This window comes from Astyanax mexicanus, chromosome 17 (assembly GCF_023375975.1).
Source record: "Astyanax mexicanus isolate ESR-SI-001 chromosome 17, AstMex3_surface, whole genome shotgun sequence".
Classification (NCBI taxonomy): Eukaryota; Metazoa; Chordata; class Actinopteri; order Characiformes; family Acestrorhamphidae; genus Astyanax; species Astyanax mexicanus.
The window spans coordinates 41,750,796-41,894,974 of NC_064424.1; the positions used below are offsets into that span (position 1 = coordinate 41,750,796).

Sequence of the window (144,179 nt, forward strand, 5' to 3'; positions counted from 1 at the left end):
TCACCAAATAATGGAGATGTAAATACTTAACAATAATGAGTTTTGTGCCACTATCACAGTGAAGCATAAATTAGCTTTTTTTGTTGTTTGGCCAGCAACAGCTTATTTGCATAAAAGTGACAGAGCCCTTAAACAGCTCATTCTGAAACGGACTTAAACTGGCAAGAATAGAGATGGTGAGATCTCTACTTATGCGAGAGTTTTGTAAAGCCCATAGACCTATTCTAAAATATTATAGGCTGTTTCTCTTTTTTTTTAAAATATTGGTTCCTCTCAGTGTTTCTGCTAAAGTTGTGAGGAGATTCTTCTTTCGGATATTTATTCTTCTCAATGATTCTCCTTTTTTATTTGCCTCTCCTTTCAAATGTTCTTCCTTATGATCTTGGATAGTTGCTTCTTTTGAGTCCTGGTTACCCCTGTGCCCAATGATGGATAACCTTGGGTTACCATGGTAACAGTCTCCAGTGACAGTCATTTACCAGTGACAGTCATTTACCCCTGGTTTAAAAACCTGCCATTCATTTATTGATTCATTTCACACTCACCAGTGCAATACATCTTTCAGACACTCGAACATAACGGAACTGGGATACATGCTGAGTGAACTGATATCCTATATTAATACCACATTTTACTGAAATACATTCAATTTGCAAATTGCAATTGCAATATTGTCTTTGTCACTGAACAGGACCTTTATTGTATTCTTTTATTATCTAACAAAAATAGCTGTGTTTACTTAGTTTTGACTGACTTCATCTCATTATTTGAGCAGTTCAGGCCTTGTACTGCTAGTGGTACAGTCCTAGAATGTTTTTTGTGTGTGTTATAGAACTCCTTTGTTGGAATTTTATTTTTAGGATTTTGATTTAAGACCATTTATTCAATAAAACAGGTGCATGGAATCACTAATTACACAAAGGTTTAGAGAATCAGAACTCAAGTGACACTGAGCATGGGATATGTGAGACTGAGAGGGATTCTGGGTAATGCAGTCCAGAGTGTCAGTAGCAGAAATAGTGCCACACCTGGGGCTGAAAGTGTTCCTATCTCTCCTACATTCAGCTCTACTTGCGATCTTCAGTCTCCAGACTACACGACCCAGAACGCACCACACATTAACATCACACCCATTTATGATTGCATGTCACTGCACACGGCACTTCCAGGAAGTCAATCACCGGAATATTGATTACACCTGCTCACACCCTTATAAATACACTCTCACACCTGCCCTCCAATACTGCCTTGTTGTGTATGACCTCTGGACTGTATTTCGTTTCTGGTATGTTTATTCTCTGTTGCTGCTGTTTCCCGGTGTTAACCTTGCTCTTTATCTAATATCTTGATATTTAATAAAGTATATTTTGATTTGTATCTGCACATGTCTAAATACTGCCTGTTCATGAAAAATAGGGACAGGAAGCATGACAGATACAGACACCAGTATTAAATCTAATTAAATGTTGCCAATTTGCCACTGATTTTTGTATTTACATGAAAAAAACAATTATTAAAAACTTTGTCTTAATGAGAGGAACATCTAAATTGTTGATTAAATCAATACACTTTTTTGATCGAATAATACCCCTAGTAAAAATCCATCTCCTCACTCTCCCAGGTAAAACGAATCCTGCTTGAATACAGCTAAAGTTCTACAAAGCCCATAAATATTTGGACAGTGAAAAATCTTCATGATTTGGGCTCTGCATGCCAATACACTGGATTTAAAATGAAAGAAAGGAGATGACAAAATGGACCTTACAATAAACCACGTGCATTAAAATGGCTGATGTTTTACAGAAGTATATGAGGAAGGGAATGTTGTATATGGAAGTGGAAAGTGGAAACCACATGCTTAATTAACATATTAATTACTGGTATATTCATATACAGTAGTGCACAAAGCCTTTATTAGTACACACATTAGCTAATCATAAGTAATTTAACCTTGCATATATTAATATCTGATTTATTCATTTGTTCCTGCTTGATGCATCCTTACTTATTGATGAGTTCATCCTTAATGATTGCTTTAATTAAGGTCGTGTCATGTACCATTACTATAAAGTGTTGCCATTATATTTACTGTACCATATAGGACTTCAGTTTGTTAGTAGCAAGGCATAGAAACAGCCACGCTGCTACTGCAATGCTTGAAGATACTAATGATTATGTAGCTGAGCTCCGATCAGAAATGAACAGTTTTATAATCTGGATCAGCTCGTGACTGACGGTAACTTTCCTTTTTTTCCTTCCAGGAAAATTGATGTTGTCATGGCAGTGGTTTTACTCTACACAAATATAGAAGGCTGTGGTGTAATTATCAGACCGCAGAAATGTATGTTTTGGAGAGGAGCGTATGCATGCAGAAGATGAAGCGAGCCTCTAATTAGACTCTCATTGGAGCAAATTATGGCATCAAAGCTGGAAGCAATGACTGCATTATGGGACTGCAGCGGAGGTTGCCTTCACCATCTTTCCGGGAAAAAAGTAGATCAAGTTGTGGAGAAGAAACACGCACACACAGGTCCACAGAGAGAAAGAGAGAGAGAGAGAGAGAAGGAGGGAGGGTATGAGAGATGGACGAGTAGGAGAGAATAGAAGAGCGAAAGAAATATAGAAAATTCCTTCACAACAAAAAAAAACTCATCCAACAACTAGAAATCTTATTGTTCTTTCATTCATTTCTCTTTCTTTAACTCCTCTCTCTCTCTCTCTCTCTCTCTCTCTCTTTCTCTCTCTCCCCTCTCCCTCTCTTTTATTTAAATATAGGCATGCCAAGTAAACCATTCAGTTTAACCCTTGTGTGGTGTTCGGGTCTGTGCGACCCGTTTTCATTTTGCATCAAATGATACTAAAAAAATAGTTTTTTCTAAATTAAACTCATTGGCATTGGCTCATTTTTTTGTGAAAAACATATATCAAAACACATTTTCAATAAACACACACTGTACACCCCATCCCCCCCCCCCCCCACACACACATTTATATTACATACAGTATGTTTGGCCAAGGGCTAATAAACATTGCTTCATTTGTAAATTTGAAACTAAACAAATTTTCTACTCATATCTTGAGTTTAATTCATTTTCTTTTACATTTTATTAAAAAACGAATAAAAAAAGAGTAGCACTTTTTGAAAGAAATGTAACATAAGAAAGGTAAAGGGAAAATATTAACCATGTAAGCTGTTTATATTGCTTGCAATTTAGGTGAAGCAAGCATGTGTAAAGCACTTTAATGTAGAATTGCTTAATTTTGTTGAATTAAAAACAAGTAACAAAGTAAACGAGGAACAAAAATATGAACACCACACAAGGGTTAAACGATTGGTATCCCATAAATAAATGATAAGTGAAAAATGATATTATTGTCATGTTAAAACCATTGTATGCCACTGATATAAGTATGCTATACTGCCATAATTATGCAGTTACACCATTATCAAAAGCAATACATACTATGGCAAGAACTACTCAACTAATAATACAAAAAATGCTTTAAGAAATAAAGGTCAGTCTATCCGAAAAATTTCAAGAATTTTAAAAAAGTATCCCCAAATTCAGTCGCAAAGACCATCAAAATCTTTATGATGAAACTGGCACTCATCAGGACCATCCCAGGAAAGGAAGAGCAAGAGTTTCCTCTATTACAGCTTCAGAAACTGCAATTTAACTGCTCCCCAGAAAACAGCCACTTAAATGCCTCACAGAAACTGGGACTCTAAATATAAATATATATATTTTAATATCATATATATATATATATATATATATATATATATATATATATATATATATATATATATATATATATATTATATATATATATATATGATAAAACGAGGTCAGGCCTATATATTGTATTATAAGTAAATAATGTAATTACTGTGAAATGAGATTTTCATTTATAAAGCAGTGTAGGATCAGAAGATAAAACAGAAGATGCAGGGAAAAATAATTGTCAAAAAGATCATAATGGCTGATGCCAGTGCTTAAACTTAGCGTCTATCAGTCTGGAAAAGTTTACAAAGTCATTTCTAAAACTTAGATACTCCAGCGAACCACAGATGGAGAAAACATGGAACACTTGTGAACATTCCGACCGAAATTATTCCGAAAGGGCATGGACAACTCATCCAGAAAATGGTCTCCATGGGAGAGTTCCAAGGCTAAAAACACTGCGGAACATAAAGAACACAACGGCCCATCTCATATTTAGGACTTTGGGATAATATTATTTGGACTGACTTGACAAACGTGGCACTTTTTGGAAAGTGTGTCCCTTTATATCTGAGGTAAACTCATAATTTCAGGAAAAGAAAATCTTTCTGAGCGTAAAACATGGTGGTGGTAGTGTGATGGTCTGGGGCTGCTGGACAACATGTGATATTATTGTCATGTTAAAACCATTGTTTGCCACTTATATAATTATACTATCCTGCCATAATTATGCAGTTACACCATTATCAAAAGCAATACATATTATGGCAAGAACTACTCAACTAATAATAAAAAAAAAAGTTTTAAGATATAAAGATCAGTCTATCCGAAAAATTTCAAGAATTTTGAAAGTATCCCCAAATTCAGTCGCAAAGACCATCAAAATCTTTCTGATGAAACTGGCACTCATCAGGACCATCCCAGGAAAGGAAGAGCAAGAGTTTCACCATGTGGACAACATGCTGTAATTGTTGGAACCAGGAATTTTACTGTTTACCAGACGATCCTGAAGGAGAATATCCGGCCATCTGTTCATAACCTCAAGCTCATGTGTACTTGGGTTCTGCAGCAGGACAATGACCCAAAGCACCGAAATAAGCCCACTTCTCAATGATTTACAACAACAACAAAAAACATGATGGTTTTAAAAGTGGCCTAGTCAAAGTCTGATTGAGGTGTTGTGGGATGATCTTTAATAGGTGGTTTAAGCTGGAAAACCTTCCAATGAGGCTGAATTAAAACAATTCTGACCAAAATTTCTCCACTCCAGATATGTGAAAGAATCGTTGCCAGTAATCGGTAAAGCCTGATTATAACCAAGTTATAAGTTTAACGGGGGCAAACACTTTTTCACACAGGGCTACATTGGTTTGAATTGGTTTTTTTTTCCTTATAAATAAAATAAATATAATCTTAATTTAAAAAAATTAAAAGAGCTTATATTTACTCAGGTTATCTTTTTTTTCTGATATCACAGTTTGTTTGATAATCAGAAAAATATAATTATGACAAAAAAGCAAAAACAAAAGAAATCTGTAGGGGGCAAGTACTTGTTCACGCCACTGTACACAGCTCTACTACAAATGTGCACCAGCTTTGTTCAGTTGCACTTTAATGACCAATTGGGGTAAAATTACCACATTCTAATTAGCTTGATGTCCCTATCAGTCTCAATAAAGGGACAGGCTGGCAGTGAGCCTAGTACACAGAGAGCGCTTTCAATGCTGCAGTATGTGCATCACAATATTTCATATTTAGCCTCTCCCCGAAGACCTACTCTTAGACAAATACTGCGGTCAAATAAATTGAGACCGCCGTGCCGTTACTCGAGTTTTATCTCTATAATGAGCAGCTTGGGGCAGAGGGACGACACACGCCTTCATTTACTCACTCCATACATCGCAGTTCAGTTCAACAACATAATGCACATCACGTAATGAACGCTTTCAACCTCCGCTAAGATCAGGAGCTCATTTTAATGCTCTGAAAACAGAGGAAGAACAGTAATTGGAGAATATGAAGAGCAATATATGCATATGCTACTGTAGGCTAGGCAGGACTTTTTTTTTTTTTACTACATTTTATTACATTCAATAACAAAAATGGTTGTGCACATAGGAGCATGTTTGCTATAATGAATCAAAGCCCATCCTATAGTGACTTTTGCGGAAAGACAACATTTGCGGAATTACAGTTTATCACAAAAAACTGTTTATTAGTAGTAAAATCCAACTAAAGGTCACTTTACAACCTAAACATGTTACTCCACATTACATTTAATGTTGTTAAAAAAAGATTATGCGTAAAAATGTCTGAATTACATACATATATGACAAAAACTGATCCGTTATTAGCTAATATTTAAAATAAAATAACCACTGATTTGCGTATTATCATTATTAATACTATTTTTATAAATATGATTATATATTGGCATGTAAATTCTGTTCTATATTTACATTTAAACTAGCGTTGGGTCCTGTGTTTAAATTTTTTTCTACTGAAAGCACTTTTTACGATGGTGTCCTTTTGTTAAAAGAATGTAACTTTAGGATTCATAGAGCTTTTCTTTAATATAAGATTAAGTTAATATAAACATTAGATAACTCAAACCCTCCCAGTCTGTTAGCAGAACAAGATATTACCCAAAAGTCGTTTTTTTATTGCAGTATATTGTTATTGTTATTGTTGCGATTCATTGCTCTCATCACTGACAGCATGTGTAAAGCCGGTGTTGTGCCGAATTCAGCACCCCCGCCAGGAAAAGCACCCCCTCCAGGGAGCGTGCACCCACGTCTTCTTGGCTTAACTTTACAAAGAAAATGGAAATACTCAAGATACCTTTCAAAGCTATGCTAACTCGTCAGAAATAAAGAAAAAGAAGTGTCACCCGTAGCCTCTTCTGAGAGGGGGTGCTTTTCCTAGCGGGGTTTCTGAATTCGGCACCATAGTAGTGCCTAAACCTCCACCCTTGCCGATTTCAAAATAAAAGTATATTTTAAAACAATTTCTATCATTTTTTGGGGGACAAATCCACTTATTTCTGATTATTCCCCGACCCAGCCCCCCTCCCCCCAGTTCCTACACCAATGTTTGTGCATGATATAGGAGTTAACTTTTTCCATAGATAACTTATTGGTCCGACCAATATCTTCTGCTGGAGCAAGAATGTAAATACAGGAAGAAGGTCTTATGTTTTGTACTTGTGTATATTTCAGTGCAGTTTAATAAGGTGTACATTACAGGCCAAAAGTTTGGATACACCTTCTCATTCAATGTGTTTTCTTTATTTTCATGACTGATATTTACATTGTAGATTCTCACTGAAGCATCAAAAAACTATGAATGAACACATGTGGAGTTTTATGTACTTAATAAAAAATGACCTGACCTCCACAGTCACCGGACCTGAACCCAATCCAGATGGTTTGGGGTGAGCTGGAGCTTCACAGAGTGAAGAAGGCAAAGGGGCAACAAGTGCTCATAAACACCTCTGGGAACTCCTTCCTTCAAGACTGTTGGAAAACTTTTCATTTCAGGTGGCCACCTCTTGAAGCTCATTGAGAGAATGATGCCAAGAGTGTGATAGAATATATATATATATATATATATAGTTATTTCAAATACATAAAACTCCACATGTGTTCATTCATAGTTTTGATGCCTTCAGTGAGAATCTACAATGTGAATAGTCATGGAAATAAAGAAAACACATTTTTTTAGGGGATTCCTATGTGTCTTCTCTAATGGTTGACTTTGTGGTCTCAGTGTTGAAGGCTATAAGAGCAAGTTACAATGTTCTGTGTTGCTTGGGTTTTCAGTAGAACTTACAATAGACAACTTAAATTGGGCAAACTAAAATGTTTATGTTGGTGAGACTGATTTTATTTATTTATTTATTTTTTCAGTGATACATATATAAAACATATATAAAATCAGAAAAAAACACAATAAGATTTTATATGGAATTCTTTTTTTTGGAATTCTTGGAAAACTTAATATTTCAAGTTTTGATATATATATATATATATATATATATATATATATATATATATATATATATATATATATATATACGTAAACTAAATATTATAAGTTGGCACAACTTTTGGAGCTTTTGTTCAGAATATAGAAGTTTGAGTTGGCCTCAAAACTCAAAAATCTAGCCTTTAAATTTTGAGTTTTCTCAACTTTTTATTTTTACAGTGCAACTGCTTTTCAAGTCCCAGTCAGGGCTCAGTACTCCATTATAAAGAGAAAGACTGGAGACATCATGAGGACAAAGAATAGCTACTTTTTTATGTTTTTAAGCCTCAAAACTGATATGTAGATTGAAAATTGTGATTTACGAGATTCTTTACCTAAACTAAGTTGAACATTTTCAAAAAACTCCTTTGCTTTTCTTTTACAGTGCAAAAGAGAACCAATTTCCAAGCTGAAAATATGTTTTTTAAGTATTCAGAGGGTTATGTGAGGTGATGTGGTTCTGTATACAGTAAAGCCACAGCTTTTACTCACTTACTTGTTGTACAGAAAGTAAATAGGTGGGAAATAAGCAGGAGCTATGATAGCCCATATATCTTTTCCAGGCTGGCATATTTTGGAGCTGATTTAATGTGTTTCTGTTTCTGGCCTTGAGGATGCCGGCAGTCCTGTGAGACACAATGCTTTATAACTGCGCTAAATCATACATGGCAAGGCGAATAATTCACATCCAGCACAAACAGGAGAAATGATCCTACACCCGGCACATAAATCCACACCGCCAAGGGCCGCGGTAGAACATATCGGAGTGATCTGCCGATAGAGTGACAGGTGTGGTTAAAGCCTTCTCAACCCTCAGAGTGCTTGTATCACAATGCAGAAAACTGAGGTGATTAAAGTAATCTCAGACTGCAGAAAGCAGGAGCCTCCTCTGGGTCCCACATGAAGAATGGCTACAGAATCCAGGCTTTTCTACTCCGCGCTGGATGAGAGGAGGCTGGAAGTTGATGCAGGCTTTCCATCTAGTGCTACGTGTGTGCAACATCACACTGCACACTGCAACGTTTAGAGACTGTGGTGAAATGTGACTTAGAGTTTAATAAGAATTTGTAATGATTCATGGTGTTAAACAATTTGAAAAAAAAAAAATAAAATAGATAAATAAATACTTCTTAGGAGATCTTAGGATGATTCCCAGCAATTAGGGTAAACATTCTTTGGACTGACGTGACAAAAGTGGAACTTTTTGAAAGATGTGCGTCCCGTTACATCTGGTGTAAATCTAACACATAATTGTAGAAAATAAATATATCATACTGAACGTACAGTAAAACATGGTGGTGGTAGAAGAGTGATGGTCTGGGGCTGCTTTGCTGCTTCAGGGCCTGAACAGCTTGCAGTAATAGATGGAACCATGAATTCTACTGTTTAACAGATAATCTTGAAAGAGAATACCCGGCCATCTGTTCGTGACCTCAAGCTCAGCTGTACTTGGGTTCTGCAGCAGGACAATGACCCAAAGCTCACAAGCTAGTGCACCTCTGAATGGCTTAAAAAAAAAAAAACTAAATTAAGGTTTAGCGGTGGCCTACTTATAATCTGATTGAGACGCTCTTAAACAGGTCGTTTATGCTTGAAAACCCTCCAATGTGTCTGAGTTAAAACAATTCTGTAAAGAAGAGTGAAACAAAATCCTCCACAAAGATTTGCCACTCATTGCCAGTTATCTAAACCCATACATCACCCAGTGCCCCTTCCACACTACTCCTACCATTTTTTTACCTTTAATTTTTCAAATTTGAGCTGAGGGTGGAATCAGCTAAAATCAGGGGGTTTAGTGCCCATTTGAGCTATTAATACTGGTTATTTCAGTGTAAAATAAAACAACGAATTTAAGATTGGCAAAATGGAATTATGGAAGTGCAAATAGCATAGATCACTAGCTTAGCTTAACATTTTTATATAGCAGATTTAAGTATTCTGCTGATGGTTAATTAGACAGATGCACCTGATGTTTTAAAGACAGTGAACAGCTGGAGTGAATGTATACAACTAATATGAATGTTTCAGCTCAGTTATATGATGCACAGAATTATCGTAGGCAGCATGCCTGCTGTTGAATTACCACATTTGTTCAAGTAGGCCTGAATTATCCAGTGTACAATTATAACTTACTGCTGTCTTGTTTTTTTATTTTCTTCCTCTTCCTCTCTCTCCTTTATTTTCTGGCTTCCTGATGGACAATTCTGCTTCATGATTGAAGCTGAAGTTTCATATTTTACCATCAGCAGGAATCCCTAACTATTGAGAGGAGCCTCTTGAGGGGGATTCTGATAACAGTTCTGAGAGCAGTGTTCTGATAAATGCACCAGAGTGGAATTGGAACTGGTTTAAAAAGAAGAAGATTTTTTTTTGGTGTAGTAGCGCTATCTGACACACACACACAGACTAGAGCTTAGATTGTCTGCCCGAACTTGACCTTTACCACCGCATTCTTCGGGCTGGGTCGGATCGGGCTCCAGAAAATAGTCTGAGATGTAGGCATCTGTTTTTTTATTCTATTTTTATTTTTAAATTGTTTTAAGTTGTGCCGATTCTGTCCGTGAAGCGGGAGTGGGATTCAGCAGGGACTCGGATTCGGCACAACAGCGGCAGTGCGGCGGCACCTCGCGGTCCGCGGTGTTAGTTGTAAGCGCTCGCGCTAGCTGCAAAATATGACAGAAAACACTGAGGGAGCTGCAGAATTATGTATGGGAGTAGAATATGAGCACGAGGAGATAAAAGAGAAACAGGAGATACAGTGTGTGAGAACCTTTACCTGTGAGTAGCTCATACACCAGAACACGCAAATCTCTCTCTCTTTCTCTCTCTCTCTCTGTGTCTCTCTCGCACGTGAACTCCTCCGCGTTTTACTTGCAGCATTGTGTGTAGCTGTTCTTAAAAATCATTTTAATTAAATAATAGTTCTATGCTTCTATGTTTCATGTTAATTAACATAATTCTGATCTTATTTCGCTCATTCAAACAGCTCGAAAACGGGTCGGGCTCGGGCTCATAATGACAGTTTATGGTTCGGGTTGGGTCGGGCTCATAATGACAGTTTATGGTTCGGGTTGGGTCGGGCTCATAATGACAGTTTATGGTTCGGGTCGGGCTCGGGCTCATAATGACAGTTTATGGTTCGGGTCGGGTTGGGTCGGGCTCATAATGACAGTTTATGGGTCGGGTCGGGCTCATAATGACAGTTTATGGGTCGGGTCGGGTTGGGTCGGGCTCATAATGACAGTTTATGGTTCGGGTTGGGTCGGGCTCATAATGACAGTTTATGGGTCGGGTCGGGTCGGGCTCATAATGACAGTTTATGGGTCGGGTTGGGTCGGGCTCATAATGACAGTTTATGGGTCGGGTCGGGTCGGGCTCATAATGACAGTTTATGGGTCGGGTCGGGTTGGGTCAGGCTCATAATGACAGTTTATGGTTCGGGTTGGGTCGGGCTCATAATGACAGTTTATGGTTCGGGTTGGGTCGGGCTCATAATGACAGTTTATGGTTCGGGTTGGGTCGGGCTCATAATGACAGTTTATGGTTCGGGTTGGGTCGAGCTCATAATGACAGTTTATGGTTCGGGTCGGGCTCGGGCTCATAATGACAGTTTATGGTTCGGGTTGGGTCGGGCTCATAATGACAGTTTATGGGGCGGTCGGGCTCGGGCTCATAATGACAGTTTATGGTTCGGGTTGGGTCGGGCTCATAATGACAGTTTATGGTTCGGGTTGGGTCGGGCTCATAATGACAGTTTATGGTTCGGGTTGGGTCGGGCTCATAATGACAGTTTATGGTTCGGGTCGGGCTCATAATGACAGTTTATGGTTCGGGTTGGGTCGGGCTCATAATGACAGTTTATGGTTCGGGTTGGGTCGGGCTCATAATGACAGTTTATGGTTCGGGTTGGGTCGGGCTCATAATGACAGTTTATGGTTCGGGTTGGGTCGGGCTCATAATGACAGTTTATGGTTCGGGTTGGGTCGGGCTCATAATGACAGTTTATGGTTCGGGTTGGGTCGGGCTCATAATGACAGTTTATGGTTCGGGTCGGGTCGGGCTCATAATGACAGTTTATGGGTCGGGTTGGGTCGGGCTCATAATGACAGTTTATGGTTCGGGTTGGGTCGAGCTCATAATGACAGTTTATGGTTCGGGTTGGGTCGGGCTCATAATGACAGTTTATGGTTCGGGTTGGGTCGAGCTCATAATGACAGTTTATGGTTCGGGTTGGGTCGGGCTCATAATGACAGTTTATGGTTCGGGTCGGGCTCATAATGACAGTTTATGGTTCGGGTTGGGTCGGGCTCATAATGACAGTTTATGGTTCGGGTCGGGCTCGGGCTCATAATGACAGTTTATGGTTCGGGTCAGGTCGGGCTCGGGCTCATAATGACAGTTTATGGTTCGGGTCAGGTCGGGCTCGGGCTCATAATGACAGTTTATGGTTCGGATTTTTTGGGCCCGATCTAACCTCTAACATAGACACACGGACAAAATACCAGCATTACAACTTACAACATAACATTTATATTTTATATTTTATTCATGATACAATTATTTTTTAAAGCAATCAACACCAATCACCTAAATATAAAAAATAAAAAAATATATAAAGTTTTAAGAAGAAGAACAATTAAAATCAAATAAAAAAAATCGATTTACACTACTAAATAATTGTATATTTTGTGTTTAAATGCTGGTACATTATCAATGCTGTGTTTATATGGCTAAATAACATTGCTAACACATAAGCAGGCTGTGTAAAAGAGTGAATTATGGAAGAAAAGTTGTCAAACATTATATATTATATTAAATATATTAAAGTTTACAGATTATTACTTTATTCTTTAACCTGTTAACATTAATAGCGCTAATAATGTTGTTTAGATTAGATTTTTATAGGTATTATAGGTCACTTAAAAATATAAAGCATTCCGATTGTTTTCGTATACGTCTGTGACTTTTAACAAGTTTAACAAGTATAGCTTTATCAAGCGCTTTTTTTTTTTAAAGAGCAGAAATGTAATCAGATTTGGAGCTAATCCAATTTGGTCGAGGGTGTCATTGAAACAAAATAAGAACTATAGTGTAACTAATGCTTTAGATCTGAGGAATTATTCTGTCTTCCATTCGGATTACACTCAACTACACACAAACTGCCCCGAACACTAAAGCGAGTCTAAGCAAAGAAATGAGCTTAATGAGATTTAAGCTTGCTGTTCCACTGAGGTTTAGGCTGGTCCTCTCTATTATCCACATAACACGCTCCAATCTCCAGCTTAACACTGCACTGAAAGAACTTTCATGTTAAAACATCATTTACATTAATAACTTGCTCGGAAGATGTCCTCCAATGAGGAGAGATCAGGAACATGAGGAGGATATTTGAGGAGAAAGGAAAGGAAAAAGGTCGTAGATAGAAGACCTTGTCCTGCTGAAGTTTTAGACAAGGACCAAGGATCTGATTTTTTTTTTACCTAAACTGAGTTTTATATCTAAGCAATGCCAAGTGCTCGGCTGTGCGCTCCACCTTGCATCTGCCACCAGCAGCCAGTGGCATTTTAAAACGCTAGACGAGACTTTGATTAATGAATTAATACATTTTAGATTTTAAAAAATGTGACCTGGTGATAAAAAACAACGCTAACATATATCTTTATAGATCTGCGTATTTCACATTTTTTAAAGTTTTGAATAATTGACAGGCAGCGTAAGTCTGTGTACTGAATATAAATATAAGAACTTAGAAATGTCAGGAAAAAGTATTAATAATACTAATAATAACTTAAAATTACTGTGCATTTTTAAGTATATTTTATTTTTTAAGTTTGATTCCTCAAGGCTCTGGGCGAGTTGTTTATTTTCTGTGGTAAAAAGGGTGATGGTATGTGGTATTTTTACCACACTGTACTGTGGTCAGGGTTTTAATCAGTCAGTGGCGCAACTGTGTTTCCCACTGCCAAGATAGAAACACTCAAGAAATTTATTTGAATACACCTCACTTCCAGACCACCACGCCCATCAGTGTTAATATACAGTGTTAATAAGTGTTAGACAACGAAACTGAAACACAATAATTTACTGTCCCGACGGACAGTTCGGGTGGAAACAGGAGAGTTGAGGTGCACATTAAATTCTGCCGTGATTTGGGCAGCCGTGGTTTTATGTTTTTTGGATACAATCCGGGTTAGCACCCGAACATCCCTTTCAGACAACTTCCTCTTACAGCGTCCACAGTTAATCCTGTTGGATGTGGTCGGTCCTTCTTGGTGGTGTGCTGACATTACCCTGGATACCGTGGCTCTTGATACATCACAAAGACTTGCTGTCTTGGTCACAGATGCTCCAGCAAGATGAGCACCAACAATTTGTCCTCTTTTGAACTCTGGTATGTCACCCATAATGTTGTGTGCATTACAATATTTTGAGCAAAACTGTGCTCTTACCCTGCTAATTGAACCTTCACACTCTGCTCTTACTGGTGCAATGTGCAATTAATGAAGATTGACCACCAGGCTGCTCCAATTTAGCCATGAAACTTCCCACACTACACTGACAGGTGTTTCAGTTTCATTGTCCAACCTCTGTATTCCTAAACACTATTTTAACAACGCATGTGCAAGGCCTGAAAATAGTTCGCTGACGGGTTGTAAGATAGCAACGAACATCACCACATGCATTTCGCAGGGTGTACTATAGGCTCCTCAGATTCTTTTAGAAGTGCAGCAACAAGTCATCCATTTACACCCAAAAACACTATCTGAACTTAACGATGTTGAAAAAGAGCAGAAAAGCACTTCAGAGTTGAGATAAATGTACTCTGCTAAAGAAAATTCATGAACTGTGACAGGCTGCCAGTGAGCTTGTCGAGGCGAAAAGAGGCAAAGCAAGGCATAGCTGCTTCATATGCACTGTGCTCTGCATAAGTTCAGAAGAAAATGGCCTGGATGTTCTCTTCCCAATTTTTAAAGGCAGACAACTTTCTGTACAAGCTGATCAAACGTGCCTCTGATCCACCAGCAAAGCAGTTCAACATTCTCTACATGCAAGTAGATGCAGTAAAAATGTTACAGTCCCAGTCATGTGAGAATTAGGACACTTCTTTAAAACATTCGGGCCCTATCTTCACAATGCTCATTGCTATCTTTACTTGAGCACGAATTGAAGAAGCAGTGCTGGGACTTTTATGAACGGTTTATGAACACGAACTGTTTATATTTCATATAATATATCACCTTATTAGTATGTCATATACTGTTTTTCGATGTGGGGTAAAAAGGATGGATCTACAGTAAATAAATGGAAAAACAAAACAGATTCCTTACTGCACCAGTTTAGTTAAGATAAGATTTAGTATAAGGTGTAAGAATAAGGTTAAGGTTAAATTTAGGGGTTGGATTAGTTTAGATTTAGGTGTAGATTAAGGTGTAGGTTAAAGTTAGCTTTAGTGGTAGGTGAAGGTGTAGATTAAGGAATAGGTTAAATTTATGTTCAGATGTAGACGAAGTTGTAGATTAAGGTGTAGGTTAAGGTGTAGATTAAGGTGTAGATTAAGTTTATGTTTAGATGTAGATTAAGGTGTAGATTAGGTGTAGGTTAAGTTTATGTTTAGATGTAGATTAAGGTGTAGACTATGGTGTAGGTTAAATTTATGTTTAGATGTAGATTAAGGTGTAGATTAGGTGTATGTTAAGTTTATGTTTAGATGTAGATTAAGGTGTAGATTAGGTGTAGGTTAAGTTTATGTTTAGATGTAGATTAAGGTGTAGATTACGGTGTAGGTTAAGTTTATGTTTAGATGTAGATTAAGGTGTAGATTACGGTGTAGGTTAAGTTTATGTTCAGATGTAGATTAAGGTGCAGATTACGGTGTAGGTTAAGTTGATGTTTAGATGTAGATTAAGGTGTAGATTAGGTGTAGGTTAAGGTGTAGGATAATTTTAAATTTAGACGTAGAATAAGGTGTAGGTTGAGGTGTAGATGTGTTCATGTTCAGATGTAGATTAAGGTGTAGATTAAAGTGTAGAATCATTTTAAATTTAGACATAGATTAAGGTGTAGGTGTGTTTATGTTTAGATGTAGATTAAGGTGTAGATTAAATTTATGTTCAGGTGTAGATTTAGGTGTATGTTAAGGTAAGGTTAATTTCAGGTGTAGATTATGGTATATATTAAAGTAAGATTAAGATCAAATGTAAATGTAGATTACAGTGTAGATTAAAGAGTAAATTATGTTTAGATGTTAGGATTAAGTTTAAGATTAAGATTAGTTTTAGATTAAGTTTTAGATGTATTAAGTTTAGATGTAGATTAAGGTGTAGGTTAATATTGAATTTAGGATGTAGATTAACCTGTAGATTAAGGTGTAGGTTATGGTTATGTTTAGGTGTAGATTACGGTGTAGGCTAAGGTTATATTTAGGTGTAGATCAAGGTGTAGGTTAAAGGTGTCGGTTATGGTTATGTTTAGGTGTAGATTAAGGTGTAGGTTAAGGTTATATTTAGATGTAGATTAAGGTGTATGTTAAAGGTGTAGGTTAAATTTCTGTTCAGGTGTAGATTAAGGTGTAGGTTAAGGTTTTGTTCAGATGTAGGTGAAGGTGTAGATTAAGGTGTAGGTTATGTTTATGGGTAGATGTAGAATAAGGCGTAGGTTAAGGTTATATTTAGATGTAGGTTAAGGTGTATGTTAAAGGTGTAGGTTATGGTTATGTTTAGATGTAGACTAGGTGTATGTTAAAATATAGTTAAATTTAGACGTAGATTTTAGTATATGTAAGGTTAAGATTAATTTTATGTGTATATTTAGGTGTATATTTAGGTGTAGGTTTATATTAAATTTAGTCATACATTTAGGTGAAGATTATAGTATATGTAAGGGCTAGGTTAAGATTCATTTTAGATGTAGAGTAAGGTGTTGGTTACAGTTACATTTAGCTGTAGATTTAGGTGTAGATTATGGTGTATGTTCAGGTAAGGTTAAGATTAAGTTAAAGTGTAATCTAAGGTAAAGGTTGTAATTAGGTTAGGTTTGGATTAAGGTTTATTTTAAGGTTAGGATAAATGTAGAATATAGTGTGTGGTGGGTTAACTGAGATAATTCACGTTGTGTTTAGCCGAACTCACAAGATAACACCTTATAACTTACACAGTTGTGAGAGTTTACAAGCCATACACTGAGGTAACACTTCAAGACCAATTTAAATACTGCTATTCCATGACCTTTCATGTATATTGTCTTAATGTTGCTCAAATGAACAATGGATTTTCATGTTTTCATGTCTTATTTTTTCCTCACATCTCTGACAGTGCTTCTGTGATGTACTGAAATTGGCTTGATTGTCATTTTAGTGATGATCACTGTTTAACGAACCATGCATAAGGATAATGTGAGATTTTTCTCAGATGATCACGTGTAATAAGGTTTAATGTGAGGTTTGGGTAAATGTAGCATGTTAAGACCATGCCTGCTGCGTAATGATCGGATCTGATAGCTTGTAAAGCACGTTAGGCCTCCATTAGGTAGAGGCCGGTTTTATTCTGGGAATTACTGTAAATATTACGCTACAGATGAACATCTCCATCTGTTGCTGAATATGGAAAACGGCCTTCCTCTGGGAAAAAACTGCCTTTCTCTAATGCATTGTAAATGAATGGCCTTTGTTATTTCCTAAATGTCATGCTTGCTTTAGAATCACTTACGGCCAGCCTGTGGGATTTGCTCGTTCACTGGAACACTACATGCTAAATATTTAGCAAACCTACTGCTGAAGTCTGGAGGAAACGAAGGCCTCCTCAAACCACGAGAGCCAAATTCAGACTAAAAGTAATTGCTCTAGCAGGGACCAGAACCATCAGAGCATGGAATAGGATGATTTCTTATTCAAGAGATTTGTAGCAATTCCCAGTTTGACTTTTATTTCTAGAAATGATTTAACTGAATATGAAATAGAAAGGGCATTGCCCATGCACTGCTACAAAATCAGACTTAGCTAATATATGTATATATACGTATATATATATATATATATATATATATATATATATATATATATATATATATATATATATATATATATATATATATATATATATATCAGACAAACCAAGTCTCCCTGAAGCTGCGGGAGTCTGTGAGACAGCCAATCAGTTTTTAGTGTGGGCGGGCAGTGTTTTTCCCCCCTCCCGGATGGGATTTGTTCAGTGAGTGAGAGAAAGCAGATCATGGCGGAGGCAATAATTATTGTAATATGATATGAAATGTTTTTGATGTTGTGCAATTTTTTGTGATATCGTAACTGTCAATTTTTGTCAAATAAAGGCTTTTTTCCAAAAAAAAAAAAAAAGGAAAGCAGAGGCAGGGCCTTCCAAAAAGAAAAAAAGATAAAACTCATTTCACCTCTGAATACTCTAAATTAAATTAAAAAAAAGTAAAATTAATAAATATAAAAGGAAAGTTTCGTTGTCCTTTGGTGTGTGTGCAAGAAAAAGTGAGTACACCCCTCACAATTTAGTAAATATTTTATTATTTCTTTTCAAGGGACAACACTAAAGAGATATAACTCATTGATTCTGTATAAAGTAGTCAGTGTACAGCTACTGTATAGTATAAATAGTATAACAGTGTAAATTTGCTGCGCCATCAAAATAACTCAACATACAGCCATTAATGGCTAAACCACTAACATCAAAATTGAGTAGACCTCCCTAAGTAGTGTAGACATTAATTCTTTTAATTAGTCATGTTTTTTGGGGGGCGTAACATGAAATAAACCAATCAGTGTCTCACTTGCTCATCATTCCCTTTAAGAGTCAGGTGAGCTCTGACTTTGGCGCATTGCTATTTTAACAGCGCAGAGCTTCTGCGCTTCTCAGCAGGGGAAACTGACCTGCTCGTTCATGCTGTGGAGGTGCGCAAGTTGGGTTTGTGCACTGCTGTGTGTTTGTGTGCGTGTAACAAATGGCAGTGTATGTGCATTGCCTGCATCGCCAATATAGCAATGAATGTCTACCTAGTTTAATTTCTACAAGCATAAAGCCTCTTATTGGTACAATATGAAGTGTTTGAGGGATGAATATCTTCAATGCTTGTGACAATACATACACACATAACATCTCTGTTAGAAAAAAAAACCTGCACTAAATATGGCAACTTTATAGAAGAATAAAAAAAAACTTCTTAATTTTTAATGGAAGTCAATTTGGAATGGAGCATCTCAATTGTTACAGTTATCAGTTACTGAATTTCTTTAAATTCTAAAATATATACATAAAAAAAAAAAAAAAAATATATATATATATATATATATATATATATATATATATATATATATATATATATATATATATATATATATATATATATACGCCCACTCTGACGCTATTTTAATGGCACAGGTGCAAGGCGTAAATATAGACTGTTAAAGGAGTGTTAGATAGCGACAAGCATTGCAACTCTTGACTCAAGTTTAGCACAGCTGTTACTGAAAGCCATTCCAGCCTCTACCTCATAAAGCTGACTGAGAAAATGCTAAAACCGTCATCTAGAGGCAAGAGGTGCTACTTTGAAAAAATCTAAAATATGAAACATATTCTGTTTTTTTTTTTTTCTGTAATAAATACTTCCATGTTTTCTTCATAGTTTGGATTACTTTAGTTACTGTGTGTATATATATATATATATATATATATATATATATATATATATATATATATATATATATATATATATATATATATATATATATGGATGGATGGATGGATGGTTGGATGATAGATAGATAGATAGATAGATAGATAGATAGATAGATAGATAGATAGATAGATAGATAGATAGATAGATAGATAAATAGATAGATAGATAGATAGATAGATAGATAGATAGATAGATAGATAGATAGATAGATAGATAGATAGATAGATAGATAGACCAAACTGAACTGCTTGAATATTTTCACCAGGAGTAAAGAGGCATAAAGTTATCAAAAGCAGTGTGTAAGACTGGTGGAGGAGAACATGATGCCAAGATGAATGAAAACTGTGATTAAAAACAGGGTTATTCCACCAAATATTGATTTCTGAACTCTTAAAACTTTATAAATATAAACTTGTTTTCTTTGCATTATTTGAGGTCTGGAAGCTCTGCATCTTTTTTGTTATAACCATTTCTCATGTTCTGAAAATAAATGCTCTAAATGACAATATTTTATTTAGAATTTGTAAGAAATGTTGTCTGTAGTTTATAGAATAAAACAACAAAATTCATTTTACTCAAATATATACCTATAAATAGCAAAATCAGAGAAACTGATTCAGAAACTGAAGTGGTCTCTAAATTTTGTCCAGAGCTGTATATATAATTTATATGGTCATTTTTATTTATTATCTTATACTGTAGCACCATCTGCTGGACTCAAACTGTAAAAGACTGTAATATTAAGCCAAAATCCAGAATATACTGTATATGCATGTATTTTTAGCAAGTATCTTTGGTACAAAGTAAAATCTACATGGCAGAGGAAATACCACTTTGAGCAAATTTTATGTTTTATTTACTTTTTTATTAACTGACAGTTATATTAACTGATTTCTAATGATCCTAGCCACAGGCATGATGTGTTTCCACAACAAACCCAGCTGGTTGTCTGGTTTACAGGATAATCGCTGGTGAAAATAAGGCAGAGAATTGATTAAAAGTTGATTAGAAAACATATTCTAACAAAGTTAACATTCATGAAACAGTGTTCTGCACTAATGAATATTTATGAGCTTGGTATTTGAGAATAATCAGCTCCCTGAAGCACAGAGTGTGTTATGGGGGCTAGACTACAGATCAGAAACTGCAGTTAATTTGTGGATCATTTACAAACTAAATTCAGGTGCTGCATGATCAAACTGAACATGTGTGATACATCAATTAAATATCAGCCTTAATATTGATTTACTATTAAAGCCAAGACTGTTTTAGATTAGGGATGTGATGCAATATACAGTCATATGAAAAAGTTTGGGCACCCCTATTGATCTTAATCATTTTTAGTTCAAAATATTTGGGTGTTTGCAACAGCCATTTCAGATGGACACAGTAATATTTCAGGATTGAAATGAGGTTTATTGTACAGAAAATGTGCAATATGCATTAAAACAAAATTTGATCGTTGCAAAAGTATGGGCACCCTTATCATTTTATTAATTTAAATACTCCTAACTACTTTTGACTGACTTACTGAAGCACAACATTGAACTTCATAGCCAGGTGTATCCAATCATGAGAAAAGGTATTTAAGGTGGCCAATTGCAAGTTGTTCTCCTAATTGAATCTCCTCTGAAGAGTGGCATCATGGGCTCATCAAAACAACTCTAAAATGATCTAAAAACAAAGATTGTTCAAAATAGTTCTTCAGGAGAAGGATTCAAAAAGTTGTCTCAGAGATTTAACCTGTCAGTTTCCACTGTGAGGAACATAGTAAGGAAATGGAAGACCACAGGGACAGTTCTTGTTAATCCCAGAAGTGGCAGGCCAAGAAAAATATCAGAAAGGCAGAGAAGAAGAATGGTGAGAACAGTCAAAGACAATCCACAGACCACCTCCAAAGAGCTGCAGCATCATCTTGCTGCAGATGGTGTCACTGTGCATCGGTCAACAATACAGCGCACTTTGCACAAGGAGAAGCTGTATGGGAGAGTGATGCGAAAGAAGCCATTTCTGCAAGCACGCCACAAACAGCAAGATGGAAAGGTTTACAATACAATACAGTTGCAAGAAAAAGTATGTGAACCTTTCTTATTACTTGGATTTCTGCATAAATTGGTCATTAAATGTGTTCTGATCTTCACAACAAGTCACAACAATAGACAAACACAGTCTGCTTAAACTTATACCACAAAAAAAAAAAAAAAAAATATATATATATATATATATATATATATATATATAAATATATATATATAAATATATATTAACATTCACACTGAGGAGGAAAAGTATGTGAACCTTTGGATTTAATAACTGGTTTGCTCCTCCTTTGGCGGCAAAAACCTCAACCAAACGTTTCCTGTAGTTGCAGATCAGATCTATAATACAGTCAGGAGGAATTATGGACCATTTCCTTCACAAAACCTTTACAGTTCAGCTATAATATTCTTCTGGTGTGAATTGCTCTCTTGAGGTCATGAGGCCACGGTTGAGGTCAGGACTCTCCACAAGGAGTATTATCTTCTGTTAAAACCGTTTGGTTGTTGATTTACTTCTGTGTTTTGGGTCGTTGTCCTGTTGCATCATCCATCCTCTGTTGAGCTTCAGTTGGTGGACAGATGGTCTTAAGTTTTCCTGCAAAATGTTAAGGTAAACTCAGGATTTTTTTTTTAATTGATGAAAAAAAAAAAAGTAAATCTGTCTACAGTATATTTAGCCAGTAGTGCTGTGGAACATCCATGTTAGCATGTGCCAGAGATTTCTGTAAGTCTTTAGCTGACACTCTAGGATTCTTCCTCACCTCATTGATCATTCTGCGCTGTGCTCTTGCAGGCATCTTTACAGAACTTTACCATGCCTAGGGAGAGCAGCAACAGTGCTGAACTCTCTCCATTTGTAAAGCGTCTGTCTTACCGTGGACACGTGAACATCAAGGCTTTTAGAGATACTTTTGTAACCCTTTCCAGCTTCATGCAAGTCAAAAATTCTTGAACGTAGGTCTTTTGAGAGCTGTTTTGTGCAAGGTATGATTTATATCAAGCAATGCTTCTTAAGAACAGCAAACTCAAAACTGGTATGTGTTTTTTTTAATAGGGCAGGACAGCTTTACCAACACATATAATCTCATCACATCTTGGCTGCAATTAGCTCTTAGTTAAAAAGTCATTAGCCAAGGGGTTCACATACTTTTTCTTGCAACTGTATATTGCAATATTCTAAATAAGGTGATAGTTTGAAATTCTTTAAATCAAATTTAAGAAAAACTGTCCCCTGGCCTAAACCTGATGAACTGAGTTGGTGATTTGAGGTGATTTAATTGGGATGAGCTGAAGCTTCACAGCGTGAAAGAAAAGCAGCAACTATTGTTCAGCACCTCCAGGAACTCCTCTCTTTAATACGCTGAGAAAACTGCAAATTTCAGGTGACACTCCCTCATAAAGATACTGAGATTAAAATACCATGTGGTAAATGTAAATGTGGTATTTAGAAGAATCTATAGTATAAAACATTTTCTGGTTTGTTTAATACTTTTTATTTATTAAAATAATTCTGCATTTTTATTTTTACAGGTACTGTATTTGTGGCAAAGTTGAACTCTAAATGAAATGTAAGTGAGATCATACATACGTCTCCCGAGATACTTAATTGAGCAATAAATTTCCCTCTATGGAGGAACTGTACTTTTCTTTCTGGAATATGGATTTATTTTGTGCATGCATTCTTTAGAATAATTCAAATATTTTAGGATAAAATAATTACATTTAATTGGAGACTAACAAAAATATATTTTTGAAAACTGATACAAACTACATGTAAAAAGACACACTTTTTAAAAACAGATAAGTTACTTCTAAACAAAAAAAAAGGTTTTAATATTTTTGAAAACTAATTCAAACTTTTTTATGATTTGAACTACATTTAAAGAAGATTAGAAACTTTTTGAAATATTAAATTCTTTTAAAAACTGAGTTTAATCTTTTTAAAAAGATTAAAAATAAAGAAAAGAAATACAGAATATTATAAACCTTATAGAGGTAAGAACCATTTTTATAATTTAAAACTGATATTTAAAGAACACTCGTGTATAATTATTATTTATAATTACTATAATTATAAATCACTAATTATTATTTGTTTTTTTGTGAATACTTTTCAAAAGACTCTTTTTGAAAGAAAAAAACATTAAACAGATATGAACTACTTTTTAAAAAATGATTCTAATGTTTTTGAAAAGATTAATAAGAAAAAAAGATTAATAAAGAAATATTATGTTCCTTAAAAAGAAGTAAGTGGCGGTTTGTTCTAAACCAAACGCGACCTTTTATTTTTTTATCGCAATAATGGCAAACTTATTTAAACTTCTTTATTATTTTAACTGGATAAATAAGGATAAGCAATAAACCCACAGTAATAAAATAATAAAATAATATCATAATAATAAATAAACGCGGCTGAGTTGGCGTTGGTCTGGTGGGCGTGTCCTCGTGAATTATTCATCGGCGTGTCGCGGTGGGCGGAGCCGGAATCCCGGAAGTTGATGTTGCTGTTGAGTCACCCCGTAACCGCTGCTGGTAACAGGGTGAGATGGGCGCCTGCGGCTCCGAATAGCGAACAGCAGCGAGCGGAGAGAATAAGCGCGAGTCGGGCCGCTGCAGCTCCTAAACCCGGTCGGTCAGCGCGGTGTGAGAAAGAGACGGGCTGCGGGCAGGATGATGGAGGAAATCGACAGGTTTCAGGTGCCGGCGGGGAACTCGGAGACGCAGCCGCTGGTGAGTAACTGGAGCTTTACTGGGATAAACAGCAGCAGTGGAGGAAGAGGAGGAGGAGGAGGGCCAGGCCAGCAACTTACACTGATTTACTACAATAATACACCAAGAATACACAAGAAAAACAAGCTGAAACACCATAAACCGCCCCTGTTCTCTCTCTGAAAACACTCAGTAGCCTTAGCTTCACCTCAGTTCTCAGCGTAGGTTAGCTGAACATAAATAAATACTGGGGTTTTGTTGTTGTAATCTCTCAGACTTTACTTTATATTGTTTATATTGTGTAAACAGTAGATTAAGATAAACTTCAGGGCTTCATTAGACTGTAGTAATTAAATAACTACCTAACGTAGCTTTTTCACTCAGTATAAAGCTTTGAAGGGAGTTGTTATCTCACTTATATGGAGGCTTTAAAGAGTAGAAAAATATCTAATATTGACCAAATAGAGGCTAGGGAATATCGTTTCAGCATCAATATCGAAATGTACGCATGCGCAATAGTCAAGCGTACCCTACAAGTTAAAAGTTTGGACACATATCTTCTCATTCATTGTGTTTTTTCTTTCTTTTATTGATTGTTCACATTGTACATTTAATATAGAATACAATAAAGCTATACAGGAACACATGAAGACAAAGATGCCAAAAGTATTTACATTCATTACTCAGGTAGAAGTATAAATACTAGAGTATATAATATTTGAAGAAATAATCTTAAGCTTTCAACTCAAGTAAAAGTGTAAATGTGCTGGTTTAAAAACTACTTAAAGTATAAAAGTAAAAGTAATGTAAAGTGGGTAAAATTACCATTCAAAACAAAAGCTAGTCCTATAGTGCATATACTACCACCATCCCCAAAACACATATTTCTAAAAGCCATAATGACTATAATGTTATATTAAGATGATAATGTTGATAATATAATTTGGGATGCACTAGGCTCCTCCCTGTTTCAGCTGCATATATGCCCTTTGTAAATGAATGTATTTTAGTAGAATGTAAATATATTAAAGTTAAAGCTTAGTTGGACTGGAGTTTGTCTGGAGTCTCTGCACGGCTCATCTTCACACTAGGCTACATATGTCTGCTGTGTTCTTGCTGGAGTGTGGGGGGCGTGACATGTGCAGGTTTGATGGATCAGATATAAACTAATAGGATATCAGAATGAAATATGTTTACCATCCTCAGAAACTGCAAGTTACCAGCATCTCAGATAAGATCCACCTAAATGCTTGACATATTTTTCTTGGTTTGTTTATGTGTTCCTTCATAGTCTGAATGACTATTCAGTGTTTATTTACAATGTAGGGAAAAAGAAAACATTGAATGAGAAGAAAATAGATATTGTAACATAAAAATAAGTAATGTAACAAAAGAATTTACCACAGAAAATGTTATGCATGCACATAAACAACAAACTACAAAAAATACAAGAAACACCCTTAAAGCTTCTCAGTAAATAGCAGAACAAGTACAAAACAGACTGCTTTCAAGAGAGAATACCGGTTTTGTCTCAGTATTGTCATATACAGAAAATATGGAGATATTGTGTATGATATATTATGGCACACCCTACTCTATATTGATAAGCTTGCTGGTTATTCAGGTCTTGACTAGAATAATGCAGCTGTGTTGCATTTGTGTGTTTCTCTTTTTTTATGCTGATCGATCAGCTGATCGCTAGTGCCAGTATTACCAGTATCACCTCAGATCTCTGTGAAAAGCATGCTTTATCCACAATTCAGGATTAGCATGCCGGATTTAGGCTGAACTGAGACTGGGATGTGCTAGACTGATCATAAATATGTATTTACTGTAGCTCTCTTTTACAAAGTTATCTCTATGTAATTATGTTCGCTACCCTCTCTAAGCTTCCGGTCTGTCATGTTCTATGGGATTATATATCTGTTGAATTGGCAAATGGTCAGATCCTGCCTTCCTGTCTGTGAGCACTTCTGTCTGACCTGCCCAGCAAGCATGTATTGATTGACAGTACAGATTGACTATTAATGTGGGATGTGTTTCTGTTTAGTTACTAATGAAGGGGTTTCTTGAGGTTTACACCTTTGGGCTGTGAGCCAGTGTAACTTACAGGGGTGGGAATCAGAGGGCATCTTACTACACTGCACATCTACACTAGTGTTTCTTCATTAAAACATTAGGCAAATATACAATATACTAGTTTAAAATGCATCAAAACTACCCTGAGATATTATAAACTACTTTAAAATATCTTTGCAATATTATAATAGTAAAAAGGATCTAGTCTGTCAGGTGTAAATCACACTACACCATTATTACTGTCCAAGTACCAGCATTTTAAAAAAATGTAATCGTGATTGCCTCCATGATTTAGTGACATAATATTGTTGTTTTTTAAGAGATTGGCATCAATAATACAAATATAAATGTTTCTAAAACAGATTATTTTATTCACAAAATTCTATTGTAATTTATTTGAGTGTATTGTAATTGAATGACATCACTAATACAAATATATCAATTTATTGAAGTCTCACCCCTATATACCCATGGCATTAAACCCGTGACACAGCCTTAATAGATGACTGTACTTTTACAGTAGGTCAAATCATTCAGGCTGTATAAGCATATTTACAGAATTTGAGGTCCACATGGTCCATTTTTAAACCTCAGGCAGCCAAGTGAGCATTTGGCATATAAAGGAGGACTGTTTTTTTTTCCTCTGAACACTCCTGCTTAACTTTGCTTAACTGCTTATGAGTACTGCCCAATGAAATATGTATACTTTTCTTTAAGGATGCAGTGATGTGGGAGTTCTGGGCTACTGGCAATATACACTTATACATTTATTTATCTGAGGATGCCGATATGCACATTTCTAACTTTATTTCTAACAAATGTAATATTTATTTGCCTTACATTTTAGCTTTTAACCAACTAGAGCTGGGCAGTATATTGATATTTTATTGTATGGTGAAAACAATTCTTATTGTTGTAAAAATATACTTAATAAGCATATAGCAACTACCATCAATGCTAAAATAACACTGACTCAGCCTACATTTTATTATAGAGTGTAAAACAAATAAATAAATAGAAAAAAATAAAAGTAATCCTGTTAGAGAATTTTTGAACAGCAGTTTTTAAGGATCTGCCACTGCTGATGCATTTTATCTGTGCCAAAATATTGCAATACATTTTGTATTGTGAAACAAATATAAGATATAAAAAAAATATAGGATATACATTTTGGCCATACCGTCCAGCCCTACAACGTACTGTATTCAAACAATAAAAATAATGGGGAATTGTTTTTTTTTTTTTTTTTTTTTTTTTTTTTTTTATCAATTTTTTGGTCAGTGTCGACCAATTGTAGTAGCATGACCAGCAGCGCTTTATCTTTTCCAGCGTACAAAAAGAAATACGTCAGTATTGGTTTGAAATATCGGCCAAATCAAGGCATCAGGCTGATATAAAAAAAAATATATATATATAGTAATAAGTGCAGCACTTTGGTCAGAGCTTGGTTTTAAATATGCTTTACACACATTAAGGGACAGCAATATGTAAATTGATCATGAAGTTACCTCTGGGAACTCCCATACCTGAATGAGTTTTGAGGTCTTATCTTGTGAATGATGCTTGCCAGCAAACTCACGGTAAGTTAAAGCAAGGTTTGATAGTGGTTACCAAGTGTGACATTCCCTTGCTGAAGTTACTGGGGATAACAGTACCAAGCAAAAGTTTTTTTTTCATTATTTTAAATATTTCTGCATTGTATATTAATACTAAAGTCATCCAAACTAGGAGGAAAAAATATGGAATTATGTAGTTAACAAAAAAGGGTTAAACAAATCAGAATATGTTTTATGGCAGTTTCTCAGTCAGCTTTAAGAGGTAGAGTCACCTGGAACGTCTTTCAGCAACTGTCTGAACTTGTCAAGAGTTAATTACTTGAATTTCTTGTCTCTTAATGTGTTTGAGAGCATCAGTTATAAAGTTGTATAGAGGTAGAGTTAAGAGAATACAGTGAATATCTCTATTTGAGTAATGTTCTAATCCATATTACTTTAAGAAATGAAGGTCATTCAATCCGATAAACGCAAAAGATCATCAAAAATGTTATGATGAAACTGGCTCTCATCAGGACCACCCCAGGAAAGGAAGACCAAGAGTTACTTCTGTTGCACAGGAGCTTTCGAATTACAAGTAAATGCTTCACATTTTGGTATTTTGGTTTGTTTAACACTTTTTTTTAAGTTACTACATAATTCCTTATGTGTTCTTTTATAGTCTGGATGACTTCAGTATTTATTTATAATATAGGAAAAAAAATAATAAGACATTGAATTAGAAGGTGTGTTAAATAGATACCTAAATAGATGCAGTCCTCTAAACACAGTGTGACATTTGCTGGTTAAAATGGAGCTGGAATGAAGTGAGGCAGCCTGGAGTGAGGCTGTGTCCCTCTCGCTTTCACTGATTCCCACTATTCAGAGGACCAGCTGTTACCCCACAAAGCAAAGACACTGCACTTTGTCATGTTAATGCCTTTATTGTGTCCATGCAGCTCTACAAATCTGCCACCTTCCTCTTAAACTCTTAGAAAGGCATCTAGTAGACGTTTATATTATGTATATATATTATGTTGTGGCATTATGATTTGTAAGGACTTCTAGTGTGTTGTGTTTTAATGATTGGTTCACTTCATTACTCATATATACTGTAAAGCTGGACACAGCATTATGCTCAGAATAACCTATTTAAACATGTCCAATGAGTGACCCATCAGACCGAAGTTTTCAGCGTTTTCTGACCCGGTTTCATGTGGGTTAGTGGCTCATACCCATCTCTCTACTGTGTCTCTGACCACAGCTGTTAAGTCACATGACCACAGAGGCTTTACCACCATTGGTTCCCAAGCAGGGCTCGACATTATCCCACCAATCCCTTTTGCTGTACAGCTGTGTCAGCAGCCTCATCAGTTCTTATTAACACCGTGCAACAAAAGGCTGTATTGAAGAGAGAGAAAGAGAGAGAGAAGAGAAGAGAGGGATGGAAGGTTCAGAGTGAAGGGCTACAACATTGCTTTGTTTTTCTCCTCTGATAAAAAAGTGAAGCCCCTATTAAAGGAATATATTGATATATTGATTCTATGTATAATGCTTAACATTATTTTTTTTAATTGATGTGTTTAAATAGAAAAGTGTAAAGTGTGCAAAGCATAAATCAAAAATAAAAAGCTGAAATATGATAACCCTCCTCACAAATCACCAAAATGCACCCTTCAAAATAATAATTTTGATAATGCTGTTGAATATCCCAATATCGATAAAAAAAATACCATAAATAAATATGTTGAATTTATTTAAGCTCTTTGATGGTTTTTCAGTCTTTGGGTTAGTTTCACTAATTTTTCCCAGTATAAGGAGAATCTCTCACACTCTATCTTTTCTCCAACTCACTCTACCTCTCCCTGCTCTCTTTCTCACTCTACCCCGCTCTACCTCAGACTTTCTTCACTCTACCTTCACTCTACCTTAACCTGCCACCCTCTTCCATACTCTGCCTAACTTTAAATCACTCTAACTCACTCTGCCTCCAGCCTTTTTACGTAACATAAGCACAAGCATAAGTCTGCTGGGTGAAGAGCTCCCTCTGTTACTTCATGTGGGTAGTGTAGTTTGAGTTTGCCGTTATTTACAATGTATTTTTTCATTTGTTTATTCTCCCGAACAGCCCTGACAGAGAGTATTCTATCATCCCTTTCATCTGGCACCCATTGCCCGGAGAGCTCCAGCTTTTGAGTTGTAGCTTTAGCTCTTCAGGTTTAGCTCTAGCTCCTTGTGTTTAACTCTAGCTTTCCAGGTTCTGCTCTAGCTTTTCAAGTTAAGCTCTAGCTTTCCAGGTTTAGCCTCAGCTTTCTGGGTTTAGTTAAAAAAAAACGAAAAAGTTTTAGTTCTTCAGGATTAGCTTTAGTTCTCCAGGTTTAGCTTTAGTTCCCCAGATTTAGATTTATTTCTCCAGGTTGAGCTTTAACTCTCAAGGCTTGATTTAAGCTTTCTAGGTTTAGCTGTAGGGCTTCAGATTCAGTTGTAGCACACCCAATTTATCTTTAGCCTTGCAGGTTTTACTGCTGCTTTAGCTTTGTAGCTATAACTTAGCTCTCTAGGTAAAGCTCTAGCTTTCTAGGTAAAGGTAAAGCTCTAGCTTTCTAGGTAAAGGTAAAGCTCTAGCTCTCTAGGTTAAAGCTCTAGCTAGCTCTCTAAGTAAAGCTCTAGCTCTCTAAGTAAGGCTCTAGCTCTCCAGGTTAAAGCTCTAGCTCTCCAGGTTAAAGCTCTAGCTCTCTATGTAAAACTCTAGCTCTCTATGTAAAGCTCTAGCTCTCTAAGTAAAGCTCTAGCTCTCTAAGTAAGGCTCTAGCTCTCCAGGTTAAAGCTCTAGCTCTCCAGGTTAAAGCTCTAGCTCTCTATGTAAAGCTCTAGCTCTCTAGGTAAAGCTCTAGCTCTCCAGGTTAAAGCTCTAGCTCTCCAGGTTAAAGCTCTAGCTCTCTATGTAAAGCTCTAGCTCTCTAGGTAAAGCTCTAGCTCTCCAGGTTAAAGCTCTAGCTCTCCAGGTTAAAGCTCTAGCTCTCCAGGTTAAAGCTCCAGCTCTCTAGGTAAAGCTCCAGCTCTCTAGGTAAAGCTCTAGCTCTCCAGGTTAAAGCTCCAGCTCTTTAGGTAAAGCTCTAGCTCTCTAGGTTTAACTCTAGCTTTCCATGTTTAGCTTTAGCTCTCAAAGTTTAGTTTTAACTTTAGTTCTAGTTTTAGGTTTATCTCACCAGGTTGCTCAGACTCCAAGAGAGGGCAGAGCTATGCTAGCATTGTGATTGGCCAGTTTATGCTGATTGGTGTGGCCAATGTCTGCTAGGATCTCATGGTTGTGTGGAGCACTAGGACGCCCCCTGCGGTGAACACAATGTGATAGCTTTATACTGTCTAATACTCCCCCAATTACACTCTCGATACCTCCTTGCTATCACAATCCACCTTAAAAGTGGATTTAAAGTTTCAGTTCATCCTTAAATGCTGCCATTCTATTTATACAATTCCACATATTCCGTCTTAAATGCTGCCACTAAAACATAGATAATGTTTAATTGCAAGAGAAGATTAGATGTCCTTCTCACATCTCTTTCATCTGCTGACTTCCCACAGACAGTAGGTACAGATCCCTCCCTCAGACAAAGTCTCCTGGCTGGTTGTGCTGTGTACTGTCTAAAGTTCTCAACCAGCAGACCAAAATGATCACTAGATTCTTCAGCTGATCTAGTGGGTGGGGCTTTGGTGGGGTGGTGCCAGGATGGTTCTATGCAGGGTTCCTTATTGTGACATCACAATAAGAGAGTGAGTTTTGCATGATAAGCCATCAGTCTTATTGAGACTAGTGTCAAACTTCTGTTGTGCATGTTATTGTAGTTAATGTAATCAGTCGCATCTTGCCATTTGAATTGAATTCCCCCATGAATGATAACTCTGGTAGATTAACTAGAATAATAAATTATTATCAGATAATGTTCCTTATGTTTTATGAACCAGGTTAAAGAAAGTTGCAGTCAGTGACCACAGAAAAGCCACAAATTGTACATTTGACATCGATTTCTAGGCTCTTCTATGTTCTGGTTCTAAGGTGTGTGATGGATGGTGTCGTGCCCGGTGGAGTTGACCTGGAATAAACCTGGTGTAAGCCATAACACCTGCTTTTATTAGGAGTTGTAATGTCTCCTCCACCGTTAGCTCAGCCTGGCTGAGCTCCTATAGAAATCTTTGCTGAGAACAAAGGTCAGGAGAAGCATCTGTGCAGTGACACTGCTGTAATTGGCACTCTGAGGAAATATGATCTTATAGCCTCCATGTTTGGTCTCGCAACAGATTTCTAAGACTGTCCTCCTTCAATAAGGAGAAAGTGATAATGTCAGGTGTTTATATTGCCTTTACTTCAAACCAATCTGTGGCCAATAAACACAATCACAAATAAGTATCTATTTTAAACTATTCTATACAAGATAAAAAAAATGACAATATTGTAATATTACGCCTGCTAAACATGTTACCGTCTTTGTGCAATTTAATTCCAAAAAAGAAGCATTCATGGCGTCACATCAAGGTCAAAAGTTGGGAGCGCAAAAAATAAAAAATTTAACCAGCGTGTTTTAATATTTTACGGAGAGCGGGTTGTTTGGATGTTAGCATAGCTAGCTAGCTAACTCTCCTGCTGTCCTTCTTTCTCCCCCCTGCCCGGCTCTTGGGGTAGGTGGTCCCTCACAAACCCTGGAGATATCAGCCAATAGCATTTACTGAAGGAGACGACCCTGACCCCGCCCCCAAACTTTAAAAACCACCCAACTGCAAAAAACTCACTCGAGCGAAAACTGCAGCCTCAGCTGCAGCTGCAGAAGCTCGAGAGTAACAGCATTCTTAAACTAACTTGTGTAAACCAAAAAATCTCAAAATAGAAATATATTAAATGTATTTATTATGCAGAATTGTATTACAATATTGGCAATTTCACTAGTTTATCACAAATCAGTTGTGCAGACAGAGCATGGCAATGAGCCAACATTTCATTAAGTCCAGCATTACGTAGATATATGAAAAGTTGTTAAAAACAGTTACCCATCCTAAAAAAGATTTTAGATCCTTTTATTTTCATATTTTCTTAATCATATGAATCAAACTGGCTCTCAAATGTTATTTCTTACCTCAGTGCTGTGTCATCCTAAAGCTGCTAATAAAAACATGGCATAATCTTGCATCATTTAAATGAAGATCAATCGTATCTCCGAAGCTCCGCCCACTTCTCTACAATAGAGTTACTATATTCACTAATACCACTTACAACTTTACTGTACACAACACGAACCTTATGTTCACCATGACCAGAAGCTCCACCCACTTCTCTACTACAATACAGAGTTACTATATTCACTAATACCACTTACAACTTTACTACTGTACACAACACAAGCCTTATGTTCACCATGACCAGAAGCTCCACCCACTTCTCTACTACAATACAGAGTTACTATATTCATTAATACCACTTAGAACTTTACTACTGTACACAACACGAACCTTATGTTCACCATGACCAGAAGCTCCGCCCACTTCTCTACTGGAATCTGAGATGGACCATCACGCAGTGGGAAACGCAGTGTATTGTGGTCAGATGCACCAGAATACCAGATCTTTATGAAAGAAATGGATGCTGTCAGCTTCAGACCAAAGACAAATGAACCATCCAGACTGTTATCAGCAAGAAATCCAAAAAACAGGGTCTGTAATGGTATGAGGTTATGTCAGTTCACATCTGTTATAGCAGTATTAAAGCAGAAAAGAATGTTTTTTAAAAGTCTCATAGAGTGAGCTGTTTTAGTAGGTGGCCATTATGTTCTGTCTCATCAGTGTTTATTCGTTATGTTGGTACATGGTTTCTCATACAAAATCATCATCAATTTTGTATGTATATATATATTTTTTGGTAGCAGATCTGCATGATGCGCTGACTATCATTCTCTCCTATGTCAAGATTACACTCAGCATGCTGCTTTTCACAGCTGCCAATCCAGCCTGAATTATTTATCATTTCATGTGTTGCTTGAGCAGTTTGGTGTGCTCAGTCTGGTGCCTGATCTTTTCAAAAAGGGAAAGAACACTGCAGAGACTGAAGCTGAGGGTTAGCATTTGCAGATGCACCACACTTATGTTGCAGGATGTGCGACATCTGTTAGGGTTACAACAACTAATCAGTGATATAGATTAAAATGATATAAATAGTTGATAATAGTTGAAAATAGTTGACAACTAATTTTTGTAATTGTGTAGTTGGGTCTACAGTGGGATGTGTGCACCACCGCACAGCCATCCTTGCCCAGCGCTGCGACTCAACAAATGCCTTGACTAACCAATGTAAGAAAACCCTGGTTATCATTAGTGACCCAAGCTGTTGTGATGATGATAATAATAACATTAATGAATTAATGCCTTAGTTCACATGCTTTTCTTTCTTTCTTTTTCTTTTTTTTTTTTTTTTTTTACTTAAGATTCTTGACTGCCAGCTTGTCCAGAAAAGCATGAGTATACTTGTCATTTTCAGAGAGCTTCAAAGCTTATTTGGTGGCTGTTTTTTGGGTTTTTTTTTTAAAGCAAAACTTTGTAAAACAGTGTTGGATCACTGCTTCTGGTAAAATAATTAGTATTTTTGAATATTGCTGCTACTGGTTGGCAGTGTGGCCCTTAAATATTAAATTCTTGGCAAAATGACAAAACATTAATACATATTTTTTTAAGAATAAACCCCAACAACAAAATACAAAATTAATAAATGTCAGGTTTATTTCCTATCAAATTAATTTTAAGCATTTAGTCTAAATAAAATAATCTGCAAAAACAAAATAGGGATTATCTTTAAGACAAAATGCCGCTGTTGTTTTTGTGTAAACATGGTATGGTACATCCCTAATTGCTATACGAGACAAGTGTTGTATTTATAGTTCCGGCATCAAGTTAAAAGAGGAGACCAGTCTTGGTGAACTGTTGCTTTATTGCTTCAGAACTCTTGTCCTAAGTAGGACCAGCATTATCTAACCTGTAAAAATACCAAAATACACAATACATATATGCTTTTTTCCACAAGCAAAATCTCAGTGAGATTTAAAGGTACACACTTTGGAAACAATGGAAAGAGAATGGAAAACATGCACAATTGCAGTCAATTTTTACAATAAAATTTGAGTTTGGCCCGCAACTTTGTCACAGTTTTTAATTTTGGCCCACTGTGATTTTGAGTTTGACACCCCTGCTCTATAGACAGCTCCCTTGTTGGCTAATTGCGGGACTGTAAAACACTGCAACAATAAAAACTCACTGAAGACATCAGCAGAAGACATCAGCAGCAGACACAAATGAAGGAATATACTGACCAAAGTTTGTACAATAGTGTACAAAAGAAGTGTCATTTTTCCCCCTAATATTGTGCAGCACTATTAGAAATATTAGAAAAAAATATAGATATTTTTTAGTTCACTCTGCCCCCTGTCCCTCCTATGCCCTGGCAAATTTTGGGTTTTCCCCATCACTAGCTTACTGTCAGTTCTCTAGTTTCTGTCCTCCCTTTTGAGAAAAGTTCCAGTGGGACCCCATGAGGACCACGCCTGAGCATGTTCCCCAAAAACACAGTGCTGCCCTCCTGTCTCCCAGAGGTCCTGAGAGAACAGTGTGTTCTTTACTGCAGACTGTGAGAACACAGTCACTGTATCAATAGCTTTCTGTTTTTAGACCTACAGAATGTGTGTTTAGGTTGGGGTTAGTGCTGGGCGGTATGACCGAAATGTATATGACTGTATTTTAAGATTCTGACTGTTTCATGGTATATCACTGTGTTATTTTATCTTATTTATTTATTTTTCCATTACTGGGCTTTTATATAGGTTTGTGTCTTACTGTACAGTTAGAAGTACATAAAATATAAGTCTTCATATTAAGGCTTTGTTTTTGTCTCTGTCTGTCTGTGTGTCTGTCTGTCTATCTATCTATTGGGTTTACTTAGTCCCACAAAATTACACAATATATATAAAAAAAAAATCAATCAAGACTTCATTAGCAGAAAAACAGCTGAAGAATATAAACAGTAGATCTTAAAAAGTGATTAACAAGCTTAACAAGGCTTCCTTTTTTTAAATAGTTCCATCAACATTATAAATGGACTTAAAATAATCAATATAATTAAGTATTTAAAAGAGATATTTTTCAAAAGCTCTATTGCACAATTAAGACACAACTTTAATATCAGTTTACATGTTATTCTAGAAGACATTAGAGGCATTACAGTATTAAAATCAGCCACAATTCCCTTCTTTCTCCAGTTAACAAATACATTCAGTTCACTGTGCATTAAAATTCTGTGTGCTTCTTTGACGGCACTGTTCTACACTGTGTGCTTCTACATGGCGCTCCGCAGCACCTCTATCAGTATGGTGGTATGAGAAAAATGCATACTGGTTCTAAATTCCCCTTTGATATACCGTATGAACCAGTATACCGCCCAGCATTAGTTGGGGTTTGAGTTACTTTCCTTTTTTAAAAATGATATAGACAAGACATGTTACACTTCAGATTTTTATTTGATTAAAACTTGTAACCATGTATCATTTTTGTTCCACTTCACTATTAAGAGTTGCATTTAATAAAATATATTTTATTAGTTTCCGGTTGTAAGGTAAAAGTTCAAGGGGGATGAACACTTTTGCAAGCCATTATATATAAGAGAAAAAACACAAATGGAAAATTGAATATTGGACAGGGCTCTCAAGTTTTAAAGTCTGGTGGGCGTGAGATTGGGGGGGTGGGGGTGCTCGCAGTTCTTCCTCAGGTGTTCACAGATGTGCGTTTCAGAACTTTCGAATCGGACAGTTCTTCCCGCCTGACACTCTGGCTGAAACTCCACCCTCTTATTAGGTGCGCCTAACAACAGAGCGATCTGTATTATAATTGGCTCATTCGATGGATTGACAAGTGTGAGAAATACCATGTGTGGCGTGTGAGCGTGTGAATTCGCTGCGGTTCAAAAAGCGTGAGACCTGAGAACACTGATATTGGATATAAACAGCTGATTGGACTGACAACAATCAAGTCAGGTACAGAGATAATTGTAATTAGAGACTGTTTATTTAAAAAAACAAAGCTTTCATCTCTAAAATATCAAACCAATTAACGAATCAGAAAGAAGCTAGGTATTATGGGAGGGAATCATAGGGCATCCCACAATACGCTATTGTTATTATACTGTATGTTGCCCGTGGTAACGATGATGTGTGTGTGTGTGTGTGTTGTTTGATTCACTTCATGGAGTCAGATCTGATTCATCTAGCTGATTCATCTTCAGTCTCTGTGCTGCTCTGTGATACTAACAGAAGCTGCTTCTGTCTCAGTGCTGTAGATGACACTAGCTAGCTGTCGTGTCTCACATGCACTCGGGCGCTGGCTGTGTGATTCTGTCAGCAGTGAGATCAGGTTTAACACAGCGCTCTGTTCTCCAGCTCTGTCTGATAAGCACAGCTATATGGACAGAACCTCTCTGTACTGCTGTTGAAGCTGAAAGCTGGATAAGAACACACTCTGTGTCTGTGTGTGTCTTTTTGTTTGTGTGTGTGTGTCTGTAGTTAACATGTCTTGTTCTATATGAAGGGGCATTACACTTAGGGCTGGGTATCGTTTTAAAATATTCAGTACCAATACTGATATGATACTTTTAAATTCAATACTTATACAAAAACAATACTTTTTATAGATAAAATATTTCTAAATTGTTATAAAAAACACTAAAAGTGATAATTATTTTCACACCATGTATTTATTTAACAGCAGATATGGGTAATCTCATTCTCATACTGTCACCATGAGAGACTTCATCTTTCTGGATCTTCTGAATGTTGATGGCTTTTGATATTGACATTTTATCTAAATAATTCACAATTGGATTGGCTGTTCTCTCTTTTTGAAACTTTCTATTTGGCTGTATACAGTATTGAATTGTTTATGATATTGTAGTAGTGTAGTAGTGCAGCTCTACTGTATTATATGAGCCTCTTCACCTTGTGTACATTTATCACTCCACTTCAGTTCACTCCTTTCTCTTTCTTGATGCTTTATCTTCATGTGGGTGTTCTGAGGACTTGAGGTCAGACAGTGATGGATGGTGGTGGCAGTCGTGTTTTCAGTTGTGCGAGCTCTCTGAGAGCTTTATTCAGCAATAAATATGCTGCTATGTTTAGCGTGTGGAGCTGCTCTGAGCGGCCGCGCCGCGCCGCGCCGCGCCGCGCCGCTCTGCTCCGACTGCTTCATGACGTGCTTCAGCCTGCTGCTAATAAGGCCAGGCCTGTGCCGGTCATAATGGAAGCTCTGTTTGGCAGAGAGTTGTACTCTCACTCTTCCTCTAACAGACGCCCTCTGTTCTCCTCCCGGTCCCCGGTGATGTCACACAGACCGAACCTTACAGACCGGCCAGAAAACTAGGCACTCCGTCCACGCAGGAAATACTGGGTGGTTGCTATGGTACCTAAGAAGCGTCTCCTGTCTCTTTAATTCTGAGCAGTGGAGCAGAAAAACAGAAAACGAGAAAAGGAAGAGATTAATGATCACACACTTTAGTATCTACATTATTTTTCAAAATATTTCTAACGAATGCATTCAGCTTCTTTAAAGTAGCCCCTGTTGCTGACACAGATGTGCAAATGCACAGAGAAACACAGCTAAATATGAACCTATTGGCCTCATGCCAAAAGCGTGAGAGAAAAGCTTTGCCTGTACAAACTGTGCTCTCTCAGATTATTCATTTTTATCAGACACAGACTTTCTGTCTCTGATAAACTCTCTCTCTGATGTTATTATTAATTATTATTTTTTTTATAGTAAACTGTTTCTCTCTGTTGTGAAGGTCTTACTCAACTTTTTTTCAGGCTTAAGTCACCAGATGATTTGATTTTGTCAATTAACCTGTTAGGAATGTCTTTTTATACAACAGTTAGTTCCGACCTCACAATCTGATTGGTTGAGAAGTGATCTAGTGATGATATTTCGTGATAACATCACGTCCTTCTCACACTAAACTTGTATCTCTCTGCCGACGCGTTGCCGAGTAACGGCGTATATACACAGGACACCTGCAGCAGCGTTAGCTTAGCACAGACTAGCGCTCAGCCGCAGCACGCTCACCCGCAGCGCTGGCTCGTCTTTCGTGGAAAAAAGGGAACGAAAATCGCTCGGTTAATGCCGTCTTACAGCCAGAACGCTAACCAGCCAGGCTAGGCTAAGCTAAGTTAATGCTGAGCTAAAGCAAGCTACGCTAACCTAACCACAGTCCAGCCAGCTAGCTAAAACCAACACCACCCAGCAAAACAAGCAGAAATGCTAAAATTCGCGGCTTTCACCTGAAGATGACTCCACAGAACAGGAGAGGAGAGTATTAGAGTTATTTCACGCTCCTAACGTTACCATCTTCACTATTCCCAATTTTGCTTTCAAGATAACTTTCGTGGTGTTAGTCTGCCTGAACCATACACTGTATGTAGTTAAGTTGTGGTGGAACTACTTTTTGGCGGAAGGCTCAGTCCATATTAAAGCATATTCAAACTGAATTTCTTAAAGTTCTTTGATTTATTTTCTTGGTATATTTAGTAAAAAAAAAGAAACTGTTGTATAAAAGCAATAGAACACTCAAGGTCGTGTGTTATTGCGAATAACACACTCCCTCTCGTGTTCTATTGCTTAAATATCTTGAAAACTTCATCCAGAGTTGTTTATGGGAGAAAAACAAACATCTGTAACAACAGCACAAATGCTTGCAGGTAGTGGACACACTCTTGTCGCTTCAGTTCACTGCCGCCGTGCAGCGCCCTCTGTTAATAAAGTATGATGTGACTTAGGGGTCGGCGATATGGCCCTAAAATAATATCTCGATATTTCATGGTACTATTGCGATAACGATACTCTTGACACTATGACGAAGTACTGAATTTAAAAAATGATTTCAAGAATACACTCCTGCACCAAAATGAATATTAAATTTTCTTATTGCATATGATGTGATATGGCACACCCTTAACTGAGATTTGTAACAGAAGTCAATGAACCAGAATGTCATGGCACTAATAATGCGCTCAACATATCTCCATATATCCAGTATTAAATAAAAAAATAAGTGATACTGGGCAGTGTGAACTTTTCTTTTGCTAAAAACAACAAAAAAGTAGCACCCTGATGTGATAATTAGGGGTGGGAGATATGGCACGATATTTCAGGGTATAAAATCGTTCACAATATAAAAAAAAATGGTGATATTATCGTGTACGATATGATATGGCACACCCCTAATGTGACTGTGGTTTGATGGTTCTACTAAAACTAGTGGAAACATGGGCAGGTTTGCTGAAAATCAACACGGTTCTTCTAAGCCTGAATGGAACAGTTCTTTTTGTGGAAAAGCACACAGTATTGTTGCTGTGGTACCTCGGGTAGTTGCTAGGGTGGTTGCAGAGATGTTTATATGTTTTTATTTGTCATTCTTACATTCGAAGAGTATCTAAATCTCTGTACCCCACTCCTTCTTCTAAGGGGTGGAGGTGGTGGGGGAGGGTTAGGAGGGTATGATGAGGGGGTTATGTAGCCAACAGTCTTTGCATGTAAACTGTTAATTAACAATTAAAATTTTTGTCTGAGTTTCCCCGTGGCTGTGTATACACAAGTTCAGAGCCTGATATCAACGCATGATTTAAACAATGTTTTTTGAATCATTGTTTCAAATTTGCACTTGATTTGTGGACCAAATGAGTCACCCAATGAGTCGACTCTTCACTAACATAAATCACATGATAACAACACTCACATAAATCACATGATAATTCAGCAGATTTTAAAGTTTAAATGCCTCCAAGCTTTCTCTGCTTTTTCAGTGATTGAGTGAATCAAAACCCCGAAGAGTGACTCGGATTGTTTCTTAAACTTTGATTCCAATCAAGAGCACGGGTGCGGTGGGTTCTGTGATATCACTGATATTTTTCAAATTGTTTGCAGAAAAGAGAGGATCTCTCTTCTCAGACACCTCATAGCTTATAGACAAAACATACTGTATTCTTGCTTGAAATCAAGAGTAAACATCATCGCATTGTTCATTTTTTTTTTCGTTAAGATCTTTTATTATTCCATCAAGTATTGAGATATTTAGGTAGGTATCATACCGAAAGTCACAACACTGAGTATACATAGTGGATACAGTATACATAACAATGCAATACTTAGATATAGTCCCATTTTCATACCTCCTGAGTATAAAAGTTAGTAGATTTAAGACGAGAAGGCCAACATTAGCATTATAAAGCTGTAGACTAAAACCACTCGGCTGGTGAAAGTAAGCACACATTTCACTAAAAGAAATAAAACTGTTCAAACGACTACGAAGGGCTTTAAAACTTTAAAACTTCAGTTGCCTAAAGCTCTGGCAACAAGTTAAAGTAATAGAAGCTGAAGAAAATAACCAGAGGCTATGAAGATCCATGAATCTTTTATTAAGCTGAAAAAAATGATACTGCAGGGTTCAGATATGCTCTTTATGGCTGAAGTTTGGGCTGATTTTTCCTCAGTGTTCGGGTTTGGGAGTTGGTAGAGTCGGGCCGGTTCTGAGAGAGAGAGAGATAGAGAGATTAAAACGGGTTGTTTTATTTAAGGCTGATGGGGTTCTGTTGAGTCATGGCGGTTAAGGGAAATGCAACCAGCAGCACCACCTTAATCATGACACTCAGCCTGTCTAGACACTCTCTGGAGGCTCTGCTTCACCAGAGCCTGGTTTATGCATAGTGTTGCTGCTGGTGTTTCTGTTTTATAAGCTTGACCTCCATCTGATATCTCTTAGTAGAGCTTCAGCTAGGCCTGTCACTATGATTACGTTATCAGTTCTAAAGGCTGAACTCAAATTCATACAGAAAATCAAAGTAAAATCCAATTTTCATCCAACTCATAATGTTACTTATTAGTTTGTATGCACCTAACTTTTCTGCATGCAGTCCCATCAATCCCAGCATTCCCAGCAATCCCAGCAATGGGCATTCTCATAATGAGCCTGTGAGAGCGCATATGGACATGTTAACCTGGCGGAGCTAGACTACCTGTTCCAACTGAAAGGGCTAGAAATACCGCGTCATGCTACCAGTAGTGATGAAGACACTAGCAAAATACAAAACCATACATAATAAATGTACTGCAGTTGTTTAAAATACAGCTATAAGTAAAAAAAAATGACATCTATTTAAAATGTATTTCACATGTACAGAAATTCAGGCCCAAAAGTGTTTGGGTGAAATCATGGAAAATGGTAGGAAAGCAACACAAGAACTCCATGATATGTTTAATAGTGAAAGTAAGAGCATTTCCACATGCACAATGTGAAGGGAACTCAAGGGATTGTGACTAAACAGCTGTGTAGCCTTAAGAAAAGCACCTATCAGTGAGGCTAACCAGCAAACAGCTACAGTACTTTACAAGGGGGCATTAAGGGTGAACTCTGGAGCAATAGAAGAAGGTCATGTGAAGGTCTGATCAGTTCAGACTTACCTTGTTCTAGAATAATAGAGCATCAGGGTAAGAAGAGAAGGAGCTGAAGTGATACACTATCATGCCCAGTGCCTTCTCTACAAGCGTGTAGGGGCGGAGCTATTATGTAGGTTTGCAGCAGTTGGTCACGTCTAGATGCAACTACGTTATGTGTCCAAAGAGCCCAGAGGTCAGCTGACTACCTGAATAGACTAAACCACCAGGTTATTCCATCAATAGATTTATTTTTTCTTCCCTGATGGCACGGGCATATTCCAAGATGCCAGGATTCATGGGGTTTAGATTGTGAAAGACTGGTACAGGAAGCATGAGATCATCATTTTCATACTTGGATTGGCCAAAACACTGTCCAATACATCAGCTCACAGACGCCTCATGCTGATCGACATCACTCTAAGAGTTATGAGAGGGCAGAGTGCCATCTACCCACTCAGAGAGAGCAAGGCCAACTGTGCTCTCTTAGGGCTCCGGCGGCTGATGGCAAGCTACATGACCGGGATTCGAACCAGCAATCACAGTGACAGTGCTTTTGACCGCTGGGCTTAAGATCGAAGACCTGAACCCCATTGAGAATGTTTGGGGTGAGCTGGAGAAGATCTCCCATCATCAATACTTTAAGATCTTGGGGGATGGAAATTAACACATCTCTGCACAGAACTAAATGTTGTCAATCAAGCATAGCAGTTTGTGACCTTTTTTTTTTTTTAGCCCAGACATTGAATTTTGAAGAGGTTTTTTTTTTTTTTTTTTTCAAAATATGAATATTCTTGCTCTTTTAAAAGGGTGTAATTGCATTATTGTGCTATTTTTTATCATTGTTTGAATCATTGTACAGTAATAATGTTTTTTGGGGAAAATATATTGTCCAATATGTAGCTATAATATGTGAAGTCTGGACGATAACTTCCATCTATATCACTGATTGCAGAAAAATAGGTTTTATCGATTTGGATTTTGGCCTCATATTATTTTTATTCCCTTTCGTTGCCCTTTTCATTGGGAATGAATTGCTGTTCATTCTGTGGATTGATTTGTTTGTCTGTGTGTGTGTGTGTGTGACCCAGCAGGACCCAGCAGCGACGTCCACATCGGAGCCTGACGCAGACACGAGAGAGGCCGAGACCACGGCTATCAACTACAAACCCTCCCCACTGCAAGTAAAGATTGGTGAGTTATCTGTATTCAGCCACTGATCTGTAAAACAGTACAGGTCAGAGTGCTCTGGCCTCTTAGTGTTCAAACAGCCTGACTGTCAACTCAGCACAAAGCTATCAGTCAACACACACACACACACACACAAACACACTCTGTTTGTGGGACAATAGAAGAGCAACAGACCTAACCATACTACCCATATACAGCTCTGGAAAACATTAAGAGACCACTTCAGTCTCTGAAACAGTTTCTCTGATTTTGCTGTTTATAGGTATATGTTTGAGTAAAATGAACATTGTTGTTTTATTCAATAAACTACAGACAACATTTCTCCTAAATTTCAAATAGAAATATTGTCATTTAGAGCATGTATTTGCAGAAAATGAGAAATGGCTAAAATAACAAAAAAGTACCCAGAGTTTTCAGACCCAGAGCTTTTCAGAAATCAATATTTAGTGGAAAAACCTTTATTCTCCTCCACCAGTCTTACACACTGCTTTTGGATAACTTTATGCCTTTACTCCTGGTGCAAAAATTCAAGCAGTTCAAGCAGTTTGGTTTGTTGGCTTGTGATCACCCATCTTCCTCTTGATTATATTCCAGAGCTTTTCAATTTGGTAAAATCAAACAATTTTTTTTTTTAATTTTTAAGTGGTCTCTTATTTTTTCCAGAGCTGAAAATACCCATAAGTAGGCCTATTATAAGCCTATTTACTGGGTGCTAATTAATAATTAACAAATAATTAATAATTAGCATTTTATAAACAAACCGCTACTACCTTAATGAGGCTTATTATGGCTGCAATCTCTAAAGTGTTTCCACAAATGATTCACTTTGTTCCGCTCAGTGGATAAATATATCAAACCTTTCATTAGCCGATCTGGAAATGCTATTGGAGTGGAAAAGGTGTAATTCATGGTGTTCTCCTGACCATGAATCAGAAGAACATTCTAGTTACAGAAAGATTTGTATAATTTATTTAAACACCTACCAGACATTGCCAAACGTATTTACTCACACATTCAAACGCAGGATCCAATCACTTCCATTGACACAGGTGTATAAAAGCAAGCTGCTTTTACAAACATTATCTATCTGGTGTCACTTAGTCATTATAAACTTTTAATATCTAACCACCTTCAGACAGCCTGTACCTGTTTTACGTAATTTTATTTATTCTTAGCTTTTATTTCTTGTTTTAGTTCTTCTCTTAGTTTCTTATTTCCTTTTTATGTCTTCATTATATATATTATTTGTAAATAGTTTTGTATTATTGCTTTTTAACTTATTTAGATTAGTTTCTTTCATTATTTTATTTTATTTTAATTATTTCCTTTATTTATTTGTATTTTTTTGTGCTATAAAAAAGTAAATTTTAGCTTGATTTTAACTTTTTTTTGTATTAATCATATCTTTTGACCTTAGGTTTTATTATTATTATTATTATTTATTTATTTTTTTTTTTTTTTCATTTTTATTCTATTTTTATTTTTATCATTTTTTAAAATATTTTATTTACTTTTTTTATTATTATTAAATGTAGTTATTATGTTCTTTGTCACGTCAACCCCTGTATTTGTAAATGCTCAGCTACATTGAAAATGAGGGTTGCCCTCAATGTACTTCAGAGTTAAAATAAAGGTTGATTGATAGATTGATTGATTGATTGATTGATTGATTGATTGATTAGTGAAAGAATGGGTCACTTTCAGGTGCTCAGTAAATTCCAGCATGGTACCGTGAAAGGATGTAGCACCTCTGCAATCAGCAATAAGTCCAGTCGTGAAATTTCCTCACTACTAAATATTCCACAGTCAACTGTCTGTGATATTATAACTCAGTGCAGGTGATTGTGGCTTTGAGAGAGACGTTATTTAGTTTTCAAGGTTTTAAGACTACGTAAAATGATGGTACATGTCTGACTGCATTGTACTATGTGTAAAGTTTGGTGGAGGGGGGATTATGTTGCAGGGTTGTTTTTCAGGAGTTGAGCTTGGACCCTTAGTTCCAATGAAAGGAACTCTTAATGTTTTAGTATAGCAGTAGATTTTTGATAATATCATGGTCCCATTTTGGTGGAAAAAGTTTGGAGTCAGCCCCTTACTGTTCCATCATGACTGCGCACCAATTCTCAAAGCAAGGTCTATAAAAACATGAATGTTTAACTTTAGTGTGGAAGATCTTGAATCTCCTGCAAAAAAATCCCATAAACTCACTCCTAAACCTTGTGGAAAGCCTTACCAGAAGAGTTGAAGCTGTTTATTTTATTATCTCATACTTTAGCACTTGTTTACCACTTGTAAAAATGTCCCCTTCTCATCTGATTGCAGAGAAACAGAGAGAGCTGGCCAGGAAGGGCTCAGCGAAGAACGGAACGGTGGGAAGCCCCGTCAATCAGCAACCCAAGAAAAACAATGTAATGGCCAGAACACGGTGAGTCAACCAGGCCACTTTTGACCCACTCTTTTTTTTTTCTTCTTCTTTTTTTTTGGGAGAGTACACACAGTTGCTTATTGTTGTATTAATTTTTGACTGGATATTAGGACTCATTCCGCATCTGGACTTTGCATCGCTTTCCGATTTTATTTGTACAAAATTTAGACAGTCAGCTGTTTATCCTATCTGACCTATATACAGCTCTGGAAAAAAAATAGCGATCACTTCAGTTTCTAAATCAGTTTCTCTGATTTTGCTATTTGTAGGTATATGTTTGAGTAAAATGAACGTTGCTGTTTTATTCTAAACTACGGCAACATTTCTCCCAAATTCCAAAAAAATAATGCAAAGAAAAAAAAGATAATATTCATACATTTTTCAGTTCAGATATCAATATTTAGTGGAGTAACCCTGGTTTTAGTCAGTTTTAATGCATCTTGGCATCATGTTCTCCTCCACCAGTCTTACACACTGCTTGTGGATAACTTTATGCCTGCACTCCTGGTGCAAAAATTGTAACAGTTTAGCTCGGTTTGATGGTTGTGATCATCCAGCACCTCTTGATTAGAGGACAGTTTTTCTCATCTCAGCTGGATTTTCTCAGTCAGCTTTATGAGGTAGAGTCACATGGAATTCAGACTTTCAGTTAACAGCTGTGCTGAACTTGTTGAAGAGTTAATTACTTGAATGTCTTGTCTCTTAATAAAGTGTTTGAGAGCATCAGTTGTAAAGTTGTGAAGAGGTAGAGTTACAGGTATACAGTGAATAGCTCTATTGAATAAAGTTCTAATCCAGATTATGGAAAGACCATCAAATACATTATGATGAAACTGGCTCTCATTAAGAATGCTCCAGGAAAGGAAGAGCAAGAGTTTCCTCTGTTGTACAGGATAAGTTCATCAGAGTTAAGTTAACCAGCCTCAGAAACTGGAAGTTAACAAGTTAGCACTCCAGATAAGAGCAGCTAAATGCTTCACAGAGTATTTTGTTTTGATTTGGTTTAACACGTTTTAAGTTACTACATGATTCCTTATATGTTCCTTCATAGTCTGGATGACTTCAGTATTAATTTACAATGTAGGAAAAACAAACTATTACTGTGATAGGCCTAGAGACCACCACTTTTAAAGCTCCACATGAGCCATGCAATTCATTTTTCCACTGTTTTTGAGTCAACAGAGACACAGAATCATGAACAGGAATTCTCTTTGTATGTCAAAACCAGAGACTGTAAAAAAAGATGGACGCCGTGTCACAGTTCCCATTCATTCAGTGAAAATGAAGCCAAAATCTTCCACCATGTTGGCGATCCTGATACCGAGTCTGCGCAGTAGAGACCAGAGGAGGGAGAAAGACTGTGGAGAGACTACAGAGCCTACTCATTTAAATAACCCCGCCCCTGAGGGCTGCCTCGAGGTCACAGGCTGCAGAGTGAAGCGGAGCGAAGCTGGTGCTCTGTTATTGGTCCCGCCCATAACCAGCCGTTTTTCAATAACCACACCTTTTTCGAATAGAGCTAAAAAACGTTTTAAAAACAAATTCTGTGGGGATATAACAATTTTGACAAAATAAGCAGAGGTTACACTAGCTGCTGCATTTTATAATTGAAGTAGAATTATAGTATATCAGAAAAAAAAAAAACGTGATTGAAAGTTGTCTGTTTTTCCAATGAAACCTATGGGAATGGGTTGGGTTATACAGCTTTCTGAAACCGAACAGCAGGGGGCGCCCGACCTGTGGTGGCTTCACTTTTGAGAGACGATGCTCTGTCCAGCTATACACAGTCTATGGTCAAAACGATAAAGCTGAAATGATCCAGGAATACTCTGACAGCTGAAGTCTGAGAGCAGAGAGCTGTGAATGCTAATCAGGGGCAGGTTGGAGAGAGTGGTGCACTGCTCCCCTGCTGGGATTAGAGGAGATGAGAGGACTCTGACGCAGAGCACAGGCCAGTAGATTAGCTGGACACAGGCCTGCTCAGAGAGCCTGTGGACTGCAGATTAGCCCAATCCTTTGTTCCACTGAGGGGAAAGTGGAGGATGCTTTGCTGCTGCTGCTGGGGCTCATGTTGCACTGGTTTGATGGTATTAAACACAACCTTGCCCACACTTATTAGGAATGTAACTGCACTGAAATGCTGCATTAGTGCTGTTTTTGAATGATACATGCTCTAAATCCTGATTATAAGGCTTTGCCTATGCACAGAAGATAGTTAATATATATAAATAATTTAATGTATGGTAATTTTATGTATAAATGACCAATATTTTAAATGATTTGCTTACTTTTCCTTTTTTGTTGTTTCTGCTTTAGGTTGGTTGTTCCTAATAAAGGCTACTCATCTTTAGACCAGAGTCCTGACGAGAAGCCCCTGGTAGCACTGGATACAGACAGGTACAGTATCCTACAGTGTGCACTGTGTACACTAACTGTACACTAACTACATTTCTGTGGTTTAATAATTAAAAATAATCGAATTATAATGTTAAACACAATTTTGTAAGCACAACAGTGAGTGAAAATGGGGGGTGGGGGTTGGCTGCTGACTGTTATGTCACATGACTGGGAAAAACCTCACTGGTCTTAGTCATTTTTCTAGTTTTATCACTGAGTAGAAGTGGGAAATATTTTTTTTACAGATGTTTTTTTGATGTAATGTAAATCTGCTATTAAAATGTATGAATATCCCCGCTCATGCAGCTTTGCCATCAAGCTGCCGGCGCTCAGAGGGAGCAAAATTGGTCCTGCTCCCTCTGGGTTGGTAGATGGCGCTCTTTCCCCACATCACTCCTAGGGTGATGTCCACAGCACAGGGCGTCTGTGAGCTGATGTATCAGAACCGAGTCGCTGCGCTTTCCTCCAAGCGTGCTTTAATGCTGCTCAGCAATCAGCAGCAGCACGAAAAGAAGCAGTGGCTGACTTCACATGTTATCAGAGGAGGCATGTGCTAGTCTTCACCCTCCTGGTGTGTTGGGGCATCACTAGTAATAGGGGGAGTACTATAAGTGGGTTGAGTAATTGGCTGTATAAATTGTGGAGAAAATGGGAATTTTTTTTTTGAAAAAGTAAATTATAAAAGCAAAATGTATAATGAGTAAGCCAAAAGAAATGCTTCAAAATTGCTTGGAAAAAATCTTGTTACATTGATTTCCATTGACCATAAATGTAAAATGTATTTTATTAATATTTAAGTGATAAACCAGCACAAAATAGCGCATAATTGCGAAGAGGAATGTTTTCCAAATTTTAATCAAATAAAAATCTTAAAATGTGTAAAGTGTAAAAGTAATCAGCCCCCGACAATTTTTTTCTGAAATTACAGCTGCTTCTTTTTTTTTTTTTTTTTTTCAAATATAATGTATAAAATGATCTATATACACTTTTGACCTAATGTGACAAATGATTCCACATAATTCCATAATTGTAATAAATCTAAATAAAAAAGCTCTTAAGCCTGTTAGATTCTGAAGACAATCCCTCCAATGAGACAAATACATGTCGGTCTTTTTATTATTTAGACACTGTTTCAGCCTCTTGAAAATGAAGACGTTTAAAATGATAAAATCTGGCCTGCTTCATATTAGCGTGAGAAAATTCCTTGCATAAAAGCGGTGTAACTAACAGCCTATCACCAGGGGAATTTGCATAATTAGTCTTGGCCTAATGTATCCGCTTTGCTGCTAGTCTTTGCTGTATTCAGAAGCTTCTGAAGATCCTGTTTATACTAATTTATGTTTATGTTTAATGTAGAAACACTGTTTTTTTCCTGCATGTTTGTAGGCTTGTAGCTTTGTTGGGTGGAGATGGTGGAGATGTTTATATAATCTGTTCTGAATCAATGGCAGTGTCCTCACTTCATACTGATCAATAGAAAAAAAAAAAACAGTCGTAGAAGTGCAATAGTCAGCAGAGGAAGTCTGAAGGGCTTTAAATAGCTTTATTTCTATTGACTGGACTGACCCTCAGGTCTAAATATAAAGATATGTTTGTATGATTGTTTAGGATTATTGATTTGTTTCATTGTGTCATTTAATCAGGTGACCAGACACTGTGTGTTAGTGTCTCACGCAGACTCCCGGCTCTGATAAATTTCATCGGTACCACTTTAAAATAAGACTACCTTTATAAAGGGTTTATAAATGGTTTACAATTAGTTTATTAATGGTTTCTAATTATGTTGTAAATGTCTTAAAACATTAATAATCAGTTATAACACATGCAAAGAAAGGGCAACAATGACCTGTTGTTTGCCAAATAGTGAACCCACAGCCATCTATTTTGTTGCCCTTTCTACGTATGTGTTATAACTGATTATTAATGATTTTTAAAGCCATTTACAACCGAATTAGTAACCATTAATAAACTAATTGTAAACCATTTATAAACCCTTTATAAAGGTAGTCTTATTTTAAAGTGGTACCATTTTATCTCTCTCAGCTGCAGAGAGAGTCTAGCCTTCTGACCTCATCGTTGTCCATGCCAGGCCATGATTGGGTCATGCATTAGCTCACTCATCTCATTCTCTTTTTCTTTGTTTTCTCTGTAGCCATCACTCTCTCTACTTGGGAGTTTTCTTTTAGTGATTTTAGCGACTCCAATATAAGAGCTCTTTTCATATCAACATGGTTTGTTTTTATTTATATAACATTTAACTTTTATTTATTTTATTTACTTCTATTTTTTATAGATCACATAATGAGGCTATAAATGAACCAAAAGGCTGTAAAATCCACCATTTTCCACTAAATACAGGAACCAGTCATTGAGTTTAATACAGATTAGCTAATGCTCTTTAGTCTTTGTGTTTTCTTCTGACGTCTATGCAGGAGCTGATTAAACAGGTTGATTATTCAAAAGCCATATTTCCATCCCTCAGCGTTCTGACATTTTACTTTGTTGATTTTTAGCACTTTGTGACTAAAATATCTCCAAACAAGCGTCGAGTTTGGAGATATATTATTTGGTGCGTTTACACCAACAAAAATTGATTCTGGAAGTTCATTCTCAGTTGGAACCAAAGAATAGTTGGTTCTTCAGCACAAACCATGTGGGTGTGTCCAGTTCTACTGCAGCAATCAGAGAATCTCTAGAGAGGAGAATACTCACTTTAGAGTTCCAAGCTTCCAGGCCACCAGAGGGCGCTTTAAAGTCAGTCTAAAATGAATGGGTTCATATAGAACAATGGAGCAAAATAAAAGTTTTGAATTGTTTGATACTTTTTGTAGTGTAATTGTTCTTATTCCTTCAACACGGACCAATGTCAAATGTTTCAGCACCTTAGGCAGTCATTTTTAACACATTTAAACTCCAGTTTTAAGTCTTTTAAAGGGGTTTTAAAGGTCTTTTAATGGTGTTTAAGAAATGGAAATACACAGGTATCAGACCAGATAACAATATTGGATTGTATTTATTTTTTGTTACGCTCCTCTTTATCTCTCTCTCTCTCTCTTTTACTCTCTCTCTTTTTCTAGCTCCTCTCTCATGTCTTTTTCAGTTTGTGTCCTGCTTTTTTGATCCTGTTTACACCTGGTTAATGTAATGTAACTGGACAAGACTAAAGGCCAGTTTATACTTCTGCATAGAACCTATGGCGTACCCTACAAGTAGCTACGAATCGTACGCTGTAGCCAGGTGGGCACCTCCCCAGAAATATAATAGAAAGCAGCTTTGATTGGTCCATTGAGCTACCCACACATTTCTACCTTCGTGTTTCTACCTTTGCGTGGATACACAAATGCAGATGTATAAACTTTTGTAGATAATGCATCGACTCGATGCAGAAGTATAAATTGGTCTTAACCCTGCTTTCACACTGGCAGACGAAGTGTGCGAGTGTGTGTAGGGTGCCCGGGCTGTTGCATATAGCATGGTTGGTTAGCATGCTGGCTAATCTAGCAAGCTACCTATTGAGCCGTTAACTACTTTCTTCTACACTTTATTTTACTTCAAACTGTCCCTGAATTTTTGCAAAGATTAATTATATAATCTATATTTATAGCTAGAATCTTCTCTTTCTATTCACTTTTTTTCTCTTTATATCTTTCATAGCAATTCATTTGAATTCCACATTTTTGTAAACTATTTAGCACTTTTTTCAGCCATTTGGATATTTTGCAATGATCTGACAAATCAGACAAATGTGAGCTATTTTATTAGTTATCAAAATCAGTGCAGTTGACTCAGTACCTCACTACCAGCTCAACATCTAGACTACTTTTACTACCCTGATACTGATCCTCTCTACTGTCTGATATGCTTTTCCTCATTTAGTTCTGGCTTGCTGGTGAGCTCATCCCATTAAAACAGGACTGTAATTACCAGGAAGATCGATGGATGAGACCAGATTGTCTCTGCTGGTTTCCATGATGAATCAATCTAACTAAAATGCCGTGTCATTGCTCCCGCACTGGCTTATAATGCTGGTAGATTGCTCTCATTGATCTCAGTCAATCTGCTCAGTATCACAGAGTGCTAAAAGTGCTCTTGTTAACTTATTTTAAAGTGATCAGTGGGTTTTACGCCCCTCTTTAATTCTGGTGTATTTTAATGATCCCCTTATCTTGCTAAATTAAAGGTTTGTGATTCCATTTCTGGAGACCCAGAGCTCTGCACAGATGTTCACACTTTTCCTGATCTAACTACAGTCCTTATAGGCAAGGACTTCTCATATCTCTGAAATGCAGGCAGGCTGTTATTTCCAGTCATACAAGATTAGCCTTGCATCACTTTTTGAATGAGGAGGTACCAAAACACTATAATCTTAATAATGAAAGTCAGATTACTGTTTCAAAAAACATTTTGAATTCACTAATAAAATGTGATTACTACTTAAAAAAGCAGGATTTATTTTTATTTGTTGGATCCTAATGGCTTCTGCACTTGCGCAGATCTTCGCTTCGAGGGCTGGAAAACTGTTGAAACTTTGCCGCTGTGCTAAAATCTCAGGCACTCACTCTTGTGCTGTCTCTCACTAACTAACTAACTGTCTATCCCTCTCGTTCACCTGTGCTGTCTCTCTCTCTTTTTCAATCGCTCTGCCTTTCGCTAACTCGCTCTATCTTTCGCTAACTTTCAACGTCTCCCCCTTTTTCTCTCACTTGCACTGTCTCTTAGTAACTTTGGCTTTGCTCTGCTTTCTTACTCGCTCTGTCTCTTGCTAATTTCCTCTCACCCCCTCTCTCTGTCTGTTCTTCTCTCTCATGCTTTCTTTCTCTCACTAGCACTGTCTCTCCCTCTCTCTGTCTGTCCCTCGCTCTCACTCATGCTGTCTTTCTTTCACTCGCTGTCTGTCCCTCGCTCTGTCTCTCCCTCTCTCTCCCTCTCACTCATGCTGTCTTTCTCTCACTCGCTTTTTCTCTTCCTCTCTCTCCCTCTCTCTGTCTGTCCCTCGCTCTCACTCATGCTGTCTTTCTCTCACTCGCTCTGTCTCTCCCTCTCTCTCCCTCTCACTCATGCTGTCTTTCTCTCACTCGCTTTTTCTCTTCCTCTCTCTCCCTCTCTCTGTCTGTCCCTCGCTCTCACTCATGCTGTCTTTCTCTCACTCGCTCTGTCTCTCCCTCTCTCTCCCTCTCACTCATGCTGTCTTTCTCTCACTCGCTTTTTCTCTTCCTCTCTCTGTCTCTGTCTGTTCCTTGCTCTCACTCATGCTGTCTTTCTCTCACTTGCTCTGTCTTTCCCTCTCTCTCACTCGCTCTGTCTCTCTCTCTCTCTCCCTCACCCTTTCTCTCTCTAATCAGATATAATAATACAGTAAATAATCTCTGGTCTGCCTGACCTAAACCACACTATACTTTTATTACTGCCCCCCTCTCAAAAATACAGAAAACTATCAGCATAAAAAAAATCAGTCATGATTAAAATAATTTTTTTAAGTAATGGATACCACTAATATAGTTTAATTGTATCAATGTAATGCTGATATTGAAAAAAATAACTCTGACAACTGAAATGCATTAAGCAAAATGTGTAGGAAACTAATTTGTAGTTTAAACTCAATCAATGATTTTTGTTCATAATTAAGAGCCACAAACATGCTCAGTATTTTCCAACAAGATTCAGAAAGATGGAGTCTCTCATGATGACTGTATAAGAATAAGATTACTTAGATGTTACATAAACATGTTGTGTAATAATAATTATTGTTTTTGTTTTTTTAGTATTTTATTTTTGGTTACAATGAAAAAAAATATTGAAAAAAGTATTGTTTGAGTATCTGTACCAAATTCAAATGATCAATACCAGTATTGAAGAAAAAAAAATGATACCCAGCTCTAATCATCATTATTATTATAATCGTAATAAAAATCTAAGTATTTTATTGATGTATAATGTTGTGTCTAATCTACTAATTTTTTCAATTCTTGCAGTGACGACGACTTCGACATGTCCAGATACTCTTCATCAGGATACTCCTCAGCCGAGGTGAGATCTCTCAGGGACCAGGTATCTATGCACTGCACTAATGTCAATTAATCGTCATCCCTTCTTCAGATCATCTTAACATCTTCATCATTAGGACATCTGCCCACCTTCACCCTGTGTACTGCTCAACACGACACCCTGTGTACTTCTGAACACAACACCTTGTGCTGGAGTCTCTCGCTTCCTTTCCATTCAACTTCAATATATTGTACAAAAATTGTGCAGCTTAAATTTAATTTCTCTGTCGAATATTTTCATCCACATTTATATAAGCTCCCTTTGTCCCACCAGATATAGCAGTTAATATTACCATTAGTTCCAACCATCTCCATTATTAAAGCAATCCCCAAAACAATTTAATAATAGTTTGTTGTATTTTAACTTTTAGGACTGTTTTAAGTTTTTACTGTTCCTTCAGTTACACTGTTAAAGGTCAGGGATGACTTCTCACAATGTGCGAGACAAACAAGTCAGTTCTGCAAGTTCTCACAATCATTTCAGAGAATGTGTCTGATTCCTGCCCTGAAACATGATACTGATTCTGAGATCACATTCTGTTATATATGTATAACCAAAGAAGGCTGTATAAATCTAATAACATTACCAAAAAACTTGGTTATAGTGTCAAATTAAACTACACCTATGCTACAACTTTTTCGCTGCCACTGTTTTCCAAAAAAAAAAAAAAAAAAAAGAAAAGAAAATATCTGTGCATAATTACTGTGACAACAACCACCAAATGTTCTACAGAATTTAAGAAGTTAACTTTACAGTAGTTCTGTTATTTATTTATTAATCAGAACATGCTGGACATTGAATTCTGAGGCATGTCATTTCACTACAGCTGCACGATTGCATTATGCAAGGTAAAATTTATTTTTGCAATATACAGTACCAATGAAAAGATTGGACAAACCTTCTCATTTAAACCAGAATGGGTTTTATATTTTAGATTCCTCAAAGCAGCATCTCTTGCTTAGATGACAGTTTTGCACATCTCTGCTGGATTTTCTCAATTAGCTTTATGAGATAGAGTCACCTGGAATTCAGGCGTTCAGTTAACAGCTGTGCTGAACTCATCAAGAGTTAATTTCTTGAATTTCTTGTCTCTTAATGTGTTTGAGAGACAAGACCTAGACCTCATATCCCCCAAATCAACCCAAAAAATCAATAAAGAATTTTGAAAGTATCCTTAAGTGCAGTTGAAAAGACAATCAAATACATTATGATGAAACTGGCTCTCATCAGGAACCCACCAGGACAGGAAGAGCAAGAGTTACCTCTGTTGCACAGGATGAGTTAATATATATTTGATGTCTGGAGTATGCAGATTCTAATCAAAAACAGAACTACTGTAAAGTTAACCTCTTAAATTCAGTAAAACCTCTGGTGGTACCTGGCTTATTTTTTGTTCAACCCCTTGAATAAAAGCAGAACATCTACCTTAAATTATATCTCTTTTTTTTTTTACATCAAATCCAGCCCAAATCACACAAAGAGTGTGTCACTGTCCAAAAATCTGGACCTAACTGTATGAACGTGAACCTATTGACACCATGCTTAAAGCTAGACGTGACCTACAGATGGGTTTAAATGCCTCAGTATTGATCTATGGAGCAGTAGATTTGTGTTCTCTGGAATGATGGCGCTCCATCTTTTTGAATAAGTGATGATGAGGTGGGGTGGTGATCACCCAACATCCTGACCTCACTTTGGAAAATCTAATGGGGAGCATCCATTGACAACAGAAGCAGGATACTTCCAGGGCTCCAAGTGGTACAGCAGTCTAAAAGGCTGCCACTATTATGGGAGATCACTGGTTTGAATCCCAGTCATGCAGCTTGCGTTCCTCCGAGTGATCTCTGATGCTACTCAGCAATTCTGCATGAGCAGCAGTTCCAAAAAAAGAACTACCTGTGATGAGGGATACACAGCTGAGTAGCAGCAGAACAGGTGGGACAATCTACCAGATACATTGGGAGAAAATGGGACTTTTGTTTTAAATAAAAAAGTAGGATATTTTCTTTTAGCAATGAGTGAGCAGGTTTTGTCCGTATTGTAAACAAAAAAGTAAAGTACTGGGGTATTTAACAATGGGTATAGAGTAGCAAGTCAGCTACCATTCAAATATTGGGTCTTTTGTTCAAACTAGCCAAGGACAGTCCTGGTTTAAACAGTGCTTTAAACAATGTCCTGCAGATAACAGTGATGAAATGTGTATTGACCACTGCTGTCTTGTCTGTCCTCTTCAGCAAATCAACCAAGACTTAAACATCCAGCTGCTGAAGGACGGGTACCGCCTGGATGAAATCCCTGACGATGAGGACCTAGACCTCATTCCCCCCAAATCAGTCAACCCCACCTGCATGTGCTGCCAAGCCTCCTCCTCTACAGCCTGTCAGATCCAGTAGCCCTGTATACACCCCCCTCCCAACCCTTTCCCATTAACCCCCCTTCCCCCTGCCTTCTTTTCCAGAACCCCCCACCCACCCACCCTCCCTCCTCTGTACCGTGAGTACAGTGCTACACTTTTAACCCCCCCGATAGAATAACTACTAAAGAATTTAAACTCGTGAGAATGGTTATATTAAAACTAATATATAGGAGAAAATATCTGAAGGAAATGCACAAAAAGTACAGTAAAAGTAAATGGTTCCTCCTATGGTAGGACGTGAGAGTCTTTATATCACCACCAGAGGTTGCTAGGCTTAGGTGTGCATATGTATAGAGTGTTGTGAGATGAAAAATGAAAAGAAAAAAACAAGTGCACAGTTTAAAAAAACTAAAAATTAAAAGCAGAAACTAGCTATGATAAATTTGAGAAACATTTCACATGAACAGTTCTTCAGTGTTTTACTCTAAAAGCTCCGCTCATTAATTCGGTTTCAACTTATTGTTTTTATTTTAGTGTACTATGGTGCTTTTCTACTCCACGGTACCTACTCTACTCAACTCTACTTTACTATACTCGCATTTTTGATATTTCCTAGTGTTTAGTTAGATGTTAATACCACGACTTCCCCCGAAATATAACTTCTCTAGTGCCTGATGAGCACCAGATGCTAAGAAGAGAGCAGCAGATGATGTGTGGTAAGCACCAGATTCCACATAGTAAGCACTACCTTCTGTGTGGTGAGCACCAAAAGCTATGTGGTGAGCAACAGATACTATGTAGTGAGAACCACACGGTAAATGGTGAGCACCAGATGCTATGTGGTAAGCACCATATACTAAGAAACAAATACTGTGTGGTAAGCATCACACACGTTTTGGTGAGCACAAGGAACTAGGAGGTGAGCACCAAATACTGTGTGGTGAGCACCAGATAGTATGTAGTGAGCTTCACATTCTAAGTATTGTAAACTCAGTGGGGAGCAGCACATAATATATGGTAAGCACGAGATACTATGTGGTGAGCTCTGCATACTAAGCACCACATACTTAGTGGTGAGCACCATACACTAAGTGGTTAGTACCATATGCTGTGTGGTGAGCAACATATACTGTGTAGTGAGCACCATACACTAAATGGTGAGCACCATATACTTAAGTTGTGAACAACAGATACTATGTAGTAAACACCATATGCTAAATGGTAAGCACCATACACTAAGTGGTCAGCACCATATGCTGTGTGGTGAGCAACAGATACTGTGTAGTGAGCACCATACGCTAAGTGGTGAGCACCCTACGCTAAGTGGCGAGCACCATACGCTAAGTGGCGAGCACCATACGCTAAGTGGCGAGCACCATACGCTAAGTGGCGAGCACAATACGCTAAGTGGTGAGCACCCTACGCTATGTGAGCAACAGATACTGTGCAGTGAGCACCATGCGCTGAGTAGGGAGCACCACACACTAAATGGTAAGCACCATACGCTAAGTGGTGAGCACCATACGCTAAGTGGTGAGCACCATACACTAAGTGGTCATCACCATATACTGTGTGGTCAGCAACAGATACTGTGTAGTGAGCACCTCATGTTGTGTAGTGAGCAACAGATACTGTGTGGTGAGCCCCATACGCTAAGTGGTGAGCACCATACGCTAAGTGGTGAGCACAATTTGCTAAGTGGTAAGCACCCTAAGCTATGTGAGCAACAGATACTGTGCAGTGAGCACCATGCGCTGAGTAGGGAGCACCACACACTAAATGGTAAGCACCATACGCTAAGTGGTGAGCACCATACGCTAAGTGGTGAGCCATATACTGTGTGGTGAGCACCATACACTAAGTGGTCATCAGCATATGCTGTGTGGTCAGCAACAGATATTGTGTAGTGAGCACCGTACGCTAAATCGTGAGCTCCATATTCTAAGTGGTGAGCACCATGCACTAAGCAGTGAGCACCACAAAACATTAGTATCTTGTGAGCACCACTTTGTTTTTACCTGAAAAAAACACCCATGTCCTATCTTCAGGGGCTTCATATGTTCTAAGTTTGCATGATGGAAAACCAAAAAAAAAAAAAGTCTAGTAGAGTTGAGCTGAGTATTGTAGGCACCATGTAGTGTAAAGCGGCTATAGTGCACAGAGTTGCTCAGCTAGGCCTGAACAAAGGGAAAGTTTGAATTGTATTAAATGGGAAAGGGAACTGCCCTCTTTATGTGGCTAATGGGAATTCTGGTCAAATTCTTAAACTATTTCATATCAAACCAGTTAAAATATGAATGGTATTATCAGTGTAATGTAGCTGATCATCAGTTTTTGGTATCTGGTCTGAGACATTTTTGACTGTTTGCCATTGATTAAATGGCAGAGCTTGAAATGATCCTTTTAAGAACGGAAAGGTAATAAATATAATAAGGGATTATTAATCATTTTTAATTGACTGAGGATGACTGGGATCTGATATGACTGACAGCTTTTAGTTTTTTATTTTTCTTTTTTTTTTGTAATTATTTTTATCTGCTGCTTCTGTGGTTTCTTACATAAATATCAGTTTACTACGAGTTTTGACGTGAAATTAAGGCAGCGTTAACAGATCGCCTGTCTCTAACTCCCACTACACTTTTGACTGTTTGTCTGCTATGATGATAATTATCAAACTATGATGAGTTGGATTTTCATGTCTCTGTTAGGAGGCATTAATAACACTATGCTCACTGTGTTTTATTGTGCGACATGTCATATAATCGACATAGCTGCTGACGCCATACATATCGTATATTTATCTTTCTGTGGAATGACTAAACTGTTGTTGGTTCCTGTTTGACTTTTTTAAATTTGTGCCAAAAGCAAATTATAGTAGGAACCCATAATATTAATATGTGGTGGTAGTTATTAGTGATGCCACTATAATATATGTTCACTGCTTTAGTGCTGCTCTATATACAACCAGACCTGTACTGAAAAAAGGGCTAAAGAAAAGTGCAAGGTTTATCAGATATGTATGATCCATGATTTGCAAAATGCTGCAGCATTGCATAAAGTTACCTCATGCTGCAGTTCCTCATACAACCAGTAGGTGGCAATACCTTACTTATGTCAGCAGAAATTAAAATGCCCCTATTAAAGCCAGTGTAGAAATCTACTCTGAGCACTGATGAAAATGTCTGTTTATTTTTACCTTATCTGACTTGAGTTCACATATTTGGAGAATATGTAGAAGTAGAGTGAAGACGTTAAAACCCACTAACTGGATACCCCTCTCAAGGGTACATTAGTCATCCTAATACAGTAAGTAAAAGCGCACAGCAAAGAGGAAACATCAACGGCACTGTGCTAAAATCCTACTGAAAGACAGTTGTTGTTGGCCCCAAAACCACAAATCGTTCCAACTCAAGCATTTATTAATCTGATTGTGGCCAAAGACAAGTAAAGAGTTTCAATCTCAATAGACTGTGATCTGGACTATAACAGTGTGAACTGAAAGATATGCCTGTTAAACAGTATTATTCATTTTTCTCTAGTTTTAAACTCCTTAAAAATAAAAAATAAAAGTTCCTGCTGCCGCTTACTCTCCACAAAAATGATTTTAGATTTTTCTACATATGATGTATATGATGTCCCGCTTCTGTGCATGAAGCTTAAATATATCTCCACATTGCTAGGAGCTATGACGAGACCTGTAAGTCCTGTAATGCAGACCTCTGCTTCAGAATAATCATTATTTTATTCTATATTCCACCCACTGCCACATTTCTCTTTCTGCTGCCATTGCTTATTAGATAGAATGTCTCTTCTTAACTTATTAATAATTGACACTAGTTAAGACATGACTAGTCATTACAAAAATGAAATCTCTCATTTCATTATTAAGTAACAGTATTTTTTTACATTTTGTCTAGCATTAACATTTTGTCATCTTTAATAACGTCTTAACTAGGGCTGCGCGATACATCGTTTAAGCATCGCCTTCGCGATGTGCGCATGTAAAATAGTCCCATCGCAGGACGTAAATTGAAACACTTCATGTTGCAATGTTTTGATTCTCGACACAAGAAGTAGATACACAGCGCTGTCTCTGTGTCTGTGTGAGTGACAGGCTGCTGCTGCCTGAGAAGCATGAGGGGGAGGGGGAGCGCATGGCCTCCATCCACATGGTTGGGCATGTGCTTGTAAATGTGAGCACGTGTGGAAAGATGTGCACCTCAGTCCAGCACAGTTTTGCAGTGCAGATATTTCCAGTTACAGCTGAATTCACACTTTTAATTCCAGAAAAACGCTCAGTAAAAACCCATTTAAATGCCTGACTAAAGAGCTAATTACTGTTTTTTTTTTTGCTGGTTTTGAGTGCTCAGCACTGACTAAGCTCTTGCTCGGTCTGGGTGGTAGACACTGTGCGGGTGGGGTGGGGCTGGTGACGCCATGGGCCCAGCATTGTAATTTGTTTTGCATTTGCAATGTATTTTTTTTTTCAGCATCGTGCAGCCCTAGTCTTAACTAGTTTCAATTGATAATTAGTTGAGACATCACTTAACCATTTACTGCCATAAGGACTGTTAATTGATGTACCCTTATTGTAAAATGTTACCCAAATTTTTTAATTTTTATTTATTTATTTATTTTTTAAGAAAAGTGTACACTACTATAGACGAATGTACAAAGTGAAGTTGTATGTAAGCACACTAACTAGGGGTAAGAATCACAGGGCATCTGATGAAACGAAATTATCACGATACTGTCAATCTGTGATAGTCGATAAATATCTCAAGAAAAATATCGCTATGATACTTCACAACATCTTTGTTACTGGCGATAAAATACCAGGAAAGATGGATTTATTTGTCAGTTTCACAGAATATAATAATCAATATTCTTCACCAAAGGTTTACCCTATTCATTTGATTAGCGCCACCATGTGGAGTAATGAAGCAGTAACTTTAGTATAGTTAGTATAGTTATGAGTCAAATTGGGGATCAAGTCTTAGAGGGTTAAGAGTGACTGTAGCCCTATCCGGTTGGGATTAGTTTCTTAGGGGGTTCTGGGGTAATTTTCTCTTTTATGGGGGGTCCTCTGTGATTTTATTACTATCCAGAACGACCACGTATGTGTTTTTCTCAGACATCCTTTGAGAAAATTACAGGCTGAATTATCTACTGTTTTTTGCTAACCTTCATGGTCCTCCAGTAATTTTATTCATCTCCTCGTGTTTAATAAAATAGCTATTGGTCCACTGCCATGCACAGTAATTACACTTTGGGCGTGCTATTTCCATGGAGATCCACGTAATCACAACAGCAAGTGGAAATGGAGGAGCTACTGAACTCAATGTCTCTAACAAGTAAACCTAAAAACTCATTGGTCCTCCTGTTTTTTTTTTCTTCTTCAATTGCAGTCCAGATGCAAGAGTTTTATCACTGAGTAGTAAAAGTGTGTAATATTTTTCACGGACGTCCCCCTGAGAAACTTATCCTGTCTGGATAGGGCCTATGTTTCTAGAAAAATATCAATATTAGACCCCACATATCGATAATGTGTAGCAAACGAGAATATATAGTATAGTATACTATAAAGTATACAATATATCGCAAAATCAATATTTCATCCCACCCCTAGTACTAACCAGTTCTATTTTCCTTTTTTTTATTTTCTTTTTTATTATTACTTTTTGTACTGTTAAACTACAGTACTAATGGCGTCAAGCAGAGTGTATGAGAGCTGCAGAGAGTTTTACAGATAAAACCTTCGAGGTCTGACTGTGCTGTGTTTTGTCTGATCGTAGAGGGGCTTAAAAGGGGCTTATAAGCGCAGTGTTATCTCTGGTGTGTCTTATGTAGGATCCCCTCTGGCCAAAGCCCAAGACTGTCAGTTCAGCAGGTTTGCATGGTTTACTCAATGACTGTACACAGCATTCACACTGTGGTTCCATTATTCTACATTCGGTACAACTTTAAAATAAGACTACCTTTATAAAGGGTTATAAATGGTTTACAATTAGTTTATTAATGGTTACTAATTAGGATGTAAATGCCTTAAAAGCATTAATAATCAGTTATAACACATTTGTAGAAAGGGCAACAATGACCTGTTGTTTGCCAAATAGTGAAGCCTCAGCCGTCTATTGTGTCATAACTGATTATTAATTATTTTTAGGCATTTACATCCTAATTAGTAACCATTAATAAACTAATTGTAAACCATTTATAAACCCTTTATAAAGGTAGTCTTATTTTAAAGTGGTGCCCTACAATCTATAGAAATAAAGCCAAAACATATATGCCATTATGTTGTTATGCCATGATGATGCCACCAAGAACAAGGCTACGTTCACATTACCAGGCTAAAGTGATTCAAATCAGATTTTTTGCTCAATGTGGCTCAGACCTGATTTTTTCATGACTGTGTGAACGTGTCAAATCAGTTTTTTTTTTTTTTCAAATCAGATTTGAGTCACTTTCATATGTAGTCCTAAATCAGATACGTATTCAATCCATGGACATGTGACATGAATGTGAACGATAGAATCAGAATTGATGCATCTTTTTGGTTTCACACTTTTACGCATTAGCATTAGTGCTACGTGCTTCTCTCTCGTACCCACACATCTTTTCGTGCATCTGTGCATCTATAGCTGCAAAAAAAAAAAAAAAAAAACAGCAAAAGCAAACCGCCTGGCCTTTTTTCACCTCCTCGACCTGAGCATAAACTTCAGACCAGCTGTTTACTGTTTCTCCACTCCAGCAAAAGATGCTCCACATATGAGCTGCTAACAAACTCATCCATCCAAAGCTACGAGTCTCTCGTCTCTCTAATATAAGGCTTTTTGTTGTTGGTAAAGAAGGTGACGTTTATACATGTGTCAATGTGCAGCATGTAAGACGTTTCAGGGACAGATTCGTTCACATCACACACAGATACAGATCTCTTACATTTATGAATGTGAACCATCAAGATCTGAGCAAAAAATCGGATTTGAGCAATGTGAACTAGTTCAAGTTCAGTTCATACATGCTCAAAGTGAACAGTTCACGTTCAAAGTTCACAATTTTAATTCTGAACTAGTTCAAAGTTCAGTTCATTTTACTTTTTTCGGGAGATATTCAAATAAATACTTTTTTTCACACTACAAGCTAGAAATCACCAAAAGTTCTTTAAACTGCTCATTGTAGATATTTGCTCATGACACTGCAATTGTGGGTTTCATACCAGGTGATGAAAATGTTCATAATGAGAATCAGTGTCTGTCTCCATGCATCACTTCCACTAGCCATTTTTTTTTATTGCTGCGCTTTCTCTCACTCCCAACACTGGTCTCTCTCTCTCTCTCTCTCTCTCTCTCTCTCTCTCTCTCTCTCTCTCTCTCTCTCTCTCTCTCTATATATATATATATATATATATATATATATATATATCTCCCTCGCACTCCACGCTCACTCTCTCTCTCGCGCTCCATGCTCTCTTCCTCTCTCTCTCTCGCACTCGCTCTCCACGCTCACTCTCTCTCTCTCTCTTGCCCTTGTGCTCCGCTCTCTCTCTCTCGCCCTCGCTCTCCACGCTCACTCTCTCTCTCTCTCGCCCTTGCGCTCCGCGCTCTCTCTCTCTTTCTCTCTCTCTCTCTCTCTCTCGCCCTCGTGCTCCGCGCTCTCTAGCCATTGTTTATTTACAGTGATGTCTGCTGTTCATAACACATAATGTGCACTAATTCATGTTCAAGTTCTTTATTTTAAGATGTGTTGCGTTCAGTTCAACGTTCACAAAAAAAAATGAGCGCGTTCTTTTGAACTTGTTCACGCACAACACTGGTAGCTTGTAATGTGAACGTAGCCCAGGAGTCTCAGGCAGCCTTCATTGAGTTTACATTTCAGCCTAAAGGACTAGGAACTGTTTGCCAATTTTTGCAATTTTCTGAATAATCAGTATGTCCAGCACTAAAACAAGATCAGTTCATATATTTCAATATTATTTATTTTACTTCAATTATGGATGTACAGAATGTATTATTAGTATAATGACAAGTTGAATGAAATCTGATAAATCCCTGTATTTAATCACAGTGATATCACAGAACAGCAAAACAGCCAAACCTTAAAACATTGCAATGTCAGTTTTTTCCCCCCAATATCGTGCAGCCATAGTACAAGTTTACTCCTACAGTTTCCATGCAGCAATGTTGTTTATTTTTTTCAATTTTGTTTTTTGTTTTTGTATTATTAATATTATTGTAATGTTTTCCATCTTTTTTCTTTAAGCATTAACAAGCTAAGAACTAAAAACTTGTTCTCAAGCAGATTAAATGAGCAATTTAGGCTATTTAACATTGTAACTGGAGACACAACACACACAGGCACACACACTCTCTCTCTCTCTCACAACAATACAGCTACAATTTTTGTGTATGATTATTGTTTTTGCCATTTTTTAAAATCTTTTCTGTATTCATTTGTTAATAAACTACGTAGCAATGCTGAGATATATATATATACAATGAATGTCAAATGTTTAAAGCTCCCTCTTACACCTTTTCTCTCATTCAGCCAATTTAAAGGGATTATCTGAAGGGATTTTACTATTTTATTGTATTTTTTTTTTTAGCACTGACAGAGCATGAAAAAAATCCTAAACCTGAATATTTGATCCGTTAGATCGACCGCCCTCTGCTTTCCATGGTTTTCCTGCTTTTGAGTGTTGAGATTTTAATTGTTCTGATTTTTTTTTTTAAATGTGAGCCGTTAACCATTTTCTCCTCCTCTTCTCCCGGTCTGCTGTGTTAGAGTATGCCTTAAGTCAAGCTCTGTAGTACAACAACATCTTATTATTTATTGTAGTGGGTTGTTTATTATAATTTATTTCAACAGATTGGAAAATATGTGTTTTTTTTAACATAGAAATACGTTTCATTTCCTTTTTTTTTTTTTTTTTCCTCTTTTAGATTTTTTGTTTATTATTTCACTGATAAATATCATGATTGTAAAGATGTGAACAGTTTCCATACCAGTATTTAACAATGTTACTGTTGTTGTGTAGCATATCAATAAATACATCTGGCACATACCGTTGCATTCCTTGTCGTGTTTGCTTGGAAGTTTGTGAATCCTTTAGAATGTTCGGAAACACTTCCTATGAACCCTGTATTCATAATGCCTTATGAATGATTAATTAACATAATTACGTAAATTCCGTAATAAGCCTGTATAATTGCTCATAAGTACTTACAGCAACATTCATAACACATCATAAACTACAAGTATAAGGGTTTGAAAAAAAAAAAACGGCGTATAATGCCTTATAATATCTGTTTATAAGAACATTGTACAATGTAGTGTTGTAATGCACTATAACAGATTTGGTATGCTTTGGTATAATGCATTAGTGTTTTCATATGCTTTTTAAACGTGAAGTAAATTTTATTATGCCTCACTGTAATGTCTTATAGAGCATTACGAGTGCTCTTTACTGGCTTTAAGTGAAGTGTGCTTTAAACATGTATTTTTTTTTTAAACAAGTAAATGTTATTATGCATCACTGTATTCACTGGCATTTAAAAAGGCATATGAAAATTCACTTCACTTAAAGCCAATAAAGAGCACTCATAATGCTCTATAAGACATTACAGTGAGGCATAATAAACATTACTTATAAAAACATGTTTAAAATGCATATGAAAACTCACTTCACTTAAAGCCAATAAAGAGCACTCATAATGCTCTATAAGACATTACAGTGAGGCATAATAAACATTACTTATAAAAACATGTTTAAAATGCATATGAAAACTCACTTCACTTATAGTCAGTAATAACTGTTTATAAAGCTTTTATAATGTGTTACACACTTTTATAAAAGCCTAATTTGAGTAAACATAGCTGCATATTATAATGCATTATATCAAAATGTTCCAAATCTGTGTTAAAGTGCATTACAACACTACATTGTTTAATGTTCTTATGAACAGATATTGTAAGGCATTATACGCCGTTTTTTTTATAACCCTTATACTTGTAGTTTATAATGTGTTATGAATGTTGCTGTAAGTACTTATGAGCTATTATACAGGCTTATTACAGCCATTATAAGGTATTATGCATGTCATAAAATGCATTATTAATACAGGGTTCATGGAAATGTTACTGAATGTTCTATATTTCTGCATTTATATGACCTAAAACATCCTCAAAGGTCTTCAAAAGTCTTAAATGTAGATAAAGAGAACCCAGTTCAACAAATGAGACAAAATATGATGCTTGGTCATTTATTTATTGAGAAAAAAAAGTCTAATTTTACATATTTGTGTGAAGAGAATTCATTCCAGCATAAGAACCTTATACCATCTGTGAAACATGGGGGTGGTAGTATCATGGACTGGGCCTGTTTCTCCAGAAATGTGAATAACTTCTTTTACTGCATAGAAAAATAAGTAGGAGTCTTTTAGAAGTCTCTCCAAAGCCCTCAAAGTCTCCAGAAATGTGAATAACTTCTTTTACTGCAGAGAAAAATAAGTAGAAGTCTCTCCAAAGCTCTCAAAATCTTCAGAAATGTAAATAACTTATTTTACTGCAGAGAAAAATAAGTAGAAGTATCTCCAAAGCTCTCAAAATCTTCAGAAATGTTAATAACTTATTTTACTGCAGAGAAAAAAAAACTACAGACTTAGTTGGGAGTATTAGAGAGAATATTTGGGTGCCTTTTAAATGCAGATTTAAAATTTACGACTATTTCTTGTTTCTCATGTTAAACTGTGAATTGTGAGTGCTCTGAGGAAGACCCAGCATTAAACTCGCTTCCACTGATAAGCCAGGAGTAGTAGTAATTACTACCAGAGAGGCAGGGAGGCCTGGGATTGGTCAGCAGGCGTGATTAGCCTTCATCCCTCCTGGAGCAGATGGTACAGCAGGCTTACCTACAGGCCTCTAAACCCTCCTCTACTGACCACGCTCTGGACAGCACACACTGCACAGGAAACAAAGAGGTAATAAAATATATATTTATATATTTATTTATGTAAAATCTGTTGGTGGCTATTGAAGGTGTTTTTTCCTGCTAAAGATCCAGATGGTCTATGCTGATCTATGGTGAGCAAGGAGGATAAAAAGCTGTTTAAATAGGTACAAAAAGACATCCTTGTACTGGTAAACTAGCTGTTCAACCTGCTTTTGAGCATCACAATGTATTTTGAATTTGGTTTGACACGTGCTGTGATGAACCAGCTTGTTGATTCTGCTAATGCTTGACTAGACTAGTTAAACCATTAGTCTAATTTCAAACACATACACAAATAGTGCATCTCAAAAAAATGAGAATATCATTGAAAAGTTACTTTATTTTAGTAACTCAGTTCAAAATGTGAAAAGTATATATATTATATAGATGTATTACACACAGTGATCTATTTTACAGCCAATGAAAACCCAAAAAGTGTCTCAGAAAATTAGAGCAATTGGTAGTTTTGGCATGATGGCCAGTGTGCCAAGTCCTGCTGGAAAATAAAATCTGCATCTCCATAAACGTTGTCAGTAGCAGAGTGAAACATGAAGTGCTGTAAGATTTTGTGGGAAAACAAAACTGCACTGACTTTAGACTTGATAATAAAACAGTGGAGCAACACCAGCAGATGACATGTCTCTTTATCCAAACCATCACTGATTGGTGGAAACTTCACACTAGACCTCGAGCAGTTTGGACTGTGTGTCTCTCCACTCTTCCTCCAGACTCTGCTCCCTTTATTTACAAATGAAATGTAAAATGTACTGATGATCAGTGATGGTTTGGAGAGGCATGTCATCTGCTGGTGTTGATCCACTGTGTTTTATTATCAAGTCTAAAGTCAGTTCAGTGTTTTCCCAGAAAAAGCTGACACCTTTTATGGAAATGCAGATTTCATTTTCCAGCAGGACTTGGCACACTGCCCACACTGCCAAATGTATCAATTGGTCTTATACAATATTCTAATTTTCTTGTTTTTATTTTTTTACCACCAATAAAAAGAATAAACTCTTAAAATAGATCTTTCTCATTGTTAAAGATGCACCTGTATATGTCGTCTTATATGGAATCCTCTTTTTTTGCTCTTTGTAGATTGGGGGGATGTGGAGTAGAACCATGCCTTTGAAAAGCTCCAGAGTTGCTGCTCTGCTGCTGCTGTCTGCGCATCTGCTGCATGCGTCTGCTCTTCCAGCTGCATCTTCCTACGAGTTTACAGCCTACAGGATGCAGCAGTACAACCTGCATCAGGACAAACGCGGTAACTTCACTACAAAGCATTGTTCAATAGCGTCCCACCTTTTTGTTTTTGGCCATATTTCATGGAGGCTAAAGAGTGCAGAACTAACCTGTGTGATATAGTCCACTTCAAAAGTATTGAAACAGCGAGGTTGATCCCTTTATTTGTGCTGTAGTTTGAAAACATTAATTATTCAAACAATAAATAAAAAAAAACAAAGATCTCTCTATGGGTGAAAAACAATCATCTGTGAAGCTGAGAGAAGATGGAAAATCAATCAGAACCATTGCACAAATATTGTCCATAGCCAGAACAACTGTTTGGAATTTCCTGAAGAAGAAAGTCGTAACTGGTGTACTACATAACATATAACACATAGTTTAAAAAACACTGAGCAGTTGATGACAAACATTTTAAGTGCTGTAATAAAATACCCTAAAACAACTGTTAGTGACATCAGCAACAACCTACAGAGGACAGGAATTAAGGTATCACAATCTAATGTTCACAAAAAACTTCAAAAACAAAAGGACGAAGGCTTCACCAGAAGATTAAAAACCACTTATTGACAAGATGGAAAGGAAGGCCAGAATGTATGGATAAAGAAAGGATCTGCTCATGATCTCAAACATATCAGCTCATCTGAGAAACACAGTGGAGGTAGTGTCATGGCTTGGGTTTGCTTGGCTTCTTCTGGGACGGGCTCAATAATCTTCACTGATGATGTCATAATGATGATTGCGAGATCCGTAATCATGCAGCAAGTTAATGACCAAAAACACACTGCTAAAAACTACAAAGTAGTTTTTTAGGGACAGGAAGTAGGAAGTGAAAGGTTTTAGACTTGCTAATTAATCTCCAGACTTAAACCCTATAGCGCGTACATTTTACCTGCTCAAGCGGAGACTGCAGGGAGTAACCCCCCAAATATTGCAAGCAAGGGATTTGCAACTACTAATTATTTAATCGTCATTTTTTAACTATTTTAAGTTTATCTGTTCCAATACTTTTACTCACAATCAGATTCTAGCCAGATGTAGACAATCATGATCATTACAACTCACTGCACTGTCCACTGTGAGTGGTAATGCCCTCTGTGATGTCTTCCTGATAAACATGTGACACTGTGGATAGAGGAATGTAAATTCAGAAATTTTCCATCCCATCAATCTGGCAACCACTATCAGGCTTCGCTCTAACTTGCTTAATAATTTACTTTAAAATTTAGGCTTACCATGAGCATGCTGGCCAATTTTCAGCCCCTCTCAAAAGATAACACCTCACAACAGAAGCTTCACAGTAGCTGATGTTTCCCGTACAGGTTGCCGAGGTGCCATCGTCGTAGCAGAGGCACGTGCTGCGGATGATTCCATCCTGACCCGCCGCTGTGTGATCATGAAGTTGCCTGACTTCACAGTAGAGCGCTACCTAGAGGCCAGGAGGCAGAACGCAGCGGCGATCCTCATACTGCTCCCTCACAACATCTCAGGGGTACCTGAAGAAGTCATACAGGTACTGGGGACCAGATTACATTACTCGTTACATAATGTTTTACATATTTCAATTTTAATTGAAAACCTCTGGAATATAATCAAGAGGAAGGCGGATGATCACAAGCCATCAAACCACCAAACGGAACTGCTTAAACTTTTGCACCAGGAGTAAAGCAGCATAAAGTTATCCAAAAGCAGTGTGTAAGACTGGTGGAGGAGGAGAACATGATGCCAAGATGCATGAAAACTGTGATTAAAAACAAGGGTTATCCCACCAAATATTCATTTCTGAACTCTTAAAACTTTATAAATATGAACTTGTTCTTTTTTTTCTTTGCATTATTTGAGGTTTTAAAGCTCTGCATCTTTTTTTGTTATTTCAGCCATTTCTCATGTTCTGCAAATAAATGCTCTAAATGACAATATTTTTACGATTTGGAATTTGGGAGAAATGCTGTATATATGTGGTTGAAGATTATTTTTTTCTCATTTTCATGACCCAGCCTTGGGCGTTCGTGTTTCTGCTGAGGGGATGGCGATGTGTTTTTGATAGAAGAAATAAAAGCCCTGCGGCTGCAGGAGTTGCATCATAAAGTTTCAGAAGATAAATGTCCGTGCTGCCTGAGCTAATGGTGTAAAAATGACTGCGATCTCTGGTTCTCCAGGGGTTCATGGAGAGTGAGTCGGAGGCTCTGAAGAAGGAGACGCTGATGCCCATTTATGTGGTGCCTGAGGATGAGCAGCTGCTGTGTATGTATTCAGAGGTGAAGCTGGCTGCAGCAACCAAGTCTGCTTCCATTCTGGTCAGAGGTAGGAGGAAGAACCTGAAAATGATTAATATCTTATCCCTATTTAGTCCTTTTTATACATTTGTGGTCCCAATTGTTCACTTCACTTCTATACAGCTGTGTTTACATTACAAGCTACATTGCTCAAATCCGATCAGATTTATCTTGACGGTTCACATTCATAAAGGTAAGTAATCTGTATCTGTGTGTGATGTGAACGAATCTGTCCCTGAAACGTCTCACATGCTGCACATTGATATATGTACAAAACGTCTCCTACTTTACCAACAACAAAAAAACTCATATTAGAGAGACGAGAGACTCGTAGCTTTATAAAGGGAAATGGATGAGTTTGTTAGCAGCTCGTATGTGGAGCATCTTTTGCTGGAGTGGAGAAACAGTAAACAGCTGGTCTGAAGTTCATGCTCAGGTCGAGGAGGTGAAAAAAGGCCAGGCTGTTTGCTTTTGCTGTTTTTGCAGCTATAACTGCACAGCTGCACCAAGAGATGCAGTGTGGGTACGAGAGAGAAACACGTATCTCTAATGCTCATGCGTAAAATAAAAAAAATAAAAAAATGCATGAATTCTGATTTGACCGCTCACGTTCATGTTGCATGTTCATGAATCGGATACATATCTGATTTAGGACCACATATAAAAGAGAAAGAGATTTGAAAAAATCGGATTTGGCACGTTCACACAGCCATACAAAAATTCAGATCTGAGCCACATTGAGCAAAAAATCAGATTTGAGTGACCTCAGCCTGATAATGTGAGCATAGCCTATGTACTTTATAAATGAATACGGATGTCATTCAGACTATGAAGGAACACATAAGGAATCATGTAATAAACTTAAAACTTGTTCTTCTGAATATGCAAGTTTTTACAAGTTGGATATTTAAATAAAATGGTAATGAAATAAGAAATGTAAGAAATGTAAAATGCAATTTATATTAGTGGGGTTAAATAAAATATTAGTATACATTTTTATGTTTTTACACCTGTAGCTAGTTTCTATGGTCCGGATCAGTTGATGAGTTTGAAACAGCACACCAATAAACCATGTGAGCACATTGTCTCCTCTGATTGGTCAAAGTTGTCTGGCATGGGGGCAAGAAAGTAAATATAGTGAGAAGATTCTGTATTCCAGCATGTATATCTGTGCAGTGCGAAGCTGCTTTAACACGGAACAGAATGCAACAAAAATTTGCCGCTGCACTTTTAAACACAGTGTTTTCAAAAAGACTTGCAATGCAGATGTGAGCAGTGACCACTGCACATTACTGCATGTGTAAACAGCATGGAGCAGCAGCAGAGATAGAGATTGTTCATAGCAGTATATTATCTGGCTAATATATCCGATTAAACTGCGCCCTACGGCAGTTTAGTTCAATTTAAAAGAAGTATATTTGATTGCTGGGTCAGATCGAGACCAGATCATGTTCTCATCACAAGCGAACTGCACCAGAAAAAAAAATCAGTGCATTGGGCAGAGTTGGGGCAGATTACGTCAGGATTTGCGGTCAAACTTGGGTGCATAATTAATTGCATAAAAAAAATAATAAGGCGTTACTGATTCTAAATGAATCACGTTTGTAAATGCTTTAACATTAGTTTTAAGTAACTACATGATTTCTTATGTGGTCCTTTATTGTCTGGATGACTTAAATATTCATTTACAATGTAGGAAAAAAAATAATATTTTTTTTAATTGGTACTGCATATTGTAGGTAGCAAATTTGAAAGAAAAGAAAAAGTATCAGTATCAGCCTTATTTCTTTATACTTTAGCTGCTTAATAATGATATATATGTTGTTTGACCTTAAATAATAACTAAGTCATTTAAGAGTATTAAACCCACTGTCGTTTTTATTGGCTTCACCTGAGTAAATCAGCTGCAGCATGTTCTGTATATTCCACGGTCCAGTCTGTATCCTCAGTGGACCCTGCTGTGTTCTTGTTGCAGTTCTCCGCAGTATGGTCACAGCCACTGCCTTCCAGATCCTGGTGAGCAACAACGCCCCCATCAAGCCCATCACCAACAACTCCATCATCACACTAGAGGTGAGTCTGACAGCTTTAACTGGCAGCTCCATCCCTTTAGAGTATCAGTGAGTGACCTGTGATTGAACCGGCCAGTCAGCCACTGATCGATTGCTCTGTTCTCAGGGTGTGCTTCCTGGAGTCGGAGAAGACCCACCCACCATCGCCATCACCGCCCACTACGACTCTTTCGGCCTAGCTCCGGTAGGTGTTTCCCTGTCACCTAAAAATACATGTAACTGCAACAAATATATATATATGTATATATATATCTGTATATAATAATTTAAAAACTATACAATATATAGCAATATCGATACATTGTCTCATCCCTAATTGACGTTGTTATGCTGTTTTTTTTTTTTAATCCAAGCCCAGTATCTGAAACGTGACCCCACCCCCCATTCAGAATACCTAATACCTAATACCTCACATCTATGGATTTGTGCTGTTTATGGTCTCGCTACATCAGGTGGCCACTCCTTAGTGGCCTTGGATGCCCTTTTTATGGCTGTGCAATGCATTTAGAACATTGAGAGTATCATAAAACAACTACGCCTGTGTTGTCACATACTGAATCGACTGTTGTGAGCTAGCTGACCTTTACAACTGTACACACACACACACACACACTTGCACACGCAGTGAGGAATGGCTGTATTAGTTTACCCCACAATATCACTGCCTCTCAGCATTCTTCTGCGTCTCTGATTAATATAGCTAGCTGTAATGATGCTGTGATAATCTCATAAACATGACACATCATTTATTAAAGAGCATGGCAGCTTCATATGTTTTTATTTGAGCACAAACTCAGTGAGAACTCAGAAGAGTTGATGACTATAAACGAAATTGGCTCCCTACTCCCTCATTAGTATTGTGTGATATAGGGAGGGACTATTTAGTTCACTAAGTAGGGGTAAAAACGAGGAGTGAATTTTGGACACTCACTCATCATTCACATGCATCCCACTCTGATCACATATATAAGTGCATCTTACAAAATGAGAATATCATTGAAAAGTTACTTTACTTCAGTAATTCAGTCCAAAATTCAATTCAAAACTCTCTCTCTCTCTATATATATATATATATATATATATATATATATGTACACTGTGGATGTGATGGATGAGGACTTTCTCTTCTTATTTTTTTGAAAGAGAACCACAAAAAAGGTTTGTTTTTGTTGTTGTTGTTCTTTTTTCTTTTCTTTTTTTCAGTCTTGTGGGAGATTTGCTGCAAGTTGTTGCTAAGCAAATTTCCCAGACCATCCAATCATCCTGTAACTTCTTATCTGGCCAGATTTGGACGATCAGTCTATTGTTGTGTTCAATGGACCGTTGTTGGGGTGTGATGGAGGAGATCTGTCTCTTTTTATTTTGGTCTAGATCTGCGAATAGCCTGTTTTTCTCCCCTCCAGTCTTGTGGGAAATGTGAAAGTTGTTACCGGGCAGATTTGCCAGACTGTCCAACCCTGTAACGTCTCAGCTGCCCACACTTTCCCACTTCCAACTTTCCAATTTCTCATTTCTGCGCAGGTTCCTTTAGTACTTTCAATCCCATGTTAAATACCCATAGGTATTGCTGACCTTCTGAGAAGCCAGATTGCTTTTTTTTTTTTAGTTGGCTTTACTCTTAGTCTTAGTTCTTTTTCATTCCTTATCTGTATCCCTCAGTTCTGCCCAGATCATTAAATTGTGTTTCTTAATGAATCTTTTAAACCGACCAATTACAGCATGAATCGTAAATTAAAGGTCTGGAGCTGATTCTTCACTCCAGAGGTTCAGTGATAATCCAGTCTATTACAGTAAGACATGATTAATGATTGAAGAGTGACCTAAAATAAGCTGTGATTCTGTTATGCTCTCAGTAGCAGATAAAGATAGTATAAAGTATGGAAGTATGATGTAATGACGTATTAAATACTGTAATTAAATAGTCCAGTACCTCTGTATTGTTGTTGTTTCACAGTGGCTGGCGTATGGAGCCGACTCAAACGGCAGTGGAGTTGCTATTCTGCTGGAACTGGCTCGTCTCTTTCAGCGGCTCTATAGTGACCCTCGCAACAAAGCTCCGTGAGTCACATGTTACAGTTAAAGAGTCCAAAATTAGGTATAAAACACACAAGCATTCACATACTGTACCAGTCAACAGTTTGGACATACATATTCATTAATATTTGTTAATTATTTGTCTTATTTACTATATTGTAGATTCATATTAAATACTTAAAACTATGAAGAAACACATATGCAGTGAAAAAGCAAAATGTGCTACTTTGAAGAATCTAAAGAATAAAACATATTTTAGCTTTTTTAACACTTTTTTTGTTTAATTCATAATTGCATACTGTATGTGTTCCTTCATAGTTTAATGTCTTTACTATTGATCTACAATGTAGAAAATAATGAAAATAAAGTTAAAAAAAGCATTAAATCATCCATCCATCCATCCATCCATCCATCCATTTATTTATGTTTTTACTGAACGCAACACATGGTGCCAATTGGGTTAAAGTACTGATACTAAAAAAAATTGAGTATTGGACCATTTTTGATTAAAACTTTATAATAATTTATTATACTTTTCTAGTATATGTATTTGTCTCTTAATAAATGATTCTGTTGATTTGACTCTGCTTGTGTTATGGCTGCATTGTTGATAGGTATCACCTTCTTTTCTCTCTCACCGGTGGTGGGAAGTATAATTTTCTTGGCACAAAGCGCTGGCTTGAAGAAAATATGGACCATGCAGGTTAGTAATTTATTGTGATAATCATTTTTCACCTCACCATTAGGGCTGTGTGTTGATAATAACCTGGCGAAACAATATATATCATGTAGCTTCAGAGTTCATCACTACACACCTCCAAACTTCATGTAGCTTCAGAGTTCATCACTACACACCTCCAAACTTCATGTAGCTTCAGAGTTCATCACTTCACACCTCCAAACTTCATGTAGCTTCAGAGTTCTTCACTACACACCTCCAAACTTCATGTAGCTTCAGAGTTCATCATCACTACACACCTCCAAACTTCATGTAGCTTCAGAGTTCATCATCACTACACACCTCCAAACTTCATGTAGCTTCAGAGTTCATCATCACTACACACCTCCAAACTTCATGTAGCTTCAGAGTTCATCATCACTACACACCTCCAAACTTCATGTAGCTTCAGAGTTCATCACTACACACCTCCAAACTTCATGTAGCTTCAGAGTTCATCACTACACACCTCCAAACTTCATGTAGCTTCAGAGTTCATCACTACACACCTCCAAACTTCATGTAGCTTCAGAGTTCATCACTACACACCTCCAAACTTCATGTAGCTTCAGAGTTCATCACTACACACATCCAAACTTCATGTAGCTTCAGAGTTCATCACTACACACCTCCAAACTTCATGTAGCTTCAGAGTTCATCACTACACACCTCCAAACTTCATGTAGCTTCAGAGTTCATCATCACTACACACCTCCAAACTTCATGTAGCTTCAGAGTTCATCATCACTACACACCTCCAAACTTCATGTAGCTTCAGAGTTCATCACTACACACCTCCAAACTTCATGTAGCTTCAGAGTTCATCACTACACACCTCCAAACTTCATGTAGCTTCAGAGTTCATCACTACACACCTCCAAACTTCATGTAGCTTCAGAGTTCATCACTACACACCTCCAAACTTCATGTAGCTTCAGATTAGATCAACAACAGTAGGGTGTAGATAGAGTCATGAAATTGTTTTGTGATATATTGAGTATCGCTGAATCACAGCATCCTGATATCATCGTTATCATGGGCAATGTATCGTGATAATATTGTATCGTAAGATGCCTTGTGATTCCCACTCCTAATCACTACCAGTCTGGACTATTGTTTAAAGCAAGAGGAAAATAATGAGCTTTTTGTCCACCTATGTGCTTGGACATAGTCCTCGGTTCATTTTTCAGACATTTTTCAGGCTGAGCAGACAAACAATCCAACATACACACACACATACACACACACACACACACACACACACAGAGAACAATGGGGCATTTGTTCTACAGATTCTATTGGAATTATTTAACATTGTCAGCAGGGCTGTCGTGCTTTGTAGATATGCTCTGGTCGTGACTTGGCGCTGCAGAATTGAAGATAGCTGGGATGGCTTTTTGTTTGTGATAAGGAAGTCTGCCTGTCATAACACCGTATAACAGCCTCGCACTGTAAACAACAGCCTGTCCTATTTGTCCTGACACTGGAGACACAAAACAAAAAATGGCAATCCTGCAAGAACCCTCTTGTTTTTGCTTTTTTGTCAAACTGAACAAAGTTGAATATCAGAGAAAGATAACCTGACTAAATATGAAAATCACTTTTTAAATGATTTTTTTTTTTTTTATTAAAAGAAAAAAAGATTTACCAATAACTGGCACTGGGTCGTTTACATCTCTGTGGAGGAATTTTGGGCCACTCTTCTTTACAGAATTGTTTTTAATTAAGACACATTGGAGGGTTTTTGAGCATAAACCACGTGTTTAAGATCATCCACAGCATCTCCAATCAGACTTTAACTAGGACACTTTTTTAAGCCATTCAGAGATGGACTAGTTTCTGTGTTTTGGAACATTGTCCTGCTGCAGAACCCAAGTACACCTGAGCTTGAGGTCACAAACAGATGGCTGAACATTCTCCTTCAGGATTGTCTGGTAAACAGCAGAATTCATGGTTCCATCTATTACAGCAAGTTGTCCAGAAGCAGCAAAGTAGCCCCAGACCATCACACTACCACCACCATGTTTTACATTCACTATGATGTCCTTTTTTGAAATTGTAGGATAGTTTTACGCCAGATGTAACGGGACACACACCTTCCAAAAAGTTCCACTTTTGTCACTTTTTGTCAGTCCAAAGAATATTTACCCAAAGTCCTGGGGATCATCAAGATGCTTGTTGGTAAATGTGAGATGGGTCATTTTTGTCTCTTTCTTATTATTTAATCATGAAAACTGACCTTAACTGAGGCAAGTGAGACCTGCAATTCTTTAAATGTTGTTCTGGGTTCTTTAGTGACCTCAAGGATGAGTTGTCCATGCCCTTTTGTAATATTTTTGGTGGGCCGGCCACTCCTGGGAAAGTTTACCAGTGATCCATGTTTTCTCTATTTGTGAATAATAGCTCTCACTGTGGTCCACTGGACCCCCAAAGCTTTAGAAATGATTTTATAACCCTTTCCAGACTGAAAGTCTGTGACTTTGTTTTCTCATCTGTTCTTGAATTTCTTCAGATTGGGGTATAATGCGTTGCTTTTGAGATCTTTTAGCTGCTTCATGTTGTTAAGTGATTTCTTGATTCTACAGGTCTGTCAATAATCAGGGATGGTTGTGGTTAGTAGGGAAATAGAACTCAGCTTTCCAAAAAGTGTGATTAATCACAGTTAATTTATGGGAGGCAAAAACTTTTCACAAAGGGCTGGATTGGTTTGGAAAGTTTTTTGTCCCTTAATAAATGAATTAATCATTTAAAAAGTGTTTTTTTTTTATTTACTCAGGTTGTATTTGTTCGATATTAAAGTTTTCTTTTTAATTTAAAAGAGAAAAAAGAAATGTGCAAGGGGGCAAATCATTTTTTCTTACACCATTGTATGTGTTTCTTCACCTCACAGAATCCAGTCTCCTGCACGACAGTGTGGCGTTCGTTATCTGCTTGGACTCTCTTGGCTCTGGGGATGAGCTTTTCCTCCATGTTTCTCGACCCCCAAAACCAGGGACCCCTCAGTATGGCTTCATCCAGCAGCTGGAAGAGGTGGGCATGAAATGCACTTTCATACAGTCATATGAAAAAGTTTGGGCACCCCTATTAATCTTAATCATTTTTAGTTCTAAATATTTGGGTGTTTGCAGCAGCCACTTCAGTTTGATATATCTCATAACTGATGGACACAGTAATATTTCAGGATTGAAATGAGGTTTATTGTACTAATGGAAAATGTGCAATATGCATTAAACCAAAATTTGACCGGTGCAAAAGTATGGGCACCCTTATCATTTTATTGATTTGAATACTCCTAACTACTTTTTACTGACTTACTGAAGCACACAATTGGTTTTCATATGACTGTATAAAAATTACCAAACAGTTCTCATCAGTGCAGCATTCTGTAGCTTCGATCTCAAATGGCAAAAGTCATGGGACATATTAGAGGTTTCGGTTCCATGATTTTTGGCATTTCAGTATCTGTACTGAACAGCAGATCAGTGTCTAAACTTATTAACTAGCAATAAATCATGGATTTTTTTTTCTGCTTGCTCCATTACTGCAGGTGATTTCCTCCAGGTTTCCATGGGTGAGGTTTGGAACTGTGCACAAAAAGATCAATCTGCAGGTAAGAGTAGGTGATGAGGCAAATATTTATGTGAAGGCATTTTATTTTTGATTGTCTGAAAGCTAAAAAAGTGAAAGTGCATTGGTGTAACATACTGTACACTACCTGGTTCACACTGTACTGTACACAAACAGGTTCACACAATCAAACATTTGGATTACGGCACACACATGCTGTGGCATCGTTTCCCAAAAGTGTCTGCAATGTCAAAACTATATATTTTTGGGTAAAAAAAACAAAACGTTTTTTTCAAGCATGTGATGCTCATTTAAACTCACCTGTGGAAGGTAACAGGTGTGGGCAATATAAAATCACACCTGAAACCAGATTTAAAAAAAAGAAAATTTCACCCAATCTTTGCATTGTGTTTGTGTGTACCAACAAACAAGTTCATCTCTAGAGACCTTGATGTCCCTTTGCCCATGGTGCGCAACTTAACCAAGACGTTTACAACCCACGCCACTGTAGCTATCCTCCCTGGACATGGACGTAAGACAAAAATTGCTGAAAGGTTGCAACACAGGATAGCCTTCAGAGTTCAGAAATCAATATTTAGTGGAATAACCCTGGTGGTTTTTAATTACAGTTTTTTTTTCATGCATCTTGGCATCATGTTCTCCTCCACCACCAGTCTTACACACTGCTTTTGGATAACTTTATGCTGCTTTACTCCTGGTGCAAAAATTAAAGCAGTTATATTCCAGAGGTTTTCAATTTGGTAAACTCATCATTTTTAAGTGGTCTCTTATATTTTTATAAATTCATTTTGTCTGTTTCAGGAGTCCACAGTAGCATGGGAGCATGAGCGCTATGGCATGAGACACATCCCCGGTTTCACCGTCTCTCATCTGGAAGACCCTAGATCAGAGCGCAGGGGCTCCATCCTCGACACTGGGTGAGTGACGTACAGTATATCAATTAAACTCAAATAAAATTCAGTCGTAGTGGTAGATTACAAACTGATAAATTTACTTTACTTCACCCAATCTCTGCTTATCTCTGTTTTATACGCAGGGCACAGGTGGACATCAGGAAAATCAAGAGGAATGCGGTCATTATCGCTGAGTCCTTGGCACGGTACATGTACAATCTGTCCGACAAGGTGAGAGCAAAGACTGCTAACCTTTTAAAGCAGCGTTGTGGGAGAGTTATCGGAGCATATCTTACTTTGGGAACTGGAATTTGCAGTCTTGTGCACCTGTCAAGAAGGACACGCTTTTAACATGCATTTCTGGACAAGCTGAGAAATACTTCAGCTTCACCAGAATTATGAAGCGCAGTTAGCAGCATGATAAAAAAGTACTATTCTCCCTTTTTCAACATTATTCCAAAGCTGAATTCTCTCTGTGTTTGTTTTTTTTCTACAGGGTTCTCCCAAGGAAATCCAGGTTTTCAGGGGCAGTTTGGTAAACTATAATTTTAAAACGTCTAATGTTCCAGATGTTGCCTTACACTCTTTATTTCCTGTGTTTATGTGAGTCTGCCTTACTGTGCAATCTCAACTTCTGTAGGATGTCGTGGACAGCCGCTTGTCTGCGCTGATGGCCATGTTGACGTCAGTCCCGCGAGCCACTCAGCTGATGGACAAAGAGCCACAACAGATGCTTCTCATCAACAGCTTAGAGCAGGAGTTCAGACGATACCTGCAGCAGGTCTACAGACACACCTTCCGGACAGACCGCAAGTACATACAAACACACGCACACACACATGCACAGAAATGACGGAAAATAAACACACACAGATTATTAAGGATTTTTTTTTTTGTCTTTTTTTTTTTATTTTTAGAGATCCTGACATTACATTCTTCGACCAGATGAAACAGCCAATGATCATGTACAGGTTAGAGATGTTCCCTTTTTAAAGTGACTTAAAATTTAAGGATAGCAAAAAAAAAGACTGCCAGGAATAAAACTTGGTGGGCAATTGTGCCTGATTGTCATAAAGTGCCTCAAAATGGCAGTGGGTGACTCATTTGTCTATTGAAGTTTGTACAGCTGGATTTAGGGTGTGTCTTTGGTATCGTGTGGGTGCAAAAAAATGTATATAACTAATTCTCTTAATTAATCATGGGTGTGTTTTGGGTGTAACATGAAATAAACCAATCAGTGTGCAAGTTGTCATTCCCTTTAAGAGCCAGGTGCGCTCTGACTTTGGTGTGTTGGTATCTTAACAGCGACTGTTGTCAGGGTTTTAATCAGTCAGTGTCGCACCTGTATTTCCTGCCACCGAGATAAAAGCATGCCAGAAATTTACCTGAACACACCTCACTTCCAGACCACCACGCTCATCGGCATAGATATATTTCTAAACTAAGGCGCTATTTTAAAGGCGTGGGCACAAGGCGTTGTAAGATAGCAATGAGCATCGCAACATTCCTTGCGCTGGGTTTACGGTAGGGCCCCATGAGTTCTCTCTGTTGAACAGAATTAATTTACAATTAATAAAAAAAAAAAGAAAAACAAAAACAATGAATGAGAAGGTGTTTCCATACTATTGAAGTTGTATTTTTCCACTTTTTTAAATTAAAAAAAAATTCTCTAGGGTGAAGCCAGCTGCATTCGATCTGTTCCTTGGTGGCTGTATTGCTGGGTATCTAGGAATAGTGTACTACGCAATCCAGGTTTGTTCCTTGGTCCAAATGGACCACACTCCTTATTAGAACCACATACACTTGTGGTGATTTTTTTAAACATCAAGATAATCATGATTTCTTTGCAGAACTTTGGAAAACTTTATACAAGACTGAAGGCGGCAGTGAAGACCAAGCAGCAGTGAGACGCTTAGAGCAGTACAGGCCTGGGATCAGCATTGAGGAAGTGTATTGTGTGGCGTTGTATTTCACTTTTTTATGTCATTTTATAAATAAAGATGGTCTTTCTTCACGGATTTTGTTGCTTTTTCTTCAGCGCCACACTATTTAATTTGGTGCACTACAACCAGGGGACCTGGATAGCAGTAGTAGATAGTAAATGAAGTGCTGGAGTATTCACACTGGTAGAGCCACTAGAGTGGAACTCATGAGTTAATAATGGGTCACTTAAAGGGAAACGTGATGCCACAGTAAGAGTGAACGCAAGCTTACTCAGGCCGCTGTATGTTATGGTGTCAAAGCTATCCATATCATGTTAAATGAATATGTATAGGAGAGCTACCCTCAGAAAAGATGCTTAATGAAATTTTAGAACCCTTAGAACCCTGCAGATTGATTTTCCGTCCAAAATTGCACCTTGTGTTCTCATCTTAATTACTCAGAAATCCCTTCACACATAAAGATAATCCATATATGGTTAGAAAGGGCGGAACTTACTCTTTCTATAAATAGTGATGTAATGTATCATCTCAGTGCGGTAAAGCTAAATCTACAAGAAACCCATTGAGAAAAACACCTAAAAAAGTAAAATTTCCTTCCCCAACCAATATTATTTACCTTTAGTGCTTCAAACATATTTATATGATGTTTCAAACCAAATAATATCAGTAAATATCAGACTCAAAAGTGTCCACAGAAAAAGTGTGAAACTACCTGCTTTACTCAAACTAAAGCTAGGTATGGTGTGCGCACTACTTTATATAGTTTTTTATTTTACTTGCACATTTTTACTAAGTAGTTATTTTGCACTAAACATTTTTATTTATTTAGACTAAAAGTTTACATTTTTGTATATACTGTAGTTTTTTTTGTGTGTCCTGATCAAAATACTGAAAGGCATAGGCTGCTCTGAGTGTCAGGTGGTTTTTAGTATCTACATGTATCCTAGAGGTGTGATTATTGATTATCAAGAAAAATAAATCCGCCTGATGCTGTTTCTCCATGTATTTTATCAAAGTAATAATTAATAATCTATGTAATGAACTCAAATCATCAAAATTCTTATGCTTCCTTTAACTCATAAACACTCTTGTCTAACCATTTTTGAAAAAAATAATTCTTAGGTGTGAATATATTTAAAGTCTATACATTCAAAAAAAAAGTAAAAAAAAAATAATAATAAAATAAACAGGCGCTTGGTAAAATTTTGACCAAAACATGAATGTTTTAGATAAAGGCAAATATATTTACTTAAAAATAACATAAAGCCATTAAAACTCTAATAAGATCAATGAGATATTTTTATTATGAGATATCTTTATCAATTATTTTTAAGGCTATTTAAGTATTCAACAAAAAAAAGAAATAGCATGTGATATAAACCTGCTTAACAATTTTAATTATTATATAATCATTTTCAGTGGGTTAAAATTTCTGAGGTCAAATTTGCCCCAAAGCTTACAAAAAGTGAAGGTTAGTAATCCTCTACATGTTTAACAATGTGTATATTCTGGCTAAATCTTGTAAAATATATTGTTTCTCATTGTTTTTTGTGTTTGTATGGAATTTAAGCAACTGTGCTTCGCCACAAATGATATGTTTTATTAATATTGGCCCGTGTCCTTTGTGTTCATACATCTCCTGACCTTCTGACTCCTCACTGCTCCCACTCTTTCCTTGTATTCCCCAGTCGTCTGAAAGCAGCTGATTCAGTCTGACTGACGGATCTCTGCAGGCTGTAGATAGAGATCCAGTCGGACTCTGGCGGCCCCAGTGGGAGCAGGATGCACCGGCCCCACTCGCTCTAAACACCTGAATTATTGATGGACAGAAGCAGAGTGGCTCCGTGGCAGTCCGGCCCCCAGGGGCCCGAGCCAGACGAGCCAGGAGACACAAGAATCTGCTGAAGGATGAGTGACCGCACACCTGCCAAACACCCAGACCTGCTATTCACTCTGCTTACTGGAGCTGATAATACAGCACACCACCGCACCTTATGTCCTTAGGGTGGGTTTCACTGGGTAATCTGAGCTGGGTTGTGATTAGAGGAGCGGATCTGATCTGGAATATGGGATAATCAAGTTTTCACACTGTGCAAAAATGGAATTTAAAATGAAATTTTTGAATTTGTTGAATTTTTTTTGTGATGTCCCCAAAACCAACAGCAACAACATTGCAACTACTGGGTAACATCGTAGAAACACTCAGTTAAAGGAGAACTTTGGTGTAAAATGGACTTTTGCTGTAGTAAAACATGATAAAGAGTACTAACCTTTGTTCAATAGCCCACCTCCGTTCTCCTGCAACTTTCTGAGATCCAGCATTTTTTTTACAGTTTGTCCAAACATGCTTTAAAATGAATGATATGGGGCATATTTTGCCCCTGAAGATAAATCTCTTTTTACACCTTTATCCAGTTCAAAGTAGCTGCAAACCTCATCGGTAGAATCCAGAGAGCCCTGACATTTAAAACGAGGCATTAAGAACTTTAAAAGTGCACAAGAAGACACCGCCATCATAAGGTAAATGTTAAAGATGGTGGCGCCCAGTTGAATAAACTGTAAAAAATTGCTGGATCTCAGAAAGCTGTGGGAGAGTGGAGATGGGCTTTTCAACAAAGGTAAGTACTCTTTATCATATTTTACTACACCCAAAGTCAATTTTACACCAAAGTTCTCCTTTAACAACCAACACCTTGAGCAACTGCCTAGCAACACCCTAACAACCAGTTGGCAACACCTTTCCAACCCCAAATATACCATAGCAACCAACACTTACCCAGCTGGCCTCCAACATCAATAGACATTTATTTCAGGTTAAATGTTGGTCATGACTACACGTGACCAGTGCAACACCTTACCAACCAACAAACAAAGCCACAGCAACACCTTAGAAACCTATTGGCTGTTGGCTTGCTAGGTGGTAATGGTGTTTCTAGGAAGTTGCTCAAGTGTTGCTGGGTAGACCTGTGCCATAGCAACACCTTAGCAACCACTTATCAACATCTTATCATCCAACAGCTATACCAACCTTAGGCAATCCATTTAGCAACCAGCATTAGAGGGTACGCTGTACACTAAACCCCTCAACAAGGTCATTTTGATGGAAAACAATTAAAGTTGGGGTTTTTTTTCGATCAACTATCATCCTTAGCCTTGCAAAAGTATAACCCCACTTGAACTTTTCAACCTTTTGCCACATTTTCAAACATAGACAAGACAAGACAAGACACATAAACCCACACAACAAATTGAAGGTGAACCTGAGGGACAGAAATATGAGATATATGTAAGGCAGGGGATGAATTTAGGATGCATTTGTCTTTTTCCTGCTGTTATAAATCACCAGATTAAGAACTAGAAGAAAACCAAGCCTGAGACAAACTGGATGCTGCAGTGAAAGAGAAGAACAACAGATAAATAAAGATAAAGACTGGAGTTCAGCTGAACAGCTACAGACAGAGGAGGAATGGAGAGAGCAGGACGGAGGGGAGAGGCTGTGGAGTAAACAGCAGGTGGGGAGGGGGGTGGAGAGGTCTTAATGAGGTCATCACTCAGGTACAGTACCTGCTCAGTGCTGTAGAGCCGGCCGGGGAAGGGAGATGGCTCCTCAGCTTCAGCTCAGCACCTACACACAGGAGTTCAACTACCCCACCCAGGCCAAGACCACCCGGCCCAGACCCACATCAGCCCACCGCAGGAACAACCCCCACCCACGCCCGGTAAGAACCAGCACTCTACAGATATAGAGGGAAAGTTATATGGGTAAAGGCTTGGAGACTTGTAATATAAATGTACTAATGCATACAGCTCTAAAAAAAAAAAAAAAAATAGGAGACCACTTCAGTTTTTGAATCAGTTTCTCTGATTTTGCTATTTATAGATATATATGTGTAAAATTAACATTGTTATCATTATCATTTAGAGCATTCGAAAAAATGATAAATGTCTGAAATAACAAAAAAGATGCAGAGATTTCAGACCTCAAATAATGCAAAGAAAACACGTTCATATTCACAAAGTTTTAAGAGTTCAGAAATCAATATTTGGTGGAATAACCCTGGTTTTAAATCACAGTTTCAGTTCATGCATCTTGGCATCATGTTCTCCTCCACCAGTCTTACACACTGCTTTTGGATAACTGTATGCTGCTTTACTCCTGGTGCAAAAATTCAAGCAGTTCAGTTTGGTTTGATGGCTTGTGATCATCCATCTTCCTCTTAATTATAATCCAATTTGGTAAAATCACAGAAACTCATAATTTTTAAGTGGTCTCATATTTTTTTTCCAGAGCTGTATAAGACAGATATTTATATATATATATAAAAAAAAACATAAAATAGGTTGTTAGTTCCAACAAAAATAAATTAATGCTGGACAAAAATAATGCAAATGGTTTTATTAATGCAAATAAATATTGAAAATATATGTAGCTGTAGCAATACTTAAACATATGCACTTCTATGGCAATAAATACATTCTATTCAATTTATTAAATAAAAAAATATTTCAGATCAATTTCTTTCATGACTTCAGGATGATTATAAAAGTATAAAAAAAAACATGTTTTTCAACATCCTTTAAGTAGCTCCAATGAAAATAAATAAATAATGGAGTTAGAAATTATCACTGCTATTGGTAATTCATATTGTTTTTATCAGTGGGGAGTAATACGAGTAAATTTTATTTTAGAATTTTATTAAAAATCGAAGGCTGTGACTGAAATGGATCTCAGATAATGTGATAATGTATATAGGAGGGAGGCTGTTAGTTTACTAAAAAGTGATAGAAAAACAAATGAATTAGGACACTAACTAACTCATCATTACCGTGCACCATCACTGCCCGTATACACATACACATGTGATTGGCTGAGCCATGTACACATGTGCTGTTCATTGAGTAATTGCTGTTCATTTGAGCGATATAAACATAAGCCTCACATTTCATCATAAACTACATGGTAAAAATGGAATAATTCATTCTAACTATCACTAGCCTATTTGAAAGAAATATCCATTTCAGCCAAATCCACAGTCATAGGGTCAGAGATGTTAAAAATGACAGCATAATAATGATCAAAATATGAATGAAGCTTCCCTCGATAATGAGATCTGCGCAAGTGCAGTAGCCACACCAAGCCAAAGCTCCGAATCATATGTTTTGTGCATTACTTAGCCAAACACTGCAAACTTATCATGGGGTAATGATCAGATTTAAATAAAATGTTTCTGAAATGGTATTTTGATTTTCAGTTTCCAATATTTTGGCCACTGAGTGAACAGACTTGCCTAGAAGGACTTGAACAGCATCCATTTGTGTGTACTTAAAGCATACAAGCCAACATATAGAGAAGCAGGTAGATTTTAAACGATATTTGCGTTACTTATACACTACACTACTGGTACTTTCTCCTAAAAAAGTCCAGTCTAATCCTTTAATCGTGACAAAACTAGGACTGATACCACTTGTGCTAATTAGCAGATCTCTGTTTACACTGTTTTTTTTTTTTCTGCACTGAGAGCTTTTAGTGCAGCTGCATCACTCTAATCACGCTCCCCCGCTACAGATTCACAGCCCAGCGCTCAGGATATATCAATAAATGATTACGATTATTAATATTATACCAGATCTGCTCTGGCCGTAAACAAACATCCCTTTCATTCAGAGAAATTGATTGGTCTGAACGAGCGTTAATTATTCATCAGGTTTGGGAACACGGTACAAAAGCCACATGATGCTTCACATCAGGCTACATCCTGAGTACCTCGTCCAGAAGCGTCTCCGGTTACCCGCGCCGCCTCTGATCACTGGCCCGAGATCAGGCCTCCCCTCCCCGTCCCACTTAAACCTCTCACCGTGTGGGCAAACAGCTGATGCCACGCTGGGTCAGAGTGTGGGTCTGGTAGGTGCCAGCTTTGCTAAGAGCAGGTTTCTTGTTTCTTTTCGCCCCATTGTCACCCAGGACTTCCTGCTGCCACGAAAGCTGCAGACAGGATATGGACTCAGGCCGATGTTTCCAGCTATTGCAGCTTCCAACAACGTTCCTCTGTTTCCACCAGTCAGACACATATCTGTCCAGTGTCCAGGTACACACACACAAACACACACACTCCGCAAGACTGGTACTCTAGATTTTGAAATGTACTTCACTGTAACAATTTAAATCTTAGCAAGCTTAATCCACTTAAAATAGGAATTAAAATAAAATGTTTAAAGAAGAATTCCATTGTAAATTTGACTTTTGGTGTAGTAAAACATGATAAACAGTACTTATGTCTAGTAAACCTAGCAAACCTCTTTTCTCCCACAGATTTCTGAGATTCAGTAATTTGTAAAAGTGCCCAGCACTCTGTACAACGGCCGCTTAATCAGCTCCGATAAATCACTTTTTGCACAGTCATCCAGGCTCAAAGTAGTGCCACACCTCATTGGTAGGATCCTGAGAGCCCTGACATTTAAAACGAGGCATTAATAATTGCACAATAAGTTCACAAAAAGCTTATTAAAAACCATTCAGCTCCGGGCGCCGCCATCACAGTACTGATATTGACAGAAATACAGGGGTTAGACTATGAAACCGAAACATCTGTCATTTTAGTGTGGGAGGTTTCATGGCTAAATTGGAGCAGCCTGGTGGCCAATCTTCATTAATTACACATTATTGCACCAGTAAGAGCAGTAAGAGTGTGAAGGTTCAATAATCAGGGTAAGAGCACAGTTTTACTCAAAAAATTGCAATGCACACAACATTATGAGTGACAAACCAGAGTTTAAAAGAGGAAAAATTGTTGGTGCACGTCTTGCTGGAGCATCTGTGACCATCTGTGACCATCTGTGACCAAGACAGCAAGTCTTTGTGATGCATCAAGAGCCACGGTATCCAGGGTAATGTCAGCATACCACCAAGAAGGACCTACCACATCCAACAGGATTAACTGTGGACGCTGTAAGAGGAAGCTGTCTGAAAGGAATGTTCTGGTGCTAACCCAGATGTGCAACTCAACTCTCCTGTTTCCGCCAGAACTGTCCGTCACCACAATAAATGATTGTGGTCTAAAACCAGGTGTATCAGTTTCATTGTCCTACCCCTGTATATACATAGACTGCACATAGTGAATGATTTTCACATGGTTTGGTTTGTTACAAGCAGCTCTCTCATTTTCCTCCCCCTCCTCTGTGTCTGTAGATGGCAAAGCTCCATCACAAACACAGCCTGCCCTGAATGCTCCACACAGTGATTCAAAAGCAGCAGTGACTGCAGCGCCTCCTGCTGGCTGGCTCCCCAAACCACAGCCAAGAGATACTGCCACAGCTAGGCAGTCGTGGGGCTCAGACAAGAGCATTCAAAGGTAAATACTCTGTTCCACAATATACAATACATTGGTAATACAAAATAATTTAATTTACAGTATCTGTCAAAAGTGTGGACAGGCACCTCTTCTCATTCAATGTGTTTTATTCCTTTTTTTTTTACTTTTTATGATTGTACATTTAATAAGTACAATCAAGTACTACATTTATGTCTGAGAAGAAATGTTCTTAATGGCTTCATGAGGGAGAGTCACCTGGAATAGTTTTCTCAGCGTCTTGAAGGAAGGAGTTCCTGGAGGTGCTGAACAATAGTTGCTGCTTTCCAGCACGCTGTGAAGCTCCAGCTCATCCCAATTAAATCACCTCAAATCACCATCTCGGTTCATCAGGTTTAGGTCAAAGAATTGTGGAGGACAAACACTTTATTGTACAGTTTACCATGTAATTCCATATGTGTAATTGTTTTTTATGTATTTAATATTAATCTACAATGTAGAAAATAAACAAATAAAAAATAAATAAAAGAAAAAACACTGAATGAGAAGGTGTGTCCAAACTTTTGACTTCTACAGTATACTTCTGGTGATGTGTTAATATTGCCTTGCTCCCTCACAGGAAAATCTCAAGCAGTATTCCCCCTATAAGGCCTTCAAAACCAGATCTGTCATATTCCAGACCACGCTCAAAATCAACCTCCGAATCAAGGTATGCTTATTGAATTAGGAGGTCTGTAATAATCCTAAAATTAGGGGATTCGTAATAATCCTAAAATCTAATAATAATTCTAAAATTATTAGGAGCATCAGATTTCAGTCGCAGAAAATCAAATATGTTTGCTTTTTTGTTTTGCTTGGGCAGAATCTGGTAGTGTTAACTCAAGTCTAAATTGATTCTCTCAGAAACCAATAAAAACAGACCTTAAAAAGTATTTCAAGGATATTAAAGTCCTTTAAAATCCTCCTCAGCATCTAACTGAAATCAGCCCTATCTTCTGCCTATATAACAGAACAAAAATCACAGTATAACAAATTCTACTTGCATTAAAACATTAGGGACTGAAATCTATAATGTTTCCACCTGTAATGTTTCTAACCTTTTTTATGACGTATGTTGCTGTGCTTTATCTGTTAGAACCTGTATGTCAGCCTACACTCCACCCTCAGCCCTTTACTATAAGAACTACAGTTTTATAATTATTAACATCAGTTTAATTGGCCCTAGAGTAAAACCCTGTGGAACGCCACAACATATGCTATATTATTAGCCAGTCACCCACAGTTCACAACAGTTCCCGCATTTACAATTTATAGCTAAATATGATAGTAAATAATATATTTCACTGCTTGGCACTCTTGATGTTTTCCTCTCTCTAAATGTTTCTAAGATATCTCAGTAGGAATACTGTATTAACCAAGCTAACTTACAGATTAAAAACGCTGGCAAGCTCAACACAACAGGTAAAAGACAATTAGCAGAAGATATGATGTGTATATATATATATATATATATATATATATATATATATATATATATATATATATATATATATATATATATATATATATATATATGTGGATTACACATCTAGTTTACTGTGTTTAATAAGCATGTGTGTAAAATAGATGTGTTTCTGTGAAATGTTGTATGTAGTATGCAGCAGTTTCGGTTTTAGTTTAGTTTGGTCATTGGAGATACGTGGTCTAAAAAGTATGACAACCACTGCCTTTATGCATCCAAATGGCCGATACACCCAAGTTTAAATTCCTGTGTTTTGGCCTTCTCTCTCTCTCTCTCTCTCTTCCTCTCTCTCTCTCTCTGCAGTGGTGGCTACAGCTGTTTCCATGTAGTGAAGCCTTACAAAGCTGGGTACTACATCATCCACCCCGAGTTTGTGTCAGAGTGGCATCACTAATACCAGGCCTGGATTCACAGCCTTTTCACTGGACAACAGCATGCTGTCTCTGAGTGCAGCTTAAGGGCGTTATGTGTTTGTCTGAGATCAGACACAGCAGTGCTGCTGGAGGTTTTAAACACCCCAGTCTATCAACAATGTCCTGTGGGCATTGCCTTTTTGTCCTTCACGGTAGAGCAAGGTAGGTAGGAGTGATTAATAGAGCAGACAGTGAGTGAACATTTAAACAGTGTTTAAAAACTCCAGCAGCACTGCTGTGTCTGGTAGGCACAGAAACACAGAAGGTGGTATTAATGTTGTACTTGATTGGTGTATATATATAAAAAAACTGTACCTAACATGTACCAACAATGGATTAAAACTGCTTTTTTTAATGTGTGAGATGCATTTGTATACAGTCTATATTATACTGACATATGACTTGAGATTTTGTCATCTATCCTGCTGAAAAACAGGCTCAAACTGGTCACGCTGGACAAACCGGCTGTCCAGCATTGGTCTTGACCAGCATTGGTCTTGACCAGCATAGGATATGTTTATGTTTGAGTTTGATGATTTAGCTGCTCTAAGGCAGGAATGAGCAGCATGACCAAGCTAGACTGAGCCAGTTAAAAATCATGACCAAGCTAGTAAACTAGAATGACCAGGCTGGTAGATCAGCATCAATAGCAGAGTCTATCACAATAATACGCAAATGCAATATACACTATGCTGGACTAGAGAGACCTTAAAAAAAGGCGCTGGGGATAAAATAATACACAATTTATTCATTATTATTCATTAAAAAATAAAATAATACGTTTTGTTCAAATCCTATGTTAAAATTAGATTTTAAGATTTAATTTGTAAATGTAAATGAACAACTGACAGAAACTGACCTTTCTAAGGAATCTGGGGCTGAGTGAGCAGAGTTTTGAAATGTTCACTTTTTTTACCAGTGTTTTTTACTGCCTGTATACTCTGTGTAGGCTGTATGAACTATTTGATATTAAGGTGGACAGAAGTGCACTCCAGGCACCGTTAAACTGTTGCTGGTCAAGATGGAAAAAAAAAGGGCTGTAAGTAACTTTGTTGTGTAGCTTTTCATAGGTTATACAGTAGCAAAAGTTTTTTTTCCTTTTTTTTAACATTTTCTGCATTTTACTTTTGATAAATACTAAAGTAATCCAAAATATGAATTAAAACATATGTAATTATTTAGTAAAAAAAAAAAACAATGGGGTTAAACAAACCAAAATATGTTTTATACATTAGATTCCTCAAAGCAGGCACCTGAATGCTTCACAGAGTATGTTTGGTTCGTTTAACACTTTTTAAATTTACTACATGATTCCTTATGTGTTCCTTCATTGTCTAAATGATTTCAGTATTCATTTATTATATAAAAAAACTTCAGCGATAATATTGTTTTATGCTAATCTCTCTTACAACTACATTTCCCAGCATTCCCAAACCCAAAATCTCTTAGGTCCCGCCCACAACAAAAACACTCACACCGTCTCCAGACGTCATTGAACTCAACTCACGAAGTTAGGAGCGCTGCTGGCGGGCTGCGGGTGAGTTAATGCAGGACTCGGTGTTTTTATGGGGTGTGTTTGACTCAGAATGTGAGTTATATCGTTAATATTTGCTGTTAAAACTCGTATTAGCCGGGTTAAGGCGGTACAGTGCGGACACTGCGCTGTTTTGTGCCGCGTTGTTCTGAATAACGGTCTGCGCGGAGCCCCGCTGTACAGCAGAAGCAGCCGGAGCACAGCGGCGGACTGCCCGCTGTTTATGTCCGGAGGAATATACAGCATATTTAGCCTTCCTGACCCTGTTTATACCCTTAATATCCTCCATACTGTTTATCAGGAGTGTGTGGGCTGTTAAGCGGTTCTAGACGGATAAAAGTTACCCCTGTAACGTTACCTGGTGGTTGTTGTGGTGGGCATTGTGTGGAACTAGTTAGCTAGTTAGCTTACTAGCTAACTAGTTAGTTAACTAAGTAACATACACAGTTTTCTGGCTTTACTGTTTTGGGTATATAGTATATAGTAACTATATGTGTTTAAGTAGCTCATTTTATTAGCACTTAAAGAGAGAATACATATCTACCAGGTTAGCTAACTAGTAATGTACCCCTATGGAAATTGTGGGGTGACTGTAGTATCTTATAGATTGTTGACAGTCACGTGTGTTTACAATGTGTAGCCTCACCAAAGCGCCATGTTTGAGGTATAGTTATTGTGAGTCATGCAGTAAAATAGTAAAAACAAACTTAGTTTTATAGTCTTTAGAGAATTTAGTGGTATAAAACTGGAGAAACAAAAACAAACAAACAACACTTATATAATTATTAAATGTGTCCTTCAGCTAAAATCCACTTTTTCTTGCTCTTTGTGAAATACAATAGGTCTCTCCGTGTTATATATGCATGCTGCACATGAAACTAGGGGTGTGCCATATTGTATAGTACGCAATAATATCGCCAACATTTTTGAATATCATGAAAGATATAACACCCTGAAATATCGTGCCATATCGCCCACCCCTAATTATCACATCAGAGTACCACTTTTTTGCTGTTTTTAGCAAAAGAAAAATTCACACTATTCTCATTTTCCATTATGTATCTACTAGAGACAAATTATATCTGTTCAGTATCATTTGTTTTACTTTAATCTGGATATATGGAGATATTTGGAGTGCATTATTAGTATTATGACATTCTGGATCATTGACTTCTGTTACAAATCTGATCATGTTCTTGTATTTTTTTTTATCTCAGTTAGGGGTGTGCTCATATCATATTGTATGCAATAATACAACTATTTTTTATTTTTATTTTGTTGCAATAGTGTATTCTTGGACTTGATATAACACAGTGGATCAACACCAGCCGATGACATGTCTCTCCAAACCATCACTGATTGGTGGAAACTTCACACTAGACCTCAAGCAGCTTGGACTGGACTGTGTGTCTCTCCACTCTTCCTCCAGACTCTGCTCCCTTGATTTTCAAATGAAATGCAAAATTTACTGATGATCAGTGATGGTTTGGAGAGACATGTCATCTGCTGGTGTTGACCCAAGTTTTATCAAGTCAAAATTCAGTACAGTGTTTTCCTGGAAAATCTTACAGCACTTCATGCTTCCCTCTGCTGAAGACAACTTTTATAAAGATGCACATTTTATTTTCCAGCAGGACTTGGCACACTGCTCAAACTGCTAAAAGGACCGATTGGTCTTATATACTAATCAGATTTTTTGAGACACAGATTTGTGGGTTTTTCATTGTCTGGAAGCCATAATTAACAACAATAAAATAAATAAACAGTTCAAAAAATACCATTAAGGCTTTACTCTAAATAATGAGACTGCTTTTTAAGACAAACTAATGCTATTATCACATGGATTTTTAAAACCATATTACTGTGCCATAATATATTGTGTAAAATATAAAATGAAACATCTCTAGTTAACGTCACGCTCTATTCAAAATCTTCCCCCAGACTCTCAGATTCTCATAGATACTTTTCCGCTCCACTCAGAACTTATCTTAAAGTCCTTAGTTAAACCTTTATCGTCTGTTAAATCGTAATTTCCTAACTCAGCCCTCATTAAAGGTCTGTGGTTGCTTCTATTTCCAACCTAAGAGTCCTTTTCAACCAGATCTCTTTTTGGAAGAGTGAAAAATATTTGTTTTGTTTTTAATGATGGATTTGTGGGAATGTGTAAATTATTAACTGGTCTAGTGCTCTGTTTGTCTGTTTAAAGGGAAAATATGCAAATAGAGCCTCCAAGGCAAGTGGTCACTTGGACCACCAGTTCTGCATTGTCTAGTTTCCAAAACGTGGAACACTGTGGCCAGAAGCACTGGCAGCAGGCAGCATCAACTCCTGCCATTAATTTAAATCATTTACACTAGGGCTGTCCCTAACGATTATTTTTTAAACGATTATTCTAACGATTATTTTTTTCGATTAGTCGACTAATCTATTCATTGAGAAACATATTTAAATAATTATTTTACGTTTTAAAGCAAACGATAAATTACTATATTTATATATAATAACAACAACAACAACAACAACAACAACAACACAAGCCTACTAAACCAAACCCCACACTTATAATCACTTACATGTACAGCACGTTGTTTAGATCTATAACGCTAAAAATGGATAAGCTCCCATACACCACAACCGTGTGTTGCACTGTTTTCTGTGACCGCTAGATTTTGTGACCACTGGCAAGTAGTTCTCAGCAGACCGGTGCACTGGCCGATTCGAAACGTGTTCGTTTCTAATGTTTACCCCGACTGGCCAAAACGGTTCAGTTTAGGGCTGAGGGTAAGGTGTAGGTATAGAAAGCTTCCGTTTTGCCAATGAACGCTCATAACCGTGAGCACTGGTCACAAAATTCCGACGGTGACAGAAAACGGTGTGACACCGCAGCGCCGACGGCGCTAGCTAAAATAACTTAAGGCAGCTAGCTTAGCTAAACACCTGAACTTATGAATAATGCTACTGTTTCTGGAAACTGTGAAATGCCATGCACAAATATAAACCAAAAATGTATAATTTCTGCCTGTGGCAGGTTTAAAACCTTTGGTAGACAGCCTTAAGTCTTTTTAAGGACACCCGCGGAGACCCTGATGTAAACGGTAACTTACTGTGTGACCCTGTTGACATAGTGCTCCTGGATGTTTGCGCTTCAAGTGCTCCTTTTGCACGTATGGCAGAGGACCACATTGTTGCCCTTTTGCGTGAAATGCTCCCAAACTTTAGATGCCCGCTGGCGTTTTTTTGTAGCTGGAGATTGCTCTCCGGAGTCCAAGCTCTCCAGAGCTTAGATTCTCTGCCCGAACCCGACATGACCCGAGGCCCGCCCGTAAATCCGACCCGGGCTCCAGAAAATAGTCCGAGATGTAGGCGTCTGTTTTTTAATTATATTTTTATAAAAAAAAAAAAAATAACGAAAACTGAAAGTGAAACTAAACTAATTTATTTATAAGCGCTGTTTTCACTACCGCAGTTCTACAGCGGGGGTGTTGTGCCGATTCTGTCCGCGAAGCGGGAGTCAGATTCAGCAGAGAGTCGGATTCGGCACAAACGCGGCGGCACCTCGCGGTCCGCGGTGTCAGTTGTAAGCGCTCGCGCTAGCCGCAAAATACGGCAGAAAACACTGAGGGAGCTGCAGAATTATGAATTGGACTAGAATATGAGCACGAGGAGATCAAAGAGAACCTTCACCTGTGAGTAGCTCTCTCTCTCTCTCTCTCTCTCTCTCTCTCTCTCTCTGTGTCTCTCTCTCTGTGTCTCTCGCACGTGAACTCCTCCGCGTTTGACTTGCAGAACTGTGTTTAGCTGTTCTTAAAAATCATTTTAATTAAATAATAGTTCTATGCTTCTATGTTACCGTGTTAATTAACATAATTCTGATCATATTTCGCTCATTAAAACAGCCCGAAAACAGCCAGTTGGAATTTTTGGGCCCGATCTAACCTCTAATGCTCTCCACAGGCGCCGCCATGTTTACGACGCGCCGACGCACGTTATGCAAATCGATGTATTTTTGTAATCGATGACGTCGATTATGTCGACGCGTCGCCCCAGCCCTAATTTACACTTACTCTATATAACTACAGATTTCATATGAAGATGGTAGTAACACTCGCTATTATATTAGATTATATTTAATTATATTAAAATTTGCATCAGTTAGTATTTCTGTATCAGACAAGGCCAAAAAAAAAACAACAAAAAAAACTGGAACATGACCAAGAGGAGAATAGGTGTGCTTAGCTCGTAGTAATACAGAACTCCAAGCCAAGTCTTAAGGTGTAAATAAATGTATTTTAATCTCTTAATTATTAGTCCATAGGCCTACCACAATTACTTTTTTTGTTTATAAAATACTGTTCTAGAAATAACTGCAGAAAACAATATTATTGAATGCCACTGTTGTAATGATAATATTATTGCAATAAATAAAAACAATAATAATAATAATAATAATAATAATGATAATGATAATAATAATAATAATAATAATTAAATTGCATTAATTTAAGGGTCAGTAGATTTCTATGTATTATATTATTATACCAGCTCATTCACATTAGTAGAATTAGTAGAATTGAGGAAGTGGAATTCAGATATAAACATGAAATATGCACAGAAAAACACAGAATTAGAAAAAAAAAAACAACAACTGTTAATTTGTTCTTTTAAATATCTGTACTTAATACAAATCCCCAATTGCTTTTGTTATTTGTGCGTTTACATTGCATGTAAAAAAATTGGACACTTTTCTACATTGTAAATTTAATATTGAAGTATCTAAAACAAATTTTATACTTTAGATTTTTTTAAGTGCCACATTACGCACTCTTGAATTGGAATTTATCAGTATCTTCACAGAGTCATGCTGTGAAGCTCCAGCTCATCCCAAATAACAATCTCAGTTAATCAGGTTTAGATCAGGGGATTGTGAAGGACAAACATTTTTTTACTGTTTACTATGAAATTCTATATGTGTCCTTTATTGTTTTTATGTCTTTAATATTAATCAACAATGTAGAAAACAAATTTAATTAAGAAATGAAGAGCAAACACTGGTGCTGTATAAAGGGCACAAAACACATTTGTAATAATACTTTATTTAGTTAAATCTTGGCAAAACAGAAAAAAATATATATTTGGAAAATATTTGAACAAAGGTGTAGCCTAGTCTTGGACCACAAATCATTTTTATTTTGAGGAAAATTTAGTTCTCTAACTAGGCTTAATCCATGTCTGGGGAAACTGACCTTAAATCTACTGTAATTATTATTATTTTTTTTTTTAAAGAGCTTATTGATGTATTCATATCTGTTGTTCTTATAGTAGTTCTTAAAAATATATAAATGTTTTATGATCTTTAAATAATTTTTTATTTGTTTCAAGGTAAAAACAAAAAAAAAGAAAAGTCTAAGAAAAATCCAAATTGTGACCCGAGGCTGTTTTTCTTGTGAATATTGACCCAGCATGTGTATTGGATGGTTAAAAAAAAGGCAACACAGAGGACTCTTCTGTTATTTAAAATATAAGAGTCTCTCTCCATTAGCTGAGCTGGATGATCAACAACGTCTTGTTTATTATCTACTCTGTCCTTAGCTGTGTGCTCCAGGTCTTGTAGAGTGAGCTGTTTGTGATGAATCAGAATTTGCTTTAAGGTTAAGATTAGTAAAGAAGGGTTTTCACTGCCTTCCTACAGACCTTGTTATTCACACCCATACACACACACACACACACACTTACACACAGGACTTGGCTTCGCGCTGAAGTGAAGGATCATCATGTGCTTCTCTTTGCCCCCAGGCAGAGAATCGTGTTTTGGCCTGTTTGAAACTGAACTTTGTAACCTAAGCACAGCTGTACACTTTAAACTTTTACTAAAATCAGTGACACATCTTATCTTTAATCAGCAGTTCCCTCACACTCTCACAGCATTATCATAGTTTTTGAAAAAAAAATCAATTATCTGGCAGTACAGTTTTATGCAGAGTTTTTGGCACTTGATAAACAAATTTGAGAAGTAATAAACAGTTGCTTTTATAGAGTTCATGTCGTGTAACACTATATACCAATATGTCAATATGACCAGGATCTCTGCAGCATGTAAAACTGTAGAATTTAACTGTTTCTAATCAAGTGTTTTTCTGCATATGTACAGGATGTATAGATGATTGAAATTATGTTACTCTCCTTTCTAAAGTTACAAAAAATACAGCACAGTAAAATTATAAATATAAAAGAATGAAAGACACTAAATGTACAGTACAACAGGGTCACAGATATAGACATACGTGACACAAGACAATAGTGCAGTAGTGATGGTGAATTTAAGATGGAATGACAGTAGCATTATAAACAGAACAGAACCCGTATAAACATCAGTGCAAATATAGCTGTATTAAAGCTTAAGGCTGGTAAAGTGAACAAGTGTATACAGTTCTTAAAAGTTCACAGTTGTAGGGGGAATTAAAATGGGTATGACACTCCAAGTATAAGCAAGCAGTGGTCCAGATACGGGGTGTGTGAATGTATGCTCATTTTCGAAAAGTTTTAGTATTGTGTGGATTTTTAAAGATGAGAAAAATCTAGAAATGTTGGATCCAAAAAGTTTACTGATTGTAAGATTCTCTGACATTGATAGTGCAATGGGTCTGTGATCAGGACGTTCAGGGTTTAAGTCTTCAAAAAGATATTTCTGAGAATCTAAGAAATATATTTGCATATACAAATAAGCAGCTCACAGGTATATGATATAGCTCATAATGATGAGGTAACCAACCTAGTGAATTTGATAGAAACAAGCAAAAATGTGTTGAATGAAATCTAATTAAACCTCTTGTATTATTTGTCTCTTTTTTTACAGGTTTGTAAAGGATGAAGACACAAGCTAAAAGGATCTTTGAGTAAAAGAAAACTCCAGTTTGCTCAACTTGAGCAATTCCAACCTGCCAGCGTAATGTTTCAGAAGATAAGTACAAATGAAAGCTCTGTGTTAGTTATCGTCCGCAGTCTCCTCTTTTGCACTTTGGTTGTCAAACCCTTTATTTGCCACTCTGACTTTTCTTAGTTGAATGAAAGGGGCAGATACACAATGTACCAAGTAGTACCCGGAGGAGCAGGGGGCACTATTACAGACGGAGTGCCTATTAAGAAAATAAACAAGGAAAGTCGTCCACTAGTGGGCGCTGGAGTGCTGGGCCTGGTGCTGGTTATAGCTGCTGTGACGGCGTGGTGTTATTACATTGCCTCTCTTCGCAAAGCTGATCTGTTGAAGACAGAGTTATTGGATCTGAATAAGGATGGCTTCCTTATCCGCAACCAGGCTGGAGGAATCGTGTTCAAGATGGCCTTCAGGTTTGTGATAATAATAATAATAATAATAATAATAATACAAAATGCACAGTCGTCAGAATTAGGAGCACTATATTTTATAGGGCTGCAACTAATGATTATTTTGGTAGTCGACTAATCTGATGATTATTTTTCCGATTAGTTTCCGATTAGTCAGCAATTATTTCTGCCATGTTCTCAAACAAAAAAATGATATAACATCTGATCATAAGATCTGAAAGCCATTTAAATGTCTAGATGTTGTTTAAATGTAGAAAGTATCGATATTTAGTGAGTAAATATTGTGATTCTGTTCCTAGCACTTACAAATTATATGATTAGTCGACAATGAAATTTGTAGTCCACAAATTTAAATAACATTATCAACATTATTGATTATATTTACTAATCACTGCAACCCTACTATATTAAGATACTTTTCTTACAAGAGAACATGTGTACTATTTTAAACTGTGTATCAGATCCAGGTGTAAATACCTGAAATGTTGATCTTTTGTCTTATATTCATCTTTTAATGTCAAACCCAAAAGTTTTCAGTCTACAGCAGAAATAAAGGTATTGGTCTCTCTGTTATAATACTTTTGGAGGTGACTGTAGGTAAAGATAACTCATGTTATTGATGTTATCTGTCAGTGGTACTAATGTTATGGCTGATAAATGATAAATGTTTTTATATATTTCAGATCTGGAACACTCGATTTGGATTCGTGCTCCAAGGAGGGTGTGATTCTGCGATGTTCGCGCTCAAACGCCGGGCGAGTCAACTTCTTCATCATGACCGTCAAACCCAAAGAAACTGTGATGTGCTACCGTGTGCGCTGGGAGGAGCTGGAGTCGGACCGGCCGGTGGAACACGCCATGGCCTACAACGAGTCCCACTGGTACGGAGGTGCTGAAACTGCTGTGCAGAACTGGCCCGTTGCCATCTCAGGCCAGCAGGCCCCCAAGCCCTTTGTCACCAGTGATATTTATTCCAATCGCCACGACTTTGGAGGCATCCTAGAGCGCTACTGGCTCTCGTCCAACGCGACTGCCATCAAGATCAATGACTCTGTGCCCTTCCATCTGGGCTGGAACGACACAGAGAAGACTATGTACTTCCAGGCGCGATATCAGGACAGCCCTTACAAGCCCCTGCCGGGGATGCCACCTTACGCTGAACTTAGCTACCGCGTCTGCGTGGGGCCAGATGTCACCTCCATACACAAGGTCATGGTTCGCAGGTACTTTCCTAAGCCCAACAAGGTTCCCTTAGAAGCCATGTTCCGCTATCCCATCTGGTCCACCTGGGCACTACATAAAAAAGACATAAATGAGGAGAAGCTCTTGAGTTATGCGGGAAATATCCGCAAACATGGTTTTAACTGTAGTCACATAGAGTTGGATGACCGATATACCAGCGGTTATGGGGAGTTTGAGTTTGACCCGGTCAAGTTTCCCAACGCCTCCGGCATGTTCCACAAGCTGAAGGCAGATGGCTTTCTCGTGTCTTTATGGACGCACCCTTTTGTGAACTATGACTCTGCCAACTTTGGGCTGTGCTTAGAGAAAGATCTTTTCGTGATGGAGCCCACCGGTCAGCTTCCCGCTCTGGTGCGCTGGTGGAACGGCATTGGCGGCATCCTAGACTTTACCAACCCAGAGGCAAGGAACTGGTTTACCTCACATCTCAGAGCCCTTCGCTCTAAATATGGCATATCCTCCTTCAAGCTGGATGCTGGGGAGACCAACTACCTCCCCTGGCAGTTCCGAACCAAAGCTCATCTTCCAGACCCCAGCACCTTTACCCGTCGCTACACAGAAATGGCCATTCCCTTCAACGAACGCGCAGAGCTCCGTTCAGGCTACGGATCTCAGAACATCTCCTGCTTCTTCCGTCTCATTGACCGTGATTCGGTTTGGGGCTATGAGCTCGGCCTCAAGTCCATCATCCCTACTGTTCTTACCATCAGCATCCTGGGGTACCAGTTTATCTTACCAGATATGATCGGGGGCAATGCGTATCCCAACCGTACATATGGGAACGGCAAGCTTCCGGACCGTGAGCTTTACATCCGCTGGCTGGAGCTGTCCGCTTTCATGCCGTCCATGCAGTTCTCCATTCCGCCATGGGAATATGACGCCGAGGTGGTGTCCATAGCCCAGCGCTTCACCGCTCTCCACGAGACCCTGGTTGCCCCCAGAGTTTTGGAGCTTGCAGGAGAGGTGTTGAATACAGGTGACCCTATCATCCGTCCTTTATGGTGGATAGCCACTGGCGATGAGACAGCCTATAGAGTGGACTCACAGTTCCTAATAGGAGATGACCTGATGGTGGCGCCAGTGCTGGAACCCGGCAAGCAGGAGCGGGATATCTACCTGCCAGCAGGTCACTGGAGGAGCTATAAGGGAGAGCGCTATGAAAATAAGGAGCCTATGCATCTCACTGATTATCCTGTGGATCTTGATGAGATTGCGTATTTTCTTTGGATCCAGTGAAATTGTTTATTCCTGTTTTCCTGTTTTTTTTGTGTTGTGTTTGTTTTTTTTTTCTTCAGGGAGAAAGCATTATGTGTATTATGTGTAAATGTGTAAACCTTGTATCTATAAGCTCCAAACTGGCAAATTTACGGGAAAACAAAAATTATTACCTACAGAGGAAGTCAAAGTAAAAAAAAAAAAAAAGATTCCCATTCATTTGGAGCATTTCTATTGGTCCATTTATCACAACTGCCTTGATTATGTCAAAAAGTAACAAATGGCTCACAAGGTTTTTTATGACAACAGCAATATTTTTTTTTTAATATGTGTTGGTTTTCAGCTAAGAACATATTAATGCTAAATGAATGTATTTTTTTGTGTTATTTGCCTTATTTGTCTAAACTTATGGCAGTTTAATGTGCAGAAAACTCATGTGCATACCTAACCATGTGCCTTACATTTCTGAATGTACATACCAGATGCCATATTTGTGAGCTTCCGACTAAAACCGAGGCGCTAGCTGAGACGCACATTGCAGGATAAACTTTGGCTGCACTATTATCCACTATTGTTAAGATAATATCATTTTGGGAAATAAGTATTTATTGTTATATTAAATGTAAGTCATAACATTGTCAGATTATATGCTGTGTAATGAAACAGTGTGGCATCGCTACAGATTTTAGATTTTAGTAGCAGTTTAAGTGTTGCAATTGCTTTCTGTGCAAAGTCACAAGCATGTGGAGAATAAGCTAATTAATGCATTACTGTATTACCGTTAATGCATTACTGTATTACCATACTGTATATGGTTAAATCTTAATATAGAAGCTGCACAGATACTCAGATATGCATGTCTAAAGGGCTCTGTTAGTTTAATAAACAGTTATGATAGTTAGTGGCACACTACGTACCTCGGCTTTTTAAAAAAGGGACAAAAATGTGTTTTTGCAATAGACCGTTGAAGTTGGGTAATCATTTTGTAATCTTGTTATGCTAATATTTGGCACTGTAGATCTTGTGTACATTTTCTCCTGAACATCACTGGATCTTTTGAACTACCAGGTAGTTCAAGAGTCCGTATATTGGCTGACCTTGTTCTTACACTATATTGCCAAATTATTTACCCACCCATTCAAATCATTGAACTCCAATTGGTTCCAATCACTTCTATGGTTCCAAGTACTGCTTCTGCAAACATTAGTAAAATAATGGGTCTCTCTCAGGAGCTCAGTGAACTTCAGCATGGTACTGTGATAGGATGCAGCACCTGTGCAACAAATCCAGTCGTGGAATTTCACTACTCGCTACTAAATAATCCACAACCAACTGTCAGTGATATTATAAAACAGTGGGAGTGCCACTGGGAACAACAGCAGCACGCTCTGTCAGTGTAAAATAAATAACTTTCTGCAGAATCCATCACTACACACCTCCAAAGGTGTTCATGAGGTCTTCAAATCAGTTTAAGAACAGTAGAGCGTAGAGAGCAGATACTTTTGGCAATAAAGTTTAAATGGACATTAAATTTGACATTTTGGGAGAGAAATAATTGGGAAATGACTAATCGTGCTTTGTTGGTTTGTCTGCTGGGATATTAAAATGTTCAGTGTTCAATAAATATTTTTCAATTGTAGTTTTGTTATTAGGCTATTTAGGTTATTGTATTTGTTCAATGGTGAAAAAAGTGGCACATTTATTTAAAAAAAAAACGTTTTTTTATTAAATTTTTTTACCAAGAAAAAGATTCTGTTTGGGATGGAATTTCACACAAAGGGCCCTATTTTAGCAATCTATAGGCAAGCCATCAACAGGGCACCATGCAGCTAGATTAAGGGCGTGAGTGTATCTTCGCTATTGTAATGATAGGACAAAAAGTATGCTTTGCACATCTCAAAAAAGCATTTACTATCTCTCTTAATTCATCATGGGTGTGTTTTGGGCATCACGTGGAATAAACTGATGAGTGTATCACTTGCCATTCCCTTTACAGGGAATCCGCCAAAGTTACAGCGTAACTTTTGCTATTGCTATTTTAACAGTGCAGCTACCTGGACGTGTCCATCGCCCCTCAGCAGAGGGAACTGAGATGTTCATTCACGCTCATATAATTTTTTTGTTCATTGTTGATGTAAAAGTTTGCATAGCTGCCAACAGGCATGCACTATGGGTTTGTGCACTGCTGTAAATCTATGTGTGCATAACAAGCGGGGGCCAAAATGAGCAAAAAATGTCTGACTGTTGACATCTGTCTAGGTTGTTTTCAGTCAGTGGAGCATCTGTGTTCTCTGCTGCCAAGATAGCAATACACCAGAAATATACCTGAACAGCTTAACACATCATAGATATATTCACCAGTACCGTTGCTATTTAAACGATGGAGACAGAAGGCATGAAAATAGACTTTTGGCCGGGTGTAAGATAGCAATGAACATGGCCATGTGCCTTGCGCAGGGTGTAGGATAAGGTCTACTATAGACTACTATTCCTACTACTTAAAAAGTACATGCTACCAGTTTATTGCATGAAAATGGAGGGTACAAAACATTTATTTAGCTCAGATTGTTTGCCAATAAAAATCAGGGCTATATCCAAAGTGTCAAATATGGGCATAATGAAAACAGAATCACACACAACTTCAGTGGTCCTATGGCTGTTTTAATAAGCTGCACTTGCTGTTTGCTTGGAATGCGTCCTAAATAATAGAATGTAGTAAAGTTTTTTATATGAATGACTCTGCAACATATATTTTTCGTATGTATTTTAGCACATACAGCTCTGGAAAAAAATCAGAGACATGAGAAATGGCTGAAATAACAAAAATAGATGCAGAGCTTTCAGTCCTCAAATAATGCAAAAAAGAGAAAAGTTCATATTCACAAAGTTTTAGAGTTCAGAAATCAATATTTGGTGGAATAACCCTGGGTTTTAGTCACAGCTTTCATGCATCTTGGCATCATGTTCTCCTCCACCAGTCTTACACACTGCGTTCGGATAACCTAATGCCACTCAAGGTTTTTAATTTGGAAACTCATTTTTTAGTGGTCTCTTATTTTTTTCCAGATCTGTATTTAGGTTTTTTATATATAATCATAGCTTTGAGCAATACTTGTCTACTATATTATTTTAATAATTATTACTTTTTCCTACAGAGACTATAGTTATGCATATGAAGCTACATTTTACCAGTCCAGTAAGCTCCTACACTGAGCCAGGAGTAGGCCTGTCACGATAATCATGTTATTGAATTATTGTACATTAGGTGAGTCAGCCGATAGTTCAACTTTGATTAAAACAGTGGTTTTATGTAGTTTTTTTTTTATTCTTAAAAATGATCATTTTAAAATGGTAACATTGTATTATTGGGCTATAATACAGTATATTAGGGATGGAAATCAAAGGTAATCTCACAAAACAATATTATTATGATGTATTGCCCACAATAACGATTATATAGCGATTTTCTGATTTTGTGATACTCAATATGGCATAAGATAATTTTCTACGAAACTTTCTTGCATCTGTGTTACTGAAGATGATCAAACACTCCTACATAAGCAAATATCAGGAATTATGGATTTATTGGTTTCACAGAATTAAACCACTAAGTTTACCCAATTCATTTGATTACAGCGCCACCAGGTGAAGTGAATTAATAACTTTAAATCACCTTTGCTTCAATAAATATATCTATATGTGACAGCACATAATGATAATATATTGCAAATGAAAAATCTACTATATACAGTACCAGTCAGTAGTTTTGACCTTATTTTTTTTTTCTGCATTGTAGATTAATCCAAAATCAAACTATAAAGAAAAACGGAATTATTTATGAAACAAGAAACTGTTAAACAAACCAGAATATGTTTTATGCTTTAGATTCTTTAAAGTAGCACCTCTTGCTAACAGGACATATTTGCGCATCTCTGCTGGATTTTCTTAGTCAGTTTTATGAGGTTGAGACACATGGAATTCAGGCTTTCAGTTAACAGCTGTGCTGAACTTGTCAAGAGTTAATTCATTGAATTTCTTGTCTCTTAATGTGTTTGAGAGCATCAGTTGTAAAGTAGTGAAGAGGTAGAGTTACAGGTATACAGTGAATAGCTCTGTTTGAGTAATGTTCTAATCCATATTATGGCAAGAATTATTCAAGTAAAACCAAGAGTTACCTCTGTTGTACAGGATAAGTTCATTAGAATTACCAGCCTTAAAAACCGCAAGTTAACAGCTTCCCAAATAAGAGCATCTAAATGCTGCTTTACAGAGTATTTTGGTTTGTTTAACACTTTTAAATTACTACGTGATTCCTTATGTATTAAGAAGGACTGTCCAAATTTGTATTTTAAAAAAAAAGATTTTTTTGTCCCAATCCTATTATATCTCATTATATCGGTTGCATAAAATGGTCTTACATTGACATTAATATTGTTAATAATCTAAACAAAAGCAGTTATCATGACAGGCCTAACCAGTAGGTTTGAAAGAATCTCAGTTAGATGTTGCTACTTGATAACGTCCAATAGTCATTAAGCTTTCTATTATAAGCTTCTAAGATTTTTGCTATAAAGGTGTCATAACATGCCAAAACACTAACACCATCAAGCCTCAATTCATTCAGATATTTGTCTAGTGTCATATTCATGTTTTACATGAGAATTCAGTGTAAAGTTGACTCTGTGTTGTTCTGTGTTCGTGTTTTGTTATGACGACAGTTCTCAGTGCTTAATCAGCTGATCTTCATTAGATTATGTCTTTGCTGTGCAGTTTGCTGTGCAGTTTGCTGTGCAGTTTGCAGTTTACCCATCCTTCTTTCTCCTTGTTGTTGCTCTTCCAGCACACAAGCACTCAGCCCACTGCCAGGCCTCAGCTAATCCGTAACATCGCAGCTTATTTTTAGCACTTCCCACACTACTGCAGAAGCACTCTGCTTCAGTGTCACACTCTCAGCTTTTTAAAAGCCATTTGGTCACATCTGTTTCACGGTGCGGTTGTATATATACACTATATCAGTGCTGACTCTTCTTCAAGAGGTTCTCACAGAAGATGAGCTTTGGGCGTCATAAAGCTTTTTCAGAAGGTTCTTTGAGCAATGCCATAGAAGAACCCCTTTTGATTGTCGGCTGATGGAAGAAATGGAAGAAAAGCTTCCTTAAATGAATGCGTTGGAATATTTGGCAACCGGGAATATTTTGCAACCGAAAATGGCAATAAAAAAAAAGTCCAACATTACATTTAAAGTCATTGGGCTCTATTTGTTGTGATACAGAGGAGCGGTAAAGTTTTTTTGAGTGACATTATCAGCCGGTAATGCACTGTAACCAAAGCTCTCCATGTATTACTCCGCCACATGCAGGTAACCTAGCAATGATGCAGTGCTTACAAACCAAACAGCGCAGCTACAAACAGAGTGTTTGTTTATAATGAAACAGATCGTATTTTCTCGTCCACTTTAACTCAAACTCTTTCAATAAACAGCGATAATACACTCGAGGTTTGTGCTGTAACGACACCAATATTACACTTTATAGCAGTCCCTCTTTTGTATTATTTATTTAATACTATTTTATTTAATACTAAAGTAAGCTATTCGCTAGCTTTGTTTGAAAAATTTCATTCCACCTTAAATCAAGCAACAGCTTTAGTATTTGCTGTTGCACAAATTAAAGTGAAATATGAAAAACCTTTACATTTGCTAGTAAAGTTTAGTGTAGTTTCATCATATTATGGCCATTTCTTTTATAATTAGCATAAAAACATCCCTTGCTAGCTAAATTTCCTCATTCCACCTTAAAGTAAGCAGCAGCCTCAGTAGTTGTACTTAAACCACTTAAGTACTTAAGGTGGAATGGGAAAACTGCTGGACTTTAAATACATTTAGCACATTATGTCTCTTTAAATGTATTATTGATACTGAAATTAGCTATTCTCTAGCTTTTGTAAAAAAAAAAAAGAGAAATTCCCTATTTCATCTTAAACAAGCAGCAGTGTCACTATCTGCTGTTTCACCATTTAAGGTGAAATGGGTAATTTTGCTAGCAAGCGATTTTTTATTCTTGTTATAAAGAATATTGATGCTGCGATGATTATTATATCATCTTTGATTGCTTGTAGCCCTAACACCTTACCTTACCCCTCTAATCCTAGAATCAGTACATCCGACCCCTAAGCAGAGGGGTAGAGCTAAGTGCTTGGGGCAAGGGGTGAAACAGAATTGGGCCTTTTGAGTTTTAGGTGCATGAATGTTGTACATTTCAGTCAAGATCAGCTTTTTAAAGCATTTTAATCTTATAAAAGGTACAGTTTTATTGCTTCAACATTTCAGTCTTGTATTGTATTGTTGTTGACTTTGCCTGGATATGTAATGCTTTTAGGCTACAAGTCATGTAACTAGGCCTCAGGAAGCCTCTGCCAGACTTTCCCTAGATACACCACATGCATAAACACAGGCCACGCTGAAGATAGAGACGCAGGGCTAGAAATAGACAGACTGCTCTGCATTGCAAAGCAAGTCTGTGAAGCTCCAACCAACCAAACAGGCAGTTTACATGCTCTGTACCGTGCTTATCTTGTTAACAGTGACATTCATTGAGCCTCTGTTTAACTGATGGAACATTGCTAGATTGGAAAATGCTGATGTTGAGGAAAAACAATGTCGACCTTCCATGAACTGGATGATCTACGGTGTCAAATGACACAAAAAGGGAGTCATTTAAAACCACAACAACAACAACTATAATGGCCTAAGAGTGTAGGCCTATATACACTAACGTATTATAAGCTAGTATCAGGTCCCATGACTTTTGCCATGTCCGTTTCACACGGACAATTCTAACCAGATGCTGCCGGTCACGATCATAGACATCCAGTACTCTGTCCACTGTGGGTGGTAATGCCTTTTATAATGTATTTATTTGTTCGGTACCACTTTAAAATAAGACTACCTTTATAAAGGGTTTATAAATGGTTTACAATTAGTTTATTAATGATCACTAATAAGGTTGTAAATGCCTTAAAAATAATTCATAATCACTTATAACATATACATAGAAAGGGCAACAATGACCTGTTGTTTGCCAAATTGTGAACCCACAGCCATCTATATTGTTGCCCTTTCTTTGTATGTGTTATAACTGATTATTAATCATTTTAAAGGCATTTACAACCTAATTAGTAACCATTAGTAAACTAATTGAAAACCATTTATAAACCCTTTATAAAGGTAGTCTTATTTTAAAGTGGTACCATTTGTTCTAATTTAGTGTTCAACTCACTCACAACAAGACAACAACTTACAACTTACACGAATGTTGCCATACCCAAGCCTTCCTCTAGGATAACTCTTAAAGGGACACTAAACTCCTTGATTTTAGCTGACTCCACCCTCAGCTCAAATTTGAAAAAAGGTAAAAAAAAAAAAAAAAAAATTTGAAGAATAGTTTGGGAGGGGCACTGGGTGATGTATGGGTTTAGAGGCAGGGCAGGAGGGAGAGCTGATTGGCTGAGCTGCAGCAGCAGCAGTGTGCCTCTAATATGCCTCTTGAGGTGAGATGCAGATGGTTGGACATCAGCAGGGAGGGCGGTGTTATTATTAATTGATTGATCTCCATATTGTGATGTGTCAGCGTATCAAAATACACAGACTAATACACTTTTCATTACTTAAATATGATCACATTTCAGCTATTAATGGAAAAAAATATGATTTAGGATCCAACGGCTCTTTAATGAGTAAAGTTGAAGGAGAAAAAACACTCAGTCAGCTTCCCATAAACTGGATCAGAACTACTGTTTCAAATATCAGGAAAAGATAAAAAAAAAAAAAAAAAAAGAGTCATTTAAACCACAACCCTTCGGCTGTTCCCAGTACATTGCTAATTTCAGCTCCGTTCCTGTTGTTATTATATATATATATATTTTTTTTTTCTCACACTTCTGAAATGTTGTCAACATGGTTATCAGCTCTGAAGCACTCTCTGACTGGAATGGTTTAAACTGCATGGTTGTTCAACATGTATTTTTTATGTTTTTTTTTATGTTTGTGGTGTGCCAGTTTGGCTGAGGCAGTGTGTAAATCTGTGCTTTTTCCAGAGCTTTTCTTCCTCCTGCGCTCTTTTAGACATGGTAATATTTAGGGTTGCTGTGAAATTATTTGAACTTGATTTAGGCTGAATATTTATTGGCCTCTGGTTCTGCATGTTGCTTAATGTAGAAAACGTAACACTATGCTGGTAAAAAAAAAAAATATATATATATATATATACACATAAACTTTTGATGGTTCTTTGAGTAAAGGTGTAGAAGAACTGGTTTTAGGTTCAATAAAGAAATGCAATGATTGCCTTTTTCCCACCAACATTCTCAGTTATGGCTTCAAACTTAATTTTGAACCATTTTCACCAAAACAAAATGTAAGCTCTTCAGCATGTACTGATAACACATTTGCTGCGTTTCCACCAACAAAAGTAGAAGCGTGTCTGTTGATGACGTATGATGGTTCCGCTAAAACTGGTGGAAAAACAGGCTGGTTCGCTGAAAAGCACCATGGTTCTTATAAGCCAAACCCAAACTGGTTCAAGAACAGAGTTCTTTTGGTGGAAAAGTGCTTTATGAGAGTATTTGTGTGAAACTCCCTCTGTTGATGATGTATTCTCAAAAGGTATCATCTGTTTCACAAAATAATGCAAAATTAGACATAGATTTTTGGGCCTGTTGCTGAGAACAATCTGAATGTTCCTTTTTTGTTTTGTTTTGGAGCACATGGCTTCCATTTCTTTCCAAAAAAGACGTGGAATACTGCTTGCGCCTTTAGCTTTTTAAGTAACTTTTAACGTAAAAGTAAAAATATGCAAATCCATTCTAATCTTTCTCTCAGTAACACTGTTTTTAAATATTTAACTTTTTTTGTTCAAGCATTTGTTACAAACTGGAAATCCTCTGTCCATTTCTCTCCTTAGAAAAGATAGATACTGATTTTGTACCAAACCTTAAAATTAAAAACACCTGATGACATCACATGTTTGAAATCGCATCATTATTACAACTAAATTGTTATTTCTTTGTATGTTTCAAGCCTGAAATGTAATCAATGGTTCAGAACCAGTAAAAATATGTGAAAAAAATGTGTGTTTTTTTATTATTTTAAATGTTATGCATTATGAAGACAAATTATTGTGGAATATGGAATTATTTAGTAAACATATCAGTGTTAAACAGACCAGAATATGTTTTATATTTTAGATTCTTCAAAGTAGCACCTCTTGTTTAAATGACAACTTTGCTCATCTCTGCTGCATTCTCTCAGTCAGTTTTATGAGGTAGAGTCACCTGGAATTCAGACTTTTAGTTAACAGCTGTGCTGAACTCGTCAAGTGTTAATTACTTGAATTTCTTGCCTCTTAATATGTTTGAGAGCATCAGTTGTAAATTGTAAAAAAAAAATAAAACAAGAACTTACGAAAAGGATCCTTAAATGCATTCACAAAGACCATCAGAAATGGTATGATGAAACTGGCTCTCATCAGGACCACCCCAGTAAAGGAAGACAAGAGTTACCTCTGTTGCACAGGATAAGTTTACCAGAAGTTACCAGCTTCAGAAACTGCAGTATTTTGGTTTGTTTAATACTTTTTACTACTAGTTACTACATGATTCCTTATGTGTTCCTTCATAGTCTGGATCACTTCAGTATTAATTTACAATGTTGGAAATCATAAAAAGAATTTTGAGTAACATTGACTAAGAAGTGGTATGTCCAGATTTTGAATAAATCTTAATTAAATCAATTTTAATAATTAAAATTTGAGGTTGAACAGATAAAACATTCTGAAAAAAATTATTTGGGATTTTATTTTGATGTTTTAAAGTAAGACTTGCGTAAATGTTTTTTTTTTTTTTTTTTTTTTTTTAGTCTTTTAAAATATTATAATCTAATCTAAACACAAATAAAGCACATGGTTGAAATCTGTCTCTGCACCTGTATAGAATGGGTTTATAGTTAGTTTGATTCGTTTTCAGTGTGTTTTGGCTGTAGTGTTGTTTTCCTCCACTCGGGGTCAGTGTGTACCTTCATTTCTGTCCTCTATTGCTGTCTATCCTTCTCTCTCTCTCTGTATAGAACTGTCTGTATAAAGGCATGAGGCAGTTCTGTCACAGAACAATACAGAACAATAAGCTCTTTTAACACTATGAACAGTTTTGACCTCATGCACAAATGAGGTGCTATTCATTGAAATTGGAGCCATGGCCGCTGTGTTTCCACTTCACTGAAGTCGTGTGAGCATCACTCGGCGATGTCGAGTTGGACGGACTGCGGGGAGCTCACAGCGGTCCTGCTGCTGACCCTGATTTGATGTAGAAATGGTTTGAACTCTGAGGCAGGACTGAACTTCTTTTGTTTGCTGCTGTTTGTTTGCATAAATCACTGGCCTTCCATCCTGATAAAAGCTCATTTCCATGTTCCTGCTTGGTGGACAATAAAGGACACTGTTAATGAGGGACTGCATGCAGCATGCTTGTATTAATGCACAGTTATTATGGAAAGTGTTGCGTTTGAATGGATGATAATTCTTTCCTATGAAAAGGAAAACAATGTTTGGAGCTTTTACTAAACAAGGTTGTTTGGAACTAGTGGGGTCAATTGATTCAAAAATGTAATCCGCGAGCACATTGTCTCCTCTGATTGGTCAGAGCTGTGTGGTATGAAAGCAAGAAACTAAATATAGCAATTTCGTGCTGGACAAACATGTTTTCAATGGGACATGCAGCGCAGATGTGGTAAACGGAGTGTCGTGGATGCAAACAGTGAACGCTGCACATATCGCACTTTTAGCATGTAAAGAAAAAATCTGGTGTGAAATGTACTTGGTGTGTAGTAAAACATGATAATGAGTACAAACTTTTATTAAATAGCACCCCTCCATTCTCCCCTACCATTCCGAAATAAAGCTCTTTTAGCTGGTGCTTCCATCAGGTTTGCAATGCTTACAAGTCAGTGGAAATACATTAATATTGAAGAGAGATTTTCAGCAACAACTAGAATTTATGCATTTTCATAGAATTAATTTTGCAATCTATCTAATGGATACATTGCAGTGTGTTGAAGTAAATGCACCATAAGGCTTAGAGAAGCAATGTCTTCAAATATTGGAGTTGAGTTACAAAAACCTAAACAAAACTAAGCAGCTTTTTGCCTAAAAAAAGACAAAGCTTAAGGCAGAAGACCCACAAAAAAGCAGCAACCATCAGCTGATTTGTAGATTTGCTTTATTATTCTGCCTTTGTTGTAGTTAGCGTCACACTCTGCAGTTTTATAAGCTTTAAAACTACAAGACCAGAAGTTGCTCTTGCAAGACGAGCCGGAGCGAAGGGCTACTCGCCGCACGTCGTTTTGTTCGCTGAAGGATTAGCCTGCAACTCTCCGCTAACTTCAGACAAGGCTTAGAGCTGGTGCTCGGTCATGGGTCTCTGGATTCATTGAACCTCCAACCTTCCCCGGCCCCTGACTGGAATAGTAATTATTGCAAAGCAGGTTAAGCTTGATCAAAGTTGGAATCAGCCTTTGGTCCAGCATTGAATTAAGTCTCCTGTGAGCGGCATCTTCAGGCTTTTTTGGGCGCTGCTCATCACTGCTGGATAATGCCATAGTGCTGAAGTAATTTACAGGTTATATGGAGGTTGCCCTGGATCAATAAATCATTTAGTTGAGTTTGGGTCAGAGGAGGGGCAGCGATGGGTAGAGGGGGACAGGGCAAAGACCAAGGTTGGCTTGTTGAAGAGAATGGCCAGACCACTTGCTCGAACTGCAATTACAAAACATGGCGCCCGGACAAAAGGGCAGTGCTGCACTTGTTGGTTTAGTTACTTTGTTTTGACGCCAGCTTGCTGCAGGTTGCATATATAAGGCGCAACACCTGATTAGCTCATCTATCCTGTTATCTTTCTGATATTTAAGTGACGCATGTTTACGTAGCTTACGTAGCTAAGAAGCTGCTAAAAATGTGAAAGGACCAGTAAGAATTATATTTTTAGTAGTAAATGATAACTGTTGGGTTTTGTTTTGCCGCTACCCTCAACAGAATGGATTCTCTAATTGTATTTTATCAAACAAAACAAATTATTCAGGTTCAAAGAAAAGCAGGTTTATTCAGTTCGATCACCCTTGGACGGCCATCCCCTTCAAACTGCTTGCCAAAAGTTAAGGAGGAACATACAGGGGTTGGACAATGAAACTGAAATACCTGTCATTTTAGACAAAAACAATTTAGACAAATTGTTGGTGCACGTCTTGCTGGCGCATCTGTGACCAAGACAGCAAGTCTTTGTGATGCATCAAGAGCCACGGTATCCAGGGTAATGTCAGCATACCGCCAAGAAGGACCAACCACATCCAACAGGATTAACTGTGGATGCTGTAAGAGGAAGCTGTCTGAAAGGGATACAAAAATGCTACGAAAATGATTATATTTTAAGCTATTGTTTACATTTAAAATGAGTAACTATCGTGTAAAATACAGTCAGTATAATGCTAGATATCTGTTAGATAGAAGTTATTCAAGATTAAGTTATTAAACTTGCTTTGCATTTTTTGTGTAGGATCAGTGTCCTCCACCTGGCAACCTGAGTGAGCTTGGCATTGTCTGTGAAAGGTGGGCAGGGTTGATAACCCTCTCTGGTGTTTTGAAATTGGATTGCTGTAGCCATTTCACACACCTACTCTTACTTCCTTCTGGTTTCGGCCAGACTTGTTGATGTGATTAATCTGCATAAAAAATAAAAAATATATATATATATATTAACATGTTTTAGTTTCCAGATTAATCATGTGTTCACTTGTTAATGCACTAGCGTTCACAGCACTACCTGAAATACTCAATAAGCGCATTTTTTGTCACCTTTTAAAGCACTCTGTGTAAAAAAGCAGTGTGTCCGGGCCTGTGAGGGCAGTATATCTGCCGGAGTAAAACGCCACAGAGCGAGCAGAGCTTCTTTTATGTGGTTCATGCTACTCGGATCACTAAATGTGGCTGGGAGCAGGTTTACTTTGCCTGTCAATGACGCCTCCCCTGCCATTGATCTGCACTCACGGCCCGCACAGAAGACACACACATCCATCGATTAGCTGTCTGTATTCCGTTCCCCAGGAATCAATGCTATTTGTAGCTTTGCTGCTCTGCAATGATATTGTTTATTACTGAAAGACTGGAGTAACAGACAGCTTTCTAATCACACTTTAAATGAAGCCTTACAGCCTGCGATGGAATTAGATGAGTCTGTCTAATGAGAGAAAGCCAGACAGCACTTCATCAGCGGTGATGAGCATCGGAGTCTGTATACTGAAAGTATACTTTGTTTCATTCGAAATGTTCAGTAATGCACAGTAACTTACGGTGAGTGCACTTAATCTCCTCGCTATTACTTTTCAATTAAGAAATAAAAAATGGCTTCAGAGGTTTCATTAGCGTAAAGCAGCTATAATGCTTACTAATTCTTTGGGTACATTTCAGATTCATGTCAGTCATAGTGTCTTCTTAGTGATGAATGGCCAGAGATGCCAAGTAATGATGTACAAATGCGTTGTTACCTTATTTCATTGGAAATTACTGGTTATCTACACTTTACTGTAGTAATTTTTAGTTTTTCAGACACATTTTTAACATTTTTACATTTTCACACAATTATCTGAACTTTCTACTCCTTACATTTAAAAAAGTGCCTCGTTCTCATCGTTCGAAAACTTGACCATAGTGGATCAACACCAGCAGATGACATGTCTTTCTAAACCATCACTGATTGGTGGAAACTTCACAGTGACCTCAACAGTGTTGGGCACGTTACTTTGAAAAAGTAGCTAGTTATAGTTACTAGTTACTCCTCCAAAAAAGTAACTGAGTAACTCCACTATAAAAGTAACAAGTTACCAGTAAAAGTAACTATTGCGTTACGAGCATTGTGATTGGCTCAGTTTATCAGTGGTCAACAGTCAATTAAAAAGGGATCAGCTGTCCTATTTCTCCAATTACTACTGCTTCTTTTCTCCATTCCTCTCATTCCTCTTCCTCCCGTTTCCTCGATTCCTTCACCATCTTCTGTGGTAGGAAAGGAGGAGTAGAAAATCAGAAGGAGGAGAAGGAGCAAAAGTTTTTGGACGCAGCCTGAGTGTGCCTTTGGAAAATCTGTGTTTAAAGGGTCCTTAAGCCTAGTTATAGATGCACAAAACAGAGGGGCTGGACTAAGTGGTGGTAGAGCCAAGGTTTGAAATGGGATTGGGCCTAAATCCTTGTTTGGGAAACTGCCCAACATGTCCCTCTTTTCATGTCCCATTGTTACCATTGTCCTAGACAAGCCAGTAGATATCCAGTAGATGTATTATACAATATTTTTTTTTACATCTGACCAACACACACTGTAAAACGTGTTCACAGATAAAAGTTGGACAGTATTGTGTGTAATACTGATTTAATGCGAATAGTGGTTTAGTGGTTCTCTGAGATTCACCTGCAGTGGCACCGAGAGCCTTTAGAGGGCAGTGCAGCTTCACCCAGTCAGCCCTGGCAGTATGGACCTCAGCCCAGATGTGATGAACAGAAAAAAGGAATGCACACTCTGAGCAACAAGGAGGACACAAACCTGGCAAAGGCCCCCTGCTCTCCCTCCTGCGCTGCCGGATGCCCACCTGTGTGCCCATCTGCATAAGAGCAATGCCAGTTGTTGTGTGTGTGTGCCAGGGTGAATCAAGCCCGTCCGCCCCCCTCTCCAGGTGTGTGTGTGTGTGTGTGTGTCTGGCTGTCTCTTCCCCCCCGAGCTCTCCTGGGAACACACTCGCCTTCCTGAGAGGAGCCAATGGGCAGCCAGCTCCGAAAGTCCACTTGTCAGAGCACAGCGTGTGAGGAGGAATGGAAGCAGATTGTGCACTGGCTCGTCCAACTGCCATATTGGCTTCAAAGCTATTGTCTCCATCAGTGATAAAGCTTTCTGACCTTACTTTCTAATAATCAAGAAAAAACACCATAATCTGTGGAATATGGCAGGTGTTAGGCCTGCGTTCATTTGTGTTTGCTGATTCAGGAAGAACATTAAAATTTCTAATGTGAAAAAGGGAGACTTTTTTGCCTTTTTCAGCCTGTTCACCAATTAAAAGTAAAAGTTTTATTTGATTAGTTGTCTTTTTGGGCCCTATTTTAGCAATCTATGGCTCACTGGTCAATTGCTGCAGATAGTGCAGCTTGATTTAGGGCGTGTCGTGTGTCTTTGGTATCACAAGGGTGCTAAAAGCTTGCTTTGCACGTAAAATAAACATTTTTTTTTTAGTGTGCCAGTTGCCAGGTGCGCTCTGACTTTGGCACGTTTGTATCTTAACAGTGCTGTGCTTTGTGCATCTCAGCAGAGGACACTGACCTACATGTCCATGCTGTGAATGTACACCAGCAGCTCATCAAAGGGAACAGCAAAGTTATTTTATCAGTCAGGTTTGTGCTGTGCAGCTCATTTGTGTGTTTATAACGAGCACTAAGGACATGCAGTGCGCACAGAACTTTTGCATGGCTTAGACAGGATTGAGGATTGAGCAACTGACTGTTGGCTGTTGTCAGGGTTTTAATCAGCCAGTGTCGCATTTGTATTTTCCAACGCCAAGATAGAAACACGCCAGAAATTTCCCTGAACACACCTCATTTCCAGTCCACCACGCCCTTCAGTCTAGATATATTCCTAAATTTGGACATTATTTTAATATTGTGGGCGCAAGGTGTGAAAATATACTGTTGACAGGGTGTAAGATAGAGCCCTATTTCTTGTTCTTACTTAAACTAATGCATTGAAGGTGGTAAATGAAGCATTCATTTTGCAGTGGTCTTTTTGTGGTCTTTTGGTTTTTGTGTTCCTGTTTCTAGTTTAGGCTTTATTAGGTTTTATTTGGGTGACGGAGGAGTGAGTGGGACAGAACGACAACTCTTACTCACTCTGATAGGCTAAAAGAACTGTGATGCTCCCTCCCCAGCTCTGCATGGGCGGTCACAAGCCAAGGTGGTCGATACCATTGAATTCTAGTTTACAGGTTGACGTCAGTCAGAGGATTTTCCTGATTCAGGAAAATTATATTTTCTTTTATTGGCTAATGCAGGAAAATTGGGGTAAAAAATACAGTTTTTACGGTGTGTGTGTGTGAGAGAGAGAGAGAGATTTAAAATGTTTCTGAATCAGTTTCTCTAGTTTTATACTACGGACAACATTTCTTCCAATTTCCAAATAAAAAATTTCATTTAGAGCATTTATTTGCAGAAAATGAGAAATAATAAAAATAAAAATACAAAACTTTTAGACCTCAAATAATGCAAAGAAAACAAGTTCATATTCATAAAGTTTTAAAGAGTTAAAGAGTTCAGAAATCAATATTCGGTGGAATAACCCTGGTTTTAACAGCTTTTTTGCATTTTGCTTTTTTTTGCATTTTAACAGCTTTCATGCATTTCTTGGCATGTTCTCCTCCACCAGTCTTACACACTGCTTTTGGATAAATTTATGCCACACCAGTTCAGCTTGGTTTGATGGCTTGTGATCATCCATCTTCCTCTTGATTATATTTCAGAAATTTTCAATTTCAAAAACTCATTTTTTTTTCCAGAGCTGTATATAGACAAACATACAAGGTAATCTACCTAATGCCTAATGTTAATGCTTTTGGTTGCTCCAGAAACTTCAATATGCTAATAATACAAAAAATGCAAAATATAAAAAAAAACAAGTGAAATATATACAAAAACATATTTTTTTAGAATATTTGCAATCAAATATTCAAAATTGTTCATGCCCTGTTATTAAATAACAGACAAGGAGAGCACAAGCAAGTACAGTTATAAGGACAAAAGTATTGGGACACCTGTTCACCTTTAAGTTTATCATGCTTTTGTTGCATTTGTCTCTACTGTCCAGAAAAGGCTGTCTTCTAGTTGTTGTTTTATTGAGCATTGCTGTGAGGATTTGATTGACATTTAGCAGCAAGAGCAGTATTAGTGAGAACCAGAACCACCCAACTCCATCACCAACTGCTCAACTCATCCCATCCAAAAGCCCTGTCACTACAGAGAACCCAGTTTCACCACTCCACAGCTCCAGGCAGGGCATAAGGAATGGTGTCAACAGGTGCATGATGTTTATCTGATCCAAAGAGTCCTATTCTATTGATAATGGCTACTTTTTCCCAAAAAAAAAAAAAAAGACATACAGTCTATATTTCTGTCTGTCTGGCAGAATATTCAGCATTTCAAGGCTGACTTCTATTAGCCCTTTTGACATATGGGTGATTAAAGTATCCACAAGACAGGATAACCAGGAGTCGCTTCATACAAGCCTGGACGCAGTTCTGAATACTTATTTTAATAAATAAATTAGTTATATTAATTGAGTAGCTCATGTTATTTTTTTGTAATAACAATGTCACATGTTTAATATGAATATTTTAGGGTTAAATTCACGCTGTGACACATTTAAACAACTACTAGTACTTTTGCCATCTGCCTTTACACACATATGAATTTGAGTGACACCCAGTCTTAATCCATAGGATTTAATACGATATCGGTCCATCCTTTGCACCTATAACAGCTTCAGCTCTCCTTCGAAGGCTTTCCACAAGGTTTAGGAGGTTGTCTATTGAGATTTTGAGCATTCTTCTAGAAGAGCCTTTGTGACATCTCAGTCTCTGCTCTAATTCACCCCAAAGGTGTTTTCTTAGGTTGAGGTGAGGACTCTGTGCAGGCCAGTCAAGAACTTCCACATCAAACTTGCTCATCCATGTATTTATGCACCTTGCTTTGTGCACTTGTGTGCAGTCATGTTGGGACAGGAAGGGGCTATCCCCAAACATTTTGCCGCAAAGATGGGCGCATAAAATCTTTTGGAAAAACAATACCAAACCATAATCCCCCCTCCACCAAACTACCAAGTTCTCTTGGGAACTGCAAAATCTATCGAATTGCCAGTGGAGTCCAGTCATGACAATATGCTTTACACCACTGCATCTGATGCTTTGCATTGACCTTGGGGATGTAAGGCTTGGATGCAACTGCTCAGCCATGTTTACCCATTCCATGAAGCGCTTTATGCTCTACTGTTCTTGAGCTAATCCAAAGGCCAAATGAGTTTGGAGGTGTTGGGTTTTGTTTTGCCGCTGACCTCAACAGAATGAATTTTTTAATCGTACTTTATCAAACAAAACAAATACATCAAAAAAGTTCAGGTTCAGAGAAAAGCGGGTTTATTTAGGTCGTCACCCTTTGCCGGCCGTCTGCGTCGAACTGCTTGCCAAACGTTGAAGAGGAACATATATACACATGCAAACACGCAAAAAAGGATTTCCGCACACACATAGTAACAAACGTGATTTTACGCATACATAGGAAACATCACTCTTGATTATACAAAAGGACAAATAAGTCAGATGCCTAGGTTATTAAGATCCTAAATTATTAGTTCAGAAACTAGTCTTCTTCCCACCAGGATGTGACTGGCGCCCCAGCACTGTTTCAGGCTTATGTCCTAATTTTCTACTAAATATCTTATATAGATAAAGATAAGTATTAAAGATAAATATCAAAACTCAAAAAGGTCTATAGCGATTGACTCTGTAGAAAGTTGGTGACCTCTGAGCACTGTGCTCCCCAGCATTTGCTGACATCGCTCTGTCATTTACCATGGTCTACCACTTGAGTTGAGTGGTTGAGTTGCTGTCAACTTGTTGCATAGCAATTCACTGAGCTCCTGAGATTGACCTATTCTTTCACTAATAGTTTGTAGAAGCAGTCTGCATGCCAAGGTGCATTCTTTTATACACTTGTGGCCACAGAAGTGACTGGAACTTCAGAATTAACTGATTTGGATGAGTGAGTGAATAGTTTTGTCAGTATAGTGTATAAGTCAGTATAAGGGCATTTTCACACCTGTAGTTCGTTTCTCTGGTCCGAATTAGTTAATGAGTTCGTTTACTTGGAGCGTTTTCTCGCTCTGTTCAGTCTGGTTTCACACAGGCATAAATGTAAACGCACCAAAATGCGCACCAATAAACACGCAAGCAGGCTGTGTCCTCTGATTGGTCAGAGCGTGGTCTGGCGTGGAAGTAAATATACATATACAAAAAGAATAAATATAGCGAGAAGTTTCTGTGTTCCAGCACATATATGTGCTTTTACACTGAACGCTGAAACGTTGCGCTTTTAAACACAGTGTTTCTATGTGCAGCGCAGATGTAAACATAGTAAACAGAGTTACACGGCCGTGAGCAGTGAGTGAATGCAGCGCAGACGGCGCGTGCATGGACACAGCATTTGTTCTTAGCTGTGGTAATTAGCGTTATCTGGCTAATATATCAGTTTAGACTGCGTCTTATCAGCCGTTTAGCTCAAATAAATGAACTATATTTAATAGCTGGGTCATATCGAGACCGGATCACGTTCTCACCACAAGCGAACCGCTCCAGAGTTCGTTTGGTACCGGACCAAGACCACCTCCTCTAGCTGGTCTCGGTCCGGTTCTTTTGACCCGCACCCGAGTGCGATTACTGTTTTCACACCTGCTCAATCGAACCGCACTAAAATTACAAACGGATCAGAGTTCGTTTTAACCGGACCAAACAGTGCTGCTGTGAAAACGCCCTAAGTCACCATAGGCTCTTTTGAGTTGATTTTGTATTTCCTGAACTGGACAGTACATTACAACAGTACATGGTCCAGTCATCACAGTGTCAGCAATCAATCGGTAGCATGAGCTTTCGCCCACATCAGTCTGAGACACTGCGGTTGATCAATCGAGTGAGATCTGTAAGCACTCAGTGGTAACTCATCAATACCTCTTAGCTCATGCGGCACGTCAAACAGGGGGGAAGACTAATGGAAAGAAAACTTACTTTAGTCTTAATTTCTCCAACTTGATGAATATTAACTATGACTACTTTAAAAGCCCATTTGATGAAATTGTTCATTAAACGATTATCTTTGCATGGGGGCCCATTCCAGCGAGCACGCGTGGCCCTTTTAAATCAATTTCATGAAAGCAGCCCTGTCTGAGACTCAACTCGAAGCTGGCATTAAAGTAATCCTTGCAATTCGGCTGAATAGCTCTTTATGAAGATTGGTATCATGTGTATGACACCGCATTTAGTATCGGGAGCCATCCATGCGCAGAGTGAGCAATGAGGCTGGTGGGATCTGAGGAGTGAAGAGCTTAAGTTAAGCGTGGTAGCTCTCCGTTATAGGAGCTGATGCCATAATGAGAGACTCATTGATCCGATCTCATTTCGCTTTGAATTTATAATCAATAGCCGTGGCCACAGGGAGATATTAAAGAGGTACCTAATTAATGAGGTTGGTAATGGTCAGAACTGCCGCTGTGAACCACTCAAATATGAAGACCCAGCTGTTCTAATGGACTGCCTGACCCAGTGCGGATCACTCCCACTGATACCGAGGCGGGCGAAGAGAACATTTCTACTACCGGAGACGGGACCCGAGCAGCTCCAAGTGCTGTTCGACCTTCAGCTTGTTTTATGTTTTATGTATATGGGTGAGGTGAAACTCTGGGACCCTCCGTTGCACTGCGCACCTCCTCTCCCGTCTGATCTCAGGAAAAAGCCGTAAGAGGCAGAAAGAATTAGGAATCATTTCTGCAGCCGGCAGTCTGAGAATGTCACGGGTCTGATTGAATTTGCCATTGATTATGAACTCTTCAGTGGCGGAAAGACGGATAAATATTTTGTTAAATCTGATGACATTCAAAATTACATCGACATAAATAAGGGCTGGATTGATTACGGCTCCAAAGTTTGCTTCAGATGAAGTTTGTCTACATAAATCTCTTTCTCCTTATTTACTTATTTATTTATTTATTTATTTTTACTTATACACATCTCCTTATTTACTTCATTATTTATATTATATTATATTATTTTTATTCTTGGAGAAGACAGACAGAAAAATATAAAGAATTACTTCTTTGGTTCTATTCTGCTTTGTTTCTTTTTGTTGTTGTTTTTTTTGTCTCTTTCATTTACTTAAATTTCCATCATCTACAGTAGTGCATTAGTAGTTCATTAGTAAGGGAAGCTGTAGTTGGTGATCTTTATTTGTTTTTCTGAAACATGGACAGGCTAGAATTCCGAGGTTCATAGACAAACTTTATACACACGATGCCATGAAAAACTGTCCGTCTCTTACAGATTTCTTATGTATTTGCTTTTTTGTCATATTGACATTTTTCAGATCATCAAAAAATAACTAAACAAACAAAATCAAACAAAAATGACCAGATTAAATGTAAAAAAAAAGTTTTTAATTGATAACTTCATTTCTAAAGGAAAAAAAGCAAACCTAACCAGCCTGGCCCTATGTGGAACAGTAAATTAAATTAAAGTAAATTCCCCATGAATTAACTGTGAGTTAAATTTCACTACTAGCCACAACCAGGCCTGATTACTGCCAGACCTGTAGAATCAAGAAATCACTTAAATAGAACCTGTCTGACAACATGAAGCAGATAAAAAATCTACAAAAGCAGCATATTATACCCCAATCTGAAGAAATTTAAAAACAGTCATTTCTAAGGATTTGAGACTCATATTATTCACAACTGGAGAAAACATGGAACACTAGTAAACCTTCCCAGGAGAACCTTTCTTACATTTGCCAACAAACATCTTAAGGATTACCTGGGAATGATTTGTTGCTTTAGGACCGGGACAACATCTGTAATTGATGAATACTGCTAATCCTGAAGGGGAATGACCAGCCATCAGTTTGCTTACTTTAACCTAATGCGTACTTGGGTTTTGCAGCAGGACAATGATCTAAAGCACACCAACAAGTCCAAGGGTGGCCTAACCAAGTTAATAGGTTTAGGAGGCAAATCGAAATTAAAAATGAAATTGTCATTTGAAACATGCTTTTATATTTATCTTTTTCTGATATAAAAATGTGTTTGATAATAGAAGTCTATAGGGGGGTTAATTTTTTTAAAGCAATGTATGTGTTCATTTTTAAAACATGATTATGCATTCTTTTTGTTTTGTTTTTTAAAGTGGAAATGGAGTTAAAGGGCCTTTAGGCTAATGTCTTACAGCCTTGCAGCATTTGATAAAACTTAATAGCCAAGTTTATACTACTAGAATTGCCCAGAATGGTAACCATTTAGATGTTTTAAGAGCCTTTTTTAAATTTTGCACCTTCAACCACAGATGCAGTGCCTCTTTTTTGGAAGGAGGTGGATATAAGTCATGGTTAGCTATGCTCTAAGTAGCTCTTAATAATGTTAAACAGCCTGTTGGAACGTGGAGTTAGCATTGTTAACTATTTCAAGATCAGTGTCCAGAATAGTAGCCATCTTTCAGACTGCGTTCATTTTAAATACAATATGACTATGATCCATATGGTCTAAAATAACTGGGAATTAAGGTTGACAGACAGACTAAGAACTTCTTAAGTGTTTAAAACCAAAACTTCCCTGTGTTTTTGCTCAACTCTTGGCATTATCAGCGCTTGAGTACCTAGCTCAATTTGTAAGCAATAAAATAATTTTTTACACACGGAAAAGCCATTTTTAGCCCCTGGTCCAGTTTTTTTTTTTCCTTCTTCCGGACTGACCTCCCATCTGCCAGAGCTGGTCTGAGCGTGTCCGTGTGGAATGTGTGTGTCCTTGCTGGGTAACAAATGAACCTGACACACCAGAGACCGTGGGCCTGCACCTGCTTAGCTTTTTCACCCGCCTGTCTCCCACAGCGCCAGACTGACAAAGCTCGGGCCTCCGTGGGCTCCAGACGATGCCATTCGGTCTCAGCGCTGCACCACCAGGCACGGGCTGCTTATTTGGGCTGTAGCGGCATCTGTCAGCGCTGGGGTTGGTACGGTCCTCGGGGGGATGATAGACTTGCTTATAAATAACCCCGAAACGAAATTTTAAAAAAGGGAAAAAGAGGAGAAAAGATAAAAAGGAGAGACTCCTGTTGCTGAGGAGATGTGGAGCTGGAGGGCAGGTCGGTGGAAGTCAGGGTGGGCTGATGCGGTAGACGAGGGCAGTAGCGTGAGGCCGTAATTGAAACATTGCGCTGCGGTGGTGCGGCCTTTGGTGTGATTGATACTGCTTTAGAATAGTCCTGTCCACGCGGGCACCAGGGATTTACCTGAGGAAGAGAGAGCGAAAGGGGAGAAAAAAGGTGCTTAGGTGGCTCATCTGGGTTTGGCGGAAAATTGGTGCCATCCATCAAGTACCAGATTTAACGAACGCTGAAGCCAGGCTGCCCAGCGAAGGATTCTTATTTAAGGCGGTGAACCAGCAAACGTGTGAGGGGCAGGGACTGGTGAGGGTCTATCAATCAGCCAGTCAGCTCCTTTATTTAACAAGCGGGGGACAGCCCTGGGGGCCAGCGCACCAGGTTCCAGCTTGTTGGGCATGCAGTACTCTCCTTAAGGGAGGTACGGAGAAGGGGATGGAAAAGGAGGGTAAAAAGAGGGAAGGGAGCTGAAGGGAAGAGGCATCAGGGCTCGGCCGCGTCCCCTGATGAGCTAGCATGCTTCATCTTTCTTGCGCGTGGACCTGGAACTGTGGCTTGATGGGATTTTTCAGCCCTGTGGCCTCCAAGCATCTCCGGCGTGCAGCGAGGGCCGACCCGAGGCTGGCCGAGTGCTCCACCGCGGGCCACTTTCACTTCAGCTCGGCAGCCAAAGCCGACCTGCTTCAGTTGCTTTATGTAGTAGTGAGACGCAGGATTTAATGGCCCCGCAAGTACATTTTCAAAAATCGAGGCACCAGAAAAAGTCCTTTTGAGCAATGCTGGGCAGGAGGACCTCCTTAGTTATAATAAGAGTTAAGATTTTGCACCAATTAAAGGTTTAAAACTAATAACATACCTATATAAAAGTTGCAACAGTATGGAAACTACAAAAAATTACTTCTATTTCATTTTAGACAGTAGATACCCAAGATTGTTTTTATTATTTTTTCTTACATTGTCAAATAACACTGAAGTCATCAAGACTACAAAGGAACACATAAGGAATCTGTAGTAACTTAAAAGTGTTAAATAACTTTTTGTTTGCAGTTTCTGAGGCTGGTAACGCTGGAAATGCTGATGAACTGATGAAACCTGTGCAGTGTGTAACAGATGTAACTCTTGCTCTTCCTTTCCTGAGGTTGTCCTGATGAGAGCCAGTTTCATCATACATTTTTTGATGGTCTTTGCGACTGCACTTGACAATACTTTCAAAATTATTATTATTTTTTTTTATTGATTGACTGACATTTATTTCTTAAAGCATTTTCTTTCTTTACTTAGTTGAGTAGTTCTTGCCATAATATGGATTAAGAACATTACTCAGATAGGGCTATCTGCTCTCAAATACTTTAAGAGGCAAGAAATTCAAGTCATTACCTGCAAAGCTGTCATCTAAGCAAGCGGTGCTATTTTGAAGAATCTAAAATATAAAACATATTCTGGGTTGTTTAACACTTTTTGATGACTAATTAAATAATAGTTTCCAAGAGTCTTTTAAAGGTGAAGAAAACAGTTCTCACCGCTCTCTGGCTTCATCTGTAATTTCTCTAAAGAAAAGAATTTATAGATTTTTATGTTGTGTCTTTTTCTTACTAACACAATCTTTTCCAGCACTGCTTTACTACAGACTAAACACTTTATAATTTGTAATAACATTTTTAATCGATTTCTAAAGCTCAGTTCATTTCCATTGCTACTCACAAGCTGTTAGCTGTTAACCATTTTTTCTGCTTTTTTATTTTTACAATATATATATATATATATATATATATATATATATATATATATATATATATATATATATATTTACAATACTACACTTGCTTTTTTCAGTTTTTAATAAATTTGGCCCTGGCAGTCTAACGCAAAACTTGCGTCAGTTAGTAATTTCCAGTTATTGACTAGACCTGAAGAGCTTAAATGGCAAAATAAAGGGTAAAAAAAAAAGGTGTTCTAATAATTTAACCAATAGTGCACTTTTGATATTGATAAATATCACAAAAAGAGTTATGTTGACCAGCCAGTGCACGACATCTCATACTCTCTCTTCCACTAAGTGAAAGAAACATTGCATTATTTTTTATTTGCATTTAATACTCTCCCAACATTTTCTTTGGGCTTCAGGGTTGTTAAACTATCAATCCGAGAAACATTTAATAGGTTACGGATTAATACATTAACGACCGCTTCTCTCCAAAAGGACATCGCAATGGCCCAGGTCACGCAACAATGAATGGACCTCCTTGGATCTCCTTCCTCCTGTCCACGCCTTACATTATTTTCTTCTATTTATCTATGGTATAGATTTTCCCACCGCTCTCTGTTCAGATAAAACGCCGCCCACAAAGACACGGAGGAGTAAACATTGTTTCGTTAGCGCGGCCCGAGAGGGAGGGCCGGAGAGAGGAGACGGAGAGGCCGGCGCACACGCAGACACACAAAATCAATGCTGATCAATGTTTTATATCACCAAGACGCTCCTGTTGCCGACCTGCATCACCTACAGAAAAAAAAAAAAAACACCACCTCCCAATCACCTCTCCTACAAGAGGGCCTCGTCTCCCTGCGGTATTCCAGCCCGGGTTCAATAAGCCACTCCGTTCTCAATCAGAGAGAGAAAAGATGATAATGATTGGGGCAGGACATGCAGAGGCTCGGGCCCCTGGCTAGCAGTAACCAACGTAAAAGCTTTCTCAATCACAGCATCAATATTTAAGATAATAATAAAGAAAGGTATCCTTCATGGAGATATGGTATTATTTTACCTAGACTATGCATCCTGCTTCATTTCTGCTTAAAGAGCTTACTGTGGTGCTCAAAAATGATCCAATCTAGGTGTGAGTTTAGGCTGGAGATATACAGGTGCATCTAAAAAAAAAAAAAAAGAATATCATTGAAATTAGCTTTGTTTACTTTATTTTAGTAATCTCTACATAGATGTATTCTATTTCAAGCATTTCTTTCTTTCATTGTTAATGATTATGGCTTATAGCCAATAAAAAGGCCAAAAATCAGTATCTCAGAAAATAAGAATATTATATAAGACAACTGGTACTTTTGGGAAGGTGGGCAGTGTGCCAAATCCTGCTGGAAAAAAAAAATCTGCATTTTCATAATAGTTGTCAGCAGATGGCAGCATGAAGAAAATAGAAAAAAACAGTATTGTTGTTTTTTTTTACTTATTTTATATAAATATGAACTTGTTTTATTTACAGTATTTGAGGTCTGAAAGCATTGTATCTTTTTCATCATTTTGACCATTTTTACCTTATTTTCTGAAAATGATCTAAATGACAATACTTTTTGTAAGGAATTTGGGAGACATGTTGTCAGTAGTTTATAGAATAAACCAACAATGTTCATTTTACTCAAACATATACCTATAAATAGCAAAATTTAGAGAAACTGATCATTTTTAGGTGGTCTCCTAATTCTGAATATTATATAAGACCAATTAATACTTTTGGCAGTATGCATAGTCCTGCTGGAAAATGAAACCAGAAACTTATCATTTTAAAGTGGTCTCTTAATATTTTATTAAAATATTACATAATACCAATTGGTACTTTTGGCAGTGTGGGCAGTGTACCAAGTCCTGCTGGAAAGTGAAATCTGCATCTCCATATAAGTTGTCAGCAGAGGGAAGCATGTAGTGCTGTAAGAATTTACGGGAAAACAAAACTGCACTGACTTTAGACTTGATAATAAAACACAGTGGATCAACACCAGCAGATGACATGTCTCTTTATCTAAACCATCACTGATCATCAGTAAATTTTACAATTTATTTGTAAATCAAGGGAGCAGAGTCTGGAGGAAGAGTGGAGAGACACACAGTCCAAACTGCTTGAGGTCTAGTGTGAAGTTTCCACCAATCAGTGATGGTTTGGAGAGACATGTCATCTGCTGGTGTTGATCCACTGTGTTTTATTATCAAGTCTAAAGTCAGTGCAGTTTTGTTTTCCCACAAAATCTTACAGCACTTCATGCTTCCCTCTGCTACTGACAACTTTTATGGAGATGCGGATTTCATTTTCCAGCAGGACTTGGTACACTGCTCACACTGCCAAAAGTACCAATGGGTATTATGTAATATTTTAATAAAATATTAAGAGACCACTTTAAAATGATCAGTTTCTCTGATTTTACACTTTATAGGTATGTTTAAGAAAACAATAAACATTGTTGGTTTATTTTATAAACTACTGACAACATTTCACCTAAATTCTAGTTAATATTTCTAAAGCTAAAAATGAAAACAGTGCTTTTGCAGCGACGTTACCAGAACATTTAAAAACATTTAAAAACGTTAAATAAAAACTCAATGTTGTAGGAACATCTGGAATTATTGCTAGATTGAACGTTTTAAGAACGTTAACTGTAACATTCAGAAAATGTTCTACTAAGCAAAAAATGTTGCGATTGTGGATAAGAGTGTGAAGATAAATGGTAGAGAGAAATGAACCCATGCATGCTAGAAAGCCGCTAAATTCAATAGCACGCAGTAAACAGGATTTTTTTAAGGTGTGACCAGCAAAACTAGAGACAAGCAAATTTAATCCAGAATTTTTAACAGATCTGAGCGGATCAATAGCTCAATCCCTCGGATGCGGGGAGTGTTACTAAAGTGACAACAGCAGCAGGAAATAATGATACCAAGAAAAAAAAAGGGCGAATGAGAAGAAGAAGAAGAAGAAGAAGAAGAAGAAGAAAGAAAAAAAATCAGAAAAAATGGAGTTAGAGAGAGAAAAAAGAGAGGAGCGACTGTCAGAATACAGCCTGGCACATCGGCGATGGTGTCTGCTCTCTCTAATTAATTCTCACAGAAATGGAGACAAAGTGTGCCAGAGTTTTATTTCCTAGCCCGGCACAAGAAGCTAATGAGTTTCCCACTGAGCAAAGCTGAAGATAACAACCACGTAAGAGGCAGAGAACGCGTGCAATACCACTCCAACTTAATGTGCTCTTCAAATGAATTCCCTATCAGCTCAAGTTGTGCCATAATGGTGATTTTATGGCTTTTCGAGCTGCCGCCATGGTAAATGTACTGCAGATGGTACTCTAGAGATAAAGCCTTAGGTTGCCTTTGGAAAAAAAGAAGAAGAAGAAGAAGAAGAAGAAGCTGAATTTGAAGAAGGGGGTGGTATGCTCTGTTCTCCATTTTTTCCATTTGGCTGGATGTTGACAAAAGGATGCAGAATCTTTGATGCTATGCTGAGTGTTTGTACTGTGTAATGTGCTGTGGTCGTTCTCAAAACAGGGCAGCAGCATTACGAAAGATTAAGGCAATCCTGAATAGTGGGGAGGATTTAAAAAAAATCTGGCAACAAAAAGAGACGACAGACATGGCATTCATTAAAACCACAAACAGAAAAATGGTCTGAATTATCCTGTTTTAGTAGTTAAAACTAATACCTATGTGTATTCCTAGTTCATATATAGGAATTCTGCTGCAAATATTTTTTTTATATACATATTATATTGGGTATATAATATAAGGATTGTCTAAGAATATGGATTTTCTGTATTCCAAATATGCATTGGATTAACCATCAGAATGTTCTAAGCTGAAACAAATATATGTAGCCTTTATTACAGTGCCATTTTTAATTTCTGCCTATTATTCTTCACATTGTGTGAGACATTTGTGATGAATTGACAATAAGAAATGCTCTAAAATTTAATTTTTGTCCTTTTGTTTAACTCATTTACAGCTTTAACTCATTTTCAGCCAATCACAGTTTAGCCCCGCCCATTCATATTGCATTTTTTAGCAGTGTTTCAGCTCAAGATGCATTTTGATTAGTTGACTTTTCACAATTTCCAATCCCCTGATACAAACATTAACATGCCCCAGATCTGGGCCACATCTAGAATTTTATACTCAAAAGGTTTTGTAACAAGGTGTAAAACACTTGAAAAGGAAAGGAAAGAAAAGGAAAGGAAAGGCAGAACAAACGGTATATATACATGGTAAAACAGTTGAAAGGAATAAGAACACAGGTGAGGCTGATCTGCGGAGACATATGACAGAGTAGTGCATTGTGGGAATTGTAGTTGTGGGAGTTTGTGAAGGTGGAAAAGTCTGTAAAGGAATTCAAAGGCATTGTAAGAGTATTTAATCCAGTACTATATACATCAAATTTCACTAAAATTAAACCAAAAACATGCCCCAAATCTGGGCCACATCTAGAATTTTATACTCAAGAAGTTTTGTAACAAGGTGTAAAACACTTGCAGTAAAAATTAGGAGTCATTTTAATCAAAAGAATGAACCAACAAACTTAGTCAAAGGAAAAGCACAAGTAAATACAAGACAAGTTTAAGCAAAACATCAGAGCTTAATATAGAGTCCAAAAGGGATAATCGAAAGACAAAAAGGGTTAGAAATCAGAGTAAAAACACCAAGATAATCTAGCAATGGGGGCAAGACAAAATCAGAAACAAAAGACAAAAACAGGTCGTACACAGAAATATAGACAATCAAAAAATAACGATACAACAGGGACACTAACCAAAACTTCAGGAAAGGCAGAACAAACAGAACAAATGGTATATATACATGGTAAAACAGTTAAAGGAATAAGAACTCAGGTGAGGCTGATCTGCGGAGACATATGACAGATTAGTGCATTGTGAAGGTGGAAAAGTCTGTAAAGGAATTCGAAGGCATGACACAAGGAGGGTAGCATCAGGTAAGAGTACTTAATCCAGCACTATATACATCAAATTTCACTAAATTAAACCAAAAATGACTCTAAGGGAACAGACAATTGTTTTTTTTTTTCCCAGCATTTTGTTTTTTACTCAGTAACAGGAAGTTTTCCAATGTAGCAAATTAAATTACTTTTGTCAAAATGTACTTGAGTAAAAGTAAAATTACCTGTTTTAAAAACTACTTTAAAAAATGACAAATTACTCATAAAATCTACTCAATTACAGTAAGTTGAGTAAATGTAATTCATTACTTTCCACCTCTGATTCTACCTCAGCATTCTCAAATACAGAGCTTTTAGCCAATGCTCCCAACAGGCTTACAATGCTAGTGATGGGGCTTGCAAAGAAATTGCTATTTTTACACCATTAACAAGCGCAAAGTATCGCCAAACTTCATTGGTTGAATTCTGAGGGCCTTTACATTTAAAACACGGCACTGAGAACTTTAAAAAAAAAGTGAACAGCTAGTTTATTAAAAACACTGTTCATACACACAGTACCTTTAACTAGTTGCCACAGGTGCCACACTCTTGAAATTAAGTCATGTTAATTTGACTGACAAGCACGAATAAAACTAGAGCTGATAAGTCACATGAATACTTGCATTAATTTTGGACTAGATTTGGTGCAACAGGATATGGCAAATATTAAAAGGATGCCAAAATATGAGGATTACTAATTTTGCAATCTTTAATTTAGCAATTTTAGCCAACTTATTGTGACTTAATTTCAATATGGCGGCTCATGGAGAACTAGCTCAAGGTACGATTTTTGTTTTTGCACATACAAAGCTGTCAGGTTTAAGGAGCAGGGAGGACGCTATATATTAAAAAAAAGGAAAAGAAGCAAAAATAAACAAACAAATCAAAGTACTAAAGAAACAAGGAAACACTGAATACATGAAGACACAGAAACAAAAGAACCAAACAAAAGGACCTGACTGACGCTAAGACGTACAAGAACCGACCACGAGAACAGACACGGACACGGACTATAACACGGACTATAAAAACACACAGACAAGGACAGGAAACAGGAAACACCTGGGGCTAGGGGGCGGAGCTACAAATGAACACAGAGCACGTGGAACAGGTAAACAAACAGAAACAAACACAAATAGGAAACACAGAAACAGGGCAAGGTGACACAAGCGCAGAGACCGCACAAGAAAAAGATAAATACAATAAAAAAAATACAATATTTTTAATACTATTACACTTTAATACTATTGTTAGAGTTTTATAAACAGTTCTGCTTTAAATTACTCAGCCCCTCTGTCCAGCTAAGCCTGACTGTCTTGCCCCCTGTCCGGCTTCCAGGAGAGAAACTTTCTGTGCTTAATCCTTGATTTATGTCCCTGGCTTTGTGTGCCCAGACAATGGTTCAGTAGCACCGGGGATCGATGTGCAAGTCAGGGCTTAGCAGACAACAGACTACCCGGGGCTTCAGCACTGCATACTGAGTGGCTGCAGCCACATAGGAGGCCACCAAAGGTCTGGATCTCTTCTGATTTATTCATTTATTTATTTATTTATTTATTTCAGAAAATAACAGTATAGTGAGTAGTGGTGAGAAAACTGCTGGTGCCTAGGTCAGAGTACAACACTGCCAGTTCCAGGCTTTTCGGGAGGCCTGTTTAATAGTTAGGGGCCTCTTACCTTTTAAAGGCCTGTGACTATTGCAGTTTTAGTTTGAAAAAATACACTGTTTTAAATATAATTGCTCTAAATTATAAATAATAATATTGAATTTTTAACCCTGCATAACCTATGTGTAAGTGGGGACCCAGTAAGGTGGTTTTCTCAAAAAAAAAAAACAAAAAAAAAAAACATGTTAAATATATCATGCCCCCTCAACTTTTATAAGTTTTACCAAATTCTACTTTTTGTATTACTACCCCAAGTTTCAAGAGGTGGGACAAAAATTACCTTTCTTTTTTTTTCTTTATTAAAGCTCTACAGGAGCACATGTGGAATTATTCTGTTTTATACTTTAGATTCTTCTAAGTAACACATGTATCTTTTGTAGGGTTTTTTTTACCACAGCATGACTTAGATAAAACTCGGATGTGAGAAATCTCAGAACATGAAATGATGACCAATGAGTCAGAGCTTAGAATTTAAAATATATTAAAGTTTACTTGAAAAATAGTTTCAGCATTACAGATATATAAAAGGAACAAAAATTAATAGATATATATTAGAAAAGAGTAAAAGTACATCAACGAATAAAATCTCGATAGATCAACACACATTCACAACCCAGAGAGAGAGAAAGAGAGAGAGAGAGAGAGAGAGAGAGAGAGAGAGAGAGAGAGAGAAAGAAAGAGAAATAAACTAAAGCCAGTCGAGGGCCAGAGAGAACTCCTCATACTTCATCCAAGCAGTTATACATTTTGCAAATGACATGTGATTGGACAGAACTTATCAATATGATTACGTCAGCAGAGTCCAGTAAACAGTTTGTTGTCCAGTTCCAATGACGTGATTCGCTCCAGCCTGTCTGAGCAACAGGTTCTTATCATGATGTTGTTCAGCACTGTGTCCTTCATGAACACAGCAGACAGTCCTTAAGTGTCCTAAAGTCTGTGAGCAGAGGAAACAGAGGAAAAGAGTGGATGCAAAGATCTTCTGGCCTGTGTGTGACTTTACGCCGTGTAGAACAGGCATGCGCTGGCTATCTGAGGAGAGGTTCCCAGCACTTCACTCAGAGAGCTTGTTGTCTCCTAGTTCATATGCACTGGTCCCAGAACAGCAGAACAGCAGTGAAGCTTCTCTGCCACTCAGGGTCACGTTCTCCTCACAGCTCTCATTGTTGATGAAAACACTCTGACCTTCCTGATTCCTGAAAAAGTAAAAACAACCTCCAAAGCCTTGTCATAGTGACAGTTAAAAAGAGAGCAGAGATCATAAGGTTATTAAGTGAATTATAATGTGAACAGTAAAAATAATAACTGTATATATAAATGTATAAAACATTTAAGAATAAGAGTGTGAAGGTGTGGTTATCTCCAATCACACCCTTCACTTTAAAGACAGATCTGCACACTCTTCGCTATTTTAATCTCAGTAGCTTCATGAGGGAGAGCCACCTGGAATTTGGAGTTTTCTCAGTGTCTTGAAAGAAGGAGTTCCTGGAGGTGCTGAACACTAGTTGCTGTTTTTCCTTTATGCTGTGAAGCTCCAGCTCATCCCAATTAAATCACCTCAAATCACCATCTCAGTTCATCAGGTTTAGATCAGGGGATTCATGTGGAGGAAAAACACATTTTTTACTGTTTACTACGTAATTCCATATGTGTCCCTTAATAGTTTTGATGTCTTTTATATTAATCTACAATGTAGAAAGTAGGAAATAAAGAAAAAAACATTGAAAGAGAGACAACTTTTCAATGGAGGACAGCTTTTCGTCTGTTGTCCTCCAGATGAAAACACACACTATACTAAATAAGCATACTGGTTAAATCTCTTGACCAGCATAGTAGTAAATTAAGTTTATTTATTTATTTTTTGGTTAACCAGTTTGGCTATGCTTATCATGCTGGTCAACTAACTTGGTCATATTGGTTGTCTAGCTTGGTCAGATCAACCATCAAATCCAAACCAAAACATACCTTATATGGTCAAGACTTAAGCTGGTCAACTAGTATATATATAGTATATATAGAGGCTGTGTTTTATAGTTTTTTTATTGAAATACATGTGCTGTTTCATGTGCTAGTAACTCTGACGAATTTGGTCTTGGTCTTCCTTTCCTGGGGCGCTCCTGATGAATGCCAGTTCCATCATAAGATATTTGATGGTCTTTTTGCAACTGAACTTGAGGATACTCTTTTTTTTCATTTCTTAAAGTATTTGTTTTATTTACTTAGTTGAGTAGTTCTTGCTTCTCATAATATGGATTAGAACATTACTCAAATAGATATATTCACTGTATACCTGTAACTCTACCTCTTCACAACTTTATAACTGATGCTCTCAAACACTTTATTAAGAGACAAAAAATTCAAGTAATTAACTCTTGGTGAGTTCGGCACAGCTGTTAACTGAAAGCCTGAATTCCAGGTGACTCTGCCTCATAAAGATGATTGAGAAAATCCAGCCAGGATGTTTAAAGCTGTCATCTAAACAAGAGGTGCTACTTATATGAAGAATCTAAAATATAACATAAAAATATGATCTGGTTTGTTTATGTTCAATCTTTATCATTGTTTGGATGATTTTAGTATTAATATACAATGCAGAACATTCTATAGCAGGGGTGTCCAAACTTTTTTTGTTGATGGCCAGAAGAAGAAATATATTTGAAGTGACAGGCCACAGACTCTGTAATGAAACAAATAATGAAATATACCACTTTACATAATACTTTTTTCCTGATTATTTCATTTACACACCATTTTACTTGATTTACTATCTTTATCTTTGACAGTGTTGTGTAAACTAAGATTTTTCAAATTGATGTTTAATTTCATGATTTCTCTTAATATTAAACTCCTTAATTACGGCAACTTTTAGACTCTTTGGCCCGTTTTTCTGCGCTAGAAATGCGCACTCTCTCCGCTTTTAGACTCTTTTGCCCCGATTTTCTGCACTAGAAATGCGCACCCTCTCCGCTTTTAGACTCTTTGGTCCGTTTTTCTGCGCTAGAAATGCGCACCCTCTCCGCTTTTAGGCTCTTTGGTCCGTTTTTCTGCACTAGAAATGCGCACTCTCTCCGCTTTTAGACTCTTTGGTCCGGTTTTCTGCGCTAGAAATGCGCGCCCTCTCCGCTTTTAGACTCTTTGGTCCGTTTTTCTGCACTAGAAATGCGCACTCTCTCCACTTTTAGACTCTTTGGTCCGTTTTTCTGCGCTAGAAATGCGCACTCTCTCTGCTTTTAGACTCTTTTGCCCCGTTTTTCTGCGCTAGAAATGCGCACTCTCTCCACTTTTAGACTCTTTGGTCCGTTTTTCTGCGCTAGAAATGTGCACCCTCTCCGCTTTTAGACTCTTTGTCCCGTTTCTGACACCTAGCGTTCAAACTTTGAATCTCACATTATAAAAACCTGCTTAACAGCGGGCCAACTTTCATTCTATTTCTAAAATTAGTTTGGACACCCCTGTTCTATAATAATGAAAAAACAATGAATTTAAGGTGCGTCCAACCTTTTCACTAACACTGTACATTACACAACATGTATCACAATATATTGTATGTAAGCATACATACCAGATTTTTTTGGCACTACACCCATTTATGTGTTATGCTAACTGTGCACTTTGTACTGGAACATACTGTTCATTTGGTTCATAACCATCTATAACCTATAGCCATGATCAAAAAAGCCTATTATATTTTGCAATCACACAATTTATCATAACACAGATATGATTTTGTTGCATTGCCCTTCTCTAAACCAATAAAATACAAATGGCACACATATATGACCCTACATCTTCCCATTATATGAATAATCAACATGTGTGTGTGTCCCTTTCACATCTACTTAATTCAAGGTTGCTTCACAAATAGGTAATTTACTTCTGTTCATATGATCTGCTGCGTGGTCCTTATAAAAAGCTCATGCAGCCTGTCATTCATGCAGTATGCAGTCTAAACACTGCGAGGCGTTCTAATCAGTCATTAGATAGGGGGGATATAAATAGAGCTCAGTGAAAGTGTGACCCCGGCTGCAGGCCTGTCATCTCCATCTGACGAGGCTGTAATGAGGACTCGGTGAATACAGTGAAAGATTCAGGGTCTCTGATGACTAAAGGGGGGCGTGTATAAAGTTGGGCTCATAAGTATGTTTATCGTTTTGATCTGAAATAAAGCAATAAATATACAGCTCTGTAAAAACAAAAATAAGAGACCACTTAAAAATGATGAGTTTCTTTGATTTTACCAAGTTTAAAACCTCTGGAATATAATCAAAAGGAAGATGGATGATTTACTGCTTGAATTTTTGCACCAGGAGTAAAGCAGCATAACGTTATCCAAAAGCAGTGTGTAAGACTGGTGGAGGAGAACAAGATGCCAAGATGCATGAAGAAAACTGTGATTAAAAACCACCAGGGTTTTTCCACCAAATATTGATTTCTGAACTCTTAAAACTTTACGAACATGAACTTTTTTCTTTGCATTATTTTACTTCTGAAAGCTCTGCATCTTTTTTGTTATTTCATCCGTTTCTCACTTTTTGTAAATAAAAGCTCTAAATGACAATATTTTAATTTGAAATTTGGGAGAAATGTTGTCTGTAGTTTATAAAATAAAACAACAATGTTGATTTTACTCAAACATAAAACTATAAATAGGAAAATCAGATAAACAAATGAAGACTAATTAAGCTCAATTAAGCTATTAAAATGAATTAATAAACGAATTAAGAATGTTTTCTTTGCATTATTTGAGGTCTGAAAGCTCTGCATCTTTTTTGTTATTTCAGGCATTTCTCATTTTCTGCAAATAAATGCTCTAAATAATCATATTTTTATTTGGAATTTGGGAGAAATGTTGTCTGTAGTTTATAGAATAAAACAACAATGTTCATTTTACTCAAACATAAACCTATACATAGCAAAATCAGAGAAACTAATTCAAAAACTGAAGTGGTCTCTGAATTCGTTACAGAGCTGTGTGATTAAGGTGACTTCCATCTTTAATTAAAGTATAAACTCTTAGGGCCCTATTTTAGGGCGTGTCGGTGTGTCTTTGGTATCAGGAGGGCGCTAAAAATACGTCTTGCACAGCTCCAAACACGCAAAAGGCATGTATTAATCCTCTTAATTAATCATGGGTGTGTTTTGGGCATAAAGGGAAATAAACCAATCTGTGTGCCAGTTGTCATTCCCTTTAAGAGCCAAGCGAGCTCTGACTTTGGCGCATTCGTATCTTAACAGCGCAGCGCTTTTGCGCATCTCAGCAGAAGATACTGACCTGCATGTTCTCGCTGTGAAGATACACCAGCAGCTCACTTAAGGGAACAGCGATGATATTTTGTGTTTGATTCTGTTAATTGTTGAGTTAAAAGTTGGGTTTGCATTTTGCAGTGCATCCGTGTGTGTGTGTGTGTTTTTAACAAAAAGGGGTGGTTTGGATAGTTTTTTTTCCCTTAATAAATGAAATTATCATTCAAAAAAGTGCTTTTGAAAAAGTTTGGGCACCCCTATTAATCTTAATCATTTTTAGTTCTAAATGCTAAATACTGATATTGCTGTTGCAAACACCCAAATATTTAGAACTAAAATGATTAAGATTAATAGGGGTGCCCAAACTTTTTCATATGACTGTATTTGTTTGATATTAACGTTTGATTGATCTGAAAATATAAGTATGACAAAAATACAAAAACCAAAGAAATCTTTAAGGGGCCAAATACTTTTTCATGCCACTGAAAATTAAATTTCAATTGCTTAATTTTACTGTGGGAAACCATGTCTCAAAGGTTGGAGAGCTAAAAAAAAAAGCCTAAAATATTAGGGACAATTCCAAGAGTCAGTATATACATTTTCACATTTAACCTGAGATTAAAACCGCATTTTCTTTATGATTGATTTTATTATTTTTTTTTTTTATCATATTTCAAAGGCGCTTTACATATGTAAAATAGCTCGTCACATAACCAATTTTCAACACTTGAGCAAACATTTTTAGTGTAAAGAAATATTTTAAAAGGTTTAACTTTTCCAGATTTACTATATGCATGATTAATCATACTACATTTAAAAAATATGTATTTTATTTAAAAATATTTTTGTCACAAAGATTTTGGCTACTGGTTATCCGGACTCTTATATTATATGCTATCATGGATATTGTTTGCTCTGTTAAACTGCTTCCTGGGTCAGAGGTCATCAAAGAATAAGCATCTCAAGGCATGAGAAGGTGAGTCCGTAACTGCTCATTTTATTTGATTTATTTGATGATAATTCTCTTTATCAGGTAGCACATAACTTTGTGTTGCACTGGTTTTTATGTGCTTTAACTGTTAAAAGATAATTTTTCTATCAAATATATTGCCATATGTCTTTTATTTCATTGATTTTAAGTAGTTACACATGGTCTCTTGACAGCCAATGAGGCAGTTTTTTCACAAAATCACTCATTTTAACTAAATGGTCAATGGTGTCACAGTCACTGTGTTACCATGTGGTGTTTGTCCTTTTTTTTTTTTTTCTTTTTCATGATTTATTTTATTTTTAATTAAAAGTATCCCCCTGCATGAAATGTTAGAATCATTAATTCTTGTATCAGTAGTTAAATTGTCATGTTTATTGGACAAAAATGTATTATTGTTTTTTTTTTTTAATAGTATAGGAAGATGCTTTTAAGTATAAAGAAAGGCAGCTTTATTTTTGTTATACACACAAAAAGAAGTATAGTTTTGTGTGTATATGTCACGGCCTCGCTCTGTTCCTCTGTGTTACTGCTTTTCCCAGTGTGTTTCTCCAGTAGTTTTCCATCACATGTGTGTTATTTGTAGCTCCGCCCCTTCCCCAGGTGTTCAGTGTTTTATGTTACTATAAATAGTACCTGTTAGTCCTTGTTTGCTGTCGGTCTTTGCACCTTCTCCTGTTGTCTGTCTTGCCACGTTCTCTATTGTTATTTTCACGTTCTTTAGTTCTTCGTTTATTCCTTGTTTATTTCTAGTTTGTTTCCCTGTTTATTTCCCCAGTCCTGTTTAGTTATTATTTGTCTAGCTTTGCTTTTTGTTATTTTCCCTGTTTGTTTATGTATTTATATTTTCCTCGTTTACTTCTTATTTGTTTGTTTGTTTATCTATTATTTAATAAATTTGTTGGTCTGACCCGCTTTTACGTCCACCTCCCGTCTGCTCCATCGTTACAGTATAAACAGTATAATTTGTCACCGGTGACAAATTGACCAAAACTTTTTAAAAAGCATTTTATGTTAAAATTTATGTTTAAATCTATTTGCTTAATTAAGCTCTCCGTTTTGCAAGCTTGGTTAGTGGAGTTGTTAATGGAGATTTTAAGGTTGTTTTTTTTCTGGTTTCTGGTACAAATTAAATTATTATTATTTTTTAAATGTAGCCACTTAAATTCCCACTCCAAATGGAGAATGACCAGTAAGGAAAATGTGTCAAAATGCTCAGTCCATAAGTATTTGGACGGTGACACGTTTTAAAAATAATGATTATTTTTTTAGTTTTCACCTCCTACAATTCTCATTTACATTTTCCATCCAGCTATGTCTGTCTGACATCTTTCCCTGCGTTACTCCTCATCCCTCTCTCTCTCTCTCTCTCTCTCTCTCTCTCTCGGCTTTGTTTATTTCGGATGAGGCTGAGGGGTAGCGTCTTGGCGAGAGAGTGGGGGGTGTTGGGGGGGGAATGGTAGAGAGCTGATTAGAAACTAAGCAGCATACGGAGCGGGTGTGTTCTCCTGTGAGCTGCTGCTGCTGGATGGAGCTTGTTAGCATGTGCGCTCTCCGTGCAGCTCTAAATTTAACAAATGACGTGCTGGAGTGGGTGGGGTGGCCAATGAATAAACAAACACAGAGGAACTATGTGTGTGTGTGTATGTGAAATGTGTGTGTGTGTGTGTGTGTGTATTGTGTGTGTGTGTGTGTCAGTATGCCACTAAGGCCCCACCTGCCCACTATTAATCTATATTACTGCTCTGCATGCCGTTCAGAGGCTTTACAACTAATCAAACATCTGCTCGCAACAGCCTCTTTATACACACTTAGCATATCATTAAGACGTGTTCCACAATCCTCCACCAAATACTTTAACAGCTTATACATTTTACACTGCATACACACTGGAAAACAGATTAATACTGTACTACACAGGGATGGTGAATGTGTGTTATTAATACTATAATGATAAATGTCTAATAAAATATTACCAGCTTTGCATTGTATGTTATTTTACAACTAGAATATAATGCTGCTAGAAAATAACTGCTGCTTTACTGGATTTAGTGCAAAACCTTATAGCAATAATTATAAATCAATCATTGATTGACCAGATATATGAGCTATCTCTGCTATAAGTGCTATATTGTAAATAAATGTAAAAAAAAATACAGGTAAACTTTTAAGGCCGTTTTAAGGGAACTTATTTAAATAGTCTCAAGTTTACAGTGTGAAAACCATTTGTCATGGTTGACCCAGGCTGGGAGACGAGGAAAGCGGACGCAAGAGCAGGTAAGGGCAAAATTAATAATTTAATAAATAAATAAAGATAAACAAAGAGACAAGTAAACACGTAACAACGAAATAAACCAAAACAAACAAGAGATAATAATAATAATAATAATAATAATAATAATAATAATAATAATAATAATAATAATAATAATAAACAAAGAGGGAGGCTAATAAACGAAGAACTAAACAGAGCTAAGAACATAAACAAGGAATAAACAAGAAACTAGAAACTAACAGGAAAAAACGAGGGTAAAACAAAACTAAACAGGGCAGGGATGTATACAAGGAAAACAACAAGAATCTAAACTAGACAGGGATAAATAAACTAAACAGGGCAAGGAGAAAACAAAGGAAAATAACAGGGAACTAGAAATGAACAGATAAACACAAAACAGGGAACTAAAAGAAACAAGAAGTAAACAAGAAGATATAAACAAGGAACTAAGGCTAAGGCTGTAATAACAAAGAGACACAGAGAGACAAACAACAGAAGTTAGTGCAAAGACCGACGAGGGACAAGTGGCACAGGGGATCTATTTAAACAAACAGGAAACACACTAGAATTGGAAACACCTGGGGAAGGGGCGGAGCTAAAAATGAGACACGTGGTGGAAAACTACTGAGACAGGAGACAAGGCCAGGACGTGACACCATTATTGAACCCAGTAAGATTTTACCCTAATAGATCATTTGTGAACTTTGCTTAATTTAACAAAACGTACAGCACAATATTGGGTTTATTTTTGTTTTTAAAAATTTGTAAAAAAAAAAAAAAAAAACATTACATATTATATATGTTCTATATGTTACAGAATGTTACACATCTCTGCACCTTATCCTCACTATACACATTATTATCGGCACTGCACTGTCCTGTCTTTTAAACTGTCTCGTCTTTTGTATTTATTGTATATATTGTAGTGTTAGTCTTATGTTGCACTTTGTTTTGTATTGTTTGTTGTTCCATGTTGCACCATGGTTCTGGAGAAAAGTAATTTCACTACACTGTGTACCTGTACTCAGATGGAATGACAATACAAGTCTCTTGACTCTTGATTTGACTTGACATATAAATATAATAAATACAAATTAAATAAAGAATGAGGTTTTAATGAAAACCATGCATCCAAACCAAAATCGTTGTACAAGCATGTGTTCTGTTTATTGGTGATGTAAAAGCTTGATTTGCACTCTGCAGAGAAAAAATGCGAGAGAAA

The 144,179-nt window shown here is 37.4% G+C and overlaps 4 protein-coding genes and 1 long non-coding RNA gene across 7 annotated transcripts; all 5 read left to right on the plus strand.

Moving 5' to 3' along the window:
• Positions 1 to 23,976: 23,976 nt before the first annotated feature.
• On the plus strand, positions 23,977 to 65,787 carry fam219aa (family with sequence similarity 219 member Aa). 3 transcript variants are annotated; one of them, XM_049466071.1, is made up of 6 exons: positions 23,977 to 24,217; positions 43,401 to 43,503; positions 45,823 to 45,925; positions 48,242 to 48,322; positions 54,295 to 54,370; positions 56,602 to 65,787. In XM_049466071.1, the coding sequence occupies exons 1-6, from the start codon at positions 24,158 to 24,160 to the stop codon at positions 56,758 to 56,760; spliced, it is 582 nt and encodes a 193-aa protein (XP_049322028.1). In that variant the 5' UTR covers positions 23,977 to 24,157; the 3' UTR covers positions 56,761 to 65,787. The 3 variants fall into 3 exon arrangements, with proteins under 3 accessions (XP_049322028.1, XP_015460455.1, XP_049322029.1); XM_015604969.3 differs by having other exon boundaries at positions 54,295 to 54,349; XM_049466072.1 differs by having other exon boundaries at positions 43,404 to 43,503.
• Positions 65,788 to 67,638: 1,851 nt separating this feature from the next.
• On the plus strand, positions 67,639 to 82,551 carry zgc:109965 (M28_nicalin_like domain-containing protein). Its single transcript, XM_022676516.2, has 17 exons — positions 67,639 to 67,702; positions 68,809 to 68,974; positions 70,275 to 70,465; positions 71,112 to 71,256; positions 73,204 to 73,301; positions 73,407 to 73,484; positions 75,255 to 75,358; positions 75,949 to 76,037; positions 78,943 to 79,082; positions 79,600 to 79,662; positions 80,442 to 80,557; positions 80,677 to 80,764; positions 81,030 to 81,068; positions 81,174 to 81,346; positions 81,451 to 81,504; positions 82,207 to 82,285; positions 82,384 to 82,551. Exons 2-17 carry the CDS (start codon positions 68,818 to 68,820, stop codon positions 82,438 to 82,440), a joined length of 1,671 nt encoding a protein of 556 aa, XP_022532237.1. The 5' UTR covers positions 67,639 to 67,702; positions 68,809 to 68,817; the 3' UTR covers positions 82,441 to 82,551.
• Positions 82,552 to 86,052: 3,501 nt separating this feature from the next.
• On the plus strand, positions 86,053 to 88,794 carry LOC125782394 (uncharacterized). The gene is made up of 3 exons (XM_049466291.1): positions 86,053 to 86,195; positions 88,439 to 88,562; positions 88,787 to 88,794. Exons 1-3 carry the CDS (start codon positions 86,076 to 86,078, stop codon positions 88,792 to 88,794), a joined length of 252 nt encoding a protein of 83 aa, XP_049322248.1. The 5' UTR covers positions 86,053 to 86,075.
• An 862-nt stretch (positions 88,795 to 89,656) lies between these two features.
• LOC125782351 (uncharacterized) lies at positions 89,657 to 92,049 on the plus strand. The gene is made up of 3 exons (XR_007424975.1): positions 89,657 to 89,825; positions 90,403 to 90,492; positions 91,609 to 92,049. It is a non-coding gene; the product is annotated as an uncharacterized LOC125782351 (long non-coding RNA).
• Positions 92,050 to 93,169: 1,120 nt separating this feature from the next.
• Positions 93,170 to 104,689, plus strand: myorg (myogenesis regulating glycosidase (putative)). Its single transcript, XM_007246036.4, has 3 exons — positions 93,170 to 93,255; positions 100,106 to 100,596; positions 101,277 to 104,689. Exons 2-3 carry the CDS (start codon positions 100,334 to 100,336, stop codon positions 103,069 to 103,071), a joined length of 2,058 nt encoding a protein of 685 aa, XP_007246098.1. The 5' UTR covers positions 93,170 to 93,255; positions 100,106 to 100,333; the 3' UTR covers positions 103,072 to 104,689.
• Positions 104,690 to 144,179: the final 39,490 nt, after the last annotated feature.

Bases quoted from the DNA above. Each gene is read 5' to 3' on its own strand.
- myorg (XM_007246036.4), top strand. From the start codon at position 100,334: ATGTACCAAGTAGTACCCGGAGGAGCAGGGGGCACTATTACAGACGGA. The intron at 100,597-101,276 runs GTTTGTGATAAT...TATATATTTCAG, and splicing joins GTGTTCAAGATGGCCTTCAG to ATCTGGAACACTCGATTTGG.
- zgc:109965 (XM_022676516.2), top strand. From the start codon at position 68,818: ATGTGGAGTAGAACCATGCCTTTGAAAAGCTCCAGAGTTGCTGCTCTG. The intron at 70,466-71,111 runs GTACTGGGGACC...CTGGTTCTCCAG, and splicing joins TACCTGAAGAAGTCATACAG to GGGTTCATGGAGAGTGAGTC. The intron at 81,505-82,206 runs GTTAGAGATGTT...AAAATTCTCTAG, and splicing joins CAGCCAATGATCATGTACAG to GGTGAAGCCAGCTGCATTCG.
- LOC125782394 (XM_049466291.1), top strand. From the start codon at position 86,076: ATGGCTCCTCAGCTTCAGCTCAGCACCTACACACAGGAGTTCAACTAC. The intron at 86,196-88,438 runs GTAAGAACCAGC...ATTGTCACCCAG, and splicing joins ACAACCCCCACCCACGCCCG to GACTTCCTGCTGCCACGAAA.
- fam219aa (XM_049466071.1), top strand. From the start codon at position 24,158: ATGATGGAGGAAATCGACAGGTTTCAGGTGCCGGCGGGGAACTCGGAG. The intron at 48,323-54,294 runs GTACAGTATCCT...CAATTCTTGCAG, and splicing joins GTAGCACTGGATACAGACAG to TGACGACGACTTCGACATGT. The intron at 54,371-56,601 runs GTATCTATGCAC...TGTCCTCTTCAG, and splicing joins TGAGATCTCTCAGGGACCAG to CAAATCAACCAAGACTTAAA.